A 131,292-nucleotide genomic window follows, 5' to 3' on the forward strand; every position below is an offset into this window, starting at 1 on the left:
CCTATTGAGCCTAAAGGCTAAAGCTGGCCCTACCTCCAGCTGGGTAGTGCTTGGCTTCAACACTGGATGAAAACTCTCGTTACTTAGCAGCTGATGTTTGTCACTGTAAATATGGCAAATCAGTCGCCAAGTTGGGAGGTAACTATAATATTGTGGACATAGTATGGGCTGAAGTCAGACTGCAAAAGTTCAAATCCCAGTTCTGCCATTTATAATTTAAGTGACTTTAGGCAAATCATTTAACTTCTCTGTGGCTTGATTTTCACAACCATGAAACAAGAATGATAATACCTACTTGAGAATTGCTATGATGATTAAATGAATTAATACATGTAAAATGCTTACAACAGTACCTAGAAATAGTAGAAAATAGATGTTGGCTATTTCTGTGTTCTGTAGTTTCCCCACGACTGATTGACTTTATGGTTTTGGATATTGATAAAATTATTCAGTTAACACATAAGTACTCTTGAAGAGCTGACCCTTCTGAGGTCTTGAAGGCAATAACTTCATTGTGATTTCCTAAAGATAACCTAATTGCACAAAATTCAACAGACAGATGAAAGTCCATGCAAGCTTGCCTCAGCTAGCTTTTAGTTATATCTTACATTCTTCCTGTTAGTTTCCTGAGTGCCCCCATTTGTCTATAAAAGAAATTGAAAGTGAAGACTTGAGCATAAAACCTTGTCCAGGGGGCGGGGTGCGTTGGCTCACGCCTGTAATCCCAGCACTTTGGCAGGCCAAGGCAGGCAGATCACTTGAGGTCAGGAGTTGGGAGGCTGAGGTGGGTGGATCACTTGAGGTCAGGAATTCAAGACCAGCCCAGCCAACACGGCTAAGCCCATCTCTACTAAAAATACAAAAATAAGCCTGGCGTGGTGGCATGCACCTATAGTCCCATCTACTCAGGAGGCAGAGGTGGGAAAATCGCTTGAATCCGGGAGGCGGAGGTTGCAGTGAGCTGAGGTTGCATTGCACCATTACACTCCAGCCTGGGTGACACAGTGAGACTCTACCTCAAACAAACAAACAAAACTTGTTCCAGAGATTCTAAAGAAATGTGCTCTTTCAATAAATATGCTTTGCATTCATCAATAAAGTGCCTAGCAGCTTTCAAAGCTCAAACATTATATAATGAGATAACACACTCGAAGCATCCAAAGACAAGAGAGAATGTTAGAAAACTTCATGACACTGGGAGGCCCCAGAGTGTCAATCTTTCCTATTGTATCAGAATAATTATCGCTGATGATCTGCTATGATCCACAGAATTGCAAGGCGGAAGAGCCTCTCCATTCATTCTTATTGGCTGAAGACACTAAGGCGGAGAAAATTCAGTTGTTTCCTCAAGGTCACGTAGATTCGTCTCCTGTTTTCCTCTGTGGCTACCCCAGCCATTTCTGTTATCATTTTTTTTAACTATTGTTTATACTGAGTTCTTTAAATCAAATCTGTATCTTTCATGCTAGAATAGTTACAGCTAAAGATGGTTATAGACTTTGGTGCAGATTTTAAATTTCTTTTGGTAGAAAAAGAAAACAGTGGTCAAAAAGGTACTTGTTGAGCCAGGCGCGGTGGCTCATGCCTGTAATCCCAGCACTTTGGGAGGCCAAGGTGGGTGGATCACCTGAGGTTGGGAGTTCGAGACCAGCCTGACCAATGTGGAGAAACCCGGTCTCTACTAAAAATACAAAATTAGCTGGGCATGGTGGCGGGCACCTGTAATCCCAGCTACTCAGGGTTGGGGGCTGAGGCAGCAGAATTGCTTGAACCCAGGAGGCAGAGGTTGCGGTGAGCTGAGATCGCGCCATTGCACTCCAGCCAGGGTAACAAGAGTGAAACTCCGTCTCAAAAAAACAAAGACAAAACAAACAAAAAACTACTTGTTGAATGAATGAAAGTTCTTTAAGTTTTTCTGTCCTTTTTTCTTTTTTTAAGACAGGGTCTTACATTCCCACCCAGGCTGGAATGCAGTGGTGCAAACACAGTTCACTGCAGCCTCAACTCCTGGGATCAAGCAATCCTCAAATAGCTGAGACTACAGGAGTGTGGAGTGTGTCACCACACCACCATGCCACCACCCCTTGGCTAATTTTTTTTTTTTGAGATGCGGTCTTGCTATGTTGCCCAGGCTGGTCTTGAACTCCTAAGCTCAAGCAATCTGCGTGCCTTGGCCTACCAAAGTGCTAGGATTGCAGGCTTGAGCGACTGCACCCAGCCTAAACTTTTATTTGGTACCCTCTATGATCTCATTGTTGAATTCCTCATCGTTTTATAAAGTAGAAGGAGGAAATGGAGACTCTCTTCTACTATCATGTTCTTGGTGTACATATAATCCATATGGCTCATAACCACATATGGTTGATGTGTTGAGAAGACATGAAGTATTTATATTTCTAAATGTTTAAAAGATTATATTAAAATGAGTGTTGTTTGATTTCAAAAGACTTGATGAAAATGTATCCAAAGCCACATGATTTGGTGATTCCTGAAGACAAGAATAAGGGAGGCCATATGGAATCTCTGGCTAAGCTGAGCCTACTTTCCTTGCTCTTTCTACACAATGTACCTTTAACTGCTCCAAACTGCAAAGAAACAAAAAACAAAACACTTATTCTCATCTAATCAGGATGAAATGGCATAATTTTAAATTTCTTACATCAGCTAAGAACAAATGCATTTTTCAAGACACATATTTACTATTTACAGTTCCCATTCAAAAAAAAAATCATCAAATATCCCTCGTGCATTTGCAAAATACTGTAAAATCACTAATTCCTCCCAATAGCATTGATAGCCCATTATATAGCAAAGGTGCTAAAGAAAGAGGCATATTACAGAATTTTATGTAACTCAAGTTCTATTCTGTTATTGAGTCCAGTGAGCCATGCTGCGTTCCTAATGTTAACATAGATGTCTGAATCTTTCTTTGGGCCAAAATAAACCAATTGGTTGCATCTGAAATAGCTGTTTTGTTAAAATTTGGAGTAATTTGTAAACCAAATGGTTATTTCCTTATAGCAAAAGAACAAAACCCATTCCTAACCTATGCTCATATATGATGTGCAGTTCTATGGACCCAAATGCAATTCCTGAACATAAGCCATGTCAGCACTGGGTGCTTTATACAGGCTAATATATTGGCTTTTTTTAACTGGACTATTAAGTCCATTAACATTTAATGAAACAATTTTAATTGTATCCACAAAACACTCACAATGCCTTTCCATCAACTCCCTAAAGGCAAAACAACATAAATTTAAGAGAAAAATAACTATGAAGCTTTAGTAAGTGCAAATGATTTCTGCAGAACAGGTTAAGTCCCGAATTTCTGTCTCAATACAGTCCACATTTGATTTGTACTACAAAGATAAACCCAAACTGGCAATTACCCTTTGCTAACCCTACCAAATAATCTCAGCATGAAAACATTGGCATTCCTCTAGCTACAATGTAATATATATAGAATTAACACATAATTTCACAAAGAGTCTTAGAAATCCATTGCAAAATTATGCTATAAAACCTTTTCTTTTAAAATATCATGTTAATCCTTTTCCCTTTATGGAAGTCTCAAAGTGAAATTAAATTCATTTTGCCTTGAATGATTAAGATCTAGAAACCAAAGTCCTTTAAAGAGATTTGACTGTCATATTGCCACAGAGAGATATATATGGAACACAAATAAATCAATTGTTCATTCATTTGTGCTTTATTGATTGTTACCTTCAACACATACATATACTAGTTTAAGCTTATGTTCATTCTGAACATTAAATCTGAATCTTTTTATAAATACATTTTTTCCAAGGCCTATTTTGAAACTTCTGAAGTAGAGAGAAGTAACTTTGGACCCTCATTAAGCTTTTTAGAAAATAAACTAACATATTCTTATTCATGTTTCTTAGTAGATGCCACTATCTGGACAATTCTATAGATCTAACAATTCTACATTCACTCCTTCCAAATTTGATCCCTTTGAAAATAGCTCCTCTCTCCTCAACAACAACAACAAAAAAGCTACCAACAGCCCCCCTCAATTAAAAACAAGCAACAAAAACATGGACTTATAGCAATATTTTAGTAAACTTATTTAATAACCTAATGATTAAAAAAAGAAGTCATATATTTTTTAACACCTGTCTTGAAAGACCTCAAATGGCAGCTTCAGGGATTTGAATACCTTTGAGAAACCTGAACATCTAAAGGAGTTAGTGGGACTGATGTGGTCAAAGCTCAGAACATTTGACGTGGCAGTTGTAGAAGTTGTAAATGTACCACAGTAGGAAACAGCTTTCCATGGACTTCAAAGCGAATGACAGTTAATTATCTAGCTTTCAGGAGCAGCATGGACTTACCGTGACAGCTGTTAGGCGAGGACACATGGGTATCTCCAGAACTGAACATCAGCCTTCAGATTGTGTCATTGTTCAGCTTGGATCTCATTGGAACAAAATGCTTAAGGTCTCAGCTTGGTTCAATTCAAATTAGTCTAAGAGTTTTCCCAGATGGTTTCTCAGCACAAGCCTATTTCTCACCCCAGAGCCTGCGCTTCCCCAGCACCTCAGAGCCCCAGTCGACATGCTGTTTGCATATGCTCAAGCTCCATTTTTAATGCCATGCATGGGATATCTATTTGAACTTTCTCCTCCGTATCATTACTGAATTCAACCTGGTGGCCTTATAACTTGGTGAGAAAAGAAATGCTTCTTCTTTAGGGGTATTTTTAATCAATTTCTCTCTCCTTCCTTTGTCCCCTCCCTCTTATTTTTCAACTGACAGAGAAGATTGACTGTTTCTGCCTTGTGCTTAACAGGTGGGATGTCTTAGGGTGTTCTCCATGGCTGACCAAATACAGTAGGCCCAACAATTATTTGACTTGCATGAATCCGAGCAGGGCCTGGCATGTTCACATTTTCCCAAGGCATCCGCTTCTATCTATAACCTCATCATGGCTCCAGATCAGCTACGTGAAAATTCCCAAAGTAACCGAGTTTGTTCCTGGCCTCCCTGATACCACCTCCAAATCAAGGGTTGTGATAAAAATTGTGTAATTTTTTGTATCTGGCACTTTGTAAGATCATGAACTCATCTTTCTGGAACAACATCAGGTAGTCCATAAACATAAGATGTGTGCCCTAAAAGAAAGAAGACAAAAAAAAAAGGTAGAGTATATATTCCTCATATTCCTTTGATTACACCTGCTGAAGATAGGAAAGAATAAAATTTGAAGGGGGGAAAATGAGAGATAGAGTTACAGAGGTCAGAAAGCTAATTAGGAAAGAGTTAAGAGAAGGAAAATTGTTCCAAAAACATAAAATTGACACGACAGACTGTTTGGTATGACCTAAACTAACTTTATTCCTTTTAGAAAATTTCCGACCTTAGATATTCTAAGTTGGTGAAGACTTGGTCTTAAAATTGAAAAGAAAAAGAAAAAAACACTTGAACAAAAATCCCCAGCAATTGTTGACCTCTTACTGCCCTATGTTTCTAAACCATTCACTTCAATCAGCCACATACTGTTTCTTGACATGTCCGGAGTGCCTAATGAGGCCTTGCTGATTTTGAGCAGTTGGTAACTATGTGCAATATATGCAGAACCATCTTCTAGGAGCTTCAGGAATCCAAGGCTCTCCTTGTCCCTCTATCTCCAGGAAACAAATATTAAATGCTTCATCATTCTAGTGTGCAAAATGTTTTCAAGCTGCCTGTAAAATGTGTGATGTCAGCAATTTGGTTAAAAAAGTTATATATATTTATTAATTATGTTTAAACATGTTTCCTTACATTTTTCAGTTCATCTTACATTAAGTGCTGGGCAGAAACTGACTTTGTTTCTTGCAGCCAAATTACACAAGAGGTTTAAATCTTTAATATCCTTGGCTTCCTTTACTTTCTTCTAGAAACGTCTAAACGCCTCTGAAAAACATGCTGGACAAATTCCCAAGATGCCAGGCTGCTTGCCAAAATATTCAAAGGTGATAGGCCACAGCTGCCTCCTTTCTTCCTACGGAAAAAGGTGCAGGATACTGGATACTCAACAAATTTGTGACTGCCAAACATTCAGGCTGTGCCTTCTAAGAAGATGGTAAGTAAACCATGTTAAAGCAGGTTGCTTCATATGAAGAGTTTGCATAGTTAAACAGGCCTAGGTTTTCTGGTCTTACTTAATAAAACAATATTCAATAAATCATAAAAACTAAAATGAAAACTTATTTCAAAAGTCATGTTGCCCAGCCATCTGACCCATAAATGCTCCCTACAATACCCCTAGCAAGTAATCATATGTTTGAATACCTGTGGGGCAAATAATTTATTCTGTGTTAAAAATAGTCTAGTTATACACACAATTGTAATTCATATTAGACAAATAGATATATCTATAATATGTAAAGAGCTACTATACGTCATGAACAAAAATTCTGAGTCCAATAGAAAAATGAGCAAAGGATATGAAAAGAAAAGGAAATATAAATGACTCAAATATAAAAAGAGGTAGAAGATACACTAAACCTCACTGATAGAGAAATGTAAATCAAAACTTCACTGAGATAACACTTTTCAGGTGTTTCATATGTTACTATCATGAGTATAAATTTGTATAAGTCCTAAGGGGAGTAATTTAGTAATCAAAGTAACAAATGCACATACACTTTTACTTACCATTTCAACTTTTAGAAATTTGCACACGTGCAAAATGATCTATGTATATGGAAGTTATTGTTTTTATTTAAAAATCTATTCGTGGCCTAAGATGATCTGCTATTCATTCACAGTATATTGAGGGAGAAGGGGACATACGTCTCCATGTGTATTACTGAAGAACTACTTTCCTTTAGTATGCCAGTGACATCGGCTTCTGCTTGTATCCAGCACATGTACTTTCAGGGCCTCATTTAAGAGGGATTAGAAAAGATGATCCCAAGGTTCATTACAATCCAGATTTAGTGATTCTGTTGACTGCAGGGGTTTTGCCTGAAGAGCCAAAAACATGGAGGGAGAAAATGTTATTTTTGCCAAACCTCCAGGTCACAACAATAGGAAAAGCACTCTCCTGTGGATTGACTCATTTGATCCTCAGAATAACCCAGCCCTGAAACTTCAAGGTGAAGGTGAGGGTGAGGTTGAGGTTGAGGGACGGCTATTGTATACAATGTTTGGAAACAAACAAACAAAAAAGTGTTTCGTTTTTCTTTTCCTTGGGGTGAAAAGGACTTTCTTTAGGGCATCCAGGATTACTGCCTCATATTAAAGATGATAAGACTGAGACTAAGAGAAGTTAGAACATTTCTCGAGGTCATTTCACTAGAGAGTGGTGTGTCCAAGTCTTCTTAAACTCAGCTGCTTCATGGAAATTTGAGTGCTATGCAGAAAAATCCAGAGTTTGGAACCTCAGAGATACTCATTGCCAGTGTAAGCAGTCAGTATGTCAATAAGTTCCCACCCTCTGCTTCTCCGTTCGATATACAGGAAATGGCAAAACGAACGGGGCATTGGATACTGCCCCATATAGAAGATAGATGCATGCATAGAGGAAGCCTGAGAGAGGCTCCAGCCCATGGGCAGGCAGAGAAAGGGTGACTGGAGGGACAGACAGCAAAGGCTCCAAGATCCTGAAAAGTCATTCTCAAAGGAAATGTGTTGCTTCACTCCCAGTAATTCTCAAGCAGCTCTCGGAAAAGATTCTACTACTTACTCTTGGTACCAGGAAAGGGTCATCTGAATAAAGGCTTAATGATTTATTAGAATATCCTAAACTCCTGAAATATCTTCATCTACCTGAAATTCCTTTTACAAAGAATAAAAATATTTCACCTACAATTAAAGATAAAAATAAGTTCTGGTTGAAAGAGAAGAGATATTCATTTTGAGAGCTAATTAGGATCAGGCACAGTGAAGAATGTATTACATATATAGTTTCATTTAATCTTTCCAACAGTCCTGTGCAGGAGATATTATTAGCTTCATTTTGCACACAAATATGTTGAAACTGAGAGGTTAAGAAACTTTACTTTTCATGTGAATATGCCTTTTATGAGCCAGTAAATAAACTCTATGCCGAGGGTTATTTTCATCATATATAAGTACACATAGTTTTGCTTGAAATGATTACTGAAGATTTTTGAGAACAAACTTCTTAGTAAAGCAACAGGTTTTCAGAAAACACATTGATTGAGGCCTCACTATTTTATGCACAGAGCAATTACAGTAACATCGAATTCTTGGAACAATGAATAGCTAGTGCTGTTGTGGCCATTCATAAATTGAAGAGGTGTTAATGTAGAAGTGGAAATTTACTCAGTGCTTGTTCTTAACTTTTAAAGGGGTATTTAAAATATATATATATGTATATATATATATATATATATAGAGAGAGAGAGAGAGAGAGAGAGAGAGTATTTTTTAAAAGTAAGGTGATAATCCCAGCACTTTGGGAGGCCAAGGTGGGCGGATCACTTGAGGTCAGGAGTTCGAGACCAGCCTGGCCAAAATGGTGAAACTCCGTCTCTACTAAAAATAAAAAAAAAAATAGCCAGGCGTGGTGGCGGGCACCTGTAATCCCAGCTACTCAGAAGGCTGAGGCACGAGAATCACTTGGACCAGGGAGGCGGAGGTTGCAGTGAGCTGAGATCACGCCACTGCACTCCAGCCTGGGCAATAGAGGGAGACTCAGTCTCAAAAAATAAATAAATAAAATATGAAATAAAATAAAAGTAAGGTGAGAACAAGTGCCTTTTTATTATTACACACAGATCAATATGGTCTTTGAGTTGTAAAATATTTCCTCACTTCTGCTTTGTGTTACTTGATACATGCTTCTGATTGCTTTCACTGTTGATTCTGATGAACTGGCAAGTTCTTTACTTTTGGAGTTTTGTGATAGTAAGATAAATGCTCAGTTCCAAAAATATTTCATGTTTCTTTCTGTCAAATTATTGAGATAATTTTGTATTTGGGTTTAAACGGATTTAAAAAGTTGCTGAAGTATTCACCATGTTAATCTCCATCAGCAAGTATTTACAAATCACAGTCTGTTAATATCTGTATTCTAGAAACAGATTTGCAGTCAAAAGTTTCAGAGCTTGTGAATAGACTAACTCTATACAGCATAGGCTAACCTTCAGCCAAAGATTTTTTTTCCTGCCAGTTTGCATCAGGAAAACCCCTTCTGCAGCTCAGGATCTTCCTTGAATACCATAGAGCTGAAAGCCGTCACTAGAATTTGATACTACACCATTCTATTGCCAAACAGGGTGCTGCAGCCAAAACAGCTCGGCCACTGTTAAGCGCTACCTCGCTTTTGGCCTGGCCAAAAGCTTAGGAGCAGTGACAGTATCTAACCTTACTGGGCCTATCAAAAAATCAGCATGTGAACTCTTTGGCAAGTTCTATTGGTGTCAGCTGAGGGCAGCACTTTCTGGAAGCAAGTGAGTTCTACCACAGGGAGTGAGACAGAACTTCCCTGCCATGGGCCCTGAAATGGTACTCATTTAAACGTCTGGTATGTTAGGCTAGAATTGGATTCACCAAGAAACTGTGAGACCACCATATGTGAAACTCACAGGGAATATCTATAAGAAAGGTACTAAACATCCTTGGGACATATGGAAGCACCCCCTTTTATCAAAGATATCACTTCTGACTATCTATCTAACAGACCACCTGGAGAAATTGATTTTGGAAAGAAATAGAATTTGTCTAGAAAAGGTGTTTGGCTGCTTTTTGAGGTCAAGAGAAAAATACTTGAGAGAGCCAGAGGCCCTGCTGCTAGTAGTTCCGAAAGACTCTGCTCAGCTGGTAAGGACAGCTGTATGTGCGCTGGCTGTTTCTGACACACCCGATATAGACAGCATGATGTGTTCCCTGCCTGCAGAATCTTCTGGATTGGAGGATTAAACATTAAATAATCAAGAGAATCAGAGAATTAATCAAGACTGATAAGTGATGTTTAAGGTGTAGTTTTAAATAAGGACAAAACTAGAAGACAGAGGTTAGCATACGAATCTATATCCTTTTAGGATTTGATTTTTCTTCTTTGGAGATTTTAGAACACTTTCCTTATACTTTTATTGGTTTCAAGAAGATGGAAAATTGGATCCAAACTTTCAGGGTTAAAATCAATAAACTATTGTGTGATTGTCTTAGTTTTAAAAAAATATGAAAAGAGTTATTTGGGGCAATATTTCAATAGAGAAATGGGCTTTTTAACTGACTGTAAGAAAGGGATGGGACAGGCCATTTCTATGTACTTTTGAATTATTTAATTCTTGAATAGATATTTTAATCAATTAAGAATAAGTATAAAAAGGTCTATGGTGAAAAAATCTTCCTCCCACCCTTGTCCTACTCCTCACAAGTAATAATCTCATGCATAAGAAAAATGTATATATAAAATCCCTTTACCCCTCTTTTTTCATGCAAATCACAACATCCTATACATCTTGTTATGTGATACCTTGCTTTTTTATTGATAAACTTTATTTTTTTAGAGCACTTTTAGGTTCACAACAAAGCTAAATGCAAAGTATTATACTTTATAATACTTTATAGTTCCCATTATACCTTGTGTTCCCACTTAAACATAGCCTCCCCCACTATCAGCTTCCCTCACCAGACTGGCACATTTGTTTTAGTTGATGAACCTACATTGATTGGCACGTCGTTATCACCCAAAGTCCATAGGTTACATTAGGTTTCACTCTTGATGTTGTACATTCTGTGAGTTTTGACATGTGTATCATGACATATATTCACCATTATAATATCATGCAGAATAGTTTTATCATCCTAAAAATCTTTGTGTTCTGCCTATTCATTCCTCTTTCCCCCTAACCCTAGCAATTACTGATGTTTTTGCTTTCTCCATAGTTTGCCCTCTCCAGAATGTCATATAGTTGAAATCATCCAGTATGTACCCTTTTCAGATTGGCTTCTTTCACATAGTAATATGAATTTAAGTTTCCTCCATGTCTTCTCATGACTTGATAGCTCATTTCTTTTTAGTGCTGAATAATATTCTGTAGTCCAGACGTACCACAGTTTATATATCCATTCACCCATTCAGTTGGAAGGACATCTCAGTTACTTCCAAGTTTTGGCAATTATGAAAAAAGGCTGGTGATACGGTTTGGCTGTGTCCCCACCCAAATCTCATCTTGAATTCTCATGTGTTGTGGGAGGGACCTGGTGGGAGGTAATTGAGTCATGGGGACAGGTTTTTCACATGCTGTTCTCATGATTGTGAATAAGTCTTACAAGATCTGATGGTTTTAAAAACTGGAGCCTCCCTATACAAGCTCTCTTCTCGACTGCCACCACGTGAGATGTGCCTTTCACCTTCTGCCATCATTGTGAGGCCTGCCCAGCCACACGGAACTGTAAGTCCAATAAACCTCTTTCTTTTGTAAATTTCCCAGTCTCAGGTATGTCTTTATCAGCAGCATGAAAATGGACTAATACAGCTGGTATAAACACTTATGTGCAGGTTTTTGTATGGACATAAATTTTCAACTTCTTTGAGTAAATACCAAAGAGCATGACTGCTAGATCATATGTTAAGAGTAAGAAACTACCAAATTGTCTTCCAATGTGGCTATATCATTTTACATTTCCACCAGCAATAAAGGAGAGTCCCTATTTTTCCACATCCTCATCAGCATTTGGTGTTGTCAGTGCTCCAGATTTTAGCCATTCTAATAGGTATATAGTGGCATCTTGTTGTTGTTTTAATTTGCATTTCTCTGATGACATATGACGTACAGCAACTTTTCATGTTTATTTGCTATCTGTATATCATCTTTGGTGAGGCATCTGTTAAGATGTTTGCCTTATTTCTTCAATTAGGTTGCTTGTTTTCTCATTGTTGGGCTGTAAGAGTTCTTTGTACATTTTTCATACAGTCGTTTATTAGTTATGTCTCTCACAAATATTTCCCAGTCTGCGGTTTGTCTTTTCATTTTCTTGACGGTGTTCTCTGAAGACCAGAAAGTTTTTGTTTTAATGGGGTCTAGCTTATCAATTCTTCCTTTCATGGATTGCGCCTTTGGTGTTGTATCCAAAAAGTTATCATCAAACCCAAGGTCATCTAGATTTTCTCCCATGTTATTTTTCTAGGAGTTCTACAGTTTTGCATTTTACATTTTTCGTTTGTCTGTGATCCATTTTGAATTAATGTTTGGGAAAGGTGTAAGGTCTATGTCTGGATTCTTTTTCTTTTCATGTATGAATGTCCAGTTGTTCCAGCAGCATTTCCTAAAAACCATATCTTTTCTCTATTGTATTGCCTTTGCCCCTTTGTCAAAGATCAGTTGACTATATTTATGTGGGTATATTTTTGAGCACTCTATTCTGTTTCATTGATCTATGTGTCTGTTTTTGTTTGTTTTTTGCCAATACCACACTGTCTTGATTTAATATTAAGTCTTGAAGTCAGTCCTCCAACTTTATTCTCCTTCATATTGAGTTGCCTATTTTGGGTCTTTTGCCTCTCTCTACAAACTTTAGAATCAGTTTGTTGATACAAAATAACTTGGTGAGATTTTTATTGGGGTTCCATTGAATTTATACATCAAGTTGAGAAAAATTGACATCTTGATAATATTGAGTCTTCTTATCCTCTATAGTTGAATGTTTGTGTTGCCACAGAATTCAAGAGTTCAAATCTTAACCCCCAAAGTGATTGTATTAGGAGATGGGACCTTTTGGGAGGATATTAGGCCATGAGGGATTAGTGCCCTTTATTATAAGATAGGTCCTAGAGAGCTCATTCATCCCTTCCACCATAGCAGAAGACAGCAAGAAGGCAACATCTATGGACCAGGAAACAAGCTGTCACCAAACACTATCTCTGCTAATTCTTTAATCTTCAACTTCCCAGCCTCCAGAACTGTGAGAAATAAATTTCTGTTGTTTTTAAGCTACTCAGCTTATCATATTTTGTTATAGCAGCACAGACTGAGACACTGTTCATGAACATGGACTTTCTCTCCATTTATTTAATTATTCTTTGATATCTTTCATCAAGTTTTCCTCATATAGATCTTGTACATGTTTTGTTAGATTTCAACCCAAGTGTTTTATTTTTGGAGGTGTTAATGTAAATGGCATTATGTTTTTAATTTCAAATTCTACTTGTTCATTACTGATACACAGGCAAGTGATTGATTTTTATATATTAGCCTTGTATCCTACAACCTTGCTATAATTGCTTATTAGTTCTAGGAGTCATTTTGTCTATTCTTTTGAATTTTATGTATAATCATGTCATTTTTGAAAAAAAAAAACAGTTTTACTTATTCCTTCCCAATATGCATGCCTTTGATTTTATTTTCTTGTCTTGTGCTAGGACTTTCAGCACAATATTGAAAGGCAGCATTGCGAGAGAACAGCCTTGCCTTGTTCCTAATCATAGGAGCAAAGCTTCCAATTTGTCACCATTAAGTATGATGTTAGCTGTAGGTTTTTTGTAGATGTTTTTTATTGAGTTGAGGAAGTTCCCCTCTATTCCTAGTCTGTCGCGGGTACCTTATTTTTTTCTTTTACAATACAGTTTGGAGAACATTCTATCATAGACATTAAGAGCAGTCTTACTATTGCTTTCTACAGATGCATAGCATAGTATTTTATTGCATGGATATATTATAGTTTATTTAACCTGACTCCTATTAATGGTTATTTAGGTTATCTGGATATCTTATATTAGCACAAACAGTGCTGCAAATGTCCATCTTCTGGCAAACGAATAAATACACCGTGATATACGCACACAAAATAATTCTTCTCAGCAATACAAAGGAATGAACCAATGATACACTCAACAACATGAATAAATCTCAAAAATATTACCCTGAGAAAAAAAAAGACACAAAAGACTACATACTCTGTGATTACATTTGTATTAAATTCTTGAAAAGGCAAATCTACATAGACAGAAATCAGAGCTACGTTTGCCAGGGGCCAGGGAATGGGATTAGCCATAAAGGCATAGAGGGGAGTTTTGTGAATGATTGTGGAGATGGTTATGCCTGTGGTGATAGTTTATCTCTATCACAGCTCATTGAATTTTTTACTTTTAAAAAGTGACTTTTATTGTATATAGGTTTTATTTCAATAAAGCTGATTTTAAAGAAAAAGTAACTGCCAAATAATTTAACCCATGAACTCAAAGATCACAAATATGGTAACCAAAGTTTGAAAGGTGAAATATATTTGAAGGACTGAGAGTTAGAGATCCTGGACAATCTTATCCTTCTTTTTGACCACTATCATGTTGTTATTACATTACTGGCAGAATATGTAATAAAAGTAAGATTAAAAGATCAAGCCTTCACTGTATTTTTCTTTTTATTTTTTTAGAGATAAGGTTTTGCTCTGTTGCCCAAGCTGGAGGACAATGGCACTATCATAGCTCACTATAATCTCAAGCTCCTGGGCTCAAAAATAATCTTCCCACCTAAACCTCTCCCTAGGAATTAATAGGCACCCACGACCACATCCCATCACACTCAGCTAATTTTTTATTTTTTGTAGAGACGGGGTCTCGCAGTGTCACCCAGGCTGGTTTCAAGCAATCCTCCTGCCTCGGTCTCCCAAAGTGCTGGGATCACAGGCATGGGCCCCTGGGCCCAGCCTAGGATTTTAACTAATTACAGAAAATTATTCCCATGTCTGGATCAATAACTATGCCTCTTTAATTTATGAAATATTCATTTTACTAACAAATCACTAGAAAAACCTCCAGAGTCACCGAAATCGAGCTGAATTTCATCTTTCCTGTTCTACTCCCACTAGAAACCCTCTTATCATTTAATTATTTACTAATTAATTCCCCATTCCCTCCTACTTCCAAAGGATCTCAAGCAACTTCATAAATAAGTGAGGCAAGTATAATAATGGGAAAAAAGTTAAAGCATAGATAAATAAATGCAAGGTAGAGAGACTAAATAATGACTAGAAGTGGCTACAAATTTTGCTCTAAGTTTCTAATTGGCCCCCCAAAAGAGGAAAACATGTATTCTACGTGTTTGATATATTTATAAACATCAAAGTTTCTATTAAATAAAGAAAAATCTAAGTGTTAAGGAAATGCAACATTTCTTTTTGATACGATGACCGGTGTGACAATTTTCCCATGGATCTTTCAATAGAGGAAATTGCATAACATAGTGAATGTCTTCAATGGCACATTGGAAAAGCCATGATAGTGAGATTTCTGAGGCACCCTTAGAGCCACAGAGAAAGCCAAGAACAGAATGCCACTCTAGGAAAGAGAACCTGGTGGCTGGAGGACAAAGGTGGCAGAGAAAAGTTACTTTATTGTACACATACCCTTTTGCAGCTTTTGAGCAGTGGACACCCCATACATATTACCAAACAGTGCTTAAGTGTATAGACTGGGGAAGCAGCCTCCCTGGTTGAAATCACAGCTGTACAAACTACCAGTTACAGTATAGTGGGCAAGCTCTGTGCCTTATCTCTGAAGTGAGGATTGCAGAATATCTGCCTCATTCGATCATTGGAAAGGTTAAATGTGTTAATATGTAAAAGAACCTTAGTATCAAGTTAAGTGGTAGTTATTACTAATGACAATGCCGAAGCACAGTTTTGTAAAAGTTGTCTTATGAGGGGCCAAAGCAATGTTACTCCATGTATAAAGCTCCACGATAATCAGATTTTAGATAACAGCATAAATTTAGAATATCTGACATACATGAACATCAGTTGTCATGCCCATGGGGTTTATATAGCTAACAGACCCAATTTTGGGTTTTGTTACCTGTTTTAAAAGGCAATGCACAGGCTGGGCACAGTGGCTCACACCTGTAATCCCAGCACTTTGGGAAGCCGGGGCAGGTGGATCACAAGGTCCGGAGACCGAGACCATCCTGGCTAACACAGTGAAACCCCGTCTCTACTAAAAATTTAAAAAATTAGCCGCGTGTGGTGGCACAAGCCTGTGGTCTCAGCTACTCGGGAGTCTGTGGCAGGAGAATTGCTTGAACCCAGGAGGCAGAGGTTGCAGTGAGCTTAGATCATGCCACTGCACTCCAGCCTGGCAATAGAGTGAGACTCTGTCTCAAAAAAAAAAAAAAAATGCAATGCACTACAAAGCATTATTGGAAGAAACTGAAGCTATCTCAGTAAATAAAAAGACATCCTATGTTCATGGATTAGAAGGCTTAAGCTGTAAGGCTGGGCACGGTGGCTCATGCCTGTAATCCCAGCACTTTGAGAGTTCAAGGCAGGTGGATCACCTGAGGTCAAGAGTTTGAGATCAGCCTGGACAGCGTGGTGAAACCCAGTCTCTACTAAAAATACAAAAATTAGCAAATTAGCCAGGCATGGTGCCAGGTGCCTGTAATCCCAGCTACTTGGGAAGCTGAGGCAGGGAGAATTACCTGAACCTGGGAGGCAGAGGTTGCAGTGGGCCAAGATCGCGCCACTGCACTCTAGCCTGGGTGACAGAACAAGACTCTGTCTCAAAAAAAAAAAAAAAAAGCAGGTTTAAGCTGTTAAGTTGGCAATACTCCCCAAACTGATCTACAAATTCAATGAAATCCTTATCAAAAGCCCAGCTTTCTTTGTTTCAGAAACTTATAAACTGACCCTAAAATTCATATGGAAATGCAAATTACCCAAAATAGCCAAAACAATCTTGAAAAAGAAGAAAAAATTTTTTAAGATTTTATTTTTATTTATTTATTTAAAAAAATTTTTTTTTGAAATGGGGTCTTGCTCTGTCACCCAGGCTGGAGAGCAGTGACACGATCTCGGCTCACTGCAACCTCTGCCTCCTAGGTTCAGTGATTCTCTTGCCTTAGCCTCCAGAGTAGCCACCACGCCCGGCTAATTTTTATATTTTTAGTAGAGACGGTGTTTCGCCATTTTGGCAGGCTGGTCTCAAACTCCTGACCTCAGGTGATCCACCCATCTCAGCCTCCCAAAATGCTAGGATTACAGGTGTGAACCACCGTGCCCGGCCCTCAGAAGAACGAAATTCATTCACACTTCCAAATTTCAAAGTTACTAGAAAGCTACAGAAATCAAGACAGTGTGGAACTAACATTACGATTGACATATAAATCAATGAAATAGAATTGATTCCAGAAATCGAATTTAGTCACATTTATGATTAATTGATTTTTGATAATCGTGCCAAGACAGTTCAGTGGGAAAGGAATAGTCTTTTCAACAGATGGTATTGGAACAACTCAATGTTCACATGCAAAAGAAAAAACCTGGACTCCTACTTCGCATCATAAAAAACTTAACACAAATTAACTCAAAATGGACTATGGACATAATTTCAAAAGCTAACACTACAAAACTCCTGAAGAAAACATAGGAGTAAATCTTCATGACTTTTGGTTAGGCAATAGTTTCCCAGGTATGACACCAAAAACAGAAGCAACAAGAAAAATAAACTGGACTATATCAAAATTTAAAACTTCTATGCTACAAACAGTACTACCAAGAATATGAAAAGTTAACTCACAGAATGAGAGAATATATTTGCAAATCATATAGCTGATAAAAGATTTGCATCTAGACAAAGAAATTTTACAACTCAATAACAAAAGTAAACCCAATTAAAAAGTGAGCAAAGGGTTTGAATAGACATTTCTCCAAAGAAGTTGTACACATGGTTAGTGAGCACATGAAAAGATAATCAATATCAAAAGTCACTAGAGAAATGCAAATAACAATCACAACGAGATATCACTTCAGACAATAACAAATGTTGGCTAAGAAACGAAGAAATTTGAACCATCATACATTGCTGATGGAAATGAAAAATGATACAGATGTTCTGGAAAACAGTCTGGCAGTTCCTGAAATGTTAAACATAGAATTACCATATGATCTAGCAATTCTACTCTTTGTATATATTTAGGAAAAAAAAATATGTCAATGCAAAAATTTGAACACAAATGCTCACAGCAGCATTATTCATACCAGCCAGAGTGGAAACTACCCAAATGTCCACCAACATGTTCATCCATAATGAATGGATAAACAAAATGTGGCATACCCATAATGAAATATTATTTGGCAATAAAAAAGAAATGAATTTTTTTTCTTTTTTTTGAGACAAAGTCTCACCCTGTCACCCAGGCTGGAGTGGAGTGGTGCAATCTCGCCTCACTGCAACCCCTCCCGGGTTCAAGCGATTCTCCTGCTTCAGCCTCCTGAGTAACTGGGATTATAGGTGTGTGCCACTACGCCCAGCTAATTTTTGTATTTTTAGTAGAGACGGTGTTTCGCCATGTTAGCCAGGCTGGTCTTGAACTCCTGACCTCAAGTGATCTGCCTGCCTCAGCCTCCCAAAGTGCTGCAATTAGAGACGTGAGCCAAGAAATGAAATATTGATACATTTCACAACATGGAAGAACTTTGAAAACACTATGCTAAATGAAAGAAACCAGTTACACAAGACAACAAATAGGTAAATCTCAATAGACAAATGTTTAGACAGAAAGTAGATTAGTAGTTGCCCAGGACTGAGGGAAAGAAGAGAATAGTGAGTGACTGCTAATGGGTACAGATTTCTTTTGGGGTGATGAAATTGTTCTAAACTTAGATTGTGGTAATAGTTGTACAACTCTGTGAATACACTAAAAACCATTTAGGTATACATTTTAAATTTAATTCAGCACAAGTGGCTGAATTTTATAAAATGTGAGTTATGTAACAATAAGGATTAAAAAAACAAAAAAAGCTATGCAACCAGCCATCAGGCCACTGCAACTTTTGGAGTTTGGGACTCTAGCTTTCAAGTGAAGAATGGGCTACTTTGGGCCTCCAAGGATATTATTTCTTGAAACCAAACTTCTGCTTGATTTTGTGATTACTGACAACTATCCCAGGTACAGATTGTGTATGTTATCAATTAAGGGCAAAATTTTAAGTTAGTTGACTAGTTAGTTCCTGTGTCTGGCCATATGTGGTATATGTATTTCAAGAACTGTCCGTGGGAACTGTTTGATTCTCAGGCAAGTAGGTTGCCCTCTGCTCCGGAATATATTTCCAGGTCAGTTGCCCCCACCATCAATTAGTGTGTGTGCTCAAAAGAATGCAAACTGATTTCAGCATTATCTTAAACAAAACATAATTAGGAAGGTAAGTATCCTGCCAAAAAAAATTACATAATGCATTCCAAAGCCAATTTAAAATGAATTTTGGACCATTCTGAATATATGAATTCAGCACAGGTTTAAATGGTTTAATAGTCATGCCTACTGATGTAGAGTATAACTTACCTTTTTTAACTTAAATCTTTCTTTTAGGATTCAGTAATTTCACTAGTTCAAGTTTCACAAGAAAAAAATAACAAGCTAAAGTCTGAAACATTTGCCTCACTATACCATGTTTATCCACTATCTCTAAGGCCTTACAATCCAAAATGTTTGAACACCTCACTATTCAAAGTGTGGGTCCATAGCCTGGGGATCACCTGGGAGACCCACCCCCCAACTACTGAGTCAGAGTCCGCATTTTAATAAGATCCTTGGGCAATCTGTGTGCACATGAAAGTTTGAGAGGCCTTGCTCTCACACCAGACTGAAGCTCACTGCAGGGCAGCCTCAGGAAAAGTAGGCAGTGGGGTCATTACGATCTATATTAAGACAATGCACAAGAACAGATTGTAGCAACCTCATAATGTCCCTATTTGATTCAAAGTGGTAAAAGCTGTAAACTTTTTATTTGTGTAAATATACATGAAACGCAGGAAGGGAAGCTGTGGTAACCCTTCCTTTTACTTAAACGTCCTGGGAGTTGTAGCAGAGAGGAGCTTGTTCTAAGGGAAGATTTTCTGTGTTTCCAGTTGTCCCCAGTTCTACCACTTGGCTTTGCCCTTTCAGCCCCATCACCACATCCCTGGCTAAGTCCAGCCTGAGATAGTAGGCTGCAAGAAGTAGATGGTTAAGGGTCAGCTGCTGGCAGGAGGGTTCTGGGTGAAAGATAGAAATCTCACTCTTCCAAGTTCACCTCTCAGTCTGGAAAAGAGCAATCAGACTGAGAAGTACCTCTCTTTGTTTTCCCTCTCCCCACTTAGATGTATCTAAGTACAGCCTTTGTTCTCCTTAAAGAGCTCCAACTCTTCTAAGCCTATAGCTTTTGAATAAGTGGAAGCCCATCTATTGCCCCTTCCACTTTTCTGCTTCCTGCAAAGGAAGCACATAATGCCAGGTAACTGGGAGGGCCTCCCATGTGGATCAGTGGTCTCTCGGCCATGGTCAAGACTAGGAAGGACTCAAGAGAGACTCCTGGAAGGTGATATTTAAAATACTGATTTTAAGGTTCTACCCTTAAGATGCTTTTTGTTTGTTTTGTAACCTGTTTTTCTTCAAATAATATATTTTGAACAGCTTTTTATATTAAAATATATAATGATTATGCCTACAGAGTATTCCATTACATTGAGTATATGACGCGACTTCAAAAAGTCCATAGAATATACATACTATAAAAAAAACCATACATGGATTTCAAAACTATTTTGCACGAAAATAAACCTACCCTTAAGATTCTGATTCAGGGGGTCTGGGCTTAGGCCCAAAAATCTACGCTTTAACCACTGCCCCCAAGTGATTCTGATGTAGGAGATTCACACCCACACACCAGAAAACAGTGATATAACTGGTTTGAGGATAGCAGTACCACCTTTGCAAATAAGTCACTTATTCTTAAGCATCTGTTTTGCTTTTTGAACTGATGTCAACTTCCTGATTGGTTTCCAAATGGCTTTGCAATACTCATTCAACATTTACCGAGCAATTTCAGTTTTAAGTTTGCAGAGAACTGAACTACCCGAGGCTTGTGCTGTGTTTGGACTGGGGACGGGGAGCAGAGAAGGATGTGATCACATTAAAGCTATTTCTCAACTTCCTAGAAAAATGACAAACTAACCATTTCAAGATTTGTGAAACAGGTTAGCCGAAACATTAGCTAACCAGATACCATAATTTACTAACCTTTTTGGAGCCCCTGTGTACAAGAGGCACCAAGACTTTCTGGGTGGGAAGATTGATTCTGTAACCAAACTGCCAGGGTTTAAATCCTACTTTCTCCATTTATATTATATGACTATAGAAAAGTTAGCACTTTGGGAGGCTAAGGCTGGCAGATCACTTGAGGCCAGGAGTTCCAGACCAGGCTGGTCAACATGGTGAAACTCTGTCTCTACTAAAAATACAAGAAAAAAAAAAAAAAGTAATTTAACTTTTCTGAGCTCAGTTTCCTCCTCGTCTGTAAAATGAATATGTAACACTTCACTGAGTTGGTACAAGGATTAAATGAAGCACTTAAATGCCTAATTGATGCAGATGGCTCCAAGAATTTAACATTTACCAAATATTCACTATATTTTTTAGGTTAAGGCTACAAAACCATTGTGAGTACACTAAACAATGATTATAGAGGCTGATCGAAATTCTGAAAAAAAAGCGTAAATTTTACGTTTCATTCAAGCAGTTCAGACTCATGATTTTAACTAGAGTGATCTGGGGTTTGTTTGCTTGTTTTTTAAGGTTCCCTAACCCTTGGCTTCTTGGGGAGTTTGATGCCGCACTCAGCCCCAAAGTCCCCCTTAAACTCCCAGGTTTAGCGGGGACGGGGAGCGCGCAGTTGACAAGGGCAGGCGCCCCGGGGAAGTAGGAGCAGGGGCGCCGGTGAGCCGCAGCAGCAGCAGCCTAGCCCCGAGGGAAGGAGGAGGAGCCGAGGGAGACGCGGGACCCGGAGCCCCACGGGCCACCGCCCCTGCCGGCCGCGCAGCTGGGAGGATGCGGACGGCAGCAAGAGCGTGCGCAGCCACGTGACGGCCGCTATAAGAGCGCACGGGGCAGACGCTCGGCTCCCCACCGTGCCTCCTCGCTGGCCGTGCTACCTCCCGGTGCCGGCTTCTCTGAGCCACCAACCTGCGGCTGCCACGGCCGCCTGCGCACCCGGCAGCACCATGACAGGTACCGCCGCGCAGCCCGCCGCCGCCAGCCCCGGGACCCCAGCTCCCTACCCAGCCGCCGCCTCCCTTCTCCGCCCTCAGCCCCGGAGTGTTCCCGGCAGGACGAAACCGCCGCAAAGTTGCTGGCTGGCCGCAGCCGGTTGTGCTTCTGCCTGCGTCAGCGGCCGCCCCGCCGCCCCCCGGACCGCAGGGATGGGGCAGCCGGGCAGAGCCCGGGCCCTCGGCCGGAGCCCTCGTTCCTGCTTCCGTCTCCTCGCCCTTCCTCTTGCTCTCACGGCGAAGGGCCGGCGGGCGGAGCAGCTGCGGCGGGGCCGTGTGGGGGTGGGGAGCCGGTTCCCCTGGGGCGTCCAGGAGGGAGTCCAGGGCGCAGCGGCATCGTGGGGAGCTGCCCCGGCCTCTGGCGGCCCGGAACCCCAGGAAGCGGGGGCCCCGAGGCGGGGATACCGCGGCCTCCGCCCGGCTCCTCCGTCGCCCGCCCCGGCCCCGGCCGCCACGCTGAGCCTATTTTTAGGCCTTTGGGGCCGGGCTGCGGGAAGCCGGGTGTCGGACTAGCGTCCCCGGGCGCGGGCCCCGTCTGGTGGGAGGGCGCCGGCTTTGGCTTCACTTGTTGCGAGGCGTCCGGGCCACTCCACGAGTTAGCCCCAGCACTGGGAAGCTCCGAGTTAGCTGGTCCTTCTGTGTCATTGAGGCTAATAGCCAGGGTTATTACAGCAATTGAACTGCCACAAAGATTGCAGGTGTAACCCAGAGTTCAGCCGTCTTTAGGAAGATTAAACTCCTACCCAGCTGTCATTGGTCTTTCTTGGTCATTTGTAATGTTGGCTAGTCTGGTGTTCTAACCTGTGTTCTATCCCTTATTTAATCTTGGAAATCATCCATATCCTTGCTTCCAGAAATCCTTGAATCCTGCTCACCTAATTACATTTTTCTCCATGATCGCCTGGAACCTGGACTTCATTTGAGTTAGATGATCATTCATTTTGCCCAGCTTAAGTATTTTTGGTACAGATTGACTGCCATGTTACGATGTTATAATGGGCTGAAGATAATAGAAGCAAGTACAGGCGGATGTTGATGGGCCTGTCAAGGGACAGGTGTCACTGTTCAGAGCTTTCCTAGAGTGTGAGTGACTGGGAAGCTGGTGGCCCCTTGGGGGTGGGGAACTGGTTTTCCTACAACTTAGTAGCTGGCCTGCCGTGGGAGAGGGCCCAATAAAATGTGTGAAGATGGCTCTCAGGTCAGCAGCCGAGGGATGCGCTGGCCCACTAGGTAACCCACAACTTCCTCTCACGTCTCAGTGGAATTTCCACTGCTTCCAGGCTCCACCTTGGAAAACGGGCAAGGGAGAATGAGGGAAACCCAGGTCAGAAAGAGAAGGACTTCATGACAAAATGTCTCAACTCCCTAGTTAGGCAACTGACTCCTACCAGAACTTGATCTGAAGTGTCCTATGCATTTGGATGCCCACCAACTTGCTAATGTTTCTTGGAGATGGAACATGGCCCAGAATTGTCCCAGGGAATGACTGGAGAAATCTTGAAGCCTGTGCTAGGGGTCTTGGGAGGGTGGGGACTATTCAGTGGGAAGAAAAATCCATGTATTTACCTTCTCTTCTGGCAACTAAGTGATTATTGGAGGTCGGGGTGCGTGTCTGTTGGTTTGGGCGGGGAGGGGGGCAGGGTGCAGGATGGACCTGCACCTTCTCCAAAGAAAAGCAGGCAGTTGGTTAGGGCTTCTTGGATGATCTCCAAATCTATTTATCAGTGATTGATCACTATTTAGATAGAAGCATCAAGGAGGGAAGGCCTCTCTGAGGAGCTGATATTTGAGGAGAGACTCAGTGTTATTTTTCAGGGATATTGGGGCAGGGGAGCTTTTGCTCCAGGTTGAGGAAACAGTTATGTATAAGATGCCTGGAGTTTGAGGCTGCAGTGAGCTATGATCACACCACTCCACTCCAGCCTGGGTGACAGAGTGAGACCCTGTCTCAAAAAAATACATACATGCCTGAGGCATGGCATAAACATAAGCACCAGAATGAAGAATATGGACTCTGCTTTCAGACTGTCTGAATTGAGTTTGACGGTTGGTTTTGGGCTCGTCTGAAAATACTGTCTACAGTACCTTGTAGAAGAAACAGAAAATGGTACTACTTGATCTCTTCATTACCATCTGTTAGTTGCCTGGAGTTCAAACTCTGGGTATTAAGCTGTTGTTTTGTCTGAGAATTTAGCATGTCGGATTTAATTTCTATAGCTTAATCAACCTCTTGAAGGTTGCCATATGTGCCTGCTATGATCTTGAACCATTCTTGAAGTGGGTACTTGGGGTTTTCTCCCCAAAGGGGATACAGCTTGATTCATAGAGAAAGTTGATGTTAGAGGAACTGGTTTTGCTGAATTACTGTTTGAATGGGTTCCTGGGGAAAAGGCTTTCTCCAGATAAGATACTGTAATTAGTGTTTTTTTTTTTCTTTGTATTAAGATCAGGCCTTTGTGACACTGACCACAAACGATGCCTACGCCAAAGGTGCCCTGGTCCTAGGCTCATCTCTGAAACAGCACAGGACCACCAGGAGGCTAGTCGTGCTCGCCACCCCTCAGGTCTCAGACTCCATGAGGTGAGGACCTCGCTGCTGCCCCAGCATCCAAGGGGCTTTGACATCCTTCTCCCTGTTTCTGACATCATTGGACACTGAGGCCATGCTCTTTTCAGGAGTTAAGCACCGAGTAGAGAAAAATGAGAGATGCTGAGTGCAGGATTGCTGGATTTGAAACCTCCTAGCTTCTGGGAGATATTCCAACTCAGTTCTCTTCTGGAAGGTGGTGTGCTGGCCCACACTTTCTGGTTCCAACTAGGAGGGGGAAGAAGGAGTCGTCTTCCTTCACTCCATCCCCTCTGGGTGATCTGAAGGAGTGTGTCAGGCATTCCCTGCTTACATGCACCTTTATGCAGTCACAATTCATGGACATTCCTTTCCCAGGATGCAGCAGGGGCTACATTGTTTCATGTTGCAAACAAGGGAAACTCTCAGGTGACTTAGAAAAGTAGTTATTTTATCCATTGCCAGTTGACATTTGTAAGCTAAAGATCTTTATTTACAATATAATACACTAGAATCTTTACCAAAGGGCTTTCCAAACTAGGTTTTACTAGGGGAATCACACTAAAGGGTATAAACTGCTTCGTGATTGGTTAGTTCACTTTGATCTGATGGAATTAAATTTTGAAGTATTTGGGCCAGGTGCGATGGCTCATGCCTGTAATCGCAGCACTGTGGGAGGCCAAGGCAGTTGGATCACCTGAGGTCAGGAGTTCCAGACCAGCCTGGCTAACATAGCGAAACCCCGTCTCTACTAAAAATACAAACCTCGTCTCTACTAAAAATACAAAAATTAGCTAGGCGTGGTGGCGCGTGCCTGTGATCCCAGCTACTTGGGGTTGGGGGGCTGAGGCAGGAGAATCGCTTGAACCCGGGAGGCAGAGGTTGCAGTGAGCCGAGATTGTGCCACTGCACTCCAGCCTGGGCAACAGTGAGACACTCGGTCTTAAAAAACAACAACAACAGAAAATTGAAGTATCTGAATGAGCTACCTAGTCTCTAGTACTAACTTAAAAAATATCTGGGCACACTAGTAACTTTGTGATGTGTTTATTTTTCTGGTCTCCTGGCCCTCTAAGAAATTGAAAATGCCCTTTTTGTGACTTTTTATTTTTATTTTTTTCCCAAAAAGTATAAGCACAGGCCAAGGGTCTGTAAAAAGTAGGCATTCTGTATACATACATATATCTTTCGCACTAATACCTTTGTTCCTAAATGGTAATTTAGGAAGATGCCAAAAAGGCTGTCTCCTAATGTGTGTGCCCTAATTTGTAGTCTATTAGGATATGTGTAAGAAACCAGATCTAGTCTTGCATTTCCTGTAACCACCATCAGTTTACTTTGGTCAGTGATTCTCCTAACCATTTGTCTTCAAAAACATCGTTTACTGTGTGAACCGTAACATATTTTTGTACAGCTTTGGAGACAGAATACAACACCAGTTTTGTTCTGCATCTCTGATGTTGTTATAAACTTTCAGTATGATACGTTTTTACCCGTGCTCAATTTAGTGTCTTACCCAAATCTACCCTACCGATCCACCATAAAGAGCTTTCTAAAATAAAGCCTTAGTCAATTTGGGGCATAGAGAAGTGTTGTACCTTACAAACCAAAGTGAATCTCATTACACTTAAACAGAGTGCTCAGCATGTAATAAATGCTGGTTATATTGGATTCTACAAAATGGCAACCTAATAAACACAGCCCTTTACACATTTTTGCAAGCTATTTCCACAACTTGCCTGCTGTTCAGTGATACAATAAAATACAAAAACCCAGAAAATTTCTTCTATAATAATTTTTTTTTTTTTTTTTTTTTTTTTTTAAGACGGAGTCTCGCTCTGTCACCCAGGCTGGAGTGCAGTGGCGCGATGTCGGCTCACTGCAAGCTCTGCCTCCCGGGTTCACGCCATTCTCCTGCCTCAGCCTCTCCGAGTAGATGGGACTACAGGTGCCCACCACCACGCCCGGCTAATTTTTTGTATTTTTTTAGTAGAGACGGGGTTTCACCGTGGTCTCGATCTCCTGACCTCGTGATCCGCCTGCCTCAGCCTCCCAAAGTGCTGGGATTACAAGCGTGAGCCACCGCGCCCGGCCTATAATAATGTTTTAAGATGAGCATTTCATCCTCACCATAAGCAGTTCTTACTACTTAAGTTAACTGGACATGCAAATAAACACAATTTGTCCTGGAGTAAAATTAGAACAGATTTAAGGGTACATATTCTACTAAAGCAATACATTGCTCTAGTAATTGATGGAGAAGGTAATAAAGCATCAGTCTTACAATAGATGGGTCACTTGTTCTGAAAAGATGCTAAGTGTGGTATTCTGGATTTTATTTTGACAGAAAAGTTTTAGAGACAGTCTTTGATGAAGTCATCACGGTAGATGTCTTGGACAGTGGCGATTCTGCTCATCTAACCTTAATGAAGAGGCCAGAGTTGGGTGTCACGCTGACAAAGCTCCACTGCTGGTCGCTTACACAGTATTCAAAATGTGTATTCATGGATGCAGATACTCTGGTGAGTGTGGCTTTGAGGGTAGAAAAGAAAGATATATATATATAGTAATGGAGACCTGTTAGGCATTTGAGGAATGCTGTCAAGACTTGACAGTAAAGTTCAGATACTGTCTGAAATATGTCAGGGGATGAAGGAGAGGAGGCCCAGGCTGCCTTACAGCTGTCACCATCTTTTGTGTTGGATGACATAGGAAGAACTCAAGGAGGGTATTCTGCAGCAAAAACATTTCTGTAATGCCCTTTCTCCCCTTTGATCAGGTCCTAGCAAATATTGATGATCTTTTTGAGAGAGAAGAATTGTCAGCAGCACCAGACCCAGGGTGGCCTGACTGCTTCAATTCCGGAGTCTTCGTTTATCAGCCTTCACTTGAAACATATAATCAGCTGTTGTGTCTTGCTTCTGAGCAAGGTAGTTTTGATGGTATGTATCTGCTATCTTCATATCTGATAAGCTGTTAATAATTAGTAATTTCTAGGGGCTGTTCTTCTCAGGAATATAATTGCTGTGGTTTATTCTGCCTGGAAGATATAAGAGATGGAGCAAGCGTTTTAAGTTGTGCTCTTTTGGGAAATATTGTGTGTGTGTGTGTGTGTGTGTGTGTGTGTGTGTGTAAATGCATCTTTTTCTATAGATGCGAAAGAGTAACCTAAACTATGATAGGCAATTTTATAGGATTGTCTTTAAGTTGTCTTCCTGTATCTAGAGTATGATAAATGTACTGTGATTATTCAAAAATTCAAAAGACTGAAAAACTTTAACATCTGTCTTTAAACCTAAGTAAACGTAAGCTCAAGAGAGTTTGACAGCCATTCCAGGAGTATCAAGCATTGTCACTATGGAAACTTGAGGAATAAGCCTGATAATTTGGGTCTCATTCTCTCAGGCGGCATAAAAAAGAAGATAGAAAGTTTATGTGAATAATCTTTGCTTCCAAACTCTCATTCTCTATAAGGCTGTGTGTCAGAGTGATATCTGCAGGGCCAAAAAGTAGAACATTGGCAAAGTCAGCATCCATTTTCTATAACATATAAATGTATTTATAGTTATATTTATATAACGGTTCTGTCTGTGATATAGGGCCTCACATCTTTTGGAGAAGTTGATCAAATAAATTAGTAAGTGTGCTTTCGTTTCAGTCCAATTTCTGAAATAGCAAGCCATGTTTTTAAAAACAAAAACACACAGGACAAAACCAATAGTTAATATGCAGAAGGAGTTCTTTGAAAAATTATTTTTGATGGTTCTTTTGAATAAAGACCCAGAATAGAGAAGAAGAAGGGCATTCTTTTAGAAGCCCTCCCAGCAGTGCCTCACTATCAGATATGTGACATTGTGGCAGGGCACAGTGCTGTGTGCTATTCACATGGGGTTGGGCTGGAGGCCGGAGCTCTGCTGGAGACACAGCGGGGGCTTCTTTCCTCCTCTCCCCTTTCCAAGAGTAGATCTGAGATTTGCAGTAAGTAGATCTTTTAGAATTAGCAGAAACAGCCTTTCTCATTTGACAAAAGATTCAGTCCTGGTTGCAGATATGAGAATTCATTTTCATTAATTAGTTAGAAAGTTAAAATATTAAACTTTAAAAATGAAAACATTAGACCTATAAGTTTGTTAGATTGCTGAGGTGAAGATATTGGAAGTTAAAACATTTCAAATTATACATAAAACCGAGATTGGGTTTTCATTGTTGCTATTCACAGAAATTGAATTATTTTTAATTATTTGGCTGAGGATTTGGGAATTGTGGCTATATGAGATGTAATTGAAAATAATAGGGAAGTTTAAGTCTCAATTTTATTTCACTATTTAGCTTGTTTGTACTGTAAGGTAATAGTTCTCAAACAAGGGTGATTTTGTCCCCCAAAGGACATTTGGCAATGTCTGGAGACATTTTTGGTTGTTACAACTGAAGGGGGAGGGTGCAAAGAGCATCTGGTGAGTGGAGGTCTGGGATGCTAAACATCCTACAATGCGCAAGATAATCTCCTACAACAAAGTTACCTAGCCCAGCATGTCAGCAGAGCTGAGGTTGCGAAACTCTGCTCTCTACATGCTCTAAAACAGAGCAGGAGTATCTGAACCATAATGTATGGCAGCATCTAACAAGAAGTGAAGTCTTGTTTTAAGCAACCTTAAAATAAGAAAATAATTGTTAAATGTTCACCATGGACAAGGCCGAATGAAACTTCTTCACTTTACTGACATGTTTTTAGCTCCTGCTATTTTCCTTTCATAGAAGGAATGAAAGCTGTATTAGTTTTTAAGTTCAAAAGATGTATTCCTTATTTCTGCTGCTTATATTTAAACAGTTACCTTTGCGTAAAAGGAAGAGGAGAGTGTTTTTAGCAGAAGTCCACTGTTTGTCTTAACCTTCCCATCAGAGTGTAGCTTTCTTCACCTCCTCTCCTAATTTGAAGGAAGGAAGTGTAATCCTGCCAGAAATTCAGTGTAACTCTTTTCAGCTTCAGTAAGTGAATCACATTCTAAAGTATATCTTGTGGCCTGCCAACTGCCTGAAATCCACATGATTTTAATCATGTAAAGAGAATCCAATTTCTAACCTAGAAAACTATTAGATGTTATTGAGAGGTAAGACTTCTGGATACCAAACAGTAGTGTGCCGTGGTAAATTATCTAGGTTAATTCGAGAATATGAAACTAATCAATTAACCTATTCTTTGTTAAGAAGCTTGGATGTGTGCAAAGTGCTCAACTAGGAAGCACTTTCTGCTTTTTCAGCCAGAATCTGAAACCACTGTGAGATTCTGTCTGTGCCTCTGGCACATTTCATTATTCAGCAGCAGGTTTCCAGGTGCTGGCCGTCGTCTGAGGTATTCCATTGCTTATTGGCGGTGAAGGAGTGAATCTTCTCTGTTATTAGAAATTGAAAGAGGTAAAAAGTCATCTATGCAGCTGAGAACTTATAGTTCTCAATATGTTGTTTAAATTCAGCAGGAGAATAAATTAGCAGTTCTCGAATCAAAGGTTGTGTTCACTTGAAATATGTGTTAAGCATTACTTAGCAAAGAAAGCTCACTCTGTACCTTGAGAGGCTGCTTCTCTCTGGAGGGGTTTACTATCCACTTGAATCAATGTGTGAACCGTGTGACATAAAGATGTGTTAGACTTATGCTTGATAGCAATAAAATATTTCTTTATGGACAATGACTTTGTCTAATGGCAGTAACCTTTGCCTCTAGTTTTCAATATGTTATTATGTAAAAATTATAAATACAGTAAAAGTAAATAGTCTTAAATATAAAAATTAAGAATTATATAAAAAATAATTTTGGTTAGGTGTCGTGCTGTAGGCACTGATGAACGTTTTCAGATGTTCCTTTCACAGTTACCCATATTTTCTCATAACTATAGTTTTCTCCCTCCACCACCCCCATAGTCAGTTTTAAGTCCCAGAATTTTCAGCTCAGACCAGTTTTTCAGATGACTGTATCTCAGTGTGAATATCTTGCAGGTCATGCTTTTAACCTCTTTCCTGTGTTCAGCAGAAACTGGTGGGGCCTGGTGTCCACTGACAAGCCACACGGGCTGTTGATGGCTGAGCATTTGCAGCTGCTTTTGCAACCCTTCTCATGCAAAAGAATGTGGCTATCATTCTTCTAATCACCACCCCTCTATTCACAGCCCCTCCACCTCTTTATTCTGTGACTCTGGCCAAGAGAATAATCCTAATATGGCAAACCATACTAGGTATCTGGACTTCTCTTTCTTCTTAAAATTCTATAATGTTAGATTTTAGAACTGGTGACTACATACCTAATTCATGGCTGGTGTCTAATTTTCCATAATGAAAAGTCAAGTTTCTATACTGTTATATTTTCAAACTGTCTTGGCACTTACTTCATCACTATAATTACATATTTCCCGAAAAGTTGAACGATAGCTGTTGTGAAATAGTTACACACTTGTATTGTATAGGATGTGACAAGATAAGGTTAACTTGTGGGCATGTTAGCAGTAAGACGGGAAGAGAGAGGTCATTATATTGTAGGTTCTAATCAGCAGTTTTGCTTCTGCCACCTCAGTGAAATGAGGCTGATGAAGTTGACTCTTAATTTGAAGAAATCAACCTGAATGCAAGTTGAGGTTTATTTTCTTTTCTTTTCCCCTGTGACTAATGTATCTTAAGAGTGCTTGTGTAGTTGAAGAGTTAAGTGCTTAAAAATTGTTGTCTATTTCGTCTGTATGTGTTAGTTTCAAAAACCTAAGTCAGAGGAATTCATATTTTCTAATTTGGAATAACCTTAAAAAACATCTTATACTCATTTTGATTATTGCAATGTAAATATCCTAAACTTTGGTGTACTGGAATTTTGGTCTGTAGTTGAATTTCTAGAAAGAAGAAAACATAGGAGAGAATAAATTAGTGGCAGAATATTAGGTATGATTTATTTAAGTAGAGTCCAGGATCCGCTTTGAGGTCATTGTATTTGTGTGTTCCAAATTCTAAGTGGTCATTGAGTCCCATAAGCAGAGTACAGTAATGTTTTAAAATAATGTTTAACAGAAATGATTTGGTGCTACATTCTATTAAAGTGTAAAATTGACCCCAGAGCTAGGTTTTAAAGTCTTTATAGTTAATTAGGCTTCATGTTGGACCTGCCCAAAAAAAGAATGAAGGACTGAGATATTTCAAGCTAGTACTTGTCTTGTCCAAACCAAATGAGCTAAGAGATTTTGGTGTGCTTCACTTGGTTCCCTGACTTGATAGGTCAGCCCAGACAGTTATCTTCCCATGGTGACTTCCCCCAGCCACCCAAGCACTAGGCTGCCTGTTCTAGCAATTTATCAGTTGTTTTGGAAATGACTATATTCTCTTGCATTTATGTCATTTTATTGATAGTTTGGATAATAAGTATCTTGAGGAAAAGCAAAAGCCATATCATGTAATGGCAAAATTAATGAGCACACATAAGTTCTTTCAAGAGCTATTGTTATCTCATCGTTAACTTAGCCACCTGTCTCCAGCTTTGTAACTGTCAGAGATCATGAACCCTGTGAGAAATAGAGGAGGAGGAAGGGACTAATGTGTTATATGTTTGCAGGCTCTTATGCTGGTCATTTTACCTACTTTTTCACTTATTTCTCAACAGTCCTGTGAGGTAGGCATTCATACATCCATTCATATAACAAATATTCATTGAGAGCCTGCTATCTAGCTAGCACTGGGGACCTGCCATTGTTACAGTTCAGGGCAGCAGCTTGCCTGGTGTCTCTGAGCTGAGGCAAAGTCAGGTCTGAACCAGGGTCCTTCTCAGCTCTGGTTGGGTTATGTGTTGTGGGGCAGGGGGAGGTGGTGGGGGGGTGGGGGTGGTGGTGGGTTTTTCCATTCCTGATTGTCTCATATGGCAGCATTCTTGAGTATGTATCCTGAGAATAATACGGGATGGAGGAAGAAACCTATTACCTTGGCTTTATGACAGATTAATTTCTCTTGAGTAGACAGAGCAGCTGGTATATTCCTCATTTTACAAATGAAGGAATGGAGGCTCAAGTCTTCTGTCTCTATTGCTACTATTTCTCCCCTCTGATCCAAAATACCTAAAAATACTTTGTCTTTTAAAATCAGCAGCACAGTTCATCGTCTTGAATTGTTTTTGGAGGCTAGATGTATTCTTGGAAGGGTTACTCTCACCTATATTTCTGTAGGTCCATTCATTATTTCAAACATCATTTTAATTTCTAATCTGGGCAAAATCCTAAATTTAAGGGGCAAAAATAGACTGGTAAATAATACAGATTTTATTCCTGCCTCTATAAAGTTTATATTCTGAGACCTTACAGACATTTAACAACTAATACACAGTTATGTAATCATGATTCTAGTAAGTTCAGAGTACTAAGAGTCCAGACTAGGAGGACCTGCCTTAGACTGAGAAACTGACATTTAAGCCAAGAATAAATGTTTCCTTGCAAGTATGTAATAATTAATAGCTTGATAGTTAATAACCTTTTAACAAAGTAGTGAAAAACAAAAGCTATAACATGAAGTAGTACAATAAATCAGTTATTCTTTGCTTAAATGGGTTGAGGCCAGTGAGATGCAGTGATGCTGGGGCCCAAGCTCCAAGTGCCTGGATTTCCATAAGCCACCCTGGGTTAATCTAATGATCCTCAGTAAATCTCATAAAAATATCCCCAAGAGCTGGGCTTTCATAAGCTGTAATTTATTAATCCTTAGCGTGCTCACTATAGGCAGTAATGATTATATCCGCCAAGCATTTTGTAGGAAGTTAGTTTTAAAAAGAAGTGTCCAGGCGCAGTGGCTCACGCCTGTAATCCCAACAGTTTGGGAGGCCGAGGCAGGTGGATCACTTGAGGTCAGGAGTTCCAGACCAGCCTGGCCAAAATGGTTAAACCCCATCTCTACTAAAAATGCAAAAATTAGCCGGGTGTGGTGGCACGTGCCTGTAGTCCCAGATTCTTGGGAGGCTGAGGTGGGAGAATCACTTGAACCCTGGAAGCAGAGGCAATGAGCTGAGGTCGTGCCACTACACTCCAGCCTGGGTGACAGAGTGAGACTCTGTCTCAATAAATAAATAATAAATAGATAGATGGAAGTGAGTCACATGTTCATGTCAGTACTTGTCTCTAGCTCAATTATAGTATAAAGCATATTTTACTTTAACTTTTTTTTTTTTTTTTTTGAGATGGAGTTTCGCTGTTGTTGCCCAGGCTGGAGAGCAATGGTGCGATCTCGGCTCACTGCAACCTCTGCCTCCTGGGTTCAAGTGATTCTCCTGCCTCAGCCTCCCGAGTAGCTGGGATTACAGGTGCCTGCCACCATGCCCAGCTAATTTTTGTGTTTTTAGTAGAAATGGGGTTTCACCGTGTTGGCCAGGCTGGTCTTGAACTCCTGAGCTCAGGTGATCCACCCACCTCGGCCTCCCAAAGTGCTGGGATTACAGGCGTGAGTCACTGTGCCTGGACTTTTACTTCATTTACTTTGTACATCTGTCCCCTTTTGGATTTTGAAGTCTCTGAGACTTGGAACCTATCTGAGTCTTCCTGTTATGTGAATACCAAATTTATAAAATGTTAGACATTTTTTATAGAAATGACATTTTTAAGAGTTGTTATCCTTTGTTATAATAAAGAAGTCGTTCTTCAAAAGACTCTAGTGCTTCTCAAATTTTAATATGCAGACAAATTCCCTAGGGATTAAAAGGTGGATTCTGATTCTGTAGGTCTGGGGTGGGGCTCAACAGTCTGCATTTCTGTCAAGCTCCCAGGTGATGCCCATGCTGCTGGAACCCGGGCCACAGTTTGAGGAGCACTATTACAGGAGGAACATTCCTTTGGCTGAGAGGCTGGCGCTCGTGTCTAAACCAGAATTAACTCACTGCCCTGTTATCCACAGTAGACAAGCCAGCTGCCAGCAAACTATGGAAGAGCACGCAAAGTACACAAGCATTGAACAAATGCACAGATTTAAAAAGACACCACTTAACTCTGTTTCTGTCTTAGGAAACAAACAGGCCCAGTTTCTGATAAATGCGTCCGTGGTTACCAGGTAGGTGACCCTGCTCAAAAGACCTAGAAAGTGCCAAGTCTTTAGTTGCAAGGTGATTACATAGTATTTGGGCAGCCGGGTGGAAGGATGATTCAGAATGAGATACTTGCTTTTGTTCTCAAAACAGGTGCGATGTGCCGGTTGTTCCATTTCCTTTCTCCCTGTCTCTCACCTGTGTTACCACACCCTGGCGTACCGGATCACAGCTGCTAGTGATGCCTGCTAATCATGTTTGTTGGCTCTGAGATGAGTGAGATTAAAAGTATCTTAACCTGTCAGATTAGATAAAGCTGCCTCTGGAAGTCTGACTAAAATGTATCGGACAAAAGTTGTAGGGTTTTTGTTACGGAAATTCAACAGTCTTTAGGGCATCCCTGTATGTTTTCTAATACAGATGTGCCTAGATTTGCATTCTGCTTTGAACTGTCCTATCATTTAAAGATTTTTCTGAAGAGAGGATATTGATAACACCATACATAGATTTTTCTGATAATGTTAAAACATTTGCCTGACCTTAAAATGTTGAACTGCATTTGGGAAAAGGTGGTTAAGATTTCTAGACTACTGAATTTAAAAATTCAGCTATGGACTTCTAGATGGCATTAATTTATTTTTAATCCACAATTTTGGACTAAATGATAAACCTTTGTAGTCACATTATGAGGTCAGTGGCCCTGGAAGTTTTATGACCTGTGTTGTCCCCGTCTGGAGCCAAGGTTCTTGTTGTTTCAGGATTTGCCAATTTAACAGGCACCGTTGATTCACCAGTTCTGCTTCAGTGCCTTTCTCCTCCTTGCTTGTTTTCTGTACAACCAGTGCTTCCCAGCCTCCCTGTGGCACACAGCTGATGGGCTGATGATGTTTGTAGGGTACCTGAGGGTAAACAGAAACGCTTTTGTGGCCAAAGGCAGCCAGCCAGGGACTTTGAGGGATCGGCAGCTCTGACTCCTGTTTCCCAGGCTCACGCAGGTCGGATTTGGAAGTTCTACTTTACAACTACGATTTAGGCCTCCGTGGAATTAGATTTCTTTACTGCATTATGGATAGCTGTTAGTCATTTTAAGTGGAATTGCTTCAGTTAAAGAAGGTCTTATAATGTCCAGGTTCTCAAATTGGATAAATGTGTAGAGTTTTATTATTAATATCCTTTATAACCTATACATATATTTTTCTTTTGGTAGTATACTTCATAATAAAAATTAAAAGTAAAGAGTATTTAGAAAGAAGAGGTCTAAGCACAGTTCTCATTCTTGCCCCCAGTTGTATTACTAATATTTTAGCATTACAAGAATAATATAAGGAAAAAGAAGGAGGAAGGAATATCTATTACACCAATCCCCTAATGCAATTACTATTATTTTATTTACTTTCTTGTAATATAAATGTTAATTAATGTTTATGTTCTTAGTTATAATCACAATATATGTAGCTGTATATCTATATTACACAGTGTACTGATGTTGTCTTTATAGACATTAGTTTTAATTGCTGAATCGTATTCCATGAGTAGTTAGTATTAATATACTAACTATTCCTGTATGGTAGAATATAAGTCGTTTAAATTTTTCTGCTGTTACAGAATATCTTCAAGATTCTTGCATTCATTCCATAATTTGCCTATGTGTAAGGCATTCTGCTACATGTTAGCATTATAATGGTAAGCAAAAGGCCATAATCTCTGTTCTTGTGGAATTTAGCATCTAATTCCTGATTGTATTTTGCACATTAATTGTAAGAGTTTTTTAAAACCTGTTCATTTTGAGAGAACTGTAGATTTCCATACGGTTGTAAGAAATAACACCGAGAGACCGAGAGATCCCATATGTGCTTCATCTGTTTTCGCCTAATGGTAGTACCTTATATAACTAAAATGTATTGCCCCAACCAGGAGATTGACATTGGAACAATCCACCAACCTTACTCAGATTTCACCAGTTTTATATGTATTCCCCTTTCTGTGTGTATATGTGTATGTATATGCACTTTTGGTTTTTATGCAACTTCATCACATGGGTAGATTGGTGTGACTACCACCATAGTCAAGATGCAGAGTAGTTCCATCACAAGGACCCTTCATCATATTCTTTTTTTTTTTTTGAGACAGAGTCTCACTCTGTCACCCTGCCTCGAGTGCGGTGGCATGATTTCAGCTTACTGCAGCCTCTGCCTCCCGGGTTCCAGCTGTTCTCCTGCCTCAGCCTCCCAAGTAGCTGGGACTACAGACGCGTGCCACCATGCCTGACTAATTTTTGTATTTTTAGTAGAGACGGGGTTTCACCATATTGGTCAGGCTGGTCTTGAACTCCTGACCTTGTGATCCACCCGCCTCAGCCTCCCAAAGTGCTGGGATTACTGGCGTGAGCGACCGCGCCCGGCCCATCATATTCTTTTACAGCCACAACTGCATCTCTCATTCTTTCCCTCTCCCCTGGCAACCATTAATTTGCTTCCTATCTCTATACTTTTATTATTTGATGTTATATAAATGAAATTACATAGTATGTAACTTTGTGAGATTGGAGTTTTTCACTCAGTGTAATTAATTTAAGATTCATCCAGGTTATTGTGTCTGTAGTTTGTTCCGTCTTATAGCTGAGAAATATCCCACATGGATGTACCATATCCATATACCTGCCGAGTGACATTTGAGCTGTTTTCAGTTTGTACTATTATGAACAAAGCTCCTATGAACATTTCCTTAGCCTTTTTTTCTGTTCCCATGGAACTGATTGGCAGTATTTTGATGATTACGTATAAAAGGAAATTAGTTAAGACTTCAGGCCTCTGTACCTCAGCCATTAGTGTCTAGTCTCACATTTAGGTATCTTTGTAGAATCCAAAATAAGCCTTTAATGAATGGCATGATGTTTTGGCTTTGATAGTTTGTGCCTCAGAATACATTAATTTGCCTATATAGCTAAAATTGTCTTTAGTTCTCATGTCTGTCCATTGTCTTAGTCTATTCAGGCTGCTATAATGAAATATCATAGATTAAATGGCTTATAAACAACAGGAATATATTTCTCACAGTTCTAGAGGCTGGGAATTCCAAGATTAAGGTGCCAGCAGATTCAATGTCTGGAGAGGGCCCACTTCCTGGGTCATAGATAGCTTTTTTATTTTTGTTTTTTTGTTATAACTGCTGCATGTGGCAGATGAGGGACCTCGCTTGGGCCTCTTTTATAAGAGCACAAATCCTATGCATGAGGGCAGAGCCCTCATGACCTAATCACCTTCCGAAGGCCCACTCCAGATACCATCAACTTTGGGGTTAGGATTTCAATGTAGGAATTTTGGAGTATCTGAACATTGAGTCCATTGCATTTTTGTAACAGTGAAGCATATTCTGTTGCCATCTTTATTGTCCTTTAGAACTTATAAGAGTGAAACTGATTTTCTGTTGTTCATCCCTTGAGGAACAGAGACCTGTCAGGGGTGCTGTTTAAGGAGGGGTTTCCTCATAGATAATATGTGAATGGCTTTGATTCTTAGAGTTGATTGAAGGTATTTGGAAAGGATAGAATACGCAGAGGGTGGATAAGGTACACTTGGACTTTAAACCTAAAGTCCTGATCTTACTACTTAACTCCAAAAATTAAATAGATCTCTAGATTTTTAAAGTCTCCTTGAAAACTAAGGAAAATTGAATAGTAAAGACAGCCAGCTGCTCTTGCTGTATGTTGAGAAAGGAACTGGATTTTTCGGCAATGGAGACGGAGGAGAGGAGTGACTGTGCAGTATTCCTGCCTGAGGCTTAGAGCAGGTGCCTTCCTGCCTGCCATCCCCATACACACTCGCACATATGCACTCATGCACACGCACACATACCGTGAACTCCTGTTCTGCTGCTCGGGAGACTCTGGTTCTGAGCGTGTTTTCTGAAATCTCATGAGTCTAAAATAGAAAGCACATGAAATATATGGAAGAATGTGTCTTGTATTGTTTTTATTTCTTTTGAATGAATGGCCATGATCCCCGCTTTCTGAGGAAGACATGAAGTCCAGGAACCCCAAGGACCGAGCAGACACTTTGCTGAATCATTGTTGCTGATGCTGGCCACAGCGGTGAGGTGACTGAGCAGGATCTGCCCAGAGACTTCTGGTCTGTGGCGGGAGAGTGCACCATAGGGGTAATGTGGCCTTCTGGGCCCCCTGTTGATAAGCCAACAGTTGTGGGCCCTGGAAAACAATTCCGTTGTTCCAGTTTGCTCTTTTTTACTTTTTGATTCTTTTTGTCCTATTATACTCAGGGGAAAGTCTGAAATCTTTAACTGGAAATAAAGTGTAAAACCTGATCCCTATGTGGTCTGGTCCCTGCCGCCTTCTCTGAGACTCACCTGGTGCCACGCAACTCATTCCCGCCGAGTCCACTTACTCAGGCCACCTTCCAGGCCTTCTATCCATAGCCTCATGCTCCTGCCCGCCATAGGTATATGGTGTGCACTGTTTTTGTTCTGCCTGGAACACGGTCCCTTGTCTTTCCCCAATCTGCATTTTTCAGGTATGCCTGTGCACCCCTCCGATATTGGTTTAAACACAACTTCCTTGTAGAAGCCTTCTTTCGCCCATCAGATGTAGCTCAAGCCACTTCCACATGTGCCTGTAGTGCCACGTACATTCCTTCACTGCATTCATCTCCATCTGTGTGATGTTTGTTAATTTGATTTGCTGCTGTTGGTGTCTCCCACCTGACCCTTGTGAAGACAGTGACCATATCTCTTTGTGCACTGTTGACTCGGCAATGCCTAGTACCGTATCTGGTACATAGTAGCTGCTCAATAGATATTTGTCGAATTAATGAGTTAAATCAGGGAAATGGCCACTCCTTAAAATGTTTTTAATTGGTGTGTCAAGGAACTTACTCAAAAATGAGGGCCGGGCATGGTGGCTCACGTCGGTAGTCCTTGCACTTTGGGAGGCCGAGGCAGGTGTATCACTTGAGATCAGGGGTTCGAGTCCAGCCTGGCCAACACAGTGAAACCCCATCTCTACTAAAAATAACAAAAAATTGCCTGGCGTGGTGGCATGCACCTGTAGCCCCAGCTACTCGGGAGGCTTAGACAGGAGAATTGCTTGAACCTGGGAGGCAGAGGTTGCAGTGAGCTGAGAATCGTGCCACTGCACTCCAGCTTGGGTGACAGAGCGAGACTCCATCTCAAAAAAAAAAAAAAAAAAAAAAAGGAATTATTGTCTATTTTTAAAGGTCCAGTTATGTGCTCCTATAAAATTATTAAACTGTCCTAGAGATCTGTTAACTAATTATGTATTTTTTTCTTTTAGGTGGGGACCAAGGCATACTGAACACATTTTTTAGCAGCTGGGCAACAACAGATATCAGAAAACACCTGCCATTCATTTATAACCTAAGCAGCATCTCTATATACTCCTACCTCCCGGCATTTAAAGTGTAAGTGCAAATGGTTTAACTATTGTTAGAGATGCTGAGGGCAGAGAAGTGGGGTGTAAAATTTTGGGGCTGCTTCGTTGTCATTCCGAGGGAAATAACAGGTAGACATTTTGAGGAAAGTTTCTCTTGTAAGAACCATGGCTGCAATGGGGAGAGGACTTGATGTTATCGGTTGCCTCATGCTTGACCCTAGGGTACTTAGCTACCTTTGGGACAAGGTTCCCATCAGTTTCTGGGGTTCATGGCCCTCTGGTAAGTTATTCATATGTCATGGTCAAAAACACAGACTCTTAAGCTCTGCAGACTTACAACTTGGAGGAGTTGAGTTTGTGCCCTAACTCAATGTCTTCCCCATACAGGCTGCTGAGCTTTGGTTTCCTTCACCGGCAAAAAGGTGTTAAAAGCTCTCTCATAGTTGTTGTGGGGATTAAGCCAGATGCAGGCAGCAGTGTGCTGCTGTGGCTAAGGGTAAGGGCTCTGGAGCTGGATGACCTCACTTCACATCCTGCAGTGACCACTTCCTGGATGGTGACCTTGGCCTGCTTACTGAATTTCTTTCTGCCTCTGTGTCTTCATAGGGTTATTGTGGGTATTAAGGGAGGTAATCATGTAGCATGGTTAGAAGAGGGCCTGGTCTACTCAAGTGCTCAGTACACGTTAGATTGTTAGTCATTTTTGTTTGAGAGAGGCAATATAGTGTTCAGAGTAATTCGTAAACCAGAAAGGCAGGGCATATGTCCTCACTCTGTCATTTATCCGCTACATGACTTAAGACTTGGTGCCTCAGTGCCTCCGTATGTAAAACGAGGAGGAAAATAGTACCTACCTCATAGAGTTGTCAGGAGGATGAAACAAATTAATACATATAAAATGCTCAGTGGACATCTGTTGTTTTTGGTAATGTGCTTGTTTAGCACGCACAGTCCCTGGTGTAGTTTTTTTTTTTTTTTTTTTTGAGACAAAGTCTCACTTTGTTGCCCAGGCTGGAGTGCAGTGGCATGATCTTGGCTCACTGCAACCTCCACCTCTGGGTTCAAGTGATTCTCCTGCCTCAGCCTCCCTAGTAGCTGGGATTACAGGCACGTGCCACTACACACGGCGAATTTTTGTACTTTTTAGTGGAGATGGGGTTTCACCACATTGGCCAGGCTGGCCTTGAACTCCTGACCTCAGGTGATCTGCCCACCTTGCCTTCCCAAAGTGCTGGGATTACAGGCATGAGCCACTGCTCCCGGCCCCTGGTGCAGTTCTGATACACCTTACAACTAATACAGCCTTGTTGCACTGTTTATCTCACTGTTAGGGACAGGATCCTATTATTTAGCCTCTGACTCATTTGTGTTTAACTAAGAAGATGATTTAGATTTCTTGAACAGGGGCCTAGCTGTCAGGTCGATCCTGAGACAGTCGTGAGCAGCAAAGCCCTTCACTGAGTTGGGCCAGTCTCTGTCCCATATGGACATTCCTGAGTTAGCGGAAAACAAAGGGCCTTTCACTCCTCATATTTCATTATCCAAAGTCCTCTCCATAAGTCTTACACCATAGTAATGAGCATGTCTGGCTTTTTGTAGCAGCAATGTTTCCTTTTCTGGGAAGACTCTATCAACATCCTCCAGATAAGGATTAGAAGCATCTCGTGTTCCTTCCTCCCTAACTCTTCCCTTGGCATATGTCTCCAACATATTACATTCTCTTCCCTTTGTACAATGGGAACAAGCAGACTCTCAAACACACCAAGTGTGTTCTGAGTAAAGCAGACAACAGGATTGATTCACTGTCAAGGGAAGAATAGGAGAAGCATTATATTCACCTCTCAGTCCTTGGCCTTGTAAAATGCAAACCTGTCTCACATGGAAATGTGAACCTGATCCATTTTAATCCTTACTTATAACCCTGCTAGTTTGAATAGTGTTCCTGCAAACCATGACAGTGTGACCCCTAGAGCCGAATTTGTCTATAATAGGACATTTGCTTATAGTTTAATTGACTAAATTCAGTTTAGCAAGCAAAAAGTTGACAGTGCGGAGGAGAAAGACTTTTGAATAGTGTGAACATTCCAGTCAGTCCTGCACAGTGAACATGTGGTTCTGTTTGACTCCATCTGATTTCCACCTTAGCACCATTGAGCACGTTGTACCTTTCGGGGATAGCCTGGTTTATGCAGACACTGCTTGCAGTACTTTTATTTTAACACACAAGAAGCAGGTGGAGCAGAGTTAAGTTTTGAGGAGTAAGACAGACTTAATTTGCTAGAACCTTGGCCCTTTCTCTCAAGAACCCAGTTGATTTTATATCCTCCAAATGAATTGCCCCCAAAACCAGTTTGAGATCTAAATTACTGAAACAGGTTGGTTTTCTTCTTCCTGGCTCAATGAGTGAGTGCTAATTTTGGAAATCCCCCGGGTTTATTGTAACCATAGAGAATATGACACACTGGGAAAATTGGAAACAACTCCGTCCATTAGCCAGATTTCAGCTGGCGCAGGGCCAGCTGGAGATGCTGCTGCTTCTGTGCAGCTTGTGGGGTCAGCTCTACGTTTCTGTGATAAGGCTGCTCAGAGCCATGCTTTGTCTTGCCCATTGCTGCCTATTGAGGAATATTGAAACCAGATCAGAGAACTCATTTTCCCTTCCCTCTGCCAGAAAATATATTTGCTTTCCTTGTGAGACCCATCCAGAGACATTTTTCCTTATATTGTTTTATATTTGGGAAAGGCTGAAAAAGGTACAGGTAGTTACATTTCTTTTTTATTATAAGGTAATATAAAATTGTGGTCCAAATGTTTTTTAAATGAAAATAACCCATTACAAGCATTTCGATCATCATTGCTACTCTCCAAAGATGCTTGTGAATTTGAAGGCCCACCCTTGGGTTCAGAATAACCTTGGTGGTCTCCAGGACTAAGTAGCCCTATAGTATGCTGGCCTTCTCTAGGACAGCATGGGTGGTGGCAGGTGGAATTAGAGACCATGGAGTGGTCTGGAGCAACTTCGGCTTCACGGAAGGAAGAATGGAGTATTTGTCTCACCAACTCCGAATAACCATGCACTAGGATGTCCCCAAAGCAGTATTTAGACACCCCAGAATCTTAGAGTTTTGGATAGCTAGAACATTGTGGCCTTTGGTCTTACATGAAGCTTCAGCTAAAGGATGCCCTGGTATAAAGCAAACTTAGTATGAATTTAAGCCACAAAGTAGCACATCTAATGCCTTTCTCTCTGTACCATTTGGTTAGAACAAAAGATAAAGGAAACAAACTTCAATAGTTTTATCACTTCGACTGACTACTCAAATATAAAAAAACAGAATTAGTATTTTTTTTGTAAGGGAATATCCTCTTTAACACGGCATAATTTGAAAACTAAGACGCTTGGTTTAGTAATTTTTAAGTTAGTTTGTAGTATTGCATCAGAAAACAAGTCATAAATGCATTTTATTTTTTTGAGACAGAGTCTTGCTCTGTTGCCTAGGGTAGAGTGCAGTGGTACAGTCACTACTCACTATAGCCTCGACCTCCTGAGGCTCAAGCGATCCTCCTGCCTCAGCCTCCTGATGAATAGCTGGGACTACAGGCATGTGCCACTATGCTCAGTTAATTTGTGTGTGTGTGTTTTATAGAGACAGGGTTTTGCTATGTTGCCCAGACTGGTCTTACTCCTAGGTTCAAGTGATCCTCCCACTTCAGCCTCCCAAAGTGCTGGGATTACAGGCGTGAGCCACTGTGCCCAGCCCATAAATGCATTTATTAATAATATTTTTGAAAGTGCTTAGCATAATATTTGGGATATATAGTAGGTTTCTTAGGCTTTTAATAAATTTTTTTAAGTTTTCTCTAACTGAAGGTTTTGTTTCATCCAGATAGCATATAGTGTGGTTTGTGCATCGCACTGCAAAAAAAAAATCTTATTAGTCTTTTAAACATCGTTTAGTTTCATTTTTGCTTTCTATTATATCCATTGACTAAACGGTCTCTAGGAATCTCATGCTATATAAAACACACCTTAAAGCAGAGAGACAGAATTCTCTGGTATTTCTTCAAACCACTACATAAATTAATTGGTCAAATTGATTGAGTACAAAGCCTCATTCACCCAATACTTCCCATATAAATATTTTGTTTTACCCTTTACTTGAGTTCAGATATGACTAGAGACCTGGCCTAGTAAAATTAAATATTTTTTCATTTATTCTACTCTTTTAAACATTTCTGAGGATATTCATATTTCTTTTTTAAGAATCAGACTCATTCACTAAGACCTTATCAAACCTATTTATCAATATTTTCCCCAAAGAAATTAAACCTTTAGTGTTGTGAATTCTATTGTTCCTGTGTAGTTCTGATTTGGTTATTTTTCTTCGCTCCCTGATTCACCTCCTTGGCTCCAACTCTCCACGTAACTATTGTTATTGGAAGCCATAGTCTATTTTCATACTCATACATGTTCACTCAACCCTGAGGCTGACTCAAAAATAGTTTGGGTCACTCTTTTTTTCCAGCCATTTGTTGGCCTGCTGATCGTTCATTCAGTTGGCAAACCTGGAGCATGTACCTTGTGCCACACTTTCCACTCACTCAAGGCCTCAAAGATGAATAAGGGAGCTTGGAGTCTAATCTGCTTAGCCACTGCTCAGGTGTACGGTTTCATGGCATAGTCTGTCATGGTTTGAGTGTTAAGAAGAATCAAGCAGTGGTTGCACAGATGTCTTGTTCCCTCTTTCTCAGTGATAGTGATGCCTCTTGGGGCCCCATTTCACAAAGTGGCTATCTGGGCATTCTGACCTCATCCGAAGTGTTTATCTCTATCAGATGATCTGTCCTCAGGTCTCACTGCTGCATATTCTGGTGCCTTGCCTAAGTCTTTATCACCAAGAGAAAAGCTTCCATATCGGACCCAACCCAGCCTTTAGATGCTGCTCTGACAATAGCAAAAAGGGCACAAGGAGTGAGATCACATGGGCAGAAGTCTGGGTGAAGAATGCCATCTCAGTCGAAGAGGGAGCTCATGGGAGGTTGAAGGCATGAGGATTGAGTAGAAGAAGACATAACTTCTTTGGGAGGCCAAGGAGGGTGGATCTCTTGAGCCCCGGAGTTTGAGACCAGCCTGGCCAACATGCTGAAACCCTGACACTACTAAAAAAAAAAAAAAAAAATACATATATATAAATATATAAAAATTAGCTGGGCGTGGTGGTGCATGCCTGTAATCCCAGCTACTCAGAAGGCTGAGGCACGAGAATGGCTTGAACCAGAGAGGGAGAGGTTGGAGTGAGCTGAGATTGCACCACTGAACACTCCAGCCTGGGTGACAGAGCAAGACTCTGTCTCAAAAAAAAAAAGGCATAACTTCTTCAGAAGTCTCAAATCTGTGGGCCACAGACTGTATTTATCACACAAGTATGTTTTGTTTGTGCTACACAGAATTTTTTTAACTTAATCATCAATGCTTTAAAAATTAGGGAATTTCACATAAAACCCAGGTTTCCAATTTCTTTGGAAAAATCAGGTATTTGGTAGGATATGTCAAATGTGACTGTTACAGGTTTGTGGTCTAAGTGACTGGAATGATAGAGTTGCCATTTCCTGAAATGGGAAAGAACATGGGGGAAGCAAGTTCATAGGGGTAGGGATTGGTCAGAAATGAACGGAATGTATTAGGTTTTAGATGTGTGAAGTTTGAGGTGCATATTAGCATCCTAGTGAAAGTATGCAATAGCTAAGTAGAGATAAAAGTCAGGAGCTCCAGAGAGAAGTCTGGAACATACGAGAGTTGTCAGCATATAAATGATACTTACAGTCACGAGACAAGATGATGTAGCCAAGGGAGTGATTATCAGTAGAAGAGTCCTGAGGATTGACCCAATGGCAGGAAGATAATAGGGACAAGAGAGTAGAAGAATAGGAACAAGAGACAGCAAGGCAAGTGGGAACTCAGGGAAGTGTGGTATTGCAGAAGCCAAGCAAAGAAAATGTTTCAAGGAGGAAGGAGTGATCTGTGTCTGTGTCAGATGCTCACAGATACGAGGTCAGATACGAAGACAACTGAGAACTGGCACTGGATGTGGAATGTGGAGGTTCCTGGTGACTTTGGCAAGAGGACGTCTGGTGGAGTGGTGGGGGAGAAAGCCTGACAAGTGGGTCCAGGAGATTGAAGGAGGAGAATTAGAGGCAGTGAATGTAGACAGCTCTTCTGAGGCATCTGCTCTAATGGGGTGGCAGCTGGATGGGAATGTAGGTTCGAGAGAGGGTGGTGGTGATTGTTGTGTAAAGATAGATGTCACCACAGCATGTTTTTGTATTGATAAGAATGATGTTGGGGGTGGGGACAATGCAGAAAACTGCGGGGAGACGCTGGAATGATGTCCTTGGATAGGTGAAAGGGGATGGCACCTAGAACACAAGTGGAGAGACTGGCTTCAGATAAGAGCCAGGACAGGCCGGGCGCGGTGGCTCATGCCTGTAATCCCAGTACTTTGGGAGGCCGCGGCAGGCAGATCATGAGGTCAAGAGATCGAGACCACTCTGGCTAACATAGTGAAACCCTGTCTCTACTAAAAGCACAAAAAAATTAGCTGGGCGTGGTGGCGGGCACCTGTAGTCCCAGCTACTTGGGAGGCTGAGGCAGGAGAATGGCGTGAACCCAGGAGGTGGAGCTTTCAGTGAGCCGAGATCGTGCCACTGCACTCCAGCCTGGGTGACAGAGCAAGACTCCATCTCAAAAACAAAAAAGAAAAAAAAAAGAGCCAGGACAGTTTATCCTTGGTAACATGAAGGAAGGCCAAGTGTATGGGCACAGATGCTTGTAGGCAGGTGTTATGTTTTGGCTGAATGAATGAATGAGCAATCAGCCAATAGAGGCTAAGAATGACATGCTACCTCCACGAGAGTCTCCCTAGTGGCCTGGTGTTGTAAGTCCTTCCCTGACCTGGTCTGTGAAGAGAGGCCAGCCTAGAAGATAATGTTGTTGACTAGGGCCTAGTGTAGGTTATTGAAGTCTGGGTTCGAGTGCTGACATTGTTCTGATTTCCAGGGTATTATTAGGAGGATCAGTTTGCAAGGCAAAGAAATTGGGTGGGTGTCTGGTCAGTTGTTTGCTGGGGGTAGCAGCTATCTTAGTGATGGGATATGCACCCTCTTGTGTTCCTCAGGCCCCACCTCAGCAAGTCCACTCCTCCTCTGCATGATCAGCCCCACTCCTTGGTTACTTGGGTTTGTGACTCCTAACTTACATTGTGAGTGCATGAGAGAGGAGAGGTGTGTAGTTGGTTGTGGGAGGGCTTGTGTGTGGCTCTGCCCACGTGGGCAAATGAGTCTGAGAAGGTGCATGAGTGAGTCGCAATATAATAGAGAACATGAGCCATAGAAGTGGGTAAGAGGATGCTTGACAGTGCTGCCACGATTCCCAGAGAAGTGTTGCACAAGCAGTGCCGTCTTTCTTGGTATCTGATTGAACAATGCACGTAAAGAACTTAGGACTAAAATTGCTCGTGTGTATGCTGTCATAAACCAGTTCCTTTTCTGTTCTAAACAGTTCTGTAGTCTCATCCACATGTTACTGGCTATTTCTCAACTACTAAACTAGTCATGAAAATTCTATCTGATCTTTTGGTAACATCAGGTCACAGGGATAATTTTAACGGCTCACATAAGCAGTATTATTGCTGGCTTATGTTCAAACTATGTCTTGTGATCTGGACGACCCTTTTGAGATTCTATCAAGTTAAAATTAGAACATTTATTTTAAGAGATGTATGCAAGCTGAGACAAATCCCCATTACTGGGTCAGAATGAATGGCTCTCAGTAATTTAGAGACAATTGTGACGTACCCAACCCTTTTTTTTTTTTTTAATTCCTGGCTGGTAGTTTAGTGGTAAATCAGGGAGTGAGTCAGTGAATCTTATGGTTATCCTTACTCTGGGTTGAGGTCAGTTCAACGCTATCTTCTGACATCAACATTTCCCCTATTCATTGGTGAAGTATTTTGCTTTTATTTATTTCTTTTATTTAGTTTTTTTTTTTTTTTTTTTTTTTTTTTTTTGGAGACACAGTCTTGCTCTGTCACCCAGGCTGGAGTGCAGTGGTGTGATCTTGGCTCACTGCAACCTCCGCCTCCTCCCGGGTTCAAGTAATTCTCCTGCCTCAGCCTCCCAAGTAGCTGAGACTACAGGCACACGCCGCCATGCCCAGCTAGTTTTTTGTGTGTGTTTTAGTAGAGACAGGGTTTCACTGTGTTGCCCACGCTGGTCTCGCACTCCTGAACTCAGGCAGTCCTCCCGCCTCGGCCTTCCAAAGTGCTAGGATTACAGGTATGAGCCACCACGCCCAGCCTCTATTTTGTTTTTAGCCATGCAATGTAAATTCTGACTAATAACTGCTTGTTGCATTTGGTGGGAGAGAGAAAACACTAGAAAAATATCCTGGGTTAGCCTTTTAAGTGTTCTCCTAAATTTGCATTTAGGTTAACTTAACAAGTAGTTTCTCCTTTTACTTATGACGTTTGCCCTTACTTCATTTTGGTATGGTAATTCTTGATTTTCATAAATGACTAAAGGGTAAATTGATTATGATAGAAAATGATCATTAGGCCAGGCGCGGTGGCTCACGCTTGTAATCCCAGCACTTTGGGAGGCCGAGGCGGGTGGATCACGAGGTCAGGAGATCGAGACCACGGTGAAACCCCGTCTCTACTAAAAATACAAAAAAATTAGCCGGGCGTGGTGGCGGGCACCTGTAGTCCCAGCTACTCGGAGAGGCTGAGGCAGGAGAATGGCGTGAACCCGGGAGGCGGAGCTTGCAGTGAGCCGAGATTGCGCCACTGCACTCCAGCCTGGGTGACAGAACAAGACTCCGTTTCAAAAAAAAAAAAGAAGAAAGTGATCTTTTAAAGACTAAAGGGTAAATTGATTATGATAGAAACTGATCTTTTAAAGACATTTCTCAGAGGCCGGGCACGGTGGCTCACGCCTGTAATCCCAGCACTTTGGGAGGTCGAGGCGGGCGGATCATGAGGTCAGGAGATCGAGACCATCCTGGCTAACACGGTGAAACCCCGTCTCTACTAAAAAAAAATACAAAAAATTAGCTGGGCGCAGTGGCGGGCGCCTGTAGTCCCAGCTACTCGGGAGGCTGAGGCAGGAAAATGGCATGAACCCGGGAGGCGGAGCTTGCAATGAGCCAAGATAGCGCCACTGCACTCCGGCCTGGGCAAAAGAGCGAGATTATGTCTCAAAAAAAAAAAAAAAAAAAGACATTTCTCAGAGAACATAATTGAGACATAAAAATAATTACTTGAAATTAATATCTAGATTGAAACTCTAGATATGAAAACAGACTAGTGTTCAAGACCTGTTGCTCATTCGTTTTGTGTATGATGTGTCTTATGAAAGCTTACAGAGAAGCCCTTCAGGTTCCTTTGCTGTGTAAATAACTGTTTAGCTGTACAGTTAGAGCATAATGGGAGTTAAAAGGACTCCTAAACCTTCATATAAGGTGGCCATTGTTGGATCCAGGCAGAGATCCCTCATATCAAGCCAAGTGCTGCCCTAGATGAGTTCTAGGAACATACTTGTGATATGACTGCCTTACACAAAGTTGCAAAATCTGGCTTCACTTCTCTCTCACCCTCCTATCCAAGCCCCATTTTCCCCCCACTTAACAGCTGCCTTATTTCTCACTTTTCTGCCCTCTTCCCACCCTCAAAGGGCTCTTGGGCTGGTCCAAACCTTCCATGTTCAGTGACTCATCCAGGCCTGCTCTTCTCATAAAAAGCTGGTCCTCTAAAACCTCCGACCACTCACTACCACTATCCATTTCCATAGATACTAGGTGTGTAACAGTTTGATTAAAGTAGTGTCAGGCCAGGCACGTAATGTCAGGCCCACACCTGTAATCCCAGCACTTTGGGAGGCAGAGGCAGGTGGATCGCTTGAGCTCAGGAGTTCAAGAACAGCCTGGGCAACATGGTGAAACCTCATCTCTACAAAAAATAAAAATAAAATAAAAATACAAAAACTAGCCAGGCATAGTGACCTGTGCCTATAGTCCCAGCTACTTGGGAGGCTGAGGTGGGAGAATTGCTTGCACTTCAGAGGTTTTGAAGTGCAGTGAGCTGAGATTGCACCACTAGACTCCAGCCTGAGTGAGAGAGTGAGACACTGTCTAAAAAAAAAAAAGAGAGAATGTCAATAGCTAATGCATCTAAAAGCATTTCCATTCCTTACTGGACAGAAACAGGGCTGAGCATACCTATGATATCTGAATCCTTTGCCTGATTTCTGTATGCCCCAGAATCTTTCTTACCTCCTTGCTCATGCTTCTCTGTGCCTTCACACTTCTGAGTCTGTTTCAAGTTTGCCACTCAGTAAACTGGCCCCAACTAATTTGTAAAGAAAGCTACTTACATCCTAACACCTTGTGATTTGTTTCATTGCAATGTGGGTAGCTGTTGGGAGGCTACATCACTGTGCAGTCCTGCCCTCCACAGTCCTGCTCACCTCTCCTGTCTCTCCCCACTCACCCCCGTCTTGCTGGCACCCAAGGGATCTCTTGCTTACGGCAGAAAAAGCAGTCTCACCCACATTTAGGACCCCTTAAGATCCCAGTTTCTACTTTAAACAGTCTTACCAAGAGATTTCTTAAAACGAAAACTGCCCTGTCTATGAAAGGACTATCCAGCGGATACAGTTTTTCACTTTGTTAGGGTAGAATAGGTAAAGAAGGTAATTTGAGGAAGGAGGATCCTTCCCCTGACCACAGGGAGTAACAGATTTAGAATTAAAGAGATACTCAGAGACAGGGATTCATGAAGGTAGAGATCAGTGCCTGAGTCACAGTGAAATGCAGGGTGTGGATTGTTTCCAAATGGTATTCTTGTTGACATTCAAGAGGAAGGCCATAGGCCATATGGAGAGGTATTTAACCGGCATGGAGCTGGTATCCAGGAGGGCTGCAGAGGCCTCTTGAACCAGTCGTGTGGAGGTCCAGAGCCATGCTGGGATACAGACAGAGCCAGAGGCTCAAGTGTATGTTCTTGCCTACAGCAGAGGGCAGTCTGTGTGCAGGTGGATTGGACCATTGTGCCCTTCCTCTGCATGAGCTCTGACACCCAAATCCAGAGACAGGAGCTGGGGAGGTCCTTAGACAATGTCCAGCACAGTCTACTTGTGGGTCACCTGCTGATCTTAAGCACCACCCGTTTCTCGTTGTTTTTCCGTTTTTTCCTTAACCTCTGTTGCAAACTGCATCCTTCTGAAAAGTCTTTCTTCAGTCTTCTTAAATGCTAAGTTGCTTACTTCATAACATGCTTTCCTATTGGTTACTTTCTGTTGCTGGGACCTTAACTATACTTGGGGGATTGCCAGGATTCTTAGGCATACCTTTTTCACTTTCAAATTAATTGTCCATAGGCAGGAGTTAATCCATAAATTAACAAACGTCACTCTCAGACAATACCCTTATAATTCTGGGAATGTCTTACCATAGCAGCCTAGTCATGGCTAAGAGCCTTGGCTCTGCAGCCAGACTGCCTGGATGGAATCCCAGCCTTGTCACTCATCAGCCATGGGATCCTGGACAAGTTATTTAACTTCTTCATGCCTTGGTTTCCTCACATTGTCATTTTGGAGATTAACTGAGTAAACCAAGCAAACACTAACCAATGCCTGCGACATATGAATACTTTATACTCTTATTATGAGCTCTTATTATTACTAATGCTTAGTCATTAGTGAACTGTCAAGAGAGCAGGTTAGAAAAGAATAGTTCACACTATATTCATGTTTTAACTTATTTTAATTAGTATTACTATCATGTTATGACTATGTATGACATTTATATTAAGTCTAGGCAAATCATGGGCAGAAGCTTAGCAGTCAGTTAAAACAAGAGGATCAAACAGTTAATACAAGACGATCTAAGTAGGTGCTGTGGCTCCAGGCAGGGAAGTTGAGTCAGGAGGGGTGGATGTCCGAGGAGGTGGAAGGAATATCTCATTCTTATGTGCTCTCTTTTGGTTTTAGGCTTATGGGTTTGTATTGCTAGGATGCGGCAGTGCTTTCCCTCCACTCTGCAACACAGGTGTCAGATCTCTGTGATGGGTTCCCCCATCCTCATTAGAACATTTGTTGAAGGCAGTCATCTGACTCTCTCCCATGCATTGTCCCTGCCCCCACTTCCTGCACAAAACCACCTCTGAAAATCCCACCTGCATCGATTACTTGGAATTTCAGTAGCCCTTAATGTCAGTACTGCCCTGATAGCCCCAACTTGTCACCTTGCGTATTTTTATGCAGATGACCCATCTTCCTGTTTGAACAAAAGCCTTTTGGGGCCACACACTGAGCATAGTGCCATATGCATAACAGTTGCTTATTTAATTGATAGCTTTATCTGTGCACAAATTTGGGCATTATGATTTTTATCCTTTTAAGGATTAAATAGAGCAAGAGTGTTGTGTGTGTTACATATACTATGTGTATAAAATAAAGTAAGCTTGGGGATATCAAATATCCTCTTCATTTATCAGAAGAAACAAACCATGGAATGATCAATTAACCTGAAGAGGAAGGAGCTTTACAAATAGGCTGTATTTTTCTTGCATGCTTTTTGGAGCAGCAGCAGCATGGTAGGATGGTAAGTGCTCATGCCTTAGAGGTAAAACCATGTCAAACCCCATCTCTGCCACTTAATAGTTGTGTGACCTTGGGCATCTCACTTCAGTCTCTCACAGCCTCAATTAACACATTAGTAAAATTTACCTTGTAGAAATATTATTATTCCCCATCATGTCCTTAAAGAATTTGGTTTCCAAATATAGTAAACTCTGATGATAGCTTTTTAACCAGTTCCTAACTTTTTTTTTTTTTTTAAATAAACTTTAGGGGATAGGAAAGGTTACACGAGTTTGTATTATTTTGAACAGTATATCATGCTCAAATATCTTGGTTGCCTGTAATATAAATCTACTTAAATCTAACACTTGAGCCCAGTACCTGAGGTTCTGTCCCATTTTACTTTTCTTTCCCCACTCAAAGCTTCCTCTCTGGTTCTAACAGAGGATTCCTGGTCGAGCACACAGGTGCTCACCTGATACCTGCCATTGCCTGTCTGGAATTCCCTACATTATCATCAGCTACCCAGATCACACCTGCTGTATAAGCTTGAAGTCACATCCCACTATCTTAGCACCTCTGCTCCCATTGAAGCTGGATAGTGCCCTTCCTGCTGTGAATTCCTGAGCACCCACTGTTCCTATTTTTGCTTTGACACTTGTTACATGCATGTTTGTTTTTTGTTTTTACATACATAGACTTCCTGCCAGCTAGAACAGGACTACACTTTACTCCTACTCTTTTAAAGATATTCTTTATTGTGAAATGGAGCATATGTACAAAAGAATACATATTTAAAAATGTGCATTGTTTAAAAATCCCACCCAAGTTAAGACATAGAACACAACCAGTGCCTTAGAACCTCTTTTTGTCCCTTCCCAATCATAGCTTTGCCTTTCCCCCAGAGGTAACCAGCATCATGAAATTTATATTGATTATTGTTTTCTGATCTTTAAACAGTACCTTTTTTCTTGTTTTGTCTTTTGTTTTGTTGTTGTTTTTTGTTTTTTTTTTTTTTGAGATGGAGTCTCACTCTGTCACCAGGCTGGAGTGCAGTGGCGCAATCTCGGCTCACTGCAACCTCTGACTCCCTGGTTCAAGGGATTCTCCTGCCTCAGCCTCCTGAGAGTAGCTGTGATTACAGGCACGCGCCACCATACCCAGCTAATTTTTGTATTATTAGTAGAGACAGGGTTTCACCATGTTGGCCAGGATGGTCTCCATCTCCTGACCTTGTGATTTGCCTGCCTTGGCCTCCCAAAGTGCTGGGATGACAGGCGTGAGCCACCGTACCCGGCCTGTTTTGCCTTTATGTAAGTGGAATCATATATATGTAATTGTTTGATCCGTTGCTTTTTTCAACATAAATGTTTTAAAAATTCATCTTTTTGCTGCATGATGTGTATAGCTATAGTTCATTCATTTTAGATTGTATTCCATGCTGTGAATATAGCAGAACTTTTCCTTTAAAAAAGATGGCTATATAACTATAAAATCTCAGTCATATTCACCAATAAGCAAATATTTCTTACATATATGTTGGTGGGTTGGCTAGGACAGCTCTGATGATCTCAGCAGGGTTTAGAGCTAGGCTACAGGTTTGGTCCAGATCTGTTCTGTGTTTCTTTTTTCTGGAAACAGCAAGTACCCAGGGCATATTCTGCTGGCAGAAGTTGTAACTTCTCAGAGGGTGAACAGAAATAAGCAATGCTTCTGTAAGGCACACTGTCACTTCTGCTCATATTGCCTTAGTCAAGTCAAGCCATAAGACATGTCCAACATCAGGTGGGAAAGTGTCCTCCCCCTGAGGAGGCTGGGAGTAATGTATACTTGCTGAGCAGAAATCTAATACAGACATTTGGGTTGTTTCCAGTTTTTGACTATTTCAAACAGTGCTGGTGCTGCTGTGAACATTTTGATTATATCTCTCGTTGCACATACACAAGTGTTTCTTTAGGGTATATGCTTAGGAGCTGAGCTGCTGGATTGTACAGCATGAGCATTTTTAACTTTACTAGGTAATACAAATACTTTCCAAGTGGTGTGCCTGTTCTGTCCACAATGGATTGGTGCTTCAGTGTTGCACTGAACCATGCTACATTTACATTTTTTGTATGTAAGTAACACACAAATGAATAAGTACTTTTAAAAGTATCTGTCTCACAATGTCACAGTGAACTCAGTTTGATTTTGAACCCTTACTGCAGGATGGAAAGTATACTGTTAAAGCCACAGAATAGGGAGGCCAAGGCAGGAGAAATTGCTTCAGGCCAGGAGTTCAAGACCAGGCTGGACAACATAGCAAGACCCTGGCTCTACAAAAAAATATTAAACATTAGCTAGGCATGGTGGTCTGTGCTACTCAGGAGGCTAAGGGTGGGAAGTTAGGGGCTGTAGTGAACTGTCATGCTACTGCACTCCAGCCTGGGTGACAGAGTGAGACACTGTCTCTTAAAAAAAAAAAAAGCTATAGAAAAGTGCTGCTAAGTGCTGCTTATCTTTTTGTCAGTACTCAGAATCCACTAACTGTTTCAACTTGCGTTCACTTGGCAGGTTTGGTGCAGGTGCCAAAGTTGTGCATTTCCTGGGACGAGTGAAACCATGGAATTATACTTATGATCCCAAAACAAAAAGTGTCAAAAGTGAGGCCCATGATCCCAACATGACTCATCCAGAGTTTCTCATCCTGTGGTGGAACATCTTTACCACCAACGTTTTACCTCTGCTTCAACAGTTTGGCCTTGTCAAAGACACCTGCTCATATGTAAATGTGGTAGGTTCTGTTTATTTTCTTCAGATCATTTAATGCTGCTTTTTGAAAAACTTGTTGTATCAATAGAGATGTAGAATATTTAGCAGCATTTTAAACAAAGAGATACAATTTTGTGGAAAGAAAACAATAACCATCTTAGAGGGGAGAAACATTACCAGCAAGAAGTAGCAGAAATAAACTGTGTGGCAGATTTCTTTAGATCCAAGAACATAGTTTAGAATTTTCTGTATATACCCGTATATTTTAACTCTAGAATTCTTAGCCCATTCTCCTCTGAAAAGATTTTGAGATTATTCCTAAAGTAGTGGTCTATAAAAACAACACCCCATTGAATGTTTTAGGAACTGCAAACATTTAGATGTATCTACTTTATATTTGCCATCTGCTTAGAAGAATGTGTTTTCAGTGAAAATCACAATATGAACATACAGTAAATACTTTTATAGGATTGTTTTTATTTCCTATGTTTGTACTCCTATGATTACTATAGGATCTTGAAAAAGAAGTATCTTTGTAAGAGGGAGATGATATGTTAACATTTATAACCCTCTTTAGCATCTTTTCTGACTTTAAAGGTCTTCTCTGAGGTTTGTTCTTATGAAAGAATTGGAAGAGGATGAGGAATGAAACTATTACATATTCAGATATAAATAAGAGAACAGAATGGGTGAATTATAATCAGATAATCAGCTAATCACCTGGCTATGAGATTATAATATTATAAGAGATTATTCTGTTTTCTGTGGTATAGATTTCAGCCATTTCACTTACTGGCATTTACTAAGAAATAGAAAGGAAAAAGGGAGAAAGAACTAACACTTGCATTCTTATTCTGAGTTCTTTATATGGATCATGACATAATATTTGTACAGCAGTGGTCCCCAACCTTTTTGGCACTAGACACTGGTTTTGTGGAAGACAATTTTTCCATGGACCAGTATGGGGGATGGTTTCGGGATAAAACTGTTCCACCTCAGATCATCAGGCATTAGATTTTCATAAGGAGCACACAACCTACATCCTTTGCATGCACAGTTCACAATAGAGTTCACGCTTCTATGAGAATCTAACCACCCCTGATCTGACAAGAGGCAGAGCTCAGGCGGTAATTCTTGCTTGCCCGCCACTCACCTTGTGCTGTGTGACCTGGTTCCTAACAAGCCATGGACCACTGCTGGTCCATGGCCTGGGGGTTGGGAACCCCTGTCATACAGTACTTGAAACCACCTGGCACATAGTAAATGCTTAATGAAAGTTAGCTATTCTTAGTTAACCCTTAAAACCACTATATTAAGTACTATTAGTAAGTATTGTTAAGTATATTATTATTAATATCTCCTTTTATAGGTAAATTAGCTGAGGCTTAAAGAAGTTACATAACTTGTCTTAGTTATGTAACAGACTAGTCAAGTAGCAGAATGGGCCTCAAACCCAGGTCTGAAGAGACTTATCCTTATGAAAATTTGAGATGGACTATGCTTAAAAGTAGCCATCTACAGCCCAGAATTAAGATAGTACCTTTTATGGCAGGTGAAGGGAGAGTTACACTTTAAATGCTAAACTATTTTAAGTTATGTCCAGTATACTTGGCTTGACCTCAGGGGCCTCTCTTTTAGGGTATAAATTGACAGCCCCCGTATTGTGAACAGAGAGGACTCTGGAAATGCCTCCGTATCATTACTGTTGCCAAGTGCAAGGCAAAGGCAGGACTAATCCAATGGAAGGACTTCCTTATGTTGCCTCAGCTATAATGCAGTCCTTTACCCAAACATCTTAAAGTTCCACTGTATTTAAATACATACCTATATGCTTACGTATATATGGTAATGAAAACAGGTAGTCAAAACACTTTTTCCACCATTTTCTCTGTTAAAAGCAATACTTGTCTGTATTCATTTACCTTCCTTTTTCTCTGCTAAGATTTCCAATACCTTTGCACCTTAGTACTTTTTGAAGGATAGCATTGGTACATGTGAAGTTGATCACCCATCTATATGTAATGAGAATCAAATTTAATGTAGACTAGGTCTGCTCTGTTGCACATTTACCCTGTTCCTTCTGCAATATGAGGGCTGAGAATTATGAACAAAGGAAAGGTGAAGATGGGAATTGAAAGTTGTTCAAAACTAAGCGAATTAACAGAAGCTACAAGAACAGATAGATGCTACTTGGTAATCCAAATGAAAGCTTGAACAAGCAGAGAAGTTTGGTACCTAGTCTCAAACAGTTTCTTTCTCAACAGTTTCTTTCCTTCTTATAATGTGATAACTGAGTATGTGTTGCGGCTCTCTAGTTAGATTCTTTCTGAAATGTAGCCTGTTGGGTATCATTTTGTTTAAGTTCTCAACCTTTCAGAGCCCACACAGATTGAGAATTTATCTGGAGACTTGTGTTCCCTTGCCCATCCATCTTACACTTTCTAATGAACTGTTTGCAGCTTTCAGACTTGGTCTATACACTGGCTTTCTCTTGTGGCTTCTGTAGAAAGGTATGCAGAACTTAAACATTAACCCTAATTACTTTGTTCTCCCAATGTTTTCACTGAGTCAAGAAGTCTTCATTTCGTTAGGAAAAAATCATATAATCTTTATATTTTTGTGTCTTTTTTGTTTGTTTCATGTAATACTTTTCAGTTTTTGCTACTTTGCATGATGATTCATCCTGGCTTTTCTGTCTTCAATTTATTGCATTCTTTAAAACAGTTTGATTTTCAGCTCTCATAGAGTCGATTATGCTTTCCTTTCTAGGAAGATGTCTCAGGAGCCATATCTCATCTGTCCCTTGGGGAGATCCCAGCTATGGCACAGCCGTTTGTATCCTCAGAAGAACGGAAAGAGCGATGGGAACAGGGCCAGGCTGATTATATGGGAGCAGATTCCTTTGACAACATCAAGAGGAAACTTGACACTTACCTCCAGTAGAAACACTGCATTTTTCTGTGAACACATCCACTTCACAAGCCTTGTTTCTGATACTTAGTATCTAGAGCTGGGTTGAGAAAAGTCTGTTACAGTTGCTAGAGGTTTTCATTAAAACTTATGAGAGGCTTTTTTTAGGATAAGAGGTGAGAACTGGGCAAAAGTTGTGAAGCAGCAATTCTGTTATATGGACAGTGTTCTGCTTTTTAATCCTATTTAGCTTGTTTCAGAAATTCCCACTTTTGTCGACTGCCAACATACAAAGTAAGGGAAACTTAAGATATTAAGATGGCTGTATCAGTTCTTAAAATCTGCAGAGCCTAGTTCAAAATCAGTCACTCCTTTCAGAAGCAGACATGGCATCTGTTCCTTGCTTGCTTGTTGGTTGTGCCTACCTTTCACGAGACCTGAATTTTAGAATTGCCCAGTGCTGCCAGAGTGAGTTGAGTGTAATTCTGCTTTCAGGTAAAGATAGGCTATCTTAACACTGCTGAGTGATTCATAAACGTATCAACCAATAGCATTAACCCATTTTACTTCCTGGTCTTAGTGTCTGAAGATGCTCACCAGTTTTCTATGTACAGTAAGGCAGCATGCTAAAATGCTTTTGTTCAGTTCTGTATATTTGAAAATAGCAGTGTGTTCTCTGATGGTTATCTGCAGTGGCACCCTGTACAAAAAATAAAAGACTTATTGCTGTATCTTGGTTGTTTAATTAAATTAAGGAATCTCACCATACACCCTTGAACAAATCTATTAGGGAATTTTTCATAATTTTTGGAATTTGTCATAGTTTTAAAAAAGTGTAAAGCTTGACATTGGGATATATGCTTTAAAAACTGGTATCTGTGATTTCAATCTAATTGTTTTTCTGTGATGGTGATGGATCTGACAGATCAGAACAAACTGAGATCAAATTTACAGTGTCATCCACACTGCATCTCCCCATTAAGTGGGTATTTAGCTATTTAGAATATTTTAACCTTAAAGTCATTCCTGTCAGAATCAATACTGGGTCCAGTCCCTACCAGTGTTTTATCTATGATTTAAAATGATAGAATGGAAAAGCATATTTATTAAATTTATAGATCATTCTAGGTTGTAAGAGATGGCAAGCTAAAGAAGGGTAGGATCCAAGATGACCTTTTAAAACTAAAATGAGTGGTCAGAAATGATTCTATGGAAGAAAACAGGACAGTTAACCGTGACAGGAAGAAACTTTAGAGGTTTGGGCAAAAGCTGCATAGCTTTTGTGACTTAGCCTTCAAGGTCACCCTCCTTATTCATATTGATGTGAATTAATATACAAGCATATAGACAGCTTAAGTATGGTTGGGGCCATCTTGAAGGCTGTTACCATAGGAACTCAATAAGAACCTGAGGATTTACCTAGAATTATAAAATATTAAATGATAAATGACTTCTGAAACTAGCTATTTGGACTGGTGAAGAATGAGTCGCTATTGATCGTCAAGTACAATGAAGCATTTAACGAAGATTTATTTAAGTGCCTCCATGTGTCAGATGCTGTGGTACAAAGACTTCTTAAAATAATTTTAGCTAGTCAGAGGTCTTTCTGGCTTCCGAGTCCCTGGTTAAGATTAACAGAAACACAGTCTTCAGATATAAAATGTCTTATTTTTGTGGCCATTCAGTATGCCTCGTAAATAATTTTTTCTATTTACTACCGTTCATTCTCTATTTTTTACACAGTAGTGTAACAAAGCTCTAAGGTGGAAAAGCTGACATAGTTTTAAATTTTTTTTTTTTGAGACGGAGTCTTGCTTTGTCGCCAGGCTGGAGTGCATTGAGGCAGTCTCGGCTCACTGCAACCTCCGCCTCCTGGATTCAAGAGATTATCCTACCACCTCAGCCTCCCGAGTAGCTGGGACTACAGGCACGCACCACCACGCCCAGCTAATTTTTGTATTTTTAGTAGAGACAGGGTTTGACCATGTTGCCAGGATGATCTCAATCTCTTGACCTTGTGATCCACCGGCCTTGGCCTCCCAAAGTGCTGGGATTACAGGTGTGAGCCACTATGCCCAGCTAATTTTTAAATTTCAAATAAGTATTTAGTGAAGGCTATTAACTTTTGGAATCAGAAAGAATGACAAGCTTACCATAAGACATAGCATATAATGCTGTCAAGTTATTTGGCTAGAAAATCACTGAATAAACATTCTTTGCCTTCTGTGATCTGTGTCTTAAGGTGAAGTATTAACTAACTTTTCCATGTAAAGCTATACATATATTGGAAAATCTTTTCTAGGGAGTCCAGAATACTAAAAGTTACTTCTTAGTAAAATGTATAAAAAGGCAAGAGTAACTCAAATTACAAGATTTATATTTGCAGAGGTGATCCATATATACTTATCCCCTTGCAGTGGTAGGTATGACCTTTGGTTGTAAGACAAACTTGCCCACAACAGAGGTCAAATCCATGCCTTTGGAGATTAGCTCCATGGTGGATGGAGCTATGGTTTATGCATAAAGTAAATGTTTACCTTAATTCTCCTTATACCCATATTGTCCTGCTGTATAACACATTTTGCAGATATTTTAATGTGTTAAAAACTTGAGGTTAAACATTTGAGTTCTTGTTAAGAGCCAAACATCAAATGTGCCCTTATATTTTTAATGAATCTCATCCAAATGCTAATGCATAAACCTTGACAAGTACTATAAATAAAACAAGAAAAAAATACAGCAATGTCTTTGCCATTCCCCAAAACAAAGCACACACTACCGAAGATAATTTCATTAGTACTCACTGGTAACAAACTACCTATAGGGGTTAGTTTCTATTTCCAGTTCTAGAGCTGTAATTTTAAGGACAAAATGTACAATGATTGATTGAGTGCTGTGTATATATAGGTATTATCACAACTCCTTTTTTTCTTCCAGATGAGGAAATTAATTGGGACCCATGTTTTTAGATCAAGGCATCTTAAATAAGCACTCTTGATTTCTGAACAAGAATTTCAACCAGTAAAATTGAGCAAAATAAAGGTAGGATATGAGTACATTATTCTGTTACAGTAATCTTCATGTACTCTCAAAAAAATGCAACACTTGCATAGAAATGTCACAATTAATGAAGGATTTTATTTGAAGATAAAGTCAAAATTATGGCACCGAGAAAGGTAATAAACGTTTGAAATTTTTATTGATTTTTAAATTTAAAATCCAGTTTTAACCACAAAATTGTTTGAATCACAAGTGGTAATACAATGTCTTCAATATTTTTCTAAAGTTATTTTTCTATATAATAATAAAACAACAGCATAGCATATAAGAAGTTTTCATTCCAGTGGCTTTTTTATATATTTATCCTTCTTAGGAAGGACAAATTAAATTTTTTAAATTAAACTTTTAAAATTTAACAACATCTAACAGAACTGTACAAAGCAAAAAGACATTTTTTAAACAACTTGCCAAACTTATGTGTTTTAAAAACAACTTTGTAAATGTCTGGGCAAAGAAGCAAGCTGTCCTCCCTTTACCTTCATAGTGAGTTTGTAAGGCTTTGTCTTTGTAAGCAGGAAGAGTAGATTGTGTTGTTTTTTGCCAAAAACTCTTTATACTTAATCTCACTGAAGTATTGCTATATGGAGAACCCATACTCTGATCAACTTGATTTTTTGTGTGTAATGCTTGATCTGCCAGGTACCTTCCCTACTGCTCCTAATGCTAGTGGGCTAATCCCAAATTATTATTCCACTATCATCCCTGCAGAAAGGTCTTGGTTTTGATGAAAATCAGCCCTTTCCTTACCTGCTACTGCCTCAAAAAGGGACCAAGAAGATTCTAGCTGGCTAATTCACTGTTCCCTTTGAGCAAGAAAACAGGGCACAGGGAGAAAAGGACTTAGCTGGTGAGAGATTTGGCATATACCTTCAATGTGTGCCCTATAACACAACATTGTCTCTGATCTCATCTTTCTATCAAATGACTTCCAACCCTCTAAGTCAAGTCTCAGGTATTCTTAAATCCGTATCATCAAACATGAAGCTTCTCTTGTTAGAGTAATTAATCTTTCTTTGGATTAAAGTTTCCCTTTGAAATAAAACCACCTACCTAATCTGACTGCTAAATTTCTAGCTTGTTTGTTTTAAATATGCTCAGGAGTCAAACCAAATTCTGCAGCAAATAAGTTTGCTTATTAACAAAAAAGTAAAAAAAAAAAAGAAAAAAAAGATGACTAATTCTATAGATAGCTGTAAGGATGAATTACTCAAGTTCAAAATCAAATTCTGATTCTAAACACGTAACAATTGTTTACATTCAGGATTAAGATGTCTTTAAGAGTTGAAACGAGTTTGGAGATCATCCAGCCCAACTTCCATCCAGATATCACGCCTCTCACATATAGTAGTCTTCTGAATTATAAAAATTTATAAAGTTACTTCCAAAAAAAGCTACATAAATAAAAATTATCTATTTACAGAAATATCTATTTAGCAGTTCCATAATTTAAAATATTCAAATCAAATTGGGTAGAATTGGTTTGCCTCTCACTCCCACAGACTATATTTACACCTTAGACACAGCAAGTTACATTTAAACAATGAGTGTAGTACTACTTAACTAAAATGGAAAAAATAGTACTCTTAATATAATCCCTAATTTTTTCATGAACATAAAACTCCCAAGTCACTTATGTGAACTATATCTCAATGTAGCTGTAGGAAAAATAACCTGTGCTAACCTGAACTTTGGTCTCATTTAAGATTTGGTTCTGGAATGCAAATACGGTTTTTGAAAGCCCAATAAAATTAATTCTTGTATAGTCTATATATATTGTTTACAAGGACTACAAACACTGCATCACAAATCGGAGGCTTTGGTAAATAACTAAGTGTCCAACATAGAAAATAACTATTTGGTCAAAAGTATAAAAGGTCTGACCTTATTTGAAATACGAAAAAGCTGAGTACTTGGAAGATACATGAAAATACTCAGCATAGATACTATGAAAAGCTGAATAACAAAGTAACCTTTTTCCTCAAAAAATTATTTCAGGCCACAGTATATAACGGAACTTATTGCTATATGAAGTTTCATTAAAAATAGGTTCGTATATAGAAGAAATTGTGTCAGTAATACCTCTTCACTAATATAAATATGCCCCTTTTAGAAGACATGCGTTCTCTAGATCTCATTTCTAAAACTCTGTATCTTTCTCATTTCTAAAACTTAAGTATCCAATCAAACTGACCTTACTAAAATCCCACAAATTATAAATCAATTAATGTTCTGATTTCATTAATTTTGGCTTGTTTCATTTCGTCAGCATTTGGTTTTTTAGTTCCAAAGGCTCCTGCTGCAAGTTCTCTCTTTTTGTTTTGTATTTTCAGCATATTTTCTTCAACAGAGTCCTTTACAATGAACTTTAAAAAGAAAAAAAAAAAGTTAAATTGATTAAGTAGTTTTTAAGGCATAGTATTTAAAATCTTTATTAAAAAAACTAAATGAAGATTTGCCTAATGGCAAAAATCGCAATTACTTTTGCACCAAACTATAATAACTATTTAGTAGAACTGAGCTTTGCTTTCCTTACCCAATATGGTTTTCTTATATAAAGAATATGGCTGTACGAACAGAAGTTACAGATCACAAGATAAGCAAAGCAATAAAGAAAAAAAAAGCAAACTATATAGGCAACTCTGGCAAAATGACTTCAGCATTATATTAAAAAGGCCATTCCGGCCGGGCACAGTGGCTCACGCCTGTAATCCCAGCACTTTGGGAGGCCCAGGCAGGCAGATCACGAGGTCAGGAGATCGAGACCATCCTGGCTAACATGGTGAAACCCCGTCTCTAACTAAAAAATAGAAAAAATTAGCCGGGCATGGTGGCAGGCACCTGTAGAGCCAGCTACTCGGGAGGCTGAGGCAGGAGAATGGTGTGAACCCGGGAGGCGGAGCTTGCAGTGAGCCGAGATTGCGCCACTGCACTCCAGCCTGGGTGACAGAGCGAGACTCTGTCTCAAAAAAAAAAAGGCCATTCCCAGAAATTCAAGAATGAATCTTTAGTATAATTCACAACACTAACAAAGAGAAAAATAAAACGTGATCATCTCACTCCTGATAAAAACTTGATTTTAAAATACCCTAACTAGGCCGGGCGCGGTGGCTCACGCTTGTAATCCCAGCACTTTGGGAGGCCGAGGCGGGCGGATCACAAGGTCAGGAGATCGAGACCACGGTGAAACCCCGTCTCTACTAAAAAATACAAAAAATTAGCCGGGCGTGGTGGCGGGCACCTGTAGTCCCAGCTACTCGGAGAGGCTGAGGCAGGAGAATGGCGTGAACCCGGGACGCAGAGCTTGCAGTGAGCCGAGATTGCCCCACTGCACTCCAGCCTGGGCGAAAGAGCAAGACTCCGTCTCAAAAAAAAAAAAAAAAAAAAAAAAATACCCTAACTAGGAATGAATGTCTCAATGTTACATATTTAATGTGAAACAATGAAAGTATTCTCAACAAAACAGAAACAAGTCAAGAATGGTCACTATCTGCTACTATTTAACATTGTTTAAGAAGTCCCAATTACTGCAATAACTAAAGCTATATAATAAAATTTTACTGAAATACATATAAGATCTACATAAATGGAGAAGAGATACTATGTTCCCACATGGAAACATTCCTTATTTATAAAGAAAGATAGTTCTCCAAAGTAATAATAAATTCAATAAATCTCAAACAAGATATCTTAAATGGGATTTATAACCAAAATCTAAAGTTCAATTCAAGAGTAATAATAATAACCACCAATACAATTTTCAAAAACGGTAATCAGAACCTTTTACCCTATCAGGTATCAAAACTTACTTTAGGAAACCACAGTTGTTATAAGAGTAACACTGCCCTAAGAAAAGGAAAAGAGATCAATGGAACAGAACAGTCTAGAAAAAGACCCAAGTAATATATATAAATTAGTTTATGATGAAAGTGACATTTCATACTAGTAGGGAAAAAGTTGGAATTTTCAAAGAAAAAAATGATGTGACAGAACAAATCGTTCTTCATCTGATAAAAGAATAAGCTTAGACTCATGTCACAAATCATAAAACAAAAAATAAAATCTTCCAAAAGAACTAGAAGTAAATACAGAATAGTTGAAAAAATGTGAAAATAAAGCCTTCTGTCCTAGGTAAGACCTTAAAACCTAGAACGTATAAAAAAGGCTGACGTTTTAAATCATAAAAATTTTAAAGCTTTTTCATGACCAAAAAAAAATGCAGTTTAAAGACAAGGAAGAGTATGGGATAAACCATTTTCAACATACATAAACAAAAGATTTAAAGTCAGACTGTATCAGGGAGTCCTTTATACTATAAAACTATTTGTACCATAACTATGAGAACTGGACAGAAGACATAAATAATTAACAGAAAAAATGTTAATAAACAAGATATGTGAAATATACTCAAGGTTTTAGGTAAATGCAAATTAGAACAGCACTTTTTTGGCCACAGAAGCATAAATTAACAATTTTAACATAAATCCTATTTTGAAACCAACTCGATAGTTAATAAAAATTCTAAATCTAGAATTCTAGTTTTTTTTAACTTATCCCAAAGAATTACTTGCATCTATGTGCAAAGATTTATATATAATAATGCTCATTATGGGACTGTTTTTATTAGCAAAAAATTTAATGGGTTAAATACATTATGATGTATCTATATGGTTTTGTAGAGTAGTCAAATTCAGAGAAAGAAAGTAGAATGGTAGTTGAGACGAATGGGAAGTTATTATTTAATGGATACACAGTTTCAGTTTAAGATGATGAAAAAGTTCTGGAGATGGATGATTGTGATGGCTGTTGCACAACAACATGAATGTACTTAATGCATCTAAACTGTATACTTCAAAATGGTAAATTATGTATTTTACCACTATTTAAAAAAAGTGTTCATCTAAATGTACTTATGAGGTAGTCTCCAATGTATAGTTTTAAGGGAAACAAATATGTTGTAGAATAAAGTATAATTCCATTTATCTTTAAAAGAATGTTTTTAAGGAGATGTACACATAAATATAAATGTAGGTACAGAGAAAGGTCCCTTAAACAGCATATATTAAATTATTGATGGAGGAAACAGGTGACTTATATTTTGCTCTGCATAATTCCACTCAATCATTATAATAATATATTCATGCATTACTTGCTTAATTGTAAAAATCGTTATCAACCTAGTCTTAAAGTAGTTTGTTTAAAAACTCACTTTTGTGATGATAACTTCTTGCTTCTGGCCAAGTCGATGGCATCTGTCAAAGCACTGATCTTCAGCAGCAGGATTCCAGGCCTAACAAGAACATGGATGAGTTGCTTTATTACTGCCCTGATCTTTGAGTGTTTTGCATTTGTCCTTTCATTTCACTAGTATTCATTCATCCTTTTCTGACTGAAAGTTTTCTGCCTGAAGTCAGATACTAACATCACAAATACTCTGGGGGAAAAATCCACCCTCTCAATCACTAATGATGATAGGCATCCTCCGCATACTACTGCTTCTAATACCTAATACAGGCCTGACATATGTATCAGCACCCAAAATAAGTATTTGTTGAAATCAATTTGGTTTTTTTTTTTTCATTTTTAAAAGAATTTATGTGTGCTTAACAGCAGAAAAAGGTTATACATCCTCTTAAATGACTTAATTTATATGAGAAAAGACACAATTCTTGGGCCTATTTATAAAAAAGTTTTCTCCCCCTTTTCTGGTTTTCTTTCACTTTCCTCTGTTCATTAAATAAAAGTATAAAAAAAGGGTTTCTCCTGGCTAACACAGTGAAACCCCATCTCTACTGAAAATACAAAAAATTAGCTGGGCAAGGTGGCGGGCACCTGCAGTCCCAGCTACTCAGGAGGCTAAGGCAGGAGAATGGCGTGAACCCCCAAGGGCCGGAGCCTGCAGTGAGCCCAGATTGCGCCACTGCACTCCAGCCTGGGCAACAGCGAGACTCCATCTCAAAAAAAAAAAAAAGGGTTTTAAGAGTCAATAAGTCCTAAAAATTTTTTTTTGTTGATGCAATTTTTCGTATCAGTATTTGAAGTCAGTTTGACTTTAAAGCTGAGCTAAACAAGTACCATTAGCTAATTAACACAGACATGATCATGAGAACTGTTTTAAGCTAAAGAATAAAATGATGGGTCAGGCACGGTGGCTCATGCCTGTAATCCCAGCACTTTGGGAGGCCGAGGCAGGCAGATCACGAGTTCGGGAGATCGAGACCATCCTTGCTAACACCGTGAAACCCCATCTCTACTAAAAATACAAAAAATTAGCCGGGCGTGGTGGCGGGCACCTGTAGTCCCAGCTACTCGGGAGGCTGAGGCAGGAGAATGGCGTGAACCCAGGAGGTGGAGCTGGCAGTGAGCCGAGATCGCGCCACTGCACTCCAGCCTGGGCGACAGAGCAAGACTCCATCTCATAAAAAAAAAAAAAAAAAAAAAAAAAAAAAAAAAAAACAGTAAAATGGTGCAACAATGAAAAGGGAAAAATAACCAAAAAGATTTGGAACTCTGGTAAGTGGTTTTTAAATCGTATCATGAATTGTTTGGATAAGGATCATTAAATTTTAAATTAAAACTATGAGTTTTTTTGTTTTTTTTTTTTGAGATAGAGTCTCGCTCTGTCACCAGGCTGGAGTGCAGTGGCGCAATCTCAGCTCACTGCAACCTCCACCTCCTGGGTTCAAGCGATTCTCCTGCCTCAGCCTCCCAAGTAGCTGGGATTACAGGTGCTTGCCACCACGCCCGGCTAATTTTTGTATTTTTAGTAGAGACGGGGTTTCACCATGTTGGCCAAGATGGTCTCGATCTCTTGATCTCATGATCCGCCCACCTTGGCCTCCCACAAAGTGCTGGGATTACAGGTGTGAGCCTCTGTGCCAGGCCATATTACCCCAATACTTATACAATGTTCCATGACAAGGTAAAAGAAAGCTGGGCACAGTGCCATATGCCTGTAATCCCAGCTACTCAAGAGGCTGAGGGAGGATTGCTTGAGCTCAGGAGTTTGAGACCAGCCTGGGCAAAAGAGGAAGACCCTGTCTCTTAAAAAAAGAAAAAAAAATTTAAAGGTAAATGACTTTCATGAGCAAATTTTTATTTTTTTATTGAATCATTATGTTTCTCGGACCTGACTTTTAAGTTAGAAACAACACTGGAAAGCTTGATATGTTCAATGAAGAACACTCAACTTTCTATAAAACTGCTAAAACGTTCTGTAAATTTTTAAAAACTGTTTACACGTTTAGTCTCTGATCAACTTTATAATACTAATTATTTTGGTATTAACCTCTTTGGTACTAAGATTATAAGCAAGAAAAATAAAATTTGGGATTTGTTCTAAAAATCAGCTTCTAGAATTATCACTGGATTAATTAATATTCAACAATCTATAGTTACAAATATTTTTGTATAGTAGCCATAAAATACTGCCAACAAAGATTTAAAACTTCATCCACAGTACTAAGGCAAGAAAATACAACAGACCGGCTGGGCGTGGTGGCTCACGCCGGTAATCCCAGCACTTTGGGAGGCCGAGGCAGGTGGATCATGAGGTCAGGAGTTCAAGACCAGCCTGGCCAACATGGTAAAACCCCCGTCTCTACTAAAAATAGAAAAATTAGCCAGGCGTGGTGGCAGGTGCCTGTAATCCCGCTACTCAGGAGGCTGAGGCAGAGAACCGCTTGAACCCAGGTGGTGGAGGTTGCAGTGAGCCAAGATTGTGCCACTACACTCCAGCATGGGCGACAGAGCAAGACTCCGTCTCAAAAAAAAAAAGAAAATACAACAGACTATACCATATCCATGATATTCACCCATGAAGGCCTAAGTATGATGACCCTATTTATAATCTTACTGAGAAGGATACCCTCAGTTGAGGGAGGAAAAAGGAAGCCTGAGTAAACATATATATGCATCAACAAGGTAGCCTCACCCAATTAACTAAAATTTATATCTCAGTAGAATTCCTACATGTTCTCAGTAGAATTCCTACGTGTTAAAAGTCTTCTGAGTTTCAGGTAACAAGTTACAACCACAAATCTTAAGTCTGAATGCACAGAAACAGCAGAGGGTTGCCTTTAGCCCACATAGTACCCAGTGCAAATTAGAAACTGAGTTAGTCCAAGGTCCTTCCAGGCCAAACAGCCCCTTTGTACATGTAGAAAAACATGCTCCTATGTGAATGCACATCCAGGTCACACAGCTTGGTGAGTAAAGTTCAAAGTGAATTTTAGCCTCTGTTCTACCTTCATGCCTGTACTACACAACCACAATTGACTGCACTGTATTAGGCATTAAAACGTACTCAGAACATTCCATTAATGATAATTTGTTCCTCAAATTGTGATCCTAGACCACCTGTACCTCAATCACCTATGATATATGCTAAAAATGCAGCTTCCTGGGTCTAATCCTAGAACTCCTAAGTCTCTTAAGTTGAATGCAAAGGAAATTGCATTTTACCTAATTCTTATGCACATTAAAGCTTAAGACCACTAGAACCGTGATGGTAGTCATTTTGTCTGTCTTCTTTATAGTTAGATTCCCAGTGCCTGTAACAACTGACACAAAGCAGGATCTCATTATTTGTTGGCTGAATGAACCACTACCCTAAAAAGCATTACGGTTAATAGAGATTTATTATAAAAGAAAAGTAGAATAGCATAGCATAATAGTACCTAAATATTTACATAGACTGTGATTCTGGTTTTGCCTATTACTAACTGTGTGATACTGGGCACATTATTTACTTTTCTGTGCTTCAGTTGCCTCTTCAGTAAAACAGAGCATTTTTTTTCTTTTTTTTCTTTCGGAGACGGGTTCTTGCTCTGTCACCCAGGCTGGAGTGCAGTGACAGGAACATGGCTCACTGAAACTTCAACCTCCTGGGTTGCTCCCAAGCAATCAATCTTTCCGACTCAGCCCTGCAAGTAGCTGGGACTACAAGTACACACCACCACACCAGAGTAACTTTTCTGGAAATTTTTTTTGTAGAGATGGTGTTTTGCCATGTTGCCCAGGCTGCTCTCAAACTCCTGAGCTCCGGCAATCCATTCACCTTGGCCTCCCAAAGTGCTGGGATTAAAGGCATGTGCCACAGCACCTGGCCAAAACAGAGCATTTAATAATGGTATCTACCTCATAAGGATGTTGTGAGGATTTCAGTAAAGTGCTTAAGAGAAAGCTCTTAATCCACATTTACTAAGTTTTTGTCATCTATTTCTAAAGTTTGCCTAAGAATTTTCACAGTTAATTATAACTATGAAGGTATTTACCAAATAGTTTTTTGTCTTATTTTTTTGAAAGAAGTACTAAGATTCTGAAAAAATTTACAAAACTACTTACTGGATCCATTAAAAACACTCGAGAAGCTGCAGACAGATTCAAACCAACTCCACCTGCTTTTAAGGACAGAAGCATTATAGTTGGAGATCCTGCTTCAGTGTTTTGAAAACATTGAATTGATTCAACTCTTTTCTTTTGGGCCATGGAACCATCCAAACGAGTAAACACAAATCCAGAGGCTCTAATTGGGGGAAGAAAAGAGACAAGTAACAAACACTATTATTATAAAAATAAAACAAAGTTAAGTAACTACAAATCTCTTCAATAAATTCTTTCATTCATTTATCTTAACAAATGTTTACTGAACACTTATTAATACGCTAGGCACTGAGTCAGTCATTTTCTGATAAATTCAGGACTTAATCTTTAAATTCTTGTGCTGCCAGAAAGTATTCTCTATTGTGACTCCAAGTATCTTTCAGATAAAATGACTAAAACTGGCAAAACAAATTAAGTTTTTTTTTTTTGCTATCCAAATCAATACAATTATATAAAATCCTTTTACTGAAAGTGAAAAACACTGGAACTTACTTAAGTGGTATTTCTATTAAAGACAGGAATGTTGTAAACTGAGAAACAACCAAACTTTTTATGTTGGGATTCTTCTTTCTTAAGTCAGTCAATGCGTGCATTAGCGCATTAATCTGAAAAAATATTAAGATGTCCATCAGATTCCATTTTAAATCAGTAAAATTAGTTTAAAAGTTTTTATCATAAAGAAAAGGTCCTGCAACGTTATTTCCCTAAAATGCAAAAGACTACTCATTTAAAACAAAAAATTAAGACTCTAATAATCTGAACCCATTCTATTTCCTCTCAAATTCACCACTAAAAATAAAAAGCCAGTGGTCAACAACAGAACACTAAAATGACAGGAATGAAAGCAGAAATTACGATTTTGATATACTGTGTATATTTCCTTATATAAAGGTAAAACAAATACTCAAATATTTGCACATGAGTACTTTACCTTTGAACTGGACGTCCATTCCACATCAGACTTTTTCTCACTGTCATGTGCTAATTCTTCTGGAGGACATTCTAATAAATTATCTTCATGTATATCATTTCTGCATAAAGGGCATTTAGCATGTGGCTATATAAGAAAGAACGAAGTATGAGCAACACTTAACAGAAGAACAAATATAAATATGCCTAAAAATTTTTAAATGTATGCTAAAATCTGTATCTCTCACAGCTAACATTTTATTAAACCTTTTAATAGATTTCATCCATTTAAGAGACATCTGAACATGCTGAACTCCGGACATAATGTGGTAAGTAGAATGGATAAAGGAGGGAGCAAAAGTATGTGATCTGGACTAGCTAGAAGCAAAATCAAGAAACTAAATATTATAACATTGTAAGCAAGTTTAAAAAAAATCCATGAATAACAATTTATTAAACCTAAATACAATACAGCTACACTATTTAGTACTATTCTTTAAAAAAAAATCCATCTTAATGGCTTATAAAGCTATTAAGCTTATAAAGCTTATAATAGCTTATAAAGCTACTAGGATCTGTTAAATCCTATCAAGTTCATTCCAAAGCAACATCTGTTGTACCCATTTGAACCTGCTAATAAAATAAGATTATATCTTAAATAACTATATATAAAACACCATTACAATAAAATAATTCTGAAGCTAAAATTATTTAAAAGTCAATACAATGGGGTTACTTTTGGGGAAGAGGGAGAGGGTAAATGATTGGGAGGGGCCACAAGGGGACCTAGGCAGCAGATACAGGAATATGTTTACTTCATAATTCACTGAGCTATTTAATCATGAATTTATACATTTTTTCTACATATGTTATACATTAATTTAAAATGTTTTAAAAAATTCTACCCGAGCTGAATGACTGCTTAACAGAGTAGTCAACTTCAAAAACATTCTACCACACAAAAGAATCTAGACCTACCTTATCCAACACAATAGCCAATAATCACATGGGGCAGTTAAGTCCTTGAAATGTGGCTAAGCCAAATTGAGGTGTGCTGTAAGTATACACTACCACCAAATTCTGAAGATTTAGTTTTTTGTAAAAAGCACATCATATTAATACTTTTTATATTTTAGATATATTGGGTTAAATACAAATGTATTAAAATTAGCTTAATGTTTCTTTTTACTTAAGAGTATGACTACTAGAAAACTTAAAATTACCTTTGTGTCTCACATTATCAATCCATTTATTGAACAGCAATGATATAAACAGCGGAATTAAGATATTGACTGTGAACATCTTTTTATGTTGCAAGTGTTGCATTAGGAGAAATATATCACCTATTAAAATACTGGAATAATTAACTATCAAAGGTATATTATTAAATCCAAGTGCAAAACTCCATATACTATCTTTTATTACATTAAAGACAGGTGCACTACTCTATCAAACACTGAACCTCTACTGAGCAAAAAACTAACCTGCTCATTCTGAATGACTTGGCAAATACAGGGTTTACAAAATACATGTGCACAATGTGTTATCACAGGAACTGTTAAAGAATCCAGGCAAATTGCACATTCTTCATCTGAACCTGAGCTCAGAATTAACTTCATCTTCCTTATTAACTTCTTTCTCAGTTCTTCAGGTGTATCATTTCCTAGAGAAAAGGCTGAAAAATTAATTTCAGAGCAAGGTTTGTAATATGACAAGTTAATCTATCTTATAAGGAAAAGTTTCGCTTTCCGGTAGGGAAAGTCTCTCATCATTTTCTGTCATAGGCAAAAAGCATAATTAAAATTTGAAATTTAAGAAACATTCAGAAGCCAAAATAGTAGCCAACTCACGTAATATACCTCATAGAGAAGCATCATTATAACATGATAATAACATACCAGCACACAATAAAAGGCAGATCCAATATGAATCTTTCATCAAAGGGTATCTATCACTGGAATTCCTGGAAAGACCTCATTATAATTCCATTCCATTGGTAAAAAAATTATTGAATATATCCCTAGCTGAGTCTCACACTAAAAGCAATCTCCATTTGACAGAACAAAATAAACTAAATGTATGCCACATAAAAAAAAATTTATCACTCTTAAGTATCTCTGACAAATACAATGATATGAAGCAATCAAATTTACCTACCTGAGGGGCCACTGGAAGACACTGCATTTGTAAGAAGGTAAGTATGGCAACAAATTTGCCGCAATCTAAGCAAAAGACCCAGGACATCTGCATAATGTGCCAGGACAGTCCCTTCATTAAAATACCTAGAGATTAAAATGTCAAATATTATTAAGTCTCCTAAACAATAATAACTTCCTATTCTAAAACAGCAGAGTAAATGGTATTTTTCTTTTCTTCTCTAGAAATTACTCCAAAACAAGAATGAAAAGCAGAAAAGCAAACTCTAATAAAACCAAGAGAGATCTATAACAATAAGGCACAATATATGAGAAATGGCTGCCAATTGCAGTGTAAGTCAGATAGGAAGATGCTGAGAGGGATGACTGCAGATCTCAAATAGAGCTGCCAAAACACAATTCTTTAAAATGGATGGCGTGCCCTGAGGGGAAAATCAATAACTCTCACGTGCAGAAACAGGAACAGGGTGCATGCTTGGTGACTTGAGCTTCCATGGAGAAATTTATATCAAAAAAAGAGGGAAGGTAAACTGAATACAGAAACATACAGGTGCACTGTGTTTTCAAAAAAAGACTACGGGCACAGCACTCTACACTCCAAGCACCCCTAAAGTTTCTGATCTCTGTTTATGTGTACTAATAAAACCTAAAGTAACTCAACATGTAACCCTGAGTCTTAAGTAAATTGGGTTATTTCCTGCTGGTCTGGGACATGGTTGTGACCTTTCCCTTTTGCACATCTAGACTAGCAAATAGCTAGTCCAAGAAGAACTCAAGATATTCAAATATAAGTAATAATCAGCAGAGAGCAAAGGTAGGGGACACATGGCAGTGAAAGAAAACTCAGCAGAAAAATGTTGCCACAGAGCAAATAAAAATTATGACCAAGGATACTGTCACAATTTAACACCACTCAATAAAGCAATTCCTCCAAAAAAAAAAAAAAAATCTTAAAGCAAAGACAAAGAGCTTTGAAAAAATATGGCAAGAGAACATGAAGAGATGAAAGATGAGCTGGTATGGCTCAAGAAAGTGAAAGAAAACAGTGAATCATCAGAGGAATGAAAGTCACACTGAAACCAATAAAGCCAATATAAAAAAGACTAGTCACTGATAAAAACATAGAAAAGGATGTAGGGAACAGGATTGAGAAAATCAAAATTAAACAAAAAAATGTGAAAGATCAGAAATAAAATGATACCTATGGAACACAGATAAAAGACATCTAACATACACAGAGAGAAATAAAATAATGGAACAGAAAACAATATTTAAAGAAAGCTTTCCAGGAAAGAGAAGGGGGGAAAAGCCTGGAATCTAAAGATTTAAATAATATCACATGTCCTAGGGAAAGTCAACAGAGAAGTTGCTGAACTTCAGAGGGAAAAAAAAAAAAAAAAAAAAAAAAAAACCAGGCTTCCCCACAGAAACATTCTATACAAAATACAGCGGTACAATGACAACATAGATTCTTAAGGAAATGGGTGATCCAAAAATTATATAACCAGGCCATCTGATATTTAAGTATTTTAAGGCAACAGAAGAAATATAGCCTAACGGCTATGAGTACAAATTTTTAGAGCTAGCTGGTCATGAATTCGAAACCTGGCTGTGCCAATTTAATTATGTAACCTTGGACAGGTTGTTTAACCTATGTCTTGAGCTTCCTCAGTTCTAACAGTGTCATTGTAAAAGTACCTACCTCATACAACTACTGTTATTTAATTTAATACATGTAAAGTATTTAAAATAGTGCCTGGACTATATTAAGTGCTATACATGAATCTGTTGCTAGTATTAGTACTGGTAGTATTACGGCAACAAACACTTCTGAATATTCAAGAATGCAAGGAATAGGCAAAATAATACAAAGATTAAACTTACAAGCTCTAAACCAAACTGCCAGAGTTTAAATATCAGTCCTGTCACTCACTAGCTGTGTGACAACAGTGTAAGTCACCTAAACTGCTCTGTGCCTCAGTTTCCTGACTTATAAGATGTGGATAATAATTATACTGACCTAATAGGATTGCTGCGAATACATTTAAAGCACTAAGATCAATGTATAACACCTAGTGAGTGCTAAATAAATGTTAGTAAATACATAGCCTATTAAAAAGAATACTTTAAAAACAACTTATTTTCTGAGAACAGTTTCAATACAGTTAATCTTTTTCAACTTTTTCAAATAGAATAACCTTTACTAACACTAATTGTTCCCTGGCATGGTCATATCTTACTGATACTTAGCATTTCAATTTAAGAGATCTCTTTTGAGTGCCTACCATGTGCTAAATATTAGAAGCTTCCTATTTCACCAGTCATTGCTGTCTTCACAGTTAGATCTCTTTCACTTTACTCACTCCCTTGGTGATCTCATGGCTTTAATTACCATCCACACATAAGTGACTTTGAACTCGACTCTCCTATCCAATTAATTATTTGACATCTCTACTTGGAAAATTCACGGGCATCCTATGATCAATGTGTCCAAAACTGAGCTGCTGATCTTAGCTTAAAAAAACCTCTGCTCTTCCCATAGACCTGTCTTGGTAAACGGCAATTCCAACCTTCCAGTTATTCAGGTAAAAAGGCTTGAAGTTATCTTTGATTCCTCTCTTTCACATGCCATAACATATCAGCTAGCAGGTTCTGTTGGTTCTACGTTCACAATTTAACAGAATCTAATTATTTCTCACTCCCTTTATCACTACTATGGTAAAAACCACCATCATCTCTTACTTTGACTGCCACTGGTCTCCCTATTTCTGACCCTATTCCTATTCAAATAACCTAAATCTGAGCATTAGCAGCCAGAGTGATCTTTTAAAAATATAAATCAGATTATGTCACTCTCCTGGCTCAAAACCCTTTAAGGTTTCCTGTCCTAAAAAGTAAAAGCCAAAGTCCTTGACATACGCGTTACACACCTCCATTCCAATATATCTCTGATATCATGACTATTTTCTCTCTTGTTCATACTATCCAGCCACAGTTTCTTCTCTGTTATTCTTCAAGCTCACCATGCATGCTCCCAGCTGGGAGCATCTACACTTGCCCTTCCTTCTGGCTGAAACACCCCTTAATCCCAATCTCCTTTAGATCTTTACCTATATATCATCTTCTCAGTGAGGTCTTCCTTAATACCCTACTAAAACAGCTTTGGCATTCCCTATCCCCTTTCGTTGCTTTATTCCTTAAAACTTAATCATGTTTTTAAATTATCTGTTTCTTACCATTAAAATATAAATTCCTTGAGTGCAGGCATTTTTGTCTGTTTAATTCTGCTGTATCCCAAAGGGTATAAGTGCCTGGCACACAGTGGGCACTTAATAAATTTTTGTTGAAAGAATGAATATGAAAAGAAATAAGATTTTGAACTCAGAAATCTGCTGCTTAGAACAATCTTTCCCACTCTCTCTAATTCCTATCAAACTTGCTTTGTACCTACCTCACTGAAGTTTTTATGTTTTGAAGATTCCCCTTTCACAGTCCTATTCTGCTTTCACTTGTCTCTTATTCATTCTGTTCCCTATGGGCATTCACATTAAACCTGATCTTGCTTGGACCAGAATTTCATACCTTCTACCAATCCTTAATCTTCTTGTTAAACCTATTTCATCAGTTCCTATTCCCAGATTTCCATATGATTTTGGAAATAGAAGCCAGCAAAATCTTCTGGCTAGCAATTGAGAACTTGTCATTTAAAGTAAGCTTTAAATTGTTTCCTAACTTAAAAAATTACTTACCTTGTGAATTATACTATTATTTCATTCACTTTAACTATTAATTTGTAGAAAAACACTGTAATTCATAGAGGGAAATTATCTTTCAGTATACTTCAAACTATTGCTGACACATCTAAATAATGTCATTCAGTGAATGGGAAACAAAGTAAACAAAAACTATTTTTTAACATGGCTTTCTTTCTCCATACCTTCCAATAGTGGCTCTGCCTTCATTTTTCACAGACTGATAAATCTTTCTCTCTTCATCTGAAAGTGTAATGTGCTGAATAAATACTTTACGTTCTGGTAACTCCAAAACAGGTTTTCCTTTAATTTTGCTTGTCTTTGTTCTTCTAAGTGTAATATTTTTAATTAGGGACTGTAAACGCCTAATCAGAATAAAACAAATAATTATGTAACTTTTAATTTCTATATAAATTGATCCAAGAAGAACAAAACAGAACATTTTGTTACTGTTTTATAGCTTCTGTAAAAGTGTTTTTAAAATCCCCTATTTGGGGTTTTAACCAATCTGATAATCACAGAAGTATTCTACAAAAATAAAATTATTAAAACAAATGTATGGAAATTTCCCCTCAATACCTATCATAGTTTAATCTTTTTATATCCTGTCCTTATTTTCTTAAGCTCTGCTCCCCATTTTTGTTCCAATCACTAACTCTTTTACTTCTCAACAGCCCTGTCAACTCCATCACCGAATAGTCAACACTCAAATTCTAAGTATCTATTAAGTGCAAGGCACTGAATTAAATGTTGTAGAATACAAATATGGGTAAGATACTACCTTCTGTAATATGAAAATCAAAAGTATATAAATAAGTAATTGTATAAAGTAATGAGTGCCCCCAAAATAAAAAGATAATATGGTAATTCAGAACACAGAAAAATGCTTTACAGGTTCCACAATCTTTACATTTCTTTCTCAGTACTGGAAAAAAACAGACGTATCAATTCTTGTTTTTTCCCAACATTGAAATATAAATAAAATTTCCTGGAGTTTAAATAGTTGGTTTTGAGGAATCAAGTGGATAGTACTGCCAACTAGGTTAGTGGCTCTTGAAGCTTTTTCACTATAATTCACAGTAAGAAACACATTTTATTCTATCCAGCAAAAATATACAAACACATACAAAAGAAACAAATATTTCACAAAATAATACTATGTATCATGCACTCTGATATTTACTAATCTCTTCTCTGTTTCATTGTCTTTTTAAATGCTGGCTACCACCTTTATAATTTTATATCCCACTAATGGATCTCAAATCTTCAGTCTATAAACCAGTGCTTTGGCCAAAAAGTTGAACCACATTAGTCTACACCTTGCAAAATGGTTATCACTGAGTTTTAATTTATGTTCTCAACTTTTATCTATCTCCACCAGAAACAACCACATAAAACTTTCCTATACAACTTTTGCTGAGGTCACAGTACCTCACATCATTCACTATATAAAGCTATGTGAGGCCGGGTGTGGTAGCTCATGCCTGTAATCCCAGCACTTTGGGAGGTTGAGGCAAGAGGATCACCTGAGGTCAGAAGTTTGAGACTAGCCTGGCCAACATGGCGAAACCCCATCTCTACTAAAAATACAAAAATTAGCGGGGCATGCTGGCGCACACCTGTAATCCCAGCTACTTGGGAGGCTGAGACAGGAGAATCGCTTGAACCCAGGAGGCGGAGGTTGCAGTGAGCCAAGATCGCGCCACTGCCCTCCAGCATGGACGACAAGAGCAAGACTCCATCTCAAATAAATAAATAAATAAATAAATAAATAAATAAATAAAGCTATATAAGATATGAAAAGTTAATGCATATTAGATCCTCAAAGGATATACGATGTTTCCTGCTAAATCTGTTAATGCTGGTTTTGGGGCTTTGGGGCTTAGCAACACAAAAAACACACAGTTATGTCTTTCTTTTCAGTTTAGCCAAAACAGGGGAAGGGTAGTTATCGACAATTAGAAATCTTTGTCTTTCCAAACAAGCATCACTAGGTTCTGAAAGACAAAGGCATTGAGCCATAAACACTTTTTAGAAGGAAAAGTTAAGAGTCAAGTTAAAATAGTAAAGAAAGTGCCAACTGGTTCAAGCTACTAACAGTTATTTGTAACTAATATTAATCACTGTCTGAAATTACTTACCTAAGTCCTCCTTCATCTCCCATTGTGACAGGACGCTGTATTGTTCTATGCCACCATTCTCTATCAATAAATGGTTTAAGTTTTAAAAAGGAAAGAAGAGACCACAAGTCCTTTAAAGAATTCTGGATTGGAGTACCTAGAAATAACAGGAAACTGTTATAACTCTTTAACCAGAGTATCCAATAAAAGTATCTATTTGGCCCAATCAGAGAAGGCACTCTGTACCAGGCCCATCATTATCAATTAAATTAAACTATCAAGTGTTGACTATAATCGTTTATTAAATATACACCCATCTCAAGACACAGTTTTGCTCTAATTTTTAGCTCTCAACATGCCACACTAGCCAAGAAAAAGAATGGAAAATTCAACTTTCTCCTTATCAAGTACATCTGCTTATTTAGTTTTTAAAGCAGCAGCACTAGCAAGAAGGAAAAAGCAACTAGTTTAAGTTTACATTCTTTTCCTTACCTTCTAGTAAAATATTGTGAATGGCAAACAGGTTCGAGGATGGGAAATAGAAATCAAAATTATGACTGGATGACTAGAGTGTCTACTCCATTTCCAAGGTTCAAGAGTAAGTCTAGTGACTGTTCCATAAATTATCAATAAGTCAAATGTTGTTATATCACAGGCAATTATGAAGAACAACTCAAAACATTTGATTAAATTATTTCTATGATTAATTTTGGAGCAGACTTTACACCCACTTGAAGTTTACAAAGTTACTTTACTAACTTACATAACGATATATTTTAGAGATTTAAGATTTTAATAAGTTTAATGCTATGAGCTATGATTACCTGTCAAAACCCATCTTCTTTCTGATTCTAAGTCAAGTACAGCTTTTGTCTGCTGAGCATTTGGATTTCGTATGGCATGTCCTTCATCCAGGATCACTCTTAGCCACCTTATGCTATGTAATGGACTATCTCCTTTAGTCTGAAATAAATGTTTTATATGAATTAAAAAACACAGGAAAGTAAAATAGTACTTAATATGATTTGCTAACTAGTTGCTATCATTATTTAATATCAAATTTACTATGTGCTAGGTACTGCTTTAAGCATTACATTAATTATTGAATACTCACAAGTTTATAAAATAAGTACTTATTAGCACACCTAATTTTACAGATGAGAAAACTGAAGCACAAACTGCTAAGTAAGTATGTTACCCAAAGCACCACAGGTAGGAAGTGGCAGAACTAGCATTCAAACCCAAGCAGTCTAGCTCTCTGTTGAGTCACTGGTCAATACACTGAACTGTTCTACCTCAGATTAAAACATAGCAATGATATAGAAAATGGCAGTTTTAAGAATTACTTGAATTCAACATTACTTTCTTTTATATAAAAGGTAATATTTTTACTAGAAGACTGAAATTTTGATAGCAAGGTATTTTTCAAAAGATTTTAACTTTTGAACAATTGGAATTATAAAGGTAAAAAACAATAAGACTAACTGGAAAACTTATGAACTGTAACTACAAAAAAAGCATACCTTCCAACTGAGATATTAATCAAATCATTGTGATATAAAATAATTTTCCAGAATTAAAAAAGAAAATAAAATTCATTTACAAATTGCCTTATATACTTACAATACAAATTTAAAATCTTAACTTAAAATGTTCTAAATGAAAAATATTCCTGTCTGGGTGTGGTGGCACACACCTGTAATCCCAGCACTTTGGGAGGCCAAGGCGGGTGGATCACCTGAGGTCAGGAGTTCAAGACCAGCCTGACCAAGATGGTGAAACCTCATCTCTACTAAATAACAAAAATTAGCTGAGTGTGGTGACACATGCCTGTAATCCCAGCTACTTGGGAGGCTGAGGCAGGAAAATCATCTGAAACCAGGAGGCAGAGGTTGCAGTGAGCTGAGATCACACCATTATATTCCAGCCTGGGCAACAAGAGCAAAACTCCATCGAGAGGGAGGGGGAGGGGAGGAGAGGAGAAAAGAAAAATATTCCTAAATTGGCATCTAAATAAGATGAAACCCTTTAATGCAAAAAGTAAAAAAAAAAAAAAAAAAAAAAAAAAAAAAAAAAAAAAAAAAAACATTTTTCTATATATCATAAGTATTTAAAAAGAAAAAAAGTATAAAGCCTGAATTTTGGAACACTCTAGAAACCTGTGGCATATTTCTTACATTCAATCTTTGAAAGATCTCTTAAGTATCAACAATACTTACTCCATAGTCATGAGTTAAAATATTATATGTCGTCAAAACAATATCCTGTTTTGAAAGTAAGGCCGGTTCTCTAATACGATCAGGACCATAATAAACATAAAAATTCAAGTGTACATCTGATTTTATATGTTGTCCAAACTGGTCCTAAAGAAAAATTAGGAATATTTTTAACAATGAGCAGATTAGTGTCAGACTTAATATATGTATAAAAAAGTAACTGCCCTGGCAGTAGTGTGACAAATCCAACTACTAAAATTGTATGAAATCAAGTTTCCTGCAGTCTAGACCAAAATAATAACAATAAGAAAAATGACACATACACAGTAATAATAAATTATTTAAAATTTACTTGGCCCTACCAATCAGCAACTGCTTCTTTTTTAGGAGGAAAAACCAAAGTTATTGAAAACAATAATGAGTTTTATAAAAATATTTTAATTAGAAGGCCCTTTAATGCTGCATTGGTTAGCAGACTTAATAATATAAAAATTAAACAGTAAAAGAACAACAACCAGTATTTCCAAGGATGTGGGAAGAGATTCAAGCACTGTAGCCACTTTCTTTCACTCATTTATTATTGGCCTACTATTTGCCAGGTATCAACTACAATAGTGATGTAACTAAAAACAAAGAACAAATCATCCCCGACTTTCTTGAGGACATGATCAGTTTTAAAAACTTATTATTTTTTTTTTAATCATGAAAAAACTAGACCTAGAAGATTTTCAGCAGAAAAAAATAGTCTGATTAAGTTGAAAAGAGAAGATACCAGGGAGACACAGCTGGGAAGCTATGAGGAGAGAGATGATGAAGCCCTAAACCAGCATGGTAGAAGTAGGAACAGGGTGGAAAGGACAGGTGTGAAAAAAAGAAACTAAGACAAGACTGATGGGACTTGGGGACTAATTAAATATGAAATACAAATAATAATAATAAGACTAAGATGCTCTGATACTTCAATGACTACTTAGAATTGTGTGATAAAAACATAAGGAAGTTTAAAAAAAAAAAAGGGAAAAGTGGGCACCCAAGTAAGAAAGAGATGAATATTTTAAACCTTTATCATTTTTGGTCACTATAGAATACCTGACTGAAGAAGTATACTAGGAAAATGTAAATAATTACCTGTAGATAAAAGTGAGAGGTGTAGATATGAATTTTAAAGTTAACAACAGACAGTATTTACAGCTGTAAGAATGAATGAAATTTCCTAAAGAGAGCATGTACAGTGAGCAAACATTAGGGACAGAGTCTACAGAATACCAGTATGTAAGGAGAAGACTTGTTTTTATTGGGAGAAAATACATAACGTCTGGGGTATAACGAAAAATATTCCAGGCCAGGTGCAGTGGCTCATGCCTGTAATCCCGGCACTTTGGGAGGCCAAGGTGGGTGGATCACTTGAGGTCAGGAGTTCGAGACCAGCCTGGCCAACATGGCGAAACCCTGCCTCTACTAAAAATACAAAAATTAGCTGGGCATGGTGGTGATGGTGATGTACACCTATAATTCCAGCTACTCGGGAGGCTAAGGCTTGAGAATCACTTGAACCCAGGAGACAGAGGTTGCAGTGAGCTGAGACTGTGTCCACTGCACTCCAGCCTGGGTGATGGAATGAGATTCTTTCTTTAAAAAAAGCCCCGGGCGCAGTGGCTCACACCTGTAATTCCAACACTGGGAGGCCAAGGCGGGCGGAATGAGGTCAGGAGTGCAAGACCAGCCTAATCAACATGGTGAAACCCCATCTCTACTAAAAAAACAAAAATTAGCTGGGCATGGTGGCACGTGCCTGTAATCCCAGCTACTCAAGAGGCTGAGGCAGCAGGATCACTTGAACCTGGGAGGTGGAAGTTGCAGTGAGCTGAGATCGCGCCATTGCACTCCAGCCTGGGTGACAGAGCAAGACTCTGTAAAAAAAAAAAAAAAAAAAAAAAAAAAAATCAATCCAGCAAAGAAAAAAAGGAAAGCACGTGGGTTAGACTTTTGGTAACTTTTGGGTTACTGATGAGTAAATGGAGATCTCATTAAAATTTTTTAAAATACTCTTTTTAAAAAATTCCATGTTGTATGGAAATACAGAAAAGGCAGATTTAATAGGAACCAGAACAAAGAGAAAAAGTTAGGACAACAAATATAAAGGGTAAAGGCCTGGGATCCAAAGAATATAAAAGTTTCAAGAAAAAAAAACAAGGTGGACTTTTAATTTGTCATCTATCTTCATTCCCATTCTTTACAAGAAGGTTTAGAGATAGCTTACAAAATAAGACGTAACAAAAAGAGTAATAAATGAGTAACATATTCAAGGCAGAGGAAAAGGGGAGCCTATTGGACATGGCAATATTGAAGTCTGAAGATCTCTGCAAAGGGAGTTTCTGTAGTTGAGTGGAAGCAAAAACCAGACTACCAAGGACTGAACAAAGTATTAAACATGAAATAATAAAGGCAAAATTGCAGAGAGGATAAAAAACATGAAAAAGTAAAGCTGAAAATGCAAAGAATTTCTTAAAGAAATTTGGTAAAGAAAAAAGGAAATTAGAATCCAGCATGACAAAGAATCCAATATGAGAAAACTGAATCAATGGGTGGCCTTGAAATGGGACAGTGCATATTTGTAAAGGGATTACACTTGGAACAGAAGAAAATCAGCTTTTCTGGAGAACAAAGGGAGAGAACTATAGTTACTCCATTTCTAGACAGTGTTAGGCTCTACTGTATATGTATGTATGTATCATCCTCTCAATAGAAAATGAAATAGGTGTTATTTCATGAGATTACTTGTCTAAATATCCAGAACAAATATGTCGTAGAAATAGGATTGGTACCCAGGTTCTACTCCTTTACCTGGATTATTTGAAGACAAAAAAGGGAATATAAGTCAGTTCTAGCCTGCTCTGTAGAATGTTAGATCTTTTACTTGAGAGCCAGGAAGACAGTATCTTGTTGAGATTGTGAAATTTTAATTCTAGATCATTTGGACGTTCGTCTCCTCCAAATCTCATGTTGAAATGTAATCTCCAGAGTTGGATGTGGGGCCTGGAGGTGGGAGGTGTATGGCTCATAGCGGTGGATCCCTCCTGAGTGGCTTAGTGCTATCCCCTTGGTGATGAGTGAGTTCTCACTCTAAGTTCACACGAGATCTGGTTGTTTCTAAGTTTGTAGCACCTCTCCACTCTCTATCTTACTCCCACTCTGGCAATGTGATGCTGGGTCCCCATCACCTTCTGCCAAGAGTGTAAGCTTCCTGAGGCCTCACCAGAAGCAGATGCCAGCACCATACTTCCTGTAAAGCCTGCAGTATCATGAGCCAATTAAACCTCTTAAATTATCCAGCCTCAGTTATTTCTTTATAGCAATGCAAGAATGGACTAACACAACCATGAATCCCTAAATGCCAAACCACCTCTCATTCCTTTAAATTCAGAGTGTGCATGATCTCACTTGGCAAGATTTTGCCACACTTTCCTTTCTGAACTTTACATTACCTGAATTTCCTAAACATAAAATTATCATTAAATACTGATTATCCATTTTATACCCCAAGCCCTCAAATAATCACAGTTAGATTGTTTATACCTCCATTAATACTCTAAACCTCATCCCAAAACTGCCATTCAAGTACCCATGTACTATCCTTCCCATGACAAACAACAAATTAAAGAAAGAACAGTTTCGTTGGAATAAAAAAACAGCAACAGACCATTAACATTCATTCTTCTGTTCCTAAGAGGAAAAATGATACACTTACCAGGACAAGGTGTAATTTAAAAATAAATAAATAAATAAACCAAAAACTTATATAAAAAAAGATAATTCATGTCATGGAAAAAAAGACTATACAAAGGCAAGAAGAGGCCACTAAATTTGACAATTAGACTATCACAAGTAGTCTTTTCCAATGCAATTTAGAGAACTAATGGTAGAAGCCAGATTACAATGAATTAAGGAATTAGTAAGTAAAAGCACAAAGTAGAAATTAACCCCCAAGAGTATGACAGTGAAGGAAAGCAGAAGAGTAGCAACTTAAAGATGCATATCAAGAGAATGTATTTTAAAATGAAAAAAACCTGAGTATGTATCAGGAAAGAGCTAGTGGGAAGAGACTAAATAAACAAGGGAAAAAAGAACAGATGAGCAATGTGGGAAAAGAGAGAATCCAATGTAGAGACTAAATACTGGTCTTAAAAAGAGTAGGATCTCTTCCTCCTCTGAGATAAGAAGAATGGCGATGAGAGATAAATAGATAACTTGGAAGTGGCAAGAACGGTGAGTGGTCCTTATATTCACAGGGATTCCAAGAGAGTCATTATTTCATTATAACAAGAAGTTTGAAGCTCAAACTAGGAAGAAAACATATCCAGGCTGCAAATAAACAATCAAGAGGTTCCATTCCAATGTCAATGTTTCAGAACAGAAAAGCAATCTGGAAAAAAAAATTTCTAGTGGGTAGTCTTAAAAGGACAGGCTCTAGATTCAAAATGTTGGAGACTATATCCAAGGTCCATCATTTATTAGCTGGATGACCTTAGGCAACTTAACCTCTCTGTGTTTCAATGTGGGCACCTGGAAAATCAGGATAACAGTTATGAGAATTAAGTGAGAAAAATCCTTAAGAAGAGGTTAAGAACAAACCAAATAAATAGGAGTTCACTAACGTTGTTATTGTTATAAAAGTAAGTTATTGTTGGTAGAGCTCTTAGAAAAGACAGTTCCAACAGTCAATCTGTAAATGTAGAGGAGTCAAACTATACATCTTTCCAACTTTGGGGGACAAAAATAGCAAAGGCAGAAATACAAACCATATCTTATGTTAGCAATTGATTATGTTCCTTTACCTTCTCTACTATACATCTTCAAAGAAAAATTTCTTCAATTCAGCAAACATAATCCAATTCACCTGATGATTATTTGAACTTAGGTACGAACAGATGACCAAGTATATTTCCCCCAATGAATGACTCTTTAACAGAATACTTTTTACCTTGTAGATAAAATATAAATTATGTTACATTTTTAAAGGGCTTAAAGACTTACAATCCAGTTGCTTAACACAGAAAGTGGACAGATGATCAGGGTTGTTCTTGGTCTCTCCTCAACATCAGTTTTCTTTGACCCCTCCACTGCACAAGTTCCTAAAGAAATGAACCACTGATAGAACTTTTAGCTGTTTTTCTGAAATATATATGTCAATAAAGAGATAGCAATAATGTGCTTCCATGAAAAGATAAATTAGGAACAATTAAAATGAAGCAGATGGACTTTTAACAGGGAATAAATTTTACCTGTTAACTTAAAAAAAACTAAAAATCCACATAGTGATTATGAGAAGAACCAAAGGACTATGACAGAAAGTAGGTCACAAGGAGGAAGTCTCTAATATTTTCTGATAGTCATAGTCATTCATTAAGACAAACATTTGTTTTATGCAGTTTTCTGAATTTGTGTTATATTTAATTTGGTAGCCAGCCAAGATGGCCCTCAATGATCTCTATGATATTCACAATCTTGTGTAATCTCCTCCCATACTCCACCAGGACTGGTCTGTGTGACCAACAGAATATAGCAGAGAAGTTAGTATGTCACTTCTGAGATAGGTTACAAAAGAAGCTTCCGTATTGGGTGTGCGAGCTCACTCTCATACTCATTCTCTCTCTCCAATCTTTCACTCTGGTAGAGCCGGCTGCCACGCTGTGAGGCCACTCAGGCAGCTTATGGAAGGATGCACGTAGTGAGGATCTGAAGACTACAGTTAGCCAGCAAGTAATGAGGTCTGCTGACAACTATGTGAGTGAACTTGGAAATGGATCCCCCCTAAGTCGAATGTTCAGATGACAGCAGCCCCTGAAGAAGAATTTGACTGCAACCTCGTGAGAGACCGTAAGCCATTAAACCATCCAGCTAAGCCACTCCGCTTCCCAGCCCTGTCAAACTGTGTGAGATAATAAATGTCTGATTTTAAATGGCTAAGTTTTAGGATAATTTGTTACACAGTAATAGGTAACTAATATATTTACAACAAAAATTCTTAATACTTTTCTGTGGAGCATGTTTAAAAATAGTGATAATAAAGTGTTTTTACAAATTCTTGAAATAAATTCTAGAGCTGGTATCCCTTACCAATGGAGTATCTTCTAGTAAACTTAAAATGCAAATTTCTGAGTTTTTAAAAAATCGTATTTTCACACTAATTTCAAAATTAAACTGGAAGGTGAGCAAAGTATCATACTGTATCTATGTATCATTCACAACTTGCTTTTTTCTCTCAGTGCTATCTACAGTAGTCCCTCCTTATCCACTGGGGGTATGTTCCAAGACCCTCAATAGATGCTTAAAACCATAAATAGTACCAAACCCTATATATAATGTTTTTTCCCTATATATACCTACAATAAAGTTTAATTTATAAAGTAGGTGCAGTAAGAGATTCGTAACAATAACAAAAAATAAAATAAAATAATTGTAACAATATACAGTTGACCCTTAAACAATATGTTTGAACTATGTGATGCACTTACATGCAAATTTTTGTTAACCAAATGTGGATTAAAAATACAGTATGGGCCAGGCACGGTGGCTCATGCCTGTAATCCCAGCACTTTGGGAGACCGAGGCGGGTGGATCATGAGGTCAGGAGATCAAGACCATCCTGGCTAACATGGTGAAACCCATCTCTATTAAAAATACAAAAAATTAGCCGGGCATAGTGGCAGGCACCTGTAGTCTCAGCTACTTGGGAGGCTGAGGCAGGAGAATTGCTTGAACCCAGGAGGTGGAGGTTGCAGTGAGCCGCAATCACGCCACTGCACTCTACCCTGGGTGACAGAGTGAGACTCCATCTCAAAACAAACAAACAAACAAAAAAACAGTATTTGCTGATTGCAAAACTCATGTATATGGAAGGCCAACTTTTCATATATACTCGCCCTGCAGGGCAGACTGTGGGACTTGAGTATGCGCACATTTTGGTATATACAGGGGGCCCTGGAACCAAATCCCTGACATATACTGAGGGATGACTGTACTGTAATAAAACTTATGTGAATGTGCTCATTCTCTGTCTCTCAAAATATCTTATTGTATATAATATTTTAGAACTGAACTGTAGAAGGTGAAACTGCAGATAAAGAACAACTGTGTTTGGGATTTATACTTATTAGTATTTGTAGCTCTGGTGTATTCATTTTAATCAATGCATAGCATTATACTGCGTTAAGTAGATTACAATTTATTTACCATTCCCCTACTGGACAACATGTACATTATTTCTAATATTTCATTAAAATAATGCTGCAATGAAAACCATTTTTTCATGTCCCCTTATTTATATTTACAGAGTTACAGATGGTCTATATTCAGCTTCATTATATTTTTGTCCAGTTGCTCTCTTTGGTAATTGGCACTCCCATCAACAACGCACGAATTCCTATCGCTGCACAACTTTGTCAATACTTGGCATTGTGAGATTTTTTAATGTCTGAAAATATGATGGATAAGAGCATCCCCCTATTCCTTTATTTTATGTTTTTGAGACACGGTCTCGCTCTGTCACCCAGGCTGGAATGCAGTGGCGCTATTACGGCTCACTGCAGCCTTGACCTCCCAGGCTCAAGTAGCTGGGACTACACGCATGTGCTACCATGCCTGGCTAATTTTGTGTATTTTTTTGTAGAAACGGGATTTTGCCATGTTGCCCACCCTTATCTTGAACTCATGGGCCTTGGCCTCCCAAAGTGCTGCAATTTCAGTCATGTGCCACCATGCCTGCCACCACTATTCCTTTAATTTGCATCTCCCCAATAATTCTGAATCAGCATATCTTTTCCAACGTTAACTGGTTATTTGGGTTTTCTTTCTATGGACTCCACATGTATATCCCTTGACTATTCTCCTATTGGTTGGTCTTTTACCAATTGTTTGGAAAGTTCTTACATAGTCTAGAATTGAATCCTTTGTCAGTTACACTTAATATACATTATCTTCTTCAGCTTTATCATTTTTTACTTTGTTTATGGCACCTTTTGATGCATGGAAATTTAAAATGTAGTGGCATTTAATCAATCTTTTCCTTATGACCTTTTGTCTCTTACTGAAGAGATCACTATCCACCACAAGGACAATCAGGATTATGGCTTCTGTCTCCATTCACAGAGTTTTGTTTCTCTTCTGCTTCTCTTTCAAAGATATACTTAGTTTGGTTAAAACCAAAATGACACACAGCTGTGACTTAAAATTTTCTCTCTTGTATCACAGCTATGCATCTGCAACTGAAAGCGGTTTCTAATGTGTAATTTAATTCTATCTCAACTGAAATTTCCACAGTTCTTTAAATTTCTAAAATTGGGGTAAAGAATAATCCACCCAATATGCCTATATTTTCTATTCCTAATTATCTGATTCTTGGACCAAAAGTCAGCTCTCATGAGTCTATGTTAGCTTCATAAACAAGCCCCTTCAGGTCAATCTTTACTTCATTATCCTCCTTTTTCTTCACATTACTTCTCATTATTTAAAATTATGTTGACTTGCTTATTGTATGTTTCTCTCATCATTAGATTATATGCTATATGAAAACAGATAGCCTGCTATATCACCAACACGTAAAATAATGGAGACCAAGGGGCAGAGATATAATTTGTCCCACATCTCCTCAACCTTAGTTCAATCTCTTCCCATCTCAAATATTTAGTCTCTTAAGCAGTGTTGTTTTCCTATGAATTACAAAATATAAAATCATAACAAAGATCACTAACATTTTAAAATGAAAAGCAAATTCTAATACCAAAAATTAAACCTTTAACTTAAATTAATCCAAATTAAATTAAGCTTTAAAGCAGCCACAAATTGCTTTGTGCCGTCACTAGAAGAAATATCTCTGCTATTCAGAGGAGTAAGGGCCCCCCATCACATTTTGGCCCTAACTAAAACAAATACAATAGGAAAATGCACCAAAAGGAAAACAAATTATGATGTAGCTTTGTTCTTTTAATGGGTTATATATACTTTAAAAAATCTCTATTTTCTAAACTTCTTGTAATACGGTTTTATAACTTAAAATTTTAAATTTTTTCATTCAAAAATGGAAAAAAAAAAAAAAAACTAGAAAACCAGGATATTTACTGACCCTTTTTCAACATTTTCTTTTTTGTTGTGGGAACGGATGAAGTTAATGCACATGCAAATGCCACATCTTCTATAACCTTAGAAGATCCTGCTGATAAAACAACAAAGAATCTTAAAATTCTTTCAAATTATCTCCTGTGCTAGAGTACAGGTACCTTCTAAGGGTAAGAAATAGAATACCATTTTCACACTCTATTGTAAGAGCTTATATTATTAAGTTAAAATATTTGGTAACCAAAATTACTACCTCTGACACTAAGCATATCTTTTCAACTCAGAGAAACGATATAGTCATTCATGGTAAGACTTGAGGAGAAGAAATGAAAGTAGGAGCAGTCATATGCAAAGTGATTCAGCTCTCAGGTGGAAGGAGAATTTTTCAAGGAAACAAATTGTTTGATTCCTAATGATAAGGCTGCCAAATTTTCAGATCAGTCAAGATGATCAGTTATTTTCCAAATGCAATACAATTTCTCAACGAATGAATAATATAGTATGATGTGAATTACAGGAAAATAAAGCATATTTTAAAGAAAAAGAAAAAATATTGATTATTTTCACATCTGTATAATAATGTAAACAATAATAGTATTGCCAGGAAGACATTCTCAACCTAATTTTGTAATTACTATTCATACTACACACATAGGTTTTATTGAAGTCATTTTATAGGTAGTAGAAAATTGTTTTAAGTATAGTTTAAATATTATTATCCCTTAGATTTTAATTTGCAACTATTTATTCACTTTTCCTCCTTTACAAAATTAATTTAACACCCACGGTTAGCTCCATGAAGAGTGCAAATGTAAACATCAGCCAAGTTTAAGAGCTATTACTAAAACATCCCAACTTAGCGAGATACAAATCAATGGAGTTGTACTTTAATAATCTTGAAGTCTAGATTATGGGTATATAGTATACACATACCTTTTGCCCTGCCTTTAGTTTCAGACTGTACATTTTTTAGTTTGCCTAAAAATAAAACAAAAATAAACATAAAAATGGGCAAAACAGGACATTAGAATATAGGACACATTATCAAATCAAATCTATTACATGTTACCTTTCATTTTCTGTGGCAATTCACTTGTTTCAATTTCCTCTGAATCACTGCTTTCTATGTACTGGACAGTAGTTTTTCTTCTAAAATTAAGTATACACAAAGAAATTTTTGGACCAACCCAAAGCAAAATAAGGTATACACACGTTTAATAAATGCAATAAAAAACTTTTGTCCTACTCATTTATTTTTTGAAAAATTTTTTGAAGATTTTGACAAATGAAAGATCTGCTAAAAGCATTCTGCTTTCATAACCAGATAGATGCATTTACTATACAAAATGGAGTACCACTGTTATTGTTTTTTGAGACAGGGTCTCACTCTTCTGCCCAGGATGGAGTACAGTGACACAATCAGAAGTCACTGCAACCTCATACTCCTGGGCTCAAGTGATCATCCCGCCTTAGCCTCGGGAGTACCTAGGACTACAGGTGCATGCCACCACACCCAGCGAATTTCACTATTATTAAAATAAATTTGATAGCTGGGCGTGGTGGCGGGTGCCTGTAGTCCCAGCTACTTGGGAGGCTGAGGCAGGAGAACGGCGTGAACCCAGGAGGCGGAGTTTCCAGTAAGTGGAGATTGCGCCACTGCACACCAGCCCGGCTGACAGAGCGAGACTCCGTCTCAAAAAAATAAAATAAAATAAAATAAAATTGAAAAACTAAGTCATTCTAAAAAATTAAAAATTTCAATACAAGGTTTAATATTTGGTAGTTCAATTAAAGTATATAAAACTGGAACAAAAAAGAATTGGCTCTTGGCCAGGCACGGTGGCTCATGTCTGTAATCCCAGTACTTTGGGAGGCGGAGGTGGGCAGATCACCTGAGGTCAGGAGTTTCAGACCAGCCTGGCTAACATGGTGAAACCCCGTTTCTACTAAAAATATAAAAACTAGCCAGGTGTGGTGGTGCATGCGTGTAGTTCGAGCTGCTCAGGAGGCTGAGGCAGGAGAATTGCTTGAACCCGGGAGGCAGAGGTTGCAGTGAGCTGAGATCATGCCATTGCACTCCAGCCTGGGCGACAAGAGCAAAACTCTGTCTCAAGAAAAAAAAAAAAAAAAAGAAAAAGAAAAGAAAAAAGAATTGGCTCTTACCAAAGAACATACTTCTAATACAATGAAATAAGCAGCCAAAAGGCAAAAATGTAATTCTTTCACAATAGAAAATTTCATAAATTTTGTGTAGAAAGTTTAACAGTGATTAAGTGCCTAAGAGCAATAAATTCTCAAGTCAGACTGCCTAGATTCAAATCCTCATTCCACCAGTAATTTGTTATGTGATTTTAAGTAAATTACCTAATATTCTTCAATGCCTGTTTCTTCATAAGAAAAATAGAAATAAAAATATAATCGTCATAGAATACAATGTTACTACATGCAAAAGCCCCTAAAAGAGTGCCTGTTACACAATAACATAACTGTATTAGCTATAACATGTGTGTCAGCTGTTGTTAGTTTTTCTCATGTCCTCACCATTATTATTTCTATGTCCTTTAATCTGATCTGGTCCAATTAACAGTGTTGTGTTACCCAGGTTTATGGTAAGTTCAAAGTTGTAACATTTGTCATTTATCTAAATCTGAAGCAATTAGTTTTAGATAACATTGATGAGTGCTGGCTTTGTGCTTAGTTCAGACAGCTATTAATGACAGAACAATTAACATAGCCACAGTTTCAAAACCTTTGTTGTTGAAATAGCTAGCAGAGACAGACTAGCGATGATTTGTGCAGATACTAATGGTAGACAATATAACAAAAGCCCAGTTTTTAGACCTACTTCAGAGGATAAATGAAGTTTGTAAAGTTAACAGATTCAAGACAAGATCAGAGGGGAATTGCATCTTTTATGCAAATTCTCCCTCTAGTCTATGTTAATATAATACTGTCCACAAATAACTTTATCATGTCTTATTTCCACTACATGTGAAGAACTGAAACGATCAAGAATGTTTTTGTCAAGTTATCTAATAAAATATTCTTCAGTTTTCATCCCCTTAAATCCATAAAGAAAACTTGTAAAATCTCAAAAAAAAAGCAAAAATCCCAAGATCTAGATCTTAGTTCCTTGATAAAATAGAAAAAAAGTAGTAGAAAGATGAGTGATTATTAAAATTTACCAATTCATTTCTTTTATAGGTCAGTATCATTTTTCTTCATCTGTAAAATGAGAATACCCTATCTGCCTAAGTCATAGTGATCTTGGCAGTTTCAAATAAAAGAATGTATTTGAAAGAACTACTTAACAAATATAAGGGTCATGGTCATCTCTATCTCTCTCTTTTTCTTTTTTTTTTGAGATGGAGTCTCGCTCTGTCACCCAGGCTGGAGTGCAGTGGCGCGATCTTGACTCACTGCAAGCTCTGCCTCCCAGGTTCACACCATTCTCCTGCCGCAGCCTCCTGAGTAACTAGGACTACAGGTGCTCGCCACCACGCCTGGCTAATTTTTGTCTATTTTTAGTAGAGACGGGGTTTCACCGTGTTAGCCGGGATGGTCTCAATCTCCTGACTTCATGATCCGCCCGCCTCGGCCTCCCAAAGTGCTGGGATTACAGGTGTGAGCCACCGTGCCCAGCCTCTATCTCTCTTACACATAAGAAAACAGAGTCTAAATAAACATGACATAACCAAACCATAATAGTTTACCTTTTGGGGCGGGAGCTAGACAATTCTGACATGCGAAACTTATTCTTCTCCTTGATATCTGAAATACTGGGTTGTTCACTACATCTAGATGCTTCTATTTCAAGGAAAAATGCAAATATAAAGTATTAGTAAGGTGTCTTAGAAACTAGTATTATCCCTCTTAAAACCTTGGTTTTCTAATTACTGATTTTCAGTTTTCTTAACATCTTCATTCCTTTCATTACTCTATTTTCTCTACTTTTTTCCTAACCTAGTATTTCCTCATTTCTAATTAGAAAGTACCTTCAAATTTTTATGACCCAGTCTTTTCTTTGTACTCATCCAGCCAATCCCCACACTGGCTGAATGTCTTGCTGTACCAAGGCAGCTAAGAGCTACTGGAAAAAAAATCAACAGAACCACAAATAGGTGCTGTTATAAATTTACATGTTCAAATCTCAGATGTCACCTTGTGTCACTTGGTAACTCTTTTTACTAAACACTGTTCAGCTCGCCTACCCATTTATCAGCATGATCCACACCAGAATGATCCATACTACATTGACCCCTTTGCCTAGATTATAACTCCTTTTATTCCAAGGTGACCTATTTCACTTTACAAAGAAAATGAGATGGTATCTTCCATAAAAATCTCAATTTTCCTATCTTTTAATCCATTCATTTATCTATACTTTCCTTCAACCTTACTTCTTTCCTTCTACTGCTAACTCATCTACCTAACTCATCTAGGTAAATGAGTTAGACCACAGAACAAAATCAAAAACAAAAAAAACCTCATCTTACCCTAACTCAGCCACCTTTCTATTTCTTTCCTGTCCCAAACTTAATAGCACACAATTGTTATTTACAATTTTTCACCTACTACTCTTAAAATATTTTCAGTCTGCTCTAATCTATCTTTAGAAATTAGCTTTATGAAGGTCATTTAACTGTAAAATCCACAGATCTCTTTCCATTTCTCCTATGACTTCAGAATTTGGCTCTAAAGCTAGCTTTCTAGCATTGTCTGCTGTTATCCATGCATATTACATTTTAAATACAATAAAATTCACTGAGTTCCCAGAATAAAACATGCTCTTTTTAAAGTACCCTTTCATGAGATTTTTTTTCACAACCCAAAATGCTCTTCCCCAGTTCTCTAAATGGTATACTACCCAATTCAATCATCTCCTTGATGAAACCTTTCCTATCAGCACTCAGGGAAGACCTTTTAAAAAAGAGATCCTAAATTTTTGTACAGTACAAAGCCAAAACTAGAATTACAATATTAGGCTGAAAAAACACAAATCAAATATTGGGTCGTATTCAAATTAAAGTTTACCAGATCAAATATTGGGTCATTTCAAAATTAGCATTTACCTTTGCTTAGTCCATCTGCCTTTTCACTGGTATTGTTTCCTCCAAGTTTCATAGAGTCATCGTTAACATTACATTCCTGGGTAAATAGGCATATTTCTTAAACAGTACTGCTATCAGTTTTAAATAACTTTAAATGCATCCTGTTTTATATTGCTTTACTTTGCATAATAAAAACGACTTAAATTGCTACCCAATTCTGGAGCAACTGAAGGGGAGGGTGAATAAGTGAAGAGGAAAATATACAAATTGATTTAAAATTTTTTCAAGGGTTATCTCAAAAAAAAAAAACAAAACTACTTGGTCTTTACCTTTTCAAAAGGAATACCGAAAGCAAATCTCAATTATAAATGACACATTATTGTGAGAAAAATTCAAGAACTGGGATTTACTTTATAATTAAGAATTCTCAGACTTCAAACTTTTCAAACCAATGTTCCATGTTCAGATCTTTAATGAGGCTGCCATTGTCATCCTCTTTTTCTCTAGAATTTGCAGGACAAATAGCTCTAATATATAATAGTACAGGTCCCAGAGTGTCCTCTCCTCTTACTCCATGGGGTATTTTCCTGCCAGCCCATTTTCTTTTTCTTTTCCAATGTACCTTTGTTTCCAAAGGCACCAATGTACATGAATTGAAAACAATTTTATAAAAGTTGAATTGTAAGCACTTAAAAAATCCCCCCTTAGAGTTAAGTCTTACTAAAAATGTGGTTGAAAAGGTCCATCCTCTTTAAAGGTGCCAATAAAAAAAAATTAAAAATCTGCCAGGCGCAGTGGCTCATGCCAGCACTTTTGGAGACCAAGGCGGGCGGATCACCTAAGATCAGGAGCTCGAGACTAGCCTGGCCAACATGGCAAAACCCTGTCTCTATTAAATAGACACAGATTAGCCAGGCATTGTGGCGGGCACCTGTAATCCCAGCTACTTGGGAGGCTGAGGCAGGAGAATTGCTTGAACTGAGGAGGTGGAAGTTGTAGTGAGCCAAGATCGCACCACTGCACTCCCTCTGTCTCAAAAAATGAAATTAAATTAATTTAAAATCCAAAATAGAATATTTTTAGAGATACGTAACTAGAAGAGTTACTTTAGACAGTTAATGTCTAAGCATTAACTCCAAGAAAGATAGTAAAAATGCTTTTCATCAAACGTCCTATCAAGTCTTCAGTAATTACTATATTAAACAGTATGCAAAAAAACTAAACGTTTATTCAAACATAAAGGATGTCCTTTGCATTTATCTTCTCCTCCTTCTTTTTTTTTTTTTTTTTTTTCTGAGACAGAGTTTCATTCTTGTTGCCCAGGCTGGAGTGCAACGGCACAATCTCGGCTCACTGCAACCTCCACCTCCTGAGTTCAAGTGATTCTCCTGCCTCAGCCTCCCGAGTAACTGAGATTACAGGCATGTGCCACCACGCCCAGCTAATTTTGTATTTTCAGTAGAGACAGGGCTTCACCATGTTGGTCAGACTGGTCTTGAACTCCTAACCTCAGGTGATCTGCCCGCCTCGGCCTCCCAAAGTGCTGGAATTACAGGCATGGGTCACTATGCCCAGCTTTGCATTATTCTTTATATTAAAATATTTTGCTCAGCAAACTTTTTCTCTATAAAGTTCAAAGATAAACTTTTTATCAAGTCCAAGCTGGATGAAATAATAGTATGTTAGAATCTAGGGGAATTTAAATCAATATTTCAGTCTACTTATGTTTGGAATATCTAAACATACTTCAAAGAGTGACAATTTTTTTTTTTTTTTTAATAAATCCCTGGCTGGAAATCACATCTTCAGCTGCCATCTCGATTAATGTAGCAACCCAAATATCCTAAAACCTTCCTACTATAAAATACACTTTAAATATATAGCTTATCTTGGGGAAAAATAAGAGAAATCCTTATTGTTAATTGATAATTTCTCAATAATTGAGACTAAAGCTGTAAGTAGTCTTATGTGCTTCTATCAAATCTGGTAACCTAAAACTTCAGTTTCAATAACCAAATGTAGGAAGAACAAGACATAAAACATTAGGTTGCTCAGGGTGAGGAACTGAATCTGAGACTTTAACAGGTTTAACTCTCAATAAAATTAGAAAGTAGGAAGTAAAACTAAGTGCAGACATTAATAAAATAAAATCTCAATAGCACTGACAGGAAACTGATGTACTTCCTTCTCTGAAAACTAAAAACTGGGAAGAATGGTAATTCAGAAGAGTTCAGAAAAGAAGTATATTGCATACATCTTTTTGCTATTTCCTTCTATTTAAGTTACTTGAATTTTCAGGTAAGAAAAGAAGTAACTGTTCCTCTCTAATAACATTTATTTTTCTCACTAAACTAATTTTTAATTCTTAGAGACCAAATATAAATGTATGTTTATATTATATACATATATATGTATATATACACACACACACATACACACAGTTTCAAGAAAAGTCACCCTTATTCTCATCACCAGGATATAAGTTATTATTAACATTTTGGTACAGATAGTGTATGTGAATGGATTTAAAACACACATGAATATATTATTTACAAAGTGAGGAACCAAACTTCACACAAAGATTTGTACCTGTCATTTTTTAACTAAAAAGAATCATGAAAGTGATTATTCATCAAAAATAATACTTAATGGTTGCATAATAGTAAGTTTTATGGCTATATCGTTTAACTGTTCCCTTGTCAAAAGATGTTTCAAATTGTCCACCTTTATTTTATTTTTATTTGTTTTAGAGACAGGGTCTCACAATGTCTCTGAGGCTGGAGTGCAATAGTGCCATCATAGCTGACCATAGGCTCAAACTCCTGGGCTCCAGCAATCCTCCTGCTTCAGCCTCACAAGTAGGTGGAACTACAGGTGCCAGTCACTATGCCCAGCCTTTAAAACAATGTTGAAGGAAAAAGAAAAAAAACCTGTACTTTCTTTAGAAAAAATGAATTTCTGGTAACTCCTTTCAGATAGTTTCTTAGAAATGGCATTATTGACTGGCAAAATTGTTCAAAGATTATAAACAATTTTAAGACTCTTGATACAAATTATCAACTGTTCTCAAGAATGTGATACCTGCTGGTGGCTCACACCTATAACCCCAGCACTTTGGGAGGCTGAGGCAGGTAGATCGCTTGAGCTCATGAGTTCGAGACCAGCCTGGACAATATGGCGAAATCCCATGACTTGAGCCCAGGAGGCAGAGGTTACAGTGAGCCGAGATTGCACCACTGCACTCCAGCCTGGGCAACAGAGCCACACCTTGTCTGAAAACATAAAAAGAATGTGACATGAACTTTCATTCTTAACAGCAACACATGAAAGACAGAGAGACCATTCATCACATTTCTGAAAACACAATTTCTTGGTAGTTTTTTTAATGATGAAATTTAAAGATTTCACAATAAAATGGAGGTTTCACATAAAGCGCACTTACTACTACTTTACCTTCTTCAGTAGATTCTTTTTAACTCTTTCAATAGGAAGAGGTCTGCCATCATGGAAGTTGGTAAGGATTACTGCAATGGCTGTAAGAGTTTTACCCTTAAAAAAGTTTTAAAAAGATAAATGGTCAGATTGTGAAACCCAGTTCACCAGAAAAATATTCCCATTTTAAAATCAAGTAATCGAGTACCAAATATCATTCAAGGTCACAAAAGTGTACTGTATATACATGTTAATGAAAAATGAGTATTTCATTTAGTTAGAAAATGCTTTCCCCACTGCATTATTAGGGAATTATTAAATGATTTACACTATAAAATACTGCAAGTATCTCTGAGAAGTGTCATTGTATTGAATGACTGCTATTCTACAATTCTACATTTAATCCTGAACTCTTGATTTTTATCACGCAACTATTTATAACTACTCATTTGCCATGAAGTTCGGAGCTAAAGTGATTAGTAATTCCAGTATGCATATAATCATTTTATTAAAATTTGACTTAAAGATAATACCAAGCTTAAAAGTCATAACTTCTCCATAAAGCATAAAAGATATATTTCTCATGCATTTTTCTTAAGTGGAAGCATGTAATTTTTCAATATTTACTGCAGCTTAATTCATAGTTGGCAATACATTAGTAAATCTCTGGCAATTTTAAAGCAGTGTAAATAACAGCAGTTTTCGAAGTGTGGTCCACAGGCCACTGGGGATGGGGAGGGTTTCCCAGGAGCCCTTCACGAAAATGTGAAGTCAAAACTGTTTTTATAATACTACTAAGACAGACCTTACTCTGTTAACATCTGCACTAATCCTACAAAAAGCCCAAATAGCAATGGTCAAAAAAGTGCCTCAGCATAAAACAAAGCAGTTGGCACTAAGGTATATTAGTATTAGTCATCATATTCTTAACTGCCACATACAGTTAAAAAAAAAAAAAAAGTTTTCCTTAAGAATGTTCTTGGCTGGGCACAGTGGCTCAGGCCTGTAATCCCAGCACTTTGGGAGGTCAGGAATTCAAGACCAGCCTGACCAACACAGTGGAACCCCGTCTCTACTAAATACAAAAAATTAGCCAGGTATGGTGGCGCATGCCTGTAATCCCAGCTACTTGGGAGGCTGAGGCAGGAGAATCACTTGAACCTGGGAGGTGCAGGGTGCAGTGAGCCAAGATTGAACCATTACACTCCGGCCTGGGCAACAAGAGTGAAACTCCATCTCAAGAAAAAAAAAAAAAAAAAGGAAGAATGTTCTTGATGAAGCAGTACACATTAATTTTATTAAATATCATTACTTAAGTACAAATCTTTTTAATATTCTGTGTAGTGAAATGGAAACTACATATGAACTACTTCTGCTGCATATGAAACTATGAGGGTTAGCTAGAGAAAAATCACTCAAGCTGGGAGTTACAAGCTCAACTAGTCACTTTTTTCATGCGACACCATTTTTACTTGAATGACAACTATCAATCACGACTGAGTGTCTGAAAGATACTTTCTTGAAAATGAACAAAGTGAGGCTGTCATCTACAAAAGAAACAACTGAGATTGTCAATGATAAAATGTGAGTTTTCAATAGAAAATTAGAATGTTGGAAAAGTTGTGTGTGACACTATGAACATAGTATCTTCCCAAGATGTAAATGATTTTCTAATAACATCAGTGGTAATATTAATGAATGTAAGTTTTGGATATTGCACATGAAATACATCAACATTCAGTAGGTCTGCCGAACTCAATGAACCAACATTTTCTAAATGAGCAATGCCTGGTGTTATAAAATCATACACGGGTAAAATATCCATTCAATGAACAAGATACACAAATAGATTTTAATGAAACAGGGCATAAAAAGCTCACTGATAATGATTTAGAGTTCCGTATTACAACAATTAACCTTTAATAAATGAATACTTATTGAATTTTGATGTAGTATATCAAAGAAATCTGCAATTCTCTAAAAAGCTACTAAAATACTCCTCTTTTTACAACAACATACCGTCGTAAGGACAAATTTTCTTCATATACTTCAACCAAAACAACCTAACAGAACAGACTGAATGAAGAAGCAGGTGAGAATTCAGCTGCCATCTATTCGGCCAAACACAGAGATGTGCAAAAATGTAAAACAATGCCAGTTGTGGCAACAAAATTGTTAGTTTTGGCATAGTTACTTTTCTTTTAAAAATATGCTATTTATGTTAACAAGTAATGAGTTTGTACTGTTATCTTTAGCTACCACTGCCTAATACTATAAATACTGATAACAGCACACAAAAACAAAAGCTCTTTGAGATCAGTAGTTTTTATGAGTAGAAAGGGTTACTGAGACTGAAAAATATAAAAACTGCTAGTGTAAGGACCCATAAATATCTATTTAATACTCTGCATACCACAATATTTGTGGTGGAATACAATTTCACATAACATTGTTTTGTCTTTACTTTTTAAAAGAAAACCTATGAAAGACAGGTCACCCTGAATTTCTTTTTTTTTTTTTTTTTTTTTTCTGAATTTCAAAGCAAAGAAAATTGAGAAACATGGCCAGGCAGGGTGGCTCACATCTGTAACCCCAGCACTTTGGGAGGCCAAGGCGGGCGGATCACTTGAAGTCAGGAGTTCAAAACCAGCCTGGCCAACGTGGTAAAACCCTGTCTCTACTAAAAATACAAAAATTAGCTGGGCATGGTGGCACGTGCCTGTAATCCCAGCTATCTGGCAGGCTGAGACAGGAGAACTGCTTGAACCTGGGAGGCGGAGGCTGCAGTGAGCCGAGATCGCATCACTGCACTCCAGCCTGGGTGACAGAGCAAGACTCCATCTCAAAAAAAAAGAAAACTAAGGAACACATCTTTATACCACTATTTTAAGTAAAAACTATAGGAAAAACTGTGTTCTACAAAGATAGTAAAATCTAGTCACAAACTGGTACTAACATATTCCTATCTCTTTTTACTTCAAAATTACTTTCTAGAAAATCATAATCACAAAATTAGATTTTATTAACTAAAGAAAAAAATAATTACCAAACCCATATCATCAGCTAAAATTCCTCCATGGACATTTTCTGGTCGGTCCTTCTCAGCAAAATTTGTTATTGTGTTATAGTATAAGTCATTTCGCTGTTCCCAGAATGGTGGAAGTTCTTTGCTGTTTTCCCGTGACACCATCCAAGCTAGAGCTTGTTTTTGATGTGGAAGCAGTGGTGTTTCAATAGCCTATAAATAAAAAGTCATAAAGGGAAATACATTAAGCCATTCCTTTTTTCACATGCAGATCCTGTGATTAAACAAAAAGTAGATTATAAGTATATTTAAACATTCTAAGTAGTCTTAAATAAAAAATATTGGTTCAATACCTCAGCTGGTTCCATTTCATGGGTTTTATCATCTTCTTTTAAATCTTCAAACAATTTGTCAAATTCTGTTTTAAGCTACAATAAACAGCAACAAGAAACAATGTAAAACAAACTAATTAAAATAATACTCGCACTTAAGTCAGATTTGAAATCATTCAGTTAATTAACTGACGTTAATGTCAAACGGGCCAGGAGTGGTGGCTCATGCCAATAATCTCAGCACTTTGGGAGACCAAGGTGGGAGGATCCCTTAAGCTCAGGAGTTTGAGACCAGCCTGGACAACACAGTGAGAGATCCCGTCTCTACAAAAAAAATTTTATTTTTATTTATTTATTTTTTTTTTTGAGACGGAGTCTCGCTCTGTCACCCAGGCTGGAGTGCAGTGGCGCGATCTCGGCTCACTGCAAGCTCCACCTCCCGGGTTCACGCCATTCTCCTGCCTCAGCCTCTCCGAGTAGCTGGGACTACAGGCGCCTGCCACCACACCTGGCTAATTTTTTGTATTTTTAGTAGAGACGGGGTTTCACCGTGGTCTCGATCTCCTGACCTCGTGATCCGCCCACCTCGGCCTCCCAAAGTGCTGGGATTACAAGCGTGAGCCACTGCACCCGGCCACTACAAAAAAATTTTTAAAAAATTAGCCAGGCATGGGGGTGCATGCCTGTAGTTCTGGCTCCTAGGGATGCTGAGATGAGAGGATCACTTGAGCCTAATAGGTAGAGGATACAGTGAACCATGATTATGCCACTGCACTCCAGCCTGGGCAAGAAAGTGAGACCCTGTCCCAAAAAATTAAAAAATTGAAATTAAATTTAAAAAACACAAACTAGTCAAACACCAAAAAGGCACATAAATCAACTCTAGGATTACACTACTCACTGAAGAGCGAATGAACAGGTGCTTTAGTTGTTAGGAGGTAAAAGAATATAAAAGAGCTTTAAGTCCCGAGTTTCAGTCACAGTTTTATCACAGATAAGCTTATATGTAAGTTTCAGCAAGACTTGACCTTTATGGCCCCATGTCTTATTCCTATAAAATGAAAGGGATGAACTAAATTTAGATTGTCTCTAAGGTTCCTTCTGCCATTAAAATTCTGTGATGCTATCAGTTGTATTCAAAATATTTTGTCAGTCCTATCAGGTCAATGACATTCCATTTATTATTACTGCAATAAGGAACTTACCATGCACGATACTTTTATTATTATGCTAACTTAATTGACTATTTAAACTAGGTTAGTCCAATTTTATATCAACATATATGTGATACAGATATTTTTGAAAATTAACACATGAACACATCAGCAGCTCAGAAGAAATCAGGCCAGGTCTAAAAAATCAGAAGTAACCTGGGGCTTATCTACCAGAAACCAGCTCAAGTCCTTCTAACAATAAGCAGGGGAAATATGGTAACTACAATTAGTAGATAAAAGGACTAACACTGGTAGATACAAACATCAAAAAAGTTTTAATGTTATTTTTAAATTGATCTGCGTTAATTTACTTTATATACTTTTTTTCAAAGAAATTCAGCATAACTCATCCTAAATTATAAATTAGACAAAGATAATGTGAAGAATTTGGAGTTAATTCTTTAGCACTGCATTTGCAAAATTACTGAAAGGAGTCAAGTCTCAGCTTCAATTTTTTTCTTAAAATTACTACTTGAACATTTAAAACATTTCAAACACAAAAATATGCCATGCATAAACAGGAACGTGTGTGTTTTGTATATTAGGTACAAATGTTCATGTATGGATTTATTCTTTATCAGTAGTTTTTATATAAAATGTTAACATATATATATTCTATTTATTCTATAACATGTTTCATTATAATTTAATATATTTGAAGACCACAAATACCCACACGTACATATTCATCCTGCTCTTTTAAATACAAACCTGAAACATTTAAAATTCACTTTTAGATTACAAAATAAAAGAGAAGCACACCTGTTCAGTTGTCATCTGTACTGCAGCATGCACTGGCATACTATAGCTTGGTCCAGCTCTTCCAGAGCCCCAACCACTTTCCAAATTGAATCCTAAAGCTATAATTTACAAAATAAAAAGAATAAAGCCATCAAATAAAATAGGTTTTCATCTTTTATTAAGTAGCTTTTAAAATGTGCATTAACAGGGCTGGGTGCTGTGGCTCACGCCTGTAACCCAAGCACTTTGAGAGGCCAAGGCAGGTGGTTTGCCTGAGCCCAGAAGTTCAAGACTAGCCTGGGCAACATGGTGAAATTCTGTCTCCACAAAAAATACAAAAATTAGCAGAGCGTGATGGTGTGCGCCTGTAGTCCCAGCTACTCGGGAGGCTCAGGTGGAAGGATTGCTAGAGCCCAGGAGGTCAAGGTTGCACTCAGCCACTGATCGTGGCCACTGTACTCTAGCCTGGGTGACAGAGCAAGACTCTGTCTCAAAATATATACACAAATAAATAAAATGTGCATAACAAACTGCATTAAAAGCCTTGTATTTTAGAGGTATTTTAGAAGCTAAATACTAAATCACTAAAAAATACAAGTAATTCCACATTATTTGAACAAACTCTTGCCAAGCAATCCTTTTCATTCGCTATCAGAAGATTATTTTTGCTTAAAATTTATCAAAAAGAATGTTTAAAATCACGGTTTCCAGATGTTACCATTAGGGAAAATTAGGGGAGGGTATATATGAGACATCCTTGTATATATGCTTTTTCTTTAATTTTTTTAATATCCCCTCACTCTTACTATTCTAACTGCGTATATTTTAATGTGTGAATCTATTTCAATAGAGGCAAAAGGAAAAATCAGAGATTTCCTCAAAAAGACTCCTGAAAAAAAGTGGTACCTTGGAGCCTTGAGCACAAATTAGCCAACAAACTCCAAGACAGAATAAATGTTTCATAACCCCTGCATCTTACAATATCAGGATAATATTAGGTCAAACCCTAAACTTACTTTTTGGTGCAGGACCCAATTTAAATCCATGTTTCTTCAACTGATCTGAAACCGCTTTTCTATTTTCTTCTTTTCCCCAAAAAGTCATATGCAGAGGCATGGTAAAAGCATTGTTTGCACCAAAAGGAACTACCCTATTATATTTGGGAGAAAAAGAAAGGGAAATCAGAAGCATTACTTTTTGTCCCCACTAAGAATTAGTTCAATATTTTAAGTGTATCATTTACATTTTACATTAAAGTAAAGTAATAAGGAACTAGTTGGGCAGACTTGAAAGAAAAAAGGAAAAGAAATAGAATCATAATCAGAAGGGTGATTTTTAGAAACAGAGTGCCAGAAAAAATTGAGAAAATGGAATAAAGCGGTTTTAAAAATGCAACAATGGCCTGTAAACATATAAGTAAAATAAGTTAAATCAAAGGGTAGAGTTTGGCTAACGGAACCACTGAGGGTAGTAACTCATTCTGCTTGGAAAATGGGAAATGCAAGAACTTGTGATTCACTAAGTTATTCTCAATAACTGAAAAACCTGATAAACTGAAAAAGGAGAAAACAAAGTGAGACATTACTGAGCATTTATTTTCTCTTCCAAACTCATCTAGGATTATGATATGAATATCCTAAAAATTAGAATTAGAATATCAAGATCCTAAATATTCCAGATACTTAAATTGAGATCACAAGTACAAATGCCTAAAAGAGAAAAGGTAACTGAAAGATTGAAAGAGTTTAGAAAAAGAAAAAAGAAAGAAAACAGGTGATAAAACTGGGAGAGCATATGCCCTAGCTTTAGCTCTCCCTTTAGGGAGAGTTCCAGTCAACTGTTGTCATACGGAAGTGACAACTCATCCTGCATTGCCAGATTTTCCACTTGTCAAGAGAAAAATAAGTTTTTTGTATTTAAGGAAATAAATTAATATGTATAAAATGCAGACTAGCTAGCTATTTCAATAATTAGTACTAAACGAAGAAACGTCTAAAACACTGCAGGGCAAAATGAAATTCACCTACATCATATCACAGAATACCAGTTTATAACCTCTGACATAAACAAACACTTCCAGGCCGGGCACGGTGGCTCATGCCTGTAATCCCAGCATTTTGGGAGGCCAAGGTGGGCAGATCACCTGAGGTCAGGAGTTCAAGACAGCCTGGCCAACATGGCAAATCCCTGTCTCTACTAAAAAATACAAAAATTAATTGGGCATGGTGGCAGGCACCTGTAGCTACTCGGGAGGCTAAGGCAGGGAGACAGTTGCTTGAATCCTGGAGGCAGAGGTTGCAGTCAGCCGAGATCACACAACTGCACCATAGCCTGGGCAACAGAGTGAGACCCCGTCTCAAAATAAATAAATAAATAAACAAACATTTCCAAATTCCTAAACCTAGTTACCAAAAGATTTGAAGAAATGGAATGTACTTCCTAATATTTGAACCAAGGTCTATTTTCTCCATGGTAATAATTCCATAGGAAAATGAGAGGACAATTGTTTGATGGCTGGGGTAGTAGAAGTATGTAAAAGGAGAAATAAAACATTTCTTTAACATGCACCAAAAGTACAGTATAGAAATTGTTAGCATAACTTTATAGGCTCTAACAAGAAGCCCTAACAAGTTCAAAGATGACTATAATTCACAATTATTAAAACTAAATTCTGAAAGTACATTACCCTTCAACTTGTGCCAATTTGTTGTCCATGATATAGGCCAAAGCACCTGCAAGCTCTTTCTTTAAATGGCCAACTTGATTTCCATTCACATTGTTTACTTTAATTGCATTCTTATCATAAGGGTTATTAGGATCTCGTTGTAATGCAACCATTTCATTATTATTAACCTAATAAAAATGATAAACAGATAATATTACATTATAAATAATAGACAATAACTTTGTTATACTTTATCTGGGATTTCCATTCATTTTTTAATGCTACTGCTAAACACTGCACATAAGAAAAATATATTTTCTAGACACAAACTACAGAAATATTAATATATATATTATTATGATTCTTTAATATTATTTTTCTAATCTATATTCATTAGGAAGTTAACAAATCTTAATGTCTAAAAAATAGTCAAATGTAAACTAGCAAATTCAAATTATCTAAAATTTTCAACATCATAACTTCTGAAAAATAGCCAACCCTTATTGAGTGCTTACTATGTGCCAAGCATTGGTCTAAGTACATTGCACAGACTGACTTTTTAAATCCTCACAGCTCTATTGGGAGGTACTATCATTATTCCCATTTTACAAACGAAGAAACTGAAGCACAGAAAAGTAACTTGCCCGAGGTCACAAAGCTAAAAGGTAGCAGAGCTAGGATCTGAACCCAGACAGGGTGGTTCCTGAGCCTCAATTCTCCAGAATATAAAAGTAAGGGAATAAGGCATTTATAAGTCAGGATGAAACTAGGTAAGAAAAACATATCCAGCCTTCAACTCATGCCATTCTGATTCTACTTTATTAAAAACTGTATGATGTAACTTAAATATTATGATGTATATTTTTAAAAACTGAAGGAGAGTAACACAATAAAGAATGGTAGAATAAGGACTTTCAAAAATTCCTCAATAAAGGCAACAAAAAACTAGATAAATTATTGTCAGAATCAAATGTTTCAGAACACTGAGAACTAAATCAAAGGCTTGCAGAAATCTGGGTAACATTTATTCAAGAATAAAAAGAATAAACAGCTGAATATCAGTACTTCAGTCCCATCCCCAGCAATACTGTAGCCTTTAAAAATAATAGCTCGCAGCCAGGCACAGTAGCTCACGCCCCCAGCACTTTGGGAGGTCTAGGTGGGCAGCATCACGAGGTCAAGAGATCAAGACCATCCTGCCCAACATGGTGAGAACCCCGTTTCTACTAAAAATACAAAAATTATGGGTGTGGTGGAACGCGCCTGTAGTCCTAGCTACTTGGGAGGCTGAGGCAGGAGAATCACTTGAACCCGGGAGGCAGAGGTTGCAATGAGCCGAGATAGAGCCCCTGCACTCCAGCCTGGCAACAGAGCAAGACTCCATCTCAAAATAAATAAATAAATAAATAAATAAATAAATAAATAAATAATAGCTTGTTGGGATCCTAGGTAAAGCCTGGCAGTCACCAGAAAAAATCAGAATGGAGTTACAGTTCTTTCAGAGATTCATTCCCAAAGAACTGTTATTCTCCTGAAGTTCCCCAGAAGACCCCACTTGCAAGGCTGACTGTATTTAACCTCTGAGCTCACCAAGTACAAAAAAACCTCCCTTGGGCAGATGTTTGTCAAAAACAATTTTACAGGAAAAGTGTTTTAACTTCATGGCTGCCTGAGGCAGTGGATAACAGCTGAAGCAAAAAAACAAAAAGGCTTATAAAGAAGAGCTAGGGAATGAGATGTCTGTGAGGGCTTTGAAAAGCTCCAATGTATTTCTGGAAATCTAGAAGGCCATAAGCAAGCACAGAGCTGGTATGCATGACCAGGGCTGTGCGCATTCTCAAGAAAGACCTGAGAAGGCCCTAAATGCTCACCTTTGCCTGAACTTGAGGCATTTAAACAAGCCAGAAGTGAAAGCTAAAGCAGAATTGTCAGGGGCCTTAGAGTGTTGAAGGAATGCCCTAACATACAGAAGTTCTCAGCAAAGAATGTACGATTTATTTATTCCAGCACAATCATTAGCTGACGGCAAAGCTAACCAAGTACAGACTTCAGTGACCACACACAATAAAGGATAGACATCACAGAATTAATTCAGAAAAGTCAGTAACAAACACACACTAATTACAAAACTCAGCAACAACAAACCACCCTGATTTCCAAAGTTGCCACATTATTTAAAATGTCAATTTTTCAACAAAAAAAGTACAAGACATGCAAAAAAATAAGCAAGTATGGTCTATACACAGGGAAAAAAAGCAATCAATGTCAACTGTCCCCAAGAAAGTATAGATGTTTGACATAGTAGAAGAAGAATTTAAGTCAGTTATTTTAAATATGTTCAAAGGGGCTGGGCATGGTGGCTCACACTTGTAATCCCAGCACTTTAGGAGGCTGAAGTGTGAGGATCTCTTGAGGCCAGGAATTTGAGACCAGCCTGGGAAACATAGCAAGACCCCATTTCTACAAAATAAAAATAGAAAAATTATCCAGGTATGGTGGTACGTGCCTGTAGAACCAGCTACTCAGGAGTCTGAGGTGGGAGGACTGCTTGAATGCAGGAGTTCAAGATTACAGTGAGCTATGATCATGCCACTGCACTCCAGCCTGGGTAATAGAGCAAGAACCTATCTCTAAAAAAATTAAAAAGTTCAAAGACCTGGCCGGCCGCAGTGGCTCACACCTGTAATCCCAGCACTTTGGGAGGCCGAGGCAGGCGGATCACGAGGTCAGGAGATCGAAACCATCCTGGCTAACACAGTGAAACCCCGTCTCTACTAAAAACACAAAAAATTAGCCGGGCGTGGTGGCTGGTGCCTGTAGTCCCAGCTACCCGGGAGGCTGACGCAGGAGAATAGTGTGAACCCGGGAGGCAGGGCTTGCAGTGAGCCGAGATCGCGCCACTGCACTCCAGCCTGGGTGACAGAGCGAGACTCTGTCTCAAAAAAAAAAAAAGTTCAAAGACCTAAAGCAAATCATTTCTTTCGACATGAAAACGCATGTCTAAAAGCATGGAAACAATGTCTCACCAAACAGCAATTCTAGAGTCAAAAGGTACAATAACTGAAGAAAAAATTCACCAGAGAGACTCAACAGCAAATTTGAGCAGGCATAAGAAAAATCAGCGAAGCTGAAGATAGGTCAATTGAGATTATACAATCTAAGGAACAAAAAAATGAAACACGTAACAGAGCCTCAGAAACTTGTAACATCAAGCATACCAACACACATACATAATAAGAGTACCATAAGGAGAAAAGAGAAAGGGACAGAAAAAATATTTAAAGAAATAACAGCCAAACCTTCCCAATTTGATGAAAACCACTACTCTACACATATAAGAAGCTCAACAACTCCAACTAAAATAAACTCAAAGAGATCCACACCTGGTCACATCATAATCAAACTGTCAAAAGAAGTTTGAGACCAGCCTGGGCAAAAGGGTAACGACAGTTTCTGAAAAAAAAAAAATTATTTAAAAAAATTAAAAATAAATTTTTAAGTATAATTTTTTTGTAATTTTTGTCCTATCTCATTAAAAAGTATTTAAAATAATTATAAATCTTTGTTGATAGGTATACTACATATATAAAGATATAACTTGGATAACAGCACAAAGGCAGGCAATAGGATGGAGCTGTGAGCAAAGGTTTTTTTGGGGGTTTTTTTGTTGTTGTTTTTTTGAGACAGAGTCTTGCTGTCACCAGGCTGGAGTACAGTCGCACAATCTCGGCTCACTGCAATCTCTGACTCCCTAGTTCATGCGATTCTCCTGCCTTGGCCTCCCGAGTAGCTGGGACTACAGGCAGGTGCCACCATGCCCAGCTAATTTTTGTATTTTTGGTAGAGATGGGGTTTCACCATGTTGGCCAGGATGGTCTCAATCTCCTAACCTCGTGATCCGCCCACCTTGGCTTCCCAAAGCGCTGGGATTACAGGTGTGAGCCACCATGCCCAGCCACAAAGTTTTTTATATACTGTTAAGTTGGCACTAATCCAGACTAGGTTCTTATAAATTAAGTTGTTAATTGTAGTCCCTAAAGCAATCATAAGTAACTCAAAATATATAGTAAAAGAAACAAGGGAATTAAAATGCTACACTAAAAAAACATCTATTTAACATAAACTTGAGTATTGGAGGCCAGACCCAAATGCCACATATTGTATCATTCCATTTACATGTAATGTCAAGAGGAGGCAAATCCATATACACAGGAAGAAGACTGATTCATGGTTGCCAGGGATTGAGGGGTAGAGGTAATGGGAGTGACTACAAATGGGAATGAGGTTTCTCTTTGGAGTAATGAAAATGTTTGGAACTAGATTGTAGGGATGGTTGCACAACCTTGTGAGTATTCTAAAAACTACTCAACTGTACACTTTAAAATGGTAAATTTTATAATAAATGTATCTCAATTTTTAAAAATTCCTTGAAAATATACAAGAAAGCTGCTTCAAACCTCTCCCAGCATCTGTCTACTGACTCAAGAGATTACAGCCAGAACCAAACAGAGTATTAGACAGATATTCATCTCTAGACCTTTAGAGATATTATCTATGAGGCAGAGCTATGTTCTCTCGCAGTCGCCACCCCTCTGCCACTGCCTACAGGATGATCTTTTTTAAACCGGATTATGCAAATCCTAGAAAATACATAACCAAAAAAAAAAGCAAGGCACAAAACTAACAATTTTTGAGCATTTCATCTCAAATAAGGTATTACATAATTGTAATTTATCATAATAAGCTATCATTAATTACGATTAGTTAACTGTCATTACAAATAACTAATTACTAGAATTTTAAATAAAATATATATGAGCCAAAATATTGGAGACTATAAAAACAAAAACATGGTCCCAGCAGCAAGAAAAAATTGGACATATAAAAAAACAAAAAGACAAAGACAACAATAACAAAAGGAATGAGAATTAATCATAACAGTATAGTCATACCCTGCGTAACATTTCAGCAATAACAGACCACATATATTATGCAACAGCTGTTCCACAAGATTATAATGGGGCTGCCCTATAGAAGTGTACCATTTTTTATATTTTATACAATATTTTTACTGTACTTTTTTCATGTTATATATGCTTAAATACACAAATGTGTTACAATTGCCCACAGTATTCAGTAAAGTAACATCCTGTTCACTCTATGTTTCCACAAAGAAATCACCTAACACTTTTCCCAGAAAGTATCTTCATTGTTAAGCAACACATAACTGTATTTTAAAATAGAAAGAAATAAACCACATTATAAAATAAAGCCTTTGACGGGTCAAAAAATAAATTTAACCATATGCTTATTGAAAACACACTTAAAAAAAAAGAAAAAATAAAAATAAAATAACAATAAAAAAACACCAGAGTTAAAAATAAAGAATGCTACTATATAACAAAACTTGGTGACTAAAGGCAATGCAATACTTTACACGTTTAAAGATTAAAAGATTAAATGACTCAAATTAAGTGCTCAAATCGCCAAGTCCAAAAGAAAAAAAAAGAAAATGAACCTAAAAAAGAAAAACCGAATGTAACAGAGTAATTATTAAGCCAAGAAACATAATCATTAAGAAAAATCCAAGAGAGGCTGCCTTGAAAAGAAATAATGTCACAGTTAATCAATAAAGACACAAATGTGTAACGCAAAGAATAAAAACAGGAATATAATCACCTTTTTAAAGAAGTTTTTTAAAAGTTTTTAAAAAGTTTAATGGAGCCAATAAGGCATGTAAAATTGTGTTCTGGCAGACATTAAAAACATGGCACATTTTATCAAAATTTGACAATTCAGAGTAAAGGGTACTGAAATTTAAGGTTCAGAGCACCAACTTAAAACAACCAAAAAAATGGTTATTCAACCTGGAAAGAGTAACTAGAACCAAGGCATAAAGGGGAATTTAAGTGTGTGTTCCTCCAACTCAAAATCCTTCAGGAATAGGAGTTCTGGCCACTTGTTAGCAACACATCACACCACCAAACCCCAATTCCAGAAAATTACAGTTACAATTTTATAAGGATAAATGATTATTATGCACAATTCTATGGGAATAAGTTTGAATATCTAAATAAAATGGATGCTTTTCTTCAAAAATGTAACTAACCAAAATTGACCAAAGAAGTACCTAAATTATGCTGAGTGAAAACGCCAGACTTAAAATAGTACGTACTGTAGAATTCAATGTATATGAAGTTCTGGAATAGGCAAAACTTATTTATAGTGATAGAAATCAGACTTGTGTGGCCGGGCGCGGTGGCTCACGCCCGTAATCCTAGCACTTTGGGAGGCCGAGGTGGGCGGATCACGAGGTCAGCAGATAGAGACCATCCTGGCTAACACGGTGAAACCCCGTCTCTACTAAAAATACAAAAAACTTAGCCGGGCACGGTGGCAGGCGCCTGTAGTCCCAGCTACTTGGGAGGCTGAGACAGGAGAATGGCATGAACCTGGGAGGCGGAGCTTGCAATGAGCCGAGATCGCGCCACTGCGCTCCAGCCTGAGCAACAGAGCGAGACTCCGTCTCAAAAAAAAAAAAAAAAGAAAGAAAAGAAATCAGACTTGTGGCTGCCTAGGGCAGGAGCAGGGAAAAATGATTGCAATAGGATACAAGATACTTTGAGGGAGACGGATACAATCTGTATCTTGATTGGGGTAGTAGTTATCAGGTATACATCTTTGTCAAAACACTAGGATCATACATTTAAAATATGTACATTTTATCATATGTAAACCACATCTCAATTAAGTAGAAAAAAGTTAAAATAAGTATGCAAAGATAGTACCTCAATTTTTATTACTTTTTTATAATAGTGATTAACTCAAAAATGTCCATCAATAAGGAAATTATAAGTCCAATATAGATGATATTCCTAATCACTTTAGGCATAATATGATCTCATTTTTATTAATACATAATATGATTCCAATTTACATGCATATGCTCACAGCAACAAGTGTAGAAGATAAGTTATGGTTCTGGATGATAGACTTTAGAAGATTTAATGCTTTTTTAGCCATTTAAAAATAATGAACATGGCTGGGCGTGGTGGCTCACGCCTGTAATCCCAGCACTTTGGGAGGCCGAGGTGAGTGGATTCCAGGGGTTCAAGACCAGCCTGACCAACATGGCGAAACCTCATCTCTCCTAAATACAAAAAATTAGCTGGGCGTGATGGTGCATGCCTGTAATCCCAGCTACTTAGAAGGCTGTTGCAGGAGAACCGCTTGAACCTAGGAGGTGGAGGTTGCAGTGAGCCAAGATGGCACCATTGCACTCCAGCCTGGGCAACGCAAGCAAGACTCCGTTTCCAAAAACAAAAAAAAACAAAACAAAAAAAGAACATTAATTATAAAATAAATGATATCTCAACACAGTGTTCCTGGAAAAAAATAAAATTTAATATATATATATTTGGCAAAATAAGAAAACTGATGATTACTTTTTATCAACACACACTAGAGTTTACCGACATCACAGAAATTATTCTCAGATCAAAAATACTGATTGCTCTAAGATCAATAACTACCATAATCTAGTATTTCATGGTGGTATAAAATAATTATCGAAAGCAATGTAAGTTTTGAAAAATTAGCACAAATCTGAAACATAAAAGCTCAGAAATGCATATGAGAGCCAGAGATATACAGATGTGAAATAAGAAGTGATAGATTTCAAGAATCTATTAGAAAAAATTAGAGGCGGGGTGCAGAATCCCAGCACTTGGGGAGGCCAAGGTGGATGGATCACTTGAGCCCAGGAGTTCCAGATCAGCCTGGACAACATGCCAAAACCTACAAAAAAATACAAAAAAAATACAAAAATTAGCTGGGTATGGTGGTGAACGCCAGCAGTCCCAGCTACTCAGGAGGCTGAAGTGGGAGAATTGCTTGAGTAGGGGAGGCCGAGATTGCAGTGAGGCCAGATCAGGCCACTGCACTCCAGCCTGGGCAACAAAACGAAACTTGGTCTTAAAAAAAAAAGAAAAAAAAATCCAATTCGCTTAAGTGAAAGAGAAAATCACACTGGCCTGAGAATTCTATGCGACATTAGGATATGGAGAGAAACTATATATTACAAAGATTTTAAATTTAGCCCAACTGTCATTAAGTCCTTCATAACTTTCATTTTATGAAACTGTCATTCATAAAATGCCACAATTATGAAGATATAAAAACTTAGGAAATATTGTCTCTTCCTAAGGAATCTCCTAGACAACACATTTCAGACAATCAAAAAACAATTTGAAAAGTTCCAATGTAAAGGAAATACGGGAGAAAAACAAATCCAGAACATGAAACTCCCAAGGAATCTCCTGCTGAACATGCTTCAGACACCCAAAAATAAAAAAGATTTGAGAAGCTTAAACGTAAGAAACATACGGAGAAATGAAAGAATAAAATCCAGAAGATTCCACAAAATGACCTCCTTTTTGCAACAAATCCATGACATGAACAAGGCGCTGGGGTGTGGGGGTGGGGTGCTACCCATAGTAACCAAACATAAAGCACTGAGGCCAAGTATAGTGGCTCATTCCTGTAATCCCAACACTCTGGGAGGCTGAGGTGGGAGGGTCACTTAAGGTATTTGTTATTTTTTGCGTACAAATATTTAATTAACTTAAAGTAAAAAAAAAGATTAACCGTACACATCACCTGCTAATTCTCTTATTTTCTAGGTTAACGCCAGAAATATAATCAAAATTTAACTTAGTTATCTACTATTATACTCACTACTCCCGTGTAATAGCGTAGTCCAACCACATGACCTCTCAAACTTCCAAATAAAACGGAATCTAGTTCTTCATCAGTAGTTAGAAAGTCATCTGGAGGAATAACATCTTGGAATTCAAAACGTGGAAAGAAAGTTGGATATGAGAGGCGTGGAAAATTTCCATGAACTCCATACTGGACAGTCTGCAAGTACTTCCAAACTGGATCCCTATTTTTTTTTAAAGGCAAAGAAAAACAATATAATATTTAAGTATTTCCAAAGACCATACGAGTAGTTTTCTCATGCTTTACTTCAGCAAATAAAATCTTACATGGGAATCACGGTAAAGATTAATAGTTACTCTCGTTAAAGCAGGAATTGCAGTGAGTGGAGAAGGCTTCTAGGAACTCTACCTGTTTTCAATATTGGCTCTTCTACCTGCCCCCTAGGTATTCAAAATGAAAAGCCTAGTCAGAGTTCACTAACCTCTTTCCCAGTGGAAATCATCTAAATTGAAATGTATATGATGTCTGCAACTACAATTACGGGCCGGATGCGGTGGCTCACGCCTGGAATCCCAGCACTTTGGGAGGCAGAGGCAGGTGGATCACCTGAGGTCAGGAATTTGAGACCAACCTGGCCAACATGGTGAAACCCTGTCTACTACAAATACAAAAATTAGCCGGGCGTGGTGGCGCCCATATGTAATCCTAGCTACTCGGGAGGATGAAGCAGGAGAATCACTTGAACCCGGGAGGCGTAGGTTGCAGTGAGCCGAGATTGTGCCACTGCACTCCAGCCTGGACGACAGAGCGAGACTCCATCTCAAAAAAATAATTAAAAAAATAAAATCATATGCCAAAATTTCAATAGGGATTGAGCTATAAAAGACTTACAAAAATACAACTATTATTGTACCCGAAGTTGTTTATAATTTTCCAGAAAATACATCCAGCATCCATCACTGTAACTCCCTCCGAACAGAACACTTCTTCTGGTATCCAAACCACGCCACCGTGGGAAATTGGCCCCAAGCCATCCGTACCCGCCTCCCGTCGCTGGTTTAAGCATAACCCCAAACCTGTTACATGTAACTGTTTCGGGAATGACCATAAACACCAATTTGGACAATGAAAAGTGAGGGGGAGTCTACTGGAGCATTGCAAAAAGTTTCCATTCTCCTAAGAACAGTCGCTTATTTACGCTGCGTTTTCCTTGCAAGTGGCGCATATCTCTACCAGCTCCTCTGCAAATACGTATCTGCACGTCTGTGCATACAGATAAGCTGTGAGCCACTTGGGGACAAGGGCTGTCTTACTCGGCCCTCCACCGAGCACAATGCCTGGCGCACAGTGGGTATCTAATGGATGTTTTGTTGCATAAAGCACGGGCCGAGAGGCTTTAAGCCTCAGGCCCCCCACAGTCGGTGACAGAGATTTCCCAAGTCCCTAACACGGGACTCGCCCTAGGAGCCCCTACTCGCCAGCCAAGACAATGCATTTATTTCTCCCGCGGCCACATATGCGACCAACATAACGAATACAGCTGCACAAATCGCCCGGGGAACGCAGAGGAACGCGGGGAAGGTCAGGTTCATTTGGGGACGCCTCCAGGCCGATAGCTCAAGCGCCCCACCCCCTCCGCCCCCTTCACCTCTTGAACATCCAGGACATGGCGCTGAGTGGGATGACAAGAGGAGCGCCTCGGCTCCCCTGGATCGTTTTCGAGCCGCCTCGATACGCCTCCTTTCAGGCCCCGCAGCCCTGAAGCCGGAGACAAATTCCGAGCGCCGGATCAGGAGTGCACGACTGGAAGATAAGTCGCCGCGAGTCTAGTCAGACGTCGACGCCGTCTCCTTCTAGCAACAATCTGGGAGACCAGCGTCGCTCTGTGACTGGCACTAGGAAAGCCCAATCACGAAGAGGAGAGTGCGGAGCCAAACCAATTAGAGCACAGAAGGGAGGGCAACTCCGCCCCGCTGCCATTCAAGACGGCGGGGGGTCCCAGTTGCAAGGGTGGTTTCATCCGGGTTCTTCCCCGCCCCCAAGGCGGGCGCGCGGGAAAGCCACGAGGCCCCAGGAGTGTGACTGCGGTGCCTGCGGTGCTGGTGTTTTGTTTGATTCCCTTCCTCAAACGGAGGGAAACGACTTTCCTTTACCCTACATGTCCTAAGACTGAACCCCATTCCACAGGCTCTACCGTATCCTTCCTCTTATTTTCTCTTCATCTAATGTGGCACGTAATAGGGCCTTATATTGAAGGAGCTCCATGGTTTAGGAGACCTGGAGCTACCGGCGAGATACTTTACTTCATTCCCTGTGGTGAACCCTGGGGACTTTCGCTCCAAATTTTCATGTTAAGCCTCAGCGTGTGCACGAGACACAACGAGTTTGGAAAATCTTAAATGGAACTTAGAGTCCCCTCCCCACCTCTTTTTGTTATTTTTAAGGAAAATTTTCCTTTCTTGGTGCAGGAAACCCATCACATGTTTATTACAGCTATGGGGGCGTTTGCCTGAAATGGTGGACGGGACCATTTTCCCCGTGGGCACTTGGCTGCTCCAGCCAAGCGGGGGAGGCCCTTGTTTTTCTAAAGGAACTGCAGAGGGGCGCTCTGAGGCCCTCCACGGCTCACTTTCCAGAGTCTGAGGTGACTGGAAGGAGAATGCGGCCCTGGGACCGTCAGCCTTGGACCAGCTGCAGCTGACGCCTGGCAGGGCTGGTCGCTGCGCGTTGAGGAGGCTGCTGTCCCCGAAGCTGGCCTTTTAATCGCACAGGGCGGGAAGCTGGTGGTGGCGCTGAGCTGCACAGGCGGTGCCATGTAACTGCCAGATAATACTTGCCCGTCACAGAGAGGTCCACGTTACACGCCCGTCAGCACAATAATATTACGGGGTCAGCTGTTCTTTTCTTTTTTCTTTTTTTGTTTTTTTCTCTTTTATTGAGACAGAGTCTCGCTCTGTTCCCCAGGCTGGAGTGCAATGGGGTGATCTTGGCTCACTGCAACCTCCGCCTCCCGGGTTCAAGCGATTCTCCTCCCTCAGCCTCCCGAGTAGCCGGGATTACAGGAGACGGCCACCACGCCCAGCTAATTTTTGTATTTTTAGTAGAGACGGGGTTTCACCATATTGGCCAGGCTGGTCTTGAACTCCTGACCTCAGGTGATCCGCCCGCCTCGGCCTCCCAGAGTGCTGGGATTACAGGCGTGAGCCACCGTGCCAGGCCGGTAGTCAGCTTTTCAAGACACATTTGTTCATTATCGTAAATAAACTGTAGTGATCTGTAATCATGAACCATGGATGAGCAATAGAATTTGAAGCAATGTATTATTTCATTTGACCAAAGTTGATGAGGAAGATAAAGACAATGGCATTTCAAATTATTTTAATTGTTGTATGTTCTTCTTGAAGTGTGTTGAGGCAAATGGCAATACAGTTCAGCTTTTGGTATGCCAGATTTTAAATAAATTCTTGAAAAATATGCCAGAAATTGCGCAAATTGAGGTTTTGTGTGTAAGAAAGAAAGTCATGCTCACTAGACAAAGAAAAAATTCCAAATGTGAGAACGTAGCTCCTTCAGACTTAAGGCTGGCCAGGCGCAATGGCTCACACCTATAATCCCAGCACTTTGGGAGGCCGAGTTGGGTGGATCACCTGAGGTCAGGAGTTCGATACCAGCCTGGCCAACATGGTGAAAGCCCGCCTCTACTAAGAAAATACAAAAATTAGCCAGACGTGGTGGCACGCGCCTGTAGTCCCAGCTGCTTGGGAGGCTGAGGCAGGAGAATCGCTTGAACCAGGGAGACATAGGTTGCAGTGAGCCGAGATCAAGCCACTGCACTCCAGCCTGAGCAACAGAGCGAGACTCCGTCTCAAAAAAATAAAAAGACTTAAGATCTATGAATAATGACTGTCCCATGGTTAAAGAATGTGCTTTGAATGAACTAAAATTTGCTATTTAAAGTCAACGGTTTTCTCTATGTTATCAGTATTTCACATCCCAGAACCAGGAGTAGAACATTCTTTCCCTTAATCATTCTTTGTTTTATATTTAAAGATCAAGTACAATTTGTACTAGTTTGATTAAAATGTTGCAGCAATTACAATTTCAGAACTATTATACTAGATAATGTTTTCTGAAATTAACTTTTTTGGTTTTTTCTTGATTTATTCTAATAACAGCATCACATGTACACATGAAAAATGAACACTTGTAACTGGAAAATGAAGTGTAGGGTGGCTTGTGGGGTTTTGGCTGGTGAGTAAGGAGGAAAGTGGCACTAAAAGGATGGTGGGGAAGATAAGGGTCAGATTACATAGGAACTTAAGAGTCTCCAGTAAAATTTGTGTTTTAACTGCAATGGAAAGCCATTGAATGTTTCAAGCAGGAGGATAACGACTTGATTTAGGCTTTTAAAAACGCTGGCAGCTCTGTGGAGAATTACAGGAAACAAGAATAGAAGCAACTGATAGGAAATTATTGTGTTCAGATAAGAGATGCTGGGGGCTTGGAAAGGGAAGGTGATGAAGCCAAGAGAACCAAAAGTTCACTGATAAATTTGGGTAGGAATGGTATGGAAAGGAAAGGAATCCAAAATTTCTCCAGCCAGCCACTTCCCAGTCACAAACACACTTCTCATCTGCACCCCCAGCCACACACACACACACACACACACACACACACACACACAATCTTTATGCAAATTAATCATGTCATGTCACTCCCCTGTTTGATTCAGTGAGCCTGAAATCCAAGAATGGCATATGTGGCTCTTCCTCCCACAGTAGCTTCATTTCTCGGGTCACTTCCCAACCCACCCTGCCTATAATGGCCTTCACTAATTTCTCTAAAAACCACGGACCTGGCAAAATTAATAACAAATCACTTCTTAGTATCTTCTAATAACTAGTTCATAATCAAACGTTCACAATTGTCTCAAAAAAAAAATTTTTTTTTTTTTTTTTTGATACAAGGTCTCACTCCAGTAGCCTAGGCTGGAGTGCAGTGGCGTGATTCGACCTCCTGGGCTCAAGCGATTCTCCAGCCTCAGCCCCCCAAGTAGCTGCAACTACAGGCACAGCGCCACCACCACCAGGCTAATTTTTGTATTTCTTATAGAGAGGGGGTTTTGCCACGTTGGCCAGGCTGGTCTCGAACTCCCGAGCTCAAGCAATCTGCCCGCCTTGGCCTCCCAAAGTGCTGGGATTACAGGCGTGAGCCACTTTTCTAGGCCTTTTCTAGGCTGGGTGTGGTGGCTCACGCCTGTAACCCTGGTATTTTGGGAGGCCAAGGCGGGCAGATCAGTTGAGGCCAGGAGTTCAAGACCAGCCTGGCCAACATTGTGAAACCCTGTCTCTACTAAAAATACAGACATTAGCAGGGGGTGATGGTGCCATGCCTGTAGTCCCAGCTACTTGGAAGGCTGAGGCAGGAGAGCCAGTTGAATCCAAGATGCAGAGATGGCAATGAGCCGAGATCGTTCCACTGCACTCCAGCCTGGGTGACAGAGCAAGACTCCCTCTCAAAAAAAAAATGTTTTCTACACTTTGCAAAATAGAATTTTAAAGCCATTGGTGTGGGGGCAGGGACCAGGCAGCAGGGAGGGGCTTTAAGAGAATAATCTGAATATCTAGAAGTCTGGCTTCAATACAGAAACTTTTAAGCTTATGTCATAACTCATAGACAGAAGAAAGTAGGATGACATAAGAGCTTGCTTGTTTGTTCGCTTCTTTCACTCCAAAAGAGATAAAAGTTCAATTGAGAATTTTCAAGAATGACAGGCAGGAGGGTTTGCAGAGTAAATCCTTTAAGTGGGTCTTAGAGAGAAGACCTGGAATACCATCACACTGGGCCAATCTGCACAAAGGGAGAATGCTAGAAAGTCTAGCAAAGTTTCTGTAGATTACACAAGAAAAGGAAGCTATGCCACATTTTCCAGAGAGTGGCCTCAGTATTCTGCAGATCTCAGAGAGAACCTCAGAGACTAGAAATGTGCCAAGGCAGTAAAGGAGTCAAGGTGACTGAGGTGGCTCTGTTAAGGGGACCAGGGGCAGCCTTGTGAGCTTCTAGCCCTGTGAAGGCCGGAGGGCATTATCAGGATTATGGTTCCAGCAAACAAAAGCAGGATGCTGGTCCCCAGCAATGAGGTGAGATGAGTTACATCTGCAATGGGTGACTGCATTAGACGAATGGAGTCCAAATATAACCTCCCTGGTGGGTAAGAGGAAGGGAACTAAATCTGAAAGCTGCATTTAAATGACTTTAAATCTTAAAATGACTGAACTATTCAGAAGTGACTAAATTAGCTTACCTGCCATTAGACAGAATGAAGGTTTAAGAAAAATTAAGTTCAATAAAGAAATATAAAGTTTTACGTTTGCAAATATAGTCAGTGATTGAAATTCTTACGTGCTATATGTCCATATGCACACATCTTGATGAATATATACCTAGATATTTATAGTAAATACCTCTAGCTGGTTAAATTAGGGAATTTTCATTTTCTTCTTTTTACTTATATGTATATAAAATATTTGCTACATTAAACATGTATTTCTTTTTGCCATAATAAAATAAAATAGTAATTTATTAAATAAATTAAAGAAATGATGAACTATTATTCAACTTTATTTTTATCTAATTGTAGACTTACAGAAAATTACAAATTTAGTACAAATTGTTGCCTCATATCCTTTATGCCACTTATTTTAATACCGTACATAACTATAGTACAATGACCAAAATGAGGGCATAACCATTGGTACAATACTATTTCTGAACCATTTTTTAAAATAACCAAGACAATGCAGTGGAAAAGAAAATAAAATATTTTGTGACTTACTAAATTTTCTTACAGTTAATCAGGTTTCTCTAGATTTTGGGCAAAATCCAGAGTAAAACCACAGCTGACAGGGCCAAAATGATATAAAATCAATGCCAAGTAAAAATCTTCTTAATTAAATAATATAATGAATATGAAGTGCTGCCCTGGAGTAGGCACTCAGTAAGTGCTCTTACTGTTGTAATAGAGTTACTAACGAGTCCTCTAGCACTTAAGAAATATGGTTGATTGAGGCCTATTTCTTGATTGAGGCTCAATCAGCAGGGTTGTTCCTAAATAGCAGAATAACACTGTTTCCAGAAGCCAGTCATTTTTCCAGGTGCACGTCCTTGGTCCTTGTAGTAGACTGAATTGTTTCATCAAGCAGTAGGAGACACTCTAATCTCAACTCCGCCTCTGAGAAATCTATGGCGTTCCAGATTATACAGCCCTTTCCCAGGAGATAATTGTTCCCTCCTCCTTTAGGCCTTAACTCACTAAATGCTCTTACGTGGCTCAAGCCCAGGGTTGCAAGGCATCAGGCCAGCCAGGATCTGCCCCCTCCTTTGCTTTCTGCTCAGGGTCCTTTCCCCAGCTTCAGGGAAGTACCACTCTAGGCCCTGGAATGATTTAGGGTTTCTGTCATGGCCATACCAAAGTAATCTTTTTATTTTAATGAATACTGCAAGGATTAATAAACATTTTTTTTGCCTCCTTTTTTTTTTTTTTCTTTTAAGACAAGGTCTTGCTCTGATGCCCAGGCTGGAGTGCAGTGGCACAAACAAGCTCACTGCAGCCTCAAACTTCTGGGCTCAATCAATCCTCCTACCTATCTCCCAAGTAGCTGGGCCTACAGGCATACACCACCATGTCCAGCTAATGTGTTGTTTTTTTTCTTTTTTTTTTTTTTGGAGAGACAGGGTCTCCCTAGGTTGCCCAGGCTGGTCTTGAACTCCTGGGCTCAAGTGATCCTCCTACCCTCCTACCTCGGCCTCCCAAAGTGCTAGGATTACAGGCAAAGCTGGGCATAGTGACTCATGCCTGTAATCCCAGCACTTTGGGAGTCCAAGGCAGGCGGATCACCTGAGGTTAGGGGTTCGAGACCAGCCTGGCCAACATGGTGAAACCCTGTCTCTACTAAAAATACAAAAATTAGATGGGCATGGTGATGGTCGCCTGTAATCCCAGCTATTCAGGAGGCTGAGGCAGGAGAATCGCTTGAACCCAGGAGGCAGAGGTTGCAGTGAGCTGAGATGCCACTGCACTCCAGCCTGGGCAATAGAGACTCTGTCTTAAAAAACAAACAAACGAAAAATAGGGTAAAAATGTGCTGAAAACTAAAATTGTCTCATACTTTGGTAGAGTCTTCCTGCAAAATGTTTTGTCTGCAAAAATTAATGTCTTATGAAACTCTCTTCTTAGGCTGAATCATACACAACATAATTTTCAAGCCAATTCACTTTGTACTTTTCTTGCAGGGATATTAGCAGAAGCCTTTTCCGGGTACACCAAGTTCTCTTGAGGAATTTCTGAAGGCTTTTGTGCTCTCTGTTGATGTTGTCCAGCACCTGCCTTTGTTTTATCAAATGTTTCTCGACCAGAACATCTTTCAATTATAATTTATTCCTTAATGCCAACATATCCTTTTGGATGCCTTGCTCTGGTTTTCTGAAAGATAAATGCAATATTTTTTGGTAGGAAAAAAAGTTCTGTCTTGCAATACCCAGAAACTTCTGGATACACTTCTCAACACCAGTCTGAATTTCTCCCTGATTAGTGCCATTAACAGTCATAAAAAATTAGTCCAAGACAAGTGATACCATCTTAAGCAAATGACAGGGAAGTTGCACACCTCACTGATGTTTCATATTCCACTGAAAAAAGTTTAGTCAGTGGAGTAGCCACTCCTGCAGCAAGAGAGGCTACATAGTGATGTGCCTAGCTAGAAGTTTATTATCATGGAAGAGAGAACAGCTTTAGGGGTACAACTAGTGATCTTCTACAAATCCTAATGTTCAATACCATAACTTTTGACAAGTATAGAAGATGAAATGCAAAAGTTTTTTATGGTAAAATGCCTATGTTACTGAATCAAAGTAACAGAAAAGATGCAAAATTAGAATCAGGAGTAGAGACTCTCTCTCTCTCTCTCTCTCTCTCTCTCCCCTTCTGCACATACAGCAGAAAGTCTATGTGAGCACACAGCAAGGTAGCTAGCTGCACACCAGGAGAAGAACCCTCACAGAACCCAACCATGGTACCCTGATCTCAGACTTCCAGACTCCAGAATAGTGAGGAAGTACATTTATGTTGTTTCAGCCACCCAGTGTATTTTGTTATACAGCCAAACCTGACAAATAAATATGGGTTTGTCTCTATATTTTCTTCTGTATATTTTAACTACCATTTTTAAAAGCAAAAGTGTATTAGTAGAAGCTAGATAGCATTTACCATGTAGAAGAGTTATTATGCAGAAAAACTTCACACAAATATATTTGAAAGTCTTAATGCTGTTATATAAAACAAATTAAATTTCTACACAAATACAAGAAACCAAAAGAAATGTAATTCCACATCAACTGTTATCCAAATATCTAGAACAGCATTGTCCAAAAGAACTTTCTACAATTATAGATACACTCTGTATCTATGCTTTCAATAGGGTAGTCACAAACTATGTGTGGTGGCTGAGTCCTTGCAATGTGGTTAGTGCAGCTATGGAACCAATTTTTTTTTTTTTTTTTTTGAGAGAGAGAGAGTCTGGCTCTGTTGCTCAGGCTGGAGTGCAGTGGTGTGATTTCAGCTCACTGCAACCACTGCCTCCCAGGCTCATGTGATCCTCTCACCTCAGCCTCCCGAGTAGCTGGGACCACAGGTGCACACCACTACACCCAGCTAATTTTTTGTACTTTTGGTAGAGATGGGGCTTCACCATGTTGCCCAGACTGGTCTCAAATTCCTGACCTCAAGCGATCTGCCCATTTTTGTCCCCCCAAGTGCTGGGATTACAGGCGTGAGCCACCACACCCGGCTGAAACTGATTTTTAAATTTAAGTTTAAATATTAATTAATTAATTAATTAAACATATGTAGCTAATGACTACCACATTGGATGGCACAGATATAGAAGATACAACTTCGTAATTTTTTCCAGCACCAGATCCAGTCAAAATTTGCAAATTTTACTGCAGTATATCAGCTCATCCATTCAATGATCTTTAGGGAAAATGAAGGAAGGAGTATATAACCCACTGAAACTGCAGCAGTACATGTCCATGTTTCTCTAACATAAAACGTCCACACCCTTCATCAGGATTTCCCAAACTGGACACTATTGAAATTTTATTTATTTATTTATTTATTATTTTTTAGAGATAGGGTCTTGCTTTGTTACCCAGGCAGGAGTGCAGTGGGGCAATCATGCATCTCAACTCCTGAAGCCTTAAACTCCTAGGCTCAAGGGATCTTCCCACCTCAGCCTCCCAAGTAGCTGGGACTATAGGTGCACACCACCATGCCCAGCTAATTTTTAAAAATATTATGTAGAGACAACGTTGTCACATTGCCCAGGCTGGTCTCGAACTCCTGAGCTCGAGTGATCCTCCTGCCTTGGCCTCCCAAAGTGCTGGGACAGGCATAAGCCACAACACTCTGCCACTACTGAAATCTTAGACTGGAACATTCTTTGTTGCAAAGGGGAAATATCTGTCCTGTGCATTGTTGAAGGTTTAGCAGTATCCCTGGCCTCTATATGTTAGATAATAGTAGCACCCCTCCTGACCACTTGACAGTCAAAAATGTTTTTGGACATTGTCAAATGACCCAGTAAGAGGGGAGAAAAATCACTCTCCATTAAGAAACACTGCCTTACATGATCTCACTCACACATGACTTCCTTTTTTATTTAAAATAGCACCACCTTCCAAACCTAACACGATTGTAAATACCATCTATATGCTGATCACTCCCAAATACATATCTCTCCAACCCTGACTTTTTTTTCTTTTTTCTTTTTTTTTTTTTAAGTTCAGGGGTACATGTGCAGGATTTGCAGATTTGTTATATAGGTAAACATGTGTCATGGGGTTTCGTTGTACAGATTATTTCATTACCCAGGTATTAAGCCTAGTATCCATTAGTTCTATTGTTCCTGATCCTCTGCCTCTTCCTACCTTCCACCCTCCAACAGGCCCCAGTGTACGCTGTTCCCCTATGTGTCCATGTGTTCTTATCATTTAACTCTCACTTAGGAGGACATGCCGTATTTGGTTTTCTGTTGCTGTGTTAGTTTGCTAAGGTTAACAGCCTCCAGCTCCATCTGTTTCCCTGCAAAGGACATGATCTCATTCTTTGTTATGGTTGCATAGTATTCTATGGTTTATATGTACCACATTTTTTTTATCCAGTCTATTAGGTTGATTCCATGTCTTTGCTATTGTGAATAGTGCTGCAATGAACATATGCGTGCATGTGTCTTTATAATAGAATGATTTATATTCCTTTGGTTATATATCCAGTAATGAGATTGTTGCATCAAACGGTATTTCTGTCTTTAGGTCTTTGAGGAATCACCACAGTCTTCCACAATGATTGAACTAATTTATACTCCAACCAACAGTGTATAAGCATTCCTTTTTCTCTACAACCTTGCCAGCATCTGTTATTTTTTGACTTTTTAATAATAGCCGTTCTAATTGGTGTGAGATGGTATCTCATTGTGGTTTTTATTTGCATTTCTCTAATGACCAGTGATGTTGGGGTTTTTTTTTTCATATGATTGTTGGCCGCATGAATGTCTTCTTTTAAGAAGTGTCTGTTCATGTCCTTTGCCTACTTTTTTTTCCTTTGGCCCACTTTTTTAATGGAGTTGTTTTGTTTCTTGTAAATCAGTTTAAGTTCTTTATAGATGCTGGATATTAGACCTTTGTCAAGTGCATAGTTTGCAAAAATTTTCTCCCATTCTATAGGTTGTCTGTTTACTCTGTTGATAGTTTCTTTTGCTGTGCAGAAGCTCTTTAGTTTAATTAGATCCCATTTGTCAATTTTTGTTTTTGTTTTAATTGCTTTTGGTGTCTTCATCATGAAATATTTGCTCATGCCTGTGTCCTGAATGGTATTGCCTAGGTTATCTTCCAGTAACCCTGACTTCTCTGAGCTCCAGGTTCATATCTAAAAGACATCTTAAGCTTATAAATAAAAAAACAGGACTTTTGATTCCACCTCTCCCCTTCAACATGCTTATTCTTCCAGCTTTCCACATTTCAGTAAATAGTATGCCAAAACACTTGTAGTCAGCTATTGTTAATTCTTTACTTTCCCTCATACCTTATGCATCTTATCCCTCGTATTTACTCTCCTTCCAAAATATATCACAACTTACTTATATCCATCTATACTATTATTATACCATTTAAGCCACTGTGACTTCTCATCTGAACTATTGCAATACTTTCTTGACTAAATGCCTTCCTTTCTAGAATGTAAAGTATATTATGTCATCATCTTGCTTAAAACACTGCAATGAATTATGTTTGCCTTAAAACAATATCCAAATTCTTCCACAGTACGTTATCTAACCCCAGCTTATCTCTTTCATCCCATTTCACGTCATACTTTCCTCAGTTCTCTATGCTCCAGCTACATTGGCCCTCTTTCTGTTTATGACATCGGTACTACCAAGCTTGTTCAGACCTCCAGGTTTCTGAAGTTTCCTATATGTGTACCTCCAGATCTTTCCATGCCTGGCTCCTTCTCCTACTTCAGATCTTGGCTCAAAAGCCACCCTCACAGGCCTTTCTTGACTTTCTAATCTAAGATACTATTCTGCAGTTACTTTCTATCTCAGAGATCAACAAAGATTTTTTTCTGTAAAAGATCAGATGGTAGGCCGGGCGCAGTGGCTCACACCTGTAATCCCAGCAGTTTGGGAGGCCAAGGCAGGTGGATCACCTGAGGCCGCGAGTTCGAGACCAGCCTGACCAACATGGAGAAACCCCCATCTCTACTAAAAATACAAAAAATTAGCTGGACGTGGTGGCGTATGCCTATAATCCCAGCTGCTCGAGAGGCTGAGGCAGGAGAATCACTTGAAACTGGGAGGCGGACATTGCAGTGAGCCGAGATCGTGCCATTGCACTCCAGCCTGGACAACAAGAGTGAAACTCCATCTCAAAAAAAAAAGCAAAACAAAACAAAACCAGATGGTAAATACGTTCAGCTTTGTGGGCCATGAAGTCTCTGTGACAGTTTTTCAATTCTGTTATAGTAGCACAGAAATAGCTACAGGCAATACATAATGGGAGTAGCTGCATTCCAATAAAACTTTATTTACAAAAACGGCCAGCCAGACACAGTTTGCCTACCACTTCTATCTCATATTTCCTGTTATATTAGCTTCATAGAATTTATAACTAACTGGAATTAATTATTATTTCTTGGTTACTACCTGTTTCCTTCTCCTAGATAAACTCCACCAAAGCAAGAACTTATATTGTTCACAGCTGATCCTATAGCACCTAGAAGAGGATCTAGTAAATATTAAATATTTGTTGATTAAATAAAGTAAATCACTTTTCCTTGCATCTAAGCATAATTTAGGAAAGTAACAACTTAAAAAATCAAATTCTATCCTACCATGAAACATGCTTTCTCCTGTAGATTCTTCTGTTATTATAGAAGTTGAGTATTCCTTACCCAAAATCTTAGGACAAGAAGTGTTTCAGGTTTCGGGTTTTTTTATTTTTTTATTTTTTTTATTTTGGTATATCTGTGGCCAGGTGCAGTGGTTCACACCTGTAATCCCACCACTTCGGGAGGCCAAGGAGGGAGGATCGCTTGAGCCCAGGAGTTTGATACCAGCCTGGGCAAGATGGTGAGACCCTGTAATTCCAGCTACTCAGGAGGCTGAGGTGGAAGGATCACTTAAGCCTAGGAGTTCGAGGCAGCAGTGAACTATGATCAACTCTACTGTACTCCAGCCTAGGTGACAGAAAGAGACCCTGTCTCTATGTTTTTAAAGGAATATTTGCATATACATAATGATGTATTTTGAGGATGGGCTCCAAGTCTATATGTGAAATTCACTTATGTTTCTTATATACTTGATACACATAGCCTGAAGGTAACTTCATACAATATTTAAAAGTATTTTGTGCATAAAACAAAATCTGTGTACACTAAACTATCAGAAAGCAAAGATGTCATTCTATCAGTCACCCATGTGGACAATCTGTTTTTGATTGGCATCACTGTCATTCCTGATTCTGAATTTATATGCTACTGATAAGCAATCATTTTCTTACACTTATTTGCACATAAGTACTTAACAGTAAAAAAAAAAAAAGGGGGGACATATCATTAAGATACTGAAAAATGCTGGGCGCGGTGGCTCAAGCCTGTAATTCCAGCACTTTGGGAGGCCAACGCGGGCGGATTACAAGGTCAGGGGATCGAAACCATCCTGGCTAACACAACGAAACCCGTCTCTACTAAAAAAAAATACAAAAAATTAGCCAGGGGTGGTGGCAGGTGCCTGGAGTCCCAGCTACTCGGGAGGCTTCAGGAGGCTGAGGCAGGAGAATGGTGTGAACCCCGGAGGCAGAGCTTGCAGTGAGCCCAGATCGTGCTACTGTACTCCAGACTGGGGGAGAGAGTGAGACTCCGTCTCAAAAAAAAAAAAAAAAAGATACTGAAAGAAACAATGTGTTGGAGGTAAGTAAGCAGCACAGTAGCATCACCGGAATGCCTATATCATCCATTAAACAACAACATCAACAAACAATGGCAGGCTTTCAGTCTCCACTTACAATGCTGTACAGGTGAGCCTTGAAAAAAAAAAAAGCACGGATTTAAACTGTGCAGGTCCACTTATATGCAGATTTTCTTCCATTTCTGCCACCCCTGAGATAGCAAGAACAATCTTTCCTCTTCCTCTTCCTCGTTCTTTGCCCACTTAATATGAAGATGACAAGGATGAAGACCTTAATGATGATCCACTTTCACTTAATAAGTAGTAAATATATTTTCTCTTCCTATGATTTTCTTTATAAAATTTTCTTTGCTCTAGCTTACTTTATTGTAAGAACACAGCATATAATACATATGACATATAAGATATATGTTAATCGACTGTTTTTGTTATTGGCAACGGTTCCGGTCAACGGTAGGCTATTAGTATATAAATTCTGGGGGAATCAGTTATATGTGGATTTTTTTTCAATTGCGTAGGAGGTCAGTGCCTCAACCCCTGCGTTGCTCAAGAGTCAACTCTATTTTGATTAAAAGGTTGCTGTACAC

At 38.6% G+C, this 131,292-nt stretch overlaps 2 protein-coding genes across 9 annotated transcripts; one reads left to right on the top strand and one right to left on the bottom strand.

The window, feature by feature from the left end:
- Positions 1–21,712: 21,712 nt before the first annotated feature.
- On the top strand, positions 21,713–59,025 carry GYG1 (glycogenin 1). 3 transcript variants are annotated; one of them, XM_055248589.2, is made up of 8 exons: positions 21,777–21,965; positions 24,449–24,584; positions 26,917–27,091; positions 27,349–27,511; positions 39,899–40,025; positions 55,187–55,406; positions 57,844–57,894; positions 58,154–59,025. In XM_055248589.2, exons 1-8 carry the CDS (start codon positions 21,959–21,961, stop codon positions 58,325–58,327), a joined length of 1,053 nt encoding a protein of 350 aa, XP_055104564.1. In that variant the 5' UTR covers positions 21,777–21,958; the 3' UTR covers positions 58,328–59,025. The 3 variants fall into 3 exon arrangements, with proteins under 3 accessions (XP_055104565.1, XP_055104564.1, XP_063476299.1); XM_055248590.2 differs by lacking the exon at positions 57,844–57,894 and having other exon boundaries at positions 21,713–21,965; XM_063620229.1 differs by lacking the exons at positions 55,187–55,406; positions 57,844–57,894.
- Positions 59,026–61,476: 2,451 nt separating this feature from the next.
- Positions 61,477–118,183, bottom strand: HLTF (helicase like transcription factor). Of its 6 annotated transcripts, none has more exons than XM_063620226.1 (26): positions 117,832–118,183; positions 116,199–116,406; positions 107,484–107,650; positions 105,814–105,947; positions 104,819–104,916; positions 102,864–102,938; positions 102,532–102,723; positions 99,507–99,602; positions 96,075–96,150; positions 94,716–94,809; positions 92,072–92,151; positions 91,936–91,980; positions 91,010–91,096; positions 86,923–87,020; positions 81,892–82,035; positions 80,497–80,635; positions 79,694–79,829; positions 77,738–77,917; positions 73,802–73,926; positions 73,129–73,307; positions 71,667–71,792; positions 71,228–71,340; positions 70,697–70,877; positions 66,561–66,641; positions 63,546–63,717; positions 61,477–62,706 (listed from the first exon to the last, which is right to left on the bottom strand). In XM_063620226.1, exons 1-25 carry the CDS (start codon positions 117,849–117,851, stop codon positions 63,565–63,567), a joined length of 3,027 nt encoding a protein of 1,008 aa, XP_063476296.1. In that variant the 5' UTR covers positions 117,852–118,183; the 3' UTR covers positions 61,477–62,706; positions 63,546–63,564. The 6 variants fall into 6 exon arrangements, with proteins under 6 accessions (XP_063476296.1, XP_055103475.1, XP_055103478.1 ...); XM_055247500.2 differs by having other exon boundaries at positions 73,129–73,319; positions 91,010–91,099; positions 117,832–118,096; XM_055247503.2 differs by having other exon boundaries at positions 91,010–91,099; positions 117,832–118,077.
- Positions 118,184–131,292: the final 13,109 nt, after the last annotated feature.

This window comes from Symphalangus syndactylus, chromosome 17 (genome assembly GCF_028878055.3).
Source record: "Symphalangus syndactylus isolate Jambi chromosome 17, NHGRI_mSymSyn1-v2.1_pri, whole genome shotgun sequence".
NCBI lineage: Eukaryota > Metazoa > Chordata > Mammalia > Primates > Hylobatidae > Symphalangus > Symphalangus syndactylus.

Bases quoted from the DNA above. Each gene is read 5' to 3' on its own strand.
- GYG1 (XM_055248589.2), top strand. The intron at 27,512-39,898 runs GTATGTATCTGC...TTTTTCTTTTAG, and splicing joins TGAGCAAGGTAGTTTTGATG to GTGGGGACCAAGGCATACTG. The intron at 55,407-57,843 runs GTAGGTTCTGTT...AACTGTTTGCAG, and splicing joins CCTGCTCATATGTAAATGTG to CTTTCAGACTTGGTCTATAC.
- HLTF (XM_055247500.2), bottom strand. From the start codon at position 117,851: ATGTCCTGGATGTTCAAGAG. The intron at 104,917-105,813 runs GTAAGTTTAGGG...TGTAAATTATAG, and splicing joins ATTGGGTCCTGCACCAAAAA to CTTTAGGATTCAATTTGGAA. The intron at 91,981-92,071 runs GTAACATGTAAT...TTTTATTTTTAG, and splicing joins ATTGCCACAGAAAATGAAAG to GCAAACTAAAAAATGTACAG.